This window comes from Suncus etruscus, chromosome 9 (genome assembly GCF_024139225.1).
Source record: "Suncus etruscus isolate mSunEtr1 chromosome 9, mSunEtr1.pri.cur, whole genome shotgun sequence".
NCBI lineage: Eukaryota > Metazoa > Chordata > Mammalia > Eulipotyphla > Soricidae > Suncus > Suncus etruscus.
The window spans coordinates 48,859,374-49,003,552 of NC_064856.1; the positions used below are offsets into that span (position 1 = coordinate 48,859,374).

At 44.5% G+C, this 144,179-nt stretch overlaps 2 protein-coding genes, 1 long non-coding RNA gene, 1 other non-coding gene and 1 pseudogene across 4 annotated transcripts; 1 reads left to right on the top strand and 4 right to left on the bottom strand.

Moving 5' to 3' along the window:
- Nucleotides 1-2,081: 2,081 nt before the first annotated feature.
- Nucleotides 2,082-3,639, bottom strand: TPBGL (trophoblast glycoprotein like; the record flags this gene model as incomplete). The annotated part of the gene is made up of 1 exon (XM_049780563.1): nucleotides 2,082-3,639. A coding segment is annotated over one exon (1,173 nt), but the record flags the coding sequence as incomplete, so codon positions are not given.
- On the top strand, nucleotides 3,640-115,889 carry LOC126018357 (uncharacterized). Its single transcript, XR_007498915.1, has 3 exons — nucleotides 3,640-3,708; nucleotides 99,514-99,646; nucleotides 115,876-115,889. It is a non-coding gene; the product is annotated as an uncharacterized LOC126018357 (long non-coding RNA).
- Nucleotides 11,545-11,651, bottom strand: LOC126019781 (U6 spliceosomal RNA). The gene has a single exon (XR_007499404.1). It is a non-coding gene; the product is annotated as a U6 spliceosomal RNA (small nuclear RNA).
- On the bottom strand, nucleotides 38,701-85,701 carry SLCO2B1 (solute carrier organic anion transporter family member 2B1). The gene is made up of 14 exons (XM_049780275.1): nucleotides 85,457-85,701; nucleotides 72,294-72,424; nucleotides 70,847-70,984; nucleotides 69,141-69,303; nucleotides 64,521-64,760; nucleotides 64,257-64,355; nucleotides 61,625-61,815; nucleotides 51,487-51,589; nucleotides 47,370-47,727; nucleotides 43,747-43,909; nucleotides 41,906-42,069; nucleotides 40,580-40,644; nucleotides 40,218-40,338; nucleotides 38,701-39,153 (listed from the first exon to the last, which is right to left on the bottom strand). Exons 1-14 carry the CDS (start codon nucleotides 85,470-85,472, stop codon nucleotides 38,985-38,987), a joined length of 2,121 nt encoding a protein of 706 aa, XP_049636232.1. The 5' UTR covers nucleotides 85,473-85,701; the 3' UTR covers nucleotides 38,701-38,984.
- On the bottom strand, nucleotides 109,234-109,372 carry LOC126019408 (uncharacterized; annotated as a pseudogene).
- Nucleotides 115,890-144,179: the final 28,290 nt, after the last annotated feature.

Consider the following 144,179-nt stretch of genomic DNA (forward strand, 5'->3'; position numbering starts at 1 on the left):
AATGCCAGAGAGTGAACCCAGGTCTACTGCATGCAAGGTAAATACCCTACCTGCTGTGCTATCACTCTGGCCCATAATTAGTTCATTTTTGACAGCTAGTAATTTGATGCTTACCTCAGTAGAAGCTCTCCTTAAAAAAAATAAAACAAAAACTGAAAGAAAAAAAATCCAACCCCCCTCAAAGATTTTTCTGACAATGAACCTACCGTAAATAGTATGGTTTATTTGCCAGGACTCCATCCAGTCTTGGACTTGATTACCTTAGGGCACATTTTTGTGATTGGCGAAGGTATGTCGGAGACACAATTCTCTGACTTTCATATTGTCACTGACAGTCCTGAAGGACTACAGTGTCCTTGAAGGGGCAATGACAGGAAAGCTTCCCCTATCTCCCAAAGAATAGTTGGGACAGAGGTGTTGGAAGGAAACTGAAATCACATGAAACTGTCCTGGGTGAGCAGGCTCAGTAAGACAAAGGGGGACATCAGGGGGTTTCCTTCCTGGCAATAAAAGGGGTTGCTCTCAGAGCAGGGGTAGTTTCTCAAGCAGAACCACTCCTCATTTGGACGGCAGAGCATGCTGCTCACTATTTCTGTCCATTGTGTGCACAGACACCATCTAGATTCAATGGCTTGAATGCTGGTCTGCCAGCCTTTCCAGAGCTCTATGATCCGGAATGCAAATAATCCAACTTCAGGACCCCCAGAAACCTCTTACTACTGACTCAGAAACCACCATCCTCCTTGCTCCACATCTGCAGGGATCACTTCCCAACCCTAGCACTTGTTCTCTCAGACTTTTACATCCCTGCAGAGCAGTTTTGCTCCTATAGCCAGGAGATGGGGCAACATCAGATGTCTGGGAGCATCCAAGGTGATGGTCCCTCCACTTCCCTTCCTGTGTGAATTAACTGCTTCAATCTCTGAAATTGGATTTCTGCCCATGCTCAATCCAACTGCCTGCATATTCCCGATGAAGCACAGAAAGGGAAGGAGATGCAGGGGGTGTTCTGAAGAGGCTGTGGGAAGGGGAATGAGCTCCCTGGTTGGGAGAGCAGTGCCAACTGGTGTCATTCCCTCCATGGGAATGGGAGAAGACAAGACACCAGTGATCACTGCCCTGTTCAGGAAAGTCCATCCTATCCACCCACCCCCTTCACTGCCCCAGGGCCGCAGGAATAAAGGGCACCGCTTACATGAGCAGAAGCTCTGAGATTATTGCAGACTTTATAGAAAAACGCCCAAAGGGAGATTCAGAATTTGGGGGTGGTGAGAAGGCTAACCTCAAGCCTGGAGAGTGAAGCAGAAACTTCCTGGGCACAGAGCGCACCATGGCCCCAGGCTTGCCATTCTGCCCGACCAAGAGGTGGGACTCAGGGAGGGCAGCTCCCTCCCTTGTCCTCACTTGTGCTTTGGGATCATGCAGAAAGCTGGGGCCTGCCCTAAAGGGCTTGTGCCTGAGACTGAGGGAGAACTCTCCCTATTCCAGAAGGACTGCAGGGTGTGGGGTGAATCCAGACCATGGAAGAATCTCAAGGCTGGGTCGGAGTCAGGGAATAACCCTGAGGCTTCCCACCCCTCCTACTTCCCACCTACTTGACCCCAGGCTGTTTCCCTTCGGTGGGAATCTGCCAGTCTGGGTCAGGTATGGGAACTCTGGAACTTTAACTGAGGTGGAGAACCTAAGTTTGGGACATGGGGAGGAGACTCAGAGTGGGAGCAGGTCAGCAGCAGAGTGGGCATAGATAAGCACTGAGTATTGAAGATAGCGGGTCCAGGAGACAAGACGAGGGCTGAACCCCTATGGGCTGGGGTCAGAAGGCAGCTGGGCCCCAAGCCTGAGTCTGTCAGAGCTGGGTGGTGGGCGGTATGAAGCATTCTCTGACACGGGGGAGGCCTCCCCTCTGCACCCCAGGATGAAAGCCTCCACACAGGTCTGATGGAAGAGTTTATGATCCAGACCAAAGGCGCTGAGTCCATAATTATCTTCTGGTGGGTGCTCTCTGCTTCTGAACCAGAGTGGTGGCCAAGGGCTCCTGGTTGTAGGGAGTGAAGGAGTCCATGTAGTCTAGTGTGGGGCGTCTGATATTTCAAGGACTGGTGAGGGTGGTCCTAGGGCTTTTGCCTTCAAAGACGAGGTCTCCAGGAGGGGGTGTGTCCTTGGTTGGTTCAGGAGGGTGAGTCAGACAAGAGAAGGAGGAGCGTTTTCTGGGATCAGAGATGGGAGGGTCTCTGGTCTTTGAAGGCGAGATCTCTTCGAGGCTGGGGACCAGAGGCTCCAGCTTGGGGCATCGAGGCTGGGGCGGGCGTGGAAGAAATGCCGTCATCCGAAGACCTCAAAGCCACTAGTCCAGGAGTAACTTTACACCCACAGTTTCAGGCCCAGCAGAGGGGGCCCCCCGAGGGGACCGACCATCCGCTAGCCAGGGCTGCCTGCAACACGCCGGCGGCGGGCGGCGGCAAATGCTCAGAGTCCCGAACCGGGCGAAGTGGCGCGGGAGCCGTTGGGGGCGGCCGGGGCGGGCGCGCGGCGAGGGTCGGCGTCCTGCTCGTAGCGGTAGTGGTAGCCCTCCATCTGGTCCCTGCAGGCCTCGCGCAAGTTGCGCAGCCAGCGCTGGATGCCGCGGCGGTTCAGGTAGAGCACCATGAGGAAGATGAGGCCGATGAGCGCCAGCACCAGCCCGAAGAAGACGTAGGAGGCCTCGAGCTCGGGGACGGGCTCCCCTTCCTCCGCCCCGCAGCTCAGCTGCTTCTCGTCCAGCTGCTCGAACGGCCGGTCCAGCTGCGCCCGGGGCGCGGCGCAGCGCAGGCGGCGCCAGTCGGGGAGGCGCTCGGTGGCGTTGAGCAGCCAGGCTCGCAGGGGGCGCGCGGAGCAGTCGCAGCGCAGGGGGTTGCCGGCCAGCAGCAGGCGTGGGCCGGGGAGATCGCCCTCGCGCTCCAGCGCCCGCAGCTCGTCGGGGCCCAGGCCGGGCAGCGCGTTCCGGCGCGCGTCCAGCTGTTCCAGATGCGGCCGGCTGAGCGCGGCGGGCGGCAGGCGGCTGAGCGCGTTGTCCGCCAGGCCCAGCAGGCGCAGCTCGTCCAGCGGGGCCAGCGCGGCGTCCAGCGCGGCCAGCAGCGCGGGGCCGCCCCGCAGCAGCGCCCGGTTGAGCTGCAGCGAGCGCAGCGCGGGCAGCCCGCGGAAGGCGCCGCCGCCCAGGGCCCGCAGCGGGTTGTGGCTCAGGTCGAGCGCCGCCAGGCTGGGCAGCCCGTCGAACGCGCCGTCCTCCACCACCTCGATGTTGTTGTGCGTCAGGCGCAGCGCGGTGAGCAGCGGCAGGCGCACCCCGGACCCCGAAGCCGCCTCCGCCGCCGCCGCCTCGTCCCTGGCCCCGTCCTGGTCCCCGGGGTCCCCGTCCCCGCCGGCGAAGGCGGCCGCGCGCAGCACGGTGAGGTTGGCGCCCACGATGGTGAGGTTGCGCGCGTCGGGGGGCACGTCCCGCGGCGGCTGCCGGAGCTCGGCGCCCGACGCGCAGCGCAAGAGCAGCCGCGGGCTGCCGAAGCAGTAGCACTGGAACGGGCAGGGCGCGGCGGGCCGGCTCAGCGCCGCCGCCACGAGCAGCAGCCCCGCCAGGAGCCGCGGCTGTCCCGCGCGCGGGGCCCTCGCCCTCGCCCTCGCCCTCGCCATCGCGGCGGCCCCCGCATCCAGCGCCCCGGAACGCCGCGCTCACCCGTGAGTTCGGTGCGCCGCGAGGGGGCACGGGGGGCACGGGTGGCGCAGGTCCCGGATCGGTCCAGTCGCGCTCGGTCCGTCCCAGGTGGCCCGCGAAGTCCCAGGCGCCTTCAACTTTGCGTCTCCGGGCGAACGGGGGTCCGAGCTCTCGACCCACCCCCCTCCGGTGCCCTCCGCGCCCGGCGCAACCGGCTTCCCACTGGAGCTGCCGATCCGGGCTCGGAGCCCAGTGGGCAGGGTTTGCCTCCCCGCCTCTTCCGCGCCCTCCTCGGCGGGAGGCGGGGTGGGAGGCACCGGCCACGATGGGCTGTTGCGCTCTGCCAGGCTCGCGCGCACTCCCGGGCTGCCCCAAAGTTCGACTCTGCTCTTCCCATCCTCCCCCAACTCCCCGGCTGCCTCCTCCCTCCCCTCCCTGGCACTTGCCAGGCGGGGCCTGGTGAGCTTTGATGGGGAGGACTCCGAGTTCCCCCGACGGGACTAGCAGGAGCAGAAGTGGCCCACTCCCTTATTTCTTTTTGCACACTGGGAGGGCTCTGCTCCCCCGGAGCTGGAGAATCCCCAGCCTCACGGGTCACCTCGCTGTCACCATCTCCGGTTTATTTAAGCTTGGCGGTGGTTGGCACTCCGCTTAGCTCCAGCCGGTCCCGAGTTTTCCTAAGCTGGACCTCACAAGTCTGTGATGAGTCCCTTCCAGGCGCCCACCATGCTGCTCGCCTCCTCAAGTACTGATCTTGGGGGAGTTCTTTCTGGTTTCTTCCTCCGGGCAGGTGGCCTTCCACCTTAGTGCAGGAATAGTGATTTAGCCCCTTGTCCACCTCCTCTCTCTTGCTGTAGGTCTTCAGGCACCCATGTTCTAGGGGTGTCTAGGACTCTAGGCTCTGGATCTCATCCCCTCCCCCTCTTCCCTTCCAGGCCCCTACTGTCAGTCTAGGAAGGGTTTGGACCTCCAGTGGGGGAAAGAACAGATTTTGCCCTAGCGGGGTCTCAGTGGGTTCTTGGGCTAAGGTGGGTTCTTCTATTTTTATAGGTTTGTTTTGTTCCCTCTCCTCTTCCTCTTCCTCTACCCTACCCCCAGGCCTAGAAGAAAACCCTGAGCTGCTCCAGGCATGATTTAAAGAGGCAGGCTCCTGAGATGGGCGTGCTCCCTTCCTTGACATGAATTATTCAGGCTGGAGATGCAGACACTTGATCTCCGGGCCATTCTGATGTCAGCAGAGCTGGTTGGGCTGGAGGTTTCCTTCCCCTCCACCCCACAGAAATTAGTCAATCTCTCCTGAATTAGGAACTTGGGTTGACTCCTTCTCCTGGGGTTATATTTAAACCAACAAATCGATAACACTTTAGGAGGAGAGGCAGACCCTGCCATGACTTGAACCTTGAGCTGGGATCAGTGTGAGGACCAAGGACTGTTTGGAGGTTTATACACAACCTTGACTCTCTCTTCTCTCTCCTTCCCCTGCTCCCTTTCAGCCCTATCTTCCAGCCCTGTGCACATAGTGGTATAGGGATGCATGAGGTGATATCGGGGCTTGTGTCTAAATACACCTGGGCGATCCACATGAATGCACACAAGCTCATGCTCACTGGGTATACCTGCAGCCGAGGAAGGCGTATCCAAGCTTCTGCCTGGTTCCAGGAAGGCTCAGATAAGCTTCCTGTAAGTTCATGCAGCCTTGTTCAACCATGAGCTCTTAGGAGCTGAGTCCTAAGTGCATCCTGGTGTCTGTCTGCAGATTCACAAGCATGTTCATGTTTGCATGTGCCTGCTTCTGCTTCTGCAGATCCCTAGCTGTGTCCCCAAAAGGGTCAGCTCACAGGCCTGTTCAGAGAGCATGTGCTTCCGGAGTTGGGCTGAACTCACTTCTGCTCTTGCCTCACTCGTACTGTGGACTGTCCAGGCAGTGGCATCCTTTCTTTATGGACACAAGTGCTTTGGGGGCCAGGCCTGCAGTTCTTAAACTGCACATCAGTACAGGCCCACATCAATTTCCCCCATATGTTCTGATATCCTCCATATGGAAGGTCCTGGGTCTTCCATTCTATATTTTCAGACAGAAGGGCACTGTAAGTGTAGAGGAATGAGCTAACCAGCAGGAGGTCTTTGCTTTTCCAGTTTTCCTTGACAACAGGTGCAGCCTCCACTGTCTTAGAAACCATGGACCACCCACCATGTCACAGCCCCTTTCCTAGGCCCTGATGGTTTTGGTTTCTGCTGATGCCCCTGGAAAGAGCTGGAGGAGCATAGGCAGCATCATTTGGAGTGATGTGAGATGGGTCGACTGGAGAGAACTTAGGATCATCAGGTAATCACAGAACAGGCTGTGATTGTGTTTGGTAAGTGCGAAACAGGCCAGAGGCCTGAGATGTGCTCTGAAGCTTAAGATGATCCAGAGCTTTAACCAGAGCATTAGTTTAGATAGAGGGTCCAGCCCCAAAGGGAATCCTCATTCCAACCCAGGAAGCAGAGACCCAGAACTCATTCCAGAGGGTGTGGTAACCTTGGAACTCTCTGCATCTGGACCATCAGCTCCCACTTCTGCAAAGTTAATGGGCTTCTGAATTGCTGCCTCCTGTTCCTCTCTGAGCTGGAACATAATTTGGAATATGAAAAGTCATTCCTGCTGGGAGCTGGGGGCCTTGAGCCTGCCCATTCTGCTGCAGTCTCGCCACGGAGTCTGCCTGCACAGTGCGGGGCTCTTTCCTGGACACCATAGCTCTTCTGCGCTTTTGTTGCCTTGTTCTCCTGTGCCTAGCACAATGTCATTTAAGGGTGGTAAGTCTGGCTCTACCATGTCTTTGCTTGTGGCTGCATCTTCTCTGTGAAGACGCTACCCTTTTCTGTACAGACTCCCTGGAAAGAAACACCCCCTTTTCCTCTTGAGGTTGTTGGTATTTGATATGTAGTAGGTGCACAGTAAATGCACATTCAGTGCATCTGAGGCTGTGTTTATTTTTCTGCAGCATTTTGTCTTTCCTCTGACTCTCTGTCCTATATGGAGCTCTTCCCCTTTAACTATTATCCTTCAGGAATTACTGGGCTTAATTTTTTTGTTTGTTTTGTTTTTGGGCCATTCCTGGCTCTCCACTCAGAAATGACTCTTGGCAGGCTATCATCTCTAGGAAGCCCTTATGGCTGCCTTTTCTGAATTGGTTGTTGTTGACGTTGCTAGTTGTCACAGAAGGGTGGAGCTACTTAGAAGTTCTGAGCAACAACTCAGTTGTGTTCAGTGACCAGGACCATACCTGACAGTGCTCTGGGGTCACTGGTCTTGACCTAGGCTGGTGCCTGGGGACCATGCGATGCCAGGGATCAAATGCAGAACTTCAACAATCAAGACCTGTACACATTAAGCCAACTCCCAGACCCTCTGTCTTTTGGTTTGTTGTGTCCTCTGATAGTCAGCTATGGGAGTTCAGAGTTCGTCTGATTTTTCTGTGTGGGCACCACTCAGCTACAAGCTTGCACATAGAAAGCACACAGGAGGGTTTATTGAATGAAGACACGAGAGGCCCCTGGCTCTGTCTTGCCATCCTTGTGAGGCTGCATTAGGAGACAGGGGTCTGGAGAAGGTTAAATGCCAATGTGGAACCTGAGCCAACTGCAGCTCTCCTGGCCTCAGATCCCTCTGTGAGGAGTGTGACTGGGTCAGATGTTCTGGGAGCTGGTGGGCCAAGTACTCTCAGGGCTTCCTTAGGGCTCAGAACAAGACTGGCTCTCCAGTCTGCCTGGTGCTGAGTTGAGAATCCCTCATGTCTGCCTTTTGGGGCTTCAGGTCATCACTTTTTCCTCCCACTAGGCCTTGTAGCCCTTCTCTGAGCCTATTATGCACTGTTACCTCCCCTGAATCCCACCTCTTATCTTCTCCCCACTGAGATTTCAGAGCCTAGGCAAGCAGCCTGTAGAAGTGGGTACCTTCTCCAGCTCCCCCAGCTGCCACCTAGGGGCTCTGTGTTGTTAACATTCTAGACTGTGCTACCTTTCTGCTCTCATCTCTCCTGTCCCCAGACTGACTGTGGGTAGGCATGGTCCTGGAGGGCTTATGAGGTCCCCTGCTTTCTTGAGGGTGAGGGGTGTAGGTAGGAAGGTCCTACTTCCTTTCCGCCTTACTCATTATGACCTTGTCAGTGCCTCCCTCCCCAGCTGCCTCCAGTTGTCTGGAGGGAGGGTGTCCCAGCCCTTATATTGAATCTGCTCTCCTTTCTCTGAGGCTCGAGGAGGAGCAGCTGAAAGACCCCAAAGGATAAAGCTCAGATCGGGGAGCAATGGGGAAGGTCCCAGGTTCTTTTCTGAGTTGGCTGGGAACTGCAGGCCTCACTGCTCACTGTTTGAATTTTTCTCACTGCCCCTGGCACAGGGAAAATCCATAGGCCCCAGATTCATTTCCTCTGAGTCAGCTGAGGCCGTGCTGGCTCCTGAGGGGCTGCTGCGGCTCTTCAATAACTCTGCCATTCAATACACTCCTCCTCCCCCTGATGCAGGGCTCTAGGGAGACAGACGCTGCAATCAATGAGCTAGAGGAGTCCTTTAAAGTTCTAGGTATTTCTGCCCACGCCTCTACCCTCCTTCCCCTCCCAGACTCCTCCTTAATGTGTGAGGGAACCCCGATTCTTCACTTCCTTTACCAGGCTCTGCAGTTTCCAAGTGTTTCCAAGTTTCCCTTGCTGTCCTTGTTTAGACAAAGAAACTGAAGTTTGGAAAGGGAAGGGTCTGCCTGTGTTCAGCCAGAAATCTTGGACTGCTGTACAGGCACTGGCTGGGCCACTATGGCAGGTGCCTGGTCCTGATCTGGCTTCTAGTTCTCTGCCTGTGCTTTTAGGTACTTGGTCAGGTGGGTTGTGCCAGTGCCCCAAGCTGTGGGATATCCAGAGAGCAGCTGTCCGAGGTAAAGTCTCCTCTCATGGAGAGTCCTGTTCAGGCTCTTTTTCTGGGGACAGAACAGACTGAGGGCCAAACCAAGCCCCCACTCACATCCAATCCAAGTGTAAGCTCCATGGAGTAGGGCAGATTCAGGAGGTGAAAAGAGGGGTCCCTACCCTCTCCTCTCACTCTTCCTCTCCCCTCTTCTCCCTTCCTTTCCCCTACCCTTGCTTTACTTTTTCTCTCTTCTCTTCCCTTTCTTTCCTGTCTCCCACTTTCTTTCCCTTTTCCTTCTTTTCACTCCTCCCTTTTCTTCTTCATCCCTCTTCCTTTTTCTCTTCTCTGTTCTCTCTTTTATCTCTACCCTTCCCTTTTCATCTCTTCCTCTAACCTCTTAGCCCATCCTTTTTATTTCCTTCCTTTTTCAGGTAAAGATTAGAACAGGCCATGGGAAAAAAGAAACTACTTAAATCAATATCTACTGGGCTGGAATAATAGCACAACAGTAGGACGTTTGCTTTGCATGCTGCCGACCCAGTATGGACCCAGGTTTAATCTCTGGCATACCATATGGTATCCCCCGAGCCTGCCAGGAGTGATATATGAGTGCAGAGTGAGGACTAATGTGTAAGTGCTGACAAGTGTGGCCCAAAAACTGGAAAAAATCTAAATGTACTTAAAACTCAAGACTTTGACGATTGTAGATGCAATTGGACAAGGCAGATGCATACTTAGGGCCCAGATACCTGGTAATGGACATTCTGGAACTATTCTTCAGTGTTGTTTAGAAGACTAGGATGGACATTTCTGTAGATTATATAGGATTACTGAAGGGTTAAATGATGTGATTGAGAGCTCTCCAGAATTATGAAGAAACAGGTCCCATAATTGAGACTTTTTTATTTGTTCTCTTCTTGTATTCACCACACTGTCAGGCAGGATGTTGTGGGCTGAGGGATGTTGGGAGAGGCAGGTGAGTTCCTACATGGATCTGAGAGTAACCTTTTTGTTTGAGTTCCTCAGTGTGCTCTTGGCTTTTGAAGATCCTGCTTGGTCTTCAACTTGAAAATCACATAATCTTGGCATTAAGATACTGAATTCTAAAACCATAGGTTCAGAGAACCATACAAGTGGGGTTTGTTTGAATCAGATCATATACTGTTGTTGGAAATATGAATAGTGATAGAAGACTTAGAGATGATTATATTAATGGCTCAGTGAATTCTGCATATTTGTAACAACACTATTGCCCCACTTCTTCCCTCACCGACTTTGGTCATATGGATTCCTTTGATCCATGAGATAGCAATAGACATGACACAGAAGATTTAAAAAGTGCTGTGCGTGTGGGCTCTCTCTCATTCCCCTGAGATCTCTTGGTGGGGAAATCTAAGCAAGCCTCTTAGAAGAAGAGGTGAGAAACAAGCTTCTAGATGTGCACATTTTAAATTTTTCCACTCATGACCCCTTTTCACCTGAGAGAATTGCAACATGTGTAGATGCTGCTAGAATCACGTCAGTTTTATAACTGGGTTGCTTTTGAATTAATTTTTTGGTGGTTACATGTTAGACACCTTTTAGAAGACAATTTTTAGTGACTCTCCATCTTTAGTTATAGATCTCATTTGGGCTTTTGACCCACAGTTTAAGCAGCAGGTTCTAGACTAGCCACCTCTCAGATGATTTTCTAGCTGCCTTCAACTGCTGGAGCAATTCTGTGGCATAAGAGTACAGAATTGCCTGACTGTCCTAACTCCAAATTGATAAGCCAATGAATTGTGAATAAAAATTGCAGTTATTCTTAGCCAGTCAGTTGTGAGGGTGGTTTGTTATACAGCAGTATATGACCAATCAAAAAACTTAGAATTAGAATTGTATACTAATAAACTCCTGGTTATGGAATCTACAACCACTACAGTCAGAACATTATAGATTCTTTGGATTAGAAATGAAAATCTTAGTGGAATATGAGGTGTAGAAAGGGTGGAGTGACAGTAAAGAGGGTAAGATGCTTGTTTTTCATATGGTTAACCTGGGGAAGACACCCAGAATCTCATATGACCTCCTGAGCACCACCAGAAATAATTCCTGAGTACAGAGTCAAGAGTAGCCCCAAAGCATCACAGAGTGTAACCACCCAACAGAATAAAACAAAAACAAGCACCCACTCAATGCTGGTATCTCCTTTAATTCACAGACTAGCTAATTTGTTCACCTTACCCCAAACCACAGGGTCTCCTTCTTTTCTCTATTTGTGCCAGTTTTGCTCCACCCTTCACCTGTCTTCTCCATCCATCCTTTCCAAATCAGGAAGAGTTTCCATGTTGATTTGTTTGCATGAATCTCAGAGATAATGTGGATGGGATAGAAATTTGGCTTGGCATTTCTCTCATGGTGCTTAGAACAGTCGCTGGCATGGAATAAAGGTCCATGAACTAATCTGGATGAAAAACACCACCACCACCAAATCTTCCTTTCCTGGCCCCTGTAGCCAAGGGCTGTGATCTGTCCACGGTGCTGAATGTCTTGATCCTTTTCGCCTCTATGTATCAGAATGTCTATCTTGCATAGGGAGGAATCCTTCCCATGTCTTAAAGTTCAATCCAGCCCCCACCCCCCCCCTCCGCACACCTCTCCTTTTCTCTTCTTCCTCAACACCACACTTCCTATAAAAATCATTGACCTGGTGGAGCCAGAGCAATAGTACATCAGGCAGGATACTTGTCTTGCATGCAACTGAACTGGGTGCAATCCCTGTCATCCCATATGGTCCCCTGAGACCACCGGGAATTACTCAGTAGTAATTCCTGAGTGCAGATCCAGTAGTATCCTCTGAGCACTGCTGGGTGCAGCCCAACAAAAAAAAATCATTGGCCTGTTATACTTAATGCAAACAATACATGGTGATACTCATTTGGATTGGGTCTGGTGTTGATATATCGAAGGGAATTAGTCAATGTATATATATATATATTTTTTTTAATATGGAATGCTTCATGAATTTGTGTGTCATCCTTGCACAGGGGCCATGCTAATCTTCTCTGTATCATTCCAGTTTTAGTATATGTGCTGCCGAAGCGAGCACAGTCAATGTACTTTTAAGGGGTGATGAAATCCTCCTGTAATGGCAGTTGGACTGAGACATGCCCCTCCTACAACTTCCTCTGAAGTATTAAAAGGAGAGCCTGGCAGTTATGGGGGGGCAGGGAAAAGACCAGAGCAGACCCTGATTGCTTTTGGGGGACCTGAGATAAAGCATCAGCAAGATGCTGCTTACTCCCTTTCAATTGCTTTCTCTTTCTATCTCTCTCCCCTGCCCTGGTAAATACCTATCTCTCTCAGAACATCTCCCCAACAGCAGACTTCAGACTGGAAATAAAAGGATATATTAGTCAGGGGTTGCTACAGTTTCTATATAAGTATCTGTAGAAATACGTATTAAAAAAGAAAAAAAAGAAATACATATTAATCATAGAATCCTGGATGGTTGTGGATGATGATGGGACAGTGGGTGGATGGATGGTGAGGCTTTACTCTGTTGGCCCAGGCCACATGCCTGCATCCCTTCCAGCCGGCAGGTCTGAAGGTATAAGGATAGGGGCGAGGAAATAATCCTCAGCAGTCAGGTTTCAGGAGACATGAAGCTTTATTATTAATACACCTTAGCCACCTGGGCTAACCTTTTAAGCATCCTCTCTCCAGCCACCCTGCATCTCAAACCTTTTTCTATCATCTCCTCATCCTGCCGAAGCTCTTCCTGAATCTATCCCTGAATCTTTCTCTCAATCTCCCTCCACCTCTCAGGCAACCCCTTTATTTAGCAGCCACAGACCCCTCCCAGTTATGGAGGATCTCCCTCTCCAGGTGATATAGGAGGAAGTTGGGGGAAGGGGTTACAAGCATCCTCTACCCAATTTCTTAAATTATTTAGAAATATAAGTTAATTATTTTTTCTCCTCAATTTATGCTAAGTTCCTCCCCACTTGGGGAGTTCTTTCTTCATTCTCCTCTATTTTCCATGAAACTTTCTACCTTCTAAAAAAAGTTGATTTTCTTCTATTATAAGAGAAAATTCAAATGTACCAATCCAGAGTTCAGAGTCTCTCAGCCATCATAAGAAAAATATACTCTTCATCCTTCTACTCTACCTACTCTTCTTGTAGTACAAAACTGTTTCTAGGATGCCAGCCATTGTATCAGTTAGCAGATGAGGGAAAGGCATGATGGGGTGCCTTTTATAAGCATTTTCATAATTTTATTTAACACTGTCCCTTACATGTTCATATCGAGCTAGCTCCAAAGGGTCTGAAAATATATAGTCTTTGAACTGAGAGGCCATACATAGGTAAAAATCAATGCAATCTATATTACTGTGGAAGGAGAATTAGTTTTTGGAAAGTAATTCGAATTACTTTGCATTAGCCATGGAGCAGCGGGGCTTTGTTGTTAGAGGGATGATAGTAGTAGTGGCACTGAGGCTGGTAGTGAAGGTGAGGAAGGAGACAGTGTGAGGATGGGGTGACAAGCTATGTCCTGGGCTCCAGGTTCACACAGAAGCTTGGACTTCATGACCCCAAGGTATCTGGAGCTTTTGGGTGTGCTCCAAGCCCCAGGGGAGCAACTTCTGTCTTTTGCCATTACTCTGCAGCTCAGTAACCTCCTGCCTTCTTGAGTCTCAGTTCCCTCAGCAGAGCATGGATCAAATTCCTCTTGTCTGACTGGAAATCATTCTGGAACAAACACTAGAAGAGGCTTTGGAGGGGGGAGTAGTGAGCAGATAGGGAAGCTTCAGACCTTCCGGTTATGAGACAATGGACACTGGAAGTCCTGGGGAGGGTTCAGAAAAGCCATGACAGTTGACTTGGAAACTGAGACAGTGACAAGATCCACAGGCCAAGGGAGTTATAAGGGCATGCACAAAAACAGACCCATGACCTGTCCCAGGGAGGCAGAGAGATGAGGCACATCCAACCACCTTCTTCTTAGCAGCACTTCACCTTCTGGGCTCCGTCACTGACCAGTAGAACTGGAAGTGACAGGGCTGAGGGGTTCAGAGATGAAGAGGCCATCAGGCAGACGGTGCCCTCCCCATGTCCCACCCCAATACAGGGAGAGGATGCATTCATCCAATTCCCCACCCTGGGCTTTGTGGCTGAAGGTGACCATGGGGGCAGGGCTTGGGTAGGAGGGGGTGTCCTCAAAGATGTTTCCCCCAGGGGCCCAAGGACACATCTGGAAGCCATTATCACAGGAACTGCCAGGCAGCAGGCTCAGCTCCAGGAGGGAAGGTGTGATGGGACATGTGGCAGCATCCTGCCTGCTGGAGCGGGAGCCTGGAGGACACCTTGGCCCACAGCATCCCGCCCATCCACACCTGGACCACACACATGGTCTTGGCACAGGTCTGAGGAATCCAACCTCAGTTCTCTCAAACCTGCACTCTGGACCCTTGGAGTGACCCCCTTTTCTGAGAAGCCCTCTCATGCTTCTACCCACCCTTGCTTCCCGTTTCTGTCAGCTGCTTAGAGCTTCTGAGTGAGGGGACCCTGGGCAGCCCCCTCCCTCCATTCCACTGTGCTTCCTGATAAGTGGCAGCCACACCTGGCTTCAGCTCCTACAGCCTTTCTTCCACTTCGAGCAGATTTAGTTCACTGCAGTTTCTGTTTGGAGACCACACCTAGCAGTACTCAGGACTTATTCCTGGCTCTGTGGTCAGGGATCACTCAATGTGATGTCAGGGATTGAATTGGTGTAAGCTGCTGCAAAGTGTGTACCCCCACTCCCCATACACACTATATCTCTGGTCAATGCAGTTTCTGTTGATTTTTTTCATGATCAAAGTTTTTTGGCCCCATTTTGGATCTCAGCTTCCATTGCTACTGTGCTGCACCTTGTCTGGGATTCAATACTTGGTCCTTGCCAGCTGTGGGAGCAGCTCTGGGGTCTTGCCAGGCGCCTGTTCTTTACACACAGATGGCCTCTGATAGCGTCTCTGCTGGGGAGCTGCAGGCTCCCTGTCTTCTGGAGCTGCCTTCCTTCCAGCCTCCTGAAGACCATTGGCCAGGGAGGTTGATGCTGCCTCTCCCTAGGAGGCTTGCTCCTGGGGTCTGGATTGTCCCAATCTTTTTTTTTTTTTTTTTTTTTGGTTTTTGGGTCACACCCGGCGGTGCTCAGGGGTTACTCCTGGCTGTGTGCTCAGAAATAGCTCCTGGCAGGCATGGGGTACTGGGATTCGAACCAACCACCTTTGGTCCTGGATCGGCTGTTTGCAAGACAAACACCACTGTGCTATCTCTCCGGGCCCAGCCCCAATCTTGTACCCAGATCAGAGAGAAATAAATCCTCGCTGCTTCACTAACAGTGAAGTGAGGTTGCTTCACTGACGGATTTCCATTAAGTGCCAAACCTGGAGACCTCCTTGTGCACCCCCTGAGCAAGGCTATGTGTGATGTGTGGAGAACCAGACTCCAAATGGGTGCAGACTATTGACTGTTCACCACCCCCATCTTTCTAGACTTAGAATGGAGACCTTGGGTCATATGGAAGGTCTTCCCCACGGCGACAAATTCATGCCTCAGCGACCCCAGGCACACTTTGATCATGAACTCATCCCACTTCTGACTGCAGGGCACCATGGATGTGGAGTTGGTAGGATGCCCTGCCAGCATCTCCTAGCCCTTCCCTGGGAAGGAGAAAGGAAGTCAATTGGAAGTTCAGAAAAGGAAAGGCTGAAAAGGAGCCACAATGGGCTTTAATTAGCACAGGGACAGAAAGGAGGTCAGAGGCTGCATCTCTTGTGGAAAGAAAGCACCTGGCAGGTGGCAGGCACATCTGACCTAGGACCGACCCCCTCACTGCCCTCCACTGCACAGGGCTCCACAAACCCTGTGACCGCTCCCCTCTGGCCATCACTGCTGGCAGGTGGGGAGGAAAGGCAGGAGACGACCAAAGCACTGAGCCCTGACCTGCGTCTACAGGGCGCTGAGCCCAGTGCACTCCTCGCGACACTGCCTGTAATTCTCACAGTGGCTCTGCAATGCAGGTACTTCAGCCTTGATTTCAAGATAAGAAATGGATACTCAGGTTAAGTAGCTGACCCAAGGTCACATCGCTTAAAAGGGACTGAGCTGAGAGTCCAGCTGGGGCCGTGCTGGGTAGCTGTGCTTTCCGGGCTGTAAATTGAGTGCCTGTGGGGCAAGGCCTGGGCCTTCTCTGTTGCCCATGCTGGGCAAGTGGCTGTTGCTGAGAAGAGCCATTGACGTCATGGATAGGACAGGCTAAGCCTAAGAAGGACATGGGATGGGTGGGGATGGGGATGGGTGTCCAATGGTGGGTTGGTTGAATGCCACTCTAATCCAGACACGGGTCATGGGACCCCTGTGGGGAACTTGTCTAGGGTTGAGGACCAGGCAGGACTGAGCACAGTCTGGACCCTGTTGAGGGGGTAGCACAGGTATGGAGCCACCCCTTTGCCCCCATGTCCACCTGTCCTGATGTTTAGCTGAAACAGAAACAAAATGAAGCACTTGGAGTCCAACCCCCCCACCCCATTGAGCCCAGGAAGGCCATTTAGGCCTGACCATAGTGGAGGGGCAACCTGGATGGGGTAAGCAGGGCTGAGTATTCCTAGCAAGGGTCAAAGGTAGCAGAATGGGTGGTAGATAGGGGTTCCCCTACATCCCACCTCCAAGCACTCCTGTAGCAGTAGGAGAGACTCATGTGGGGCCAGGTTCTCTATAGCTGCCAATTCAGGTCTCCCAGCCATGTCCCAGTGAGGAACCATCTCAGACTTGCTCTGAAGGAGGAGAAAGTGGGCCCAGTGGGGCCCAGAGAGGGGAGCCACTGGCTCAAGGTCATGGAGGAGGAGGAAGAGGCAGAGGGCTGGGACTGTACCCGGCTGTTTGGCTGCAGGCCTGCTCTTAATCATTGTGATCTCCTGAGAGGAACAGTAAGACGTTTGCCTGTCTGCACCCACCAGTAATTAGAGGCCCCGGCATGGTGAGAAACATCAGTGGAGTGTGTCTGATTAGGCTCATCAGGGCCCAGCGTGTGACACATGTGCTTTTAAGATGGATCACCATTATCCTTGGCTGGAGAGTTGTGTGGGGTTTTCTAATTACAAATTAGTCCTGCTGGATTTCATTATGCTCCCTCTTGTCCTGGCCTTGTGTGTTCTCAATAAGCTTACAGAACTTAGAAACTCGGTGTCAGCCGAGCTGGGCTTCTAGATCTTAAAATACACAGTTAAGCTTTTCAGGAGCACCAATGTTGGTATATTTTTAACAAACAAAGGTCCAAGTCAGTATCTCCAGAGAATGACTGTTTTAAATTTTACCATGTTACATGTATAAGGAGGCAGAGGAGCAAGATGGAAATTGGCAGGCCACAGAAGTCCTGCATTTGTTTAGAGAGAAAATTGCCACTGAGGGTTTCAGCCAACACCCAGCCATTCAGGCCAGTGGCCTGTGTGAGTTGTTTCCTTATATGTGCAATTTGTCCCTTATTTAATAACACTAAAAATAAGAGTAAAACAAATAATTCTGATGGCCAAGGAGATAAGCTCAGCAATCAGGGGCATGTGCCTGGCTTGCACCAGGATTCAAATTGGAATCTTGTTACTACATGGTCCCCCCCTCAAGGCATTCTTAGGTTTGGACCTGGAGGTCCCCAAGTGCCCTTAGGCCCACATTGTTGAGATTAAATTATCTGGCCTGATTGGTGGGGGAACATCAAGAGTAGGCCCTGAGCCCCTGAGCTTGGAAGCATACCACAGGATCAAAAAGGGAAGAAAATGGAATAGTTACCAGAACGTACAAGTTTATTTTGAGGGAGACAGGCTTATCTCTCTCCTCTCCTTTGGGAGATCCTGAGTGACAGATCAGGGATCTGTTAGCCTCCCAGGAATCTTGACTTCACAAGGGCATTTGAAATGTCTCCCATCTTGCAGGAATGATGCTTCCAAAAGGCCAGCCTGTTGCCACCTCTCCTTAAAAGCAAGAGAGGTGCTTAGAGGCCAGAGCTTGAACTGGGGGTGGGTGGGTTTGTGGAGGAGGAGACACATCATGTGTCCATCACAGGTGACTGACAAGGTGAGGTATTGAGGTGTCTAGCCTGCTGGATGATGGGCCCTTTCATTGAAAGAAGGCGACCTGTTGTGGCTTGAGAAGAGGCCACACTTTGGTTGATATAGATGAGTCAGAGATATAAGAGCCACAGCAGAAGCATCGGGCAGTGGGGAATTAAGTTAGGGATCTAGGGGGCCAGTCAGAGTTGGAGATGTCAGGCTAGGAGTTGAGGAGGTCTGGGCATTCTCCAGCCTCCCCAGTGCAGCATAACTCCTGAGCAGCATCTGCTCCACCTTAGGCTGAGATCCTAGTGGCTGTGGGTAGAAGAGGTGTTGGCAGCAGCTCCTGAGATGCAGCATTAGCCAGAAGGAACAGCACAGGGACTTGCAGCCTTGGGGTGTAGAGGTGAGTCCAGCAACCAGCAGGCACATCTGGGGGCCCTCTCAGCCCTGGTCTGACTCTCTAGATCCTGTGTCACTGGCCCAGGGAAAAGTGAATGTCACTTCCTTATGTATCTCTGAGCAGAGGTTCCGGCCCCAGCTCCAGTCTCTGGGGCCTCGCCTTCCCTTGGAGGAGGTTTCTGGGAATGATGCTGACCTCAGCAGATGCAGCCTCCCCCCTGGGGCTTTTGCTCCACCGTTGCCTCCTAAACACGGATGCCTTCTTTGCTAGAGTTTCGCAGAAGCTGCTGAGGTAGCTTTGGCCTGGGCTGTGAGGGTTTGGCCACCTGCCCTGCCCACCTCCGTGAGTGACCTGGGCCCCGGCCTCCACCCGCCCCTGTCGCAGCCTTGCTCCCCCAGCTGACTGCAGCAGCTCCCAGCTTGGCCATCTCTAGAGCCAAAGAAAGCCCTGCAGAGTGGAGTCTGAGGAACTGGAAGGAAGGAGGAAAGCAGCAAACTGGTGGAGATGCTGGGGTGGAAGTGGGAAGGGAGAGATCTGAAAGGGACCAGAGGCCCCCAGGATGAGTCTAAAAGGGTGGAGTAACCTCAAGGGCATCTATCAGACTCCCTGGATTTACCAGGAGGGAACTGAGAAGTAGAAAGGATGCATAGGCCCAAGAAACCCCATTGCTTTGGTAGGTCAGGGAGACCATGACAAAGATGGGGTAGAAGGTTCAGGAGTCCATGTTGGCTGAATCTGGTTTCTTTCCTAGGAAACTGAGAGGCCCCACCCATCTCCTGCCTTCCTCCCCATCTTTGGTAACTTCTGGACAGTGGAGACTGCCTCCTCCTTCGAATCGGCACATTTTCTAGGGACAGGAAAGACTGGAGTCTCCCAGAGCCTGCAACACTGGCAAGGCAGCACCAATGGACTCTCCAGCCTGTGTCTAGCCACAGATCTGAGTGTTAGGGCAGTGCATGGAGAGAGGCACTGGAGATACAGTGGATACCTCAGGATCCCTTATTTATGGGACTGGCTAGCCCTACCCCTTCCCCAGTGCCTAGAGTTGTGTGATTAGAGAGGAGGATCTCAGTGTCAGATGCCCTGGCCATGCACATTATAGCAGGGGTGGTCGTGAAACTACTCTTACTGGCTCTGCATTCAGCTTGAGATAAGTAGTGGCTGACACAGGGCAGATCTACCAGCAGACTGCAGGGAAGGCCAGGCTGCCCCTAAAATACCCCATCTACCTTTGTTTCCAAGCCAGTTGGGACACTGTTTTACCAGGCATTATTAGTCTCATCTTTATTCTTGTGCATATTTTTTATTTTCCATTTTTGGGCTGCATTCTCCTACGCTCAAGGTTCACTCCTGGTAGTTCTTGGAGGACCTATGCAGTGCTGAGGATGGAACCAGAATCAGCTGTGTGCAAGGCAAATGCTTTAATCTCTGTACTATCTCTCCTGCCCCTTTTCTGGTTTTAATGATTTATTTTGGGGGAATCATGCTTGGATATGCTCAGGGCTTATTTATGGCTCTTCTCAGGGATCATTCCTGGCAGTCTCAGGGGAACCATGTGGGCTGCTGGCAATCGAATCCAGGTAGGCTGTGTGCAAGGCAAGTTACCATAACAGCTGTGAGATTTTTCCGCTCACCCTCTCATGGCTGGTTTTGAAAGGAAACTTTTTATGACTGAAACCCAAATACAATCATGTATGTAATCATGGTGCTTAAATAAAGAAAAAAATAACTTAAAAAATTAAAAGGGAGCTTCGACTCTTTTCCAGTCAGTGTTTCACTATAGAATAATTGAAAAATAGGGCCAGAGAGAAACCTCAACGGGCTGAGTGCAGGAGCTGCATGTCAGCAGAGGCCTAGGTTCTGTTCCTGGCACCGCCTGGACTCCTAAGCACAGCTGGGAAGAATCCCTGAATGCAGAACTCAGAGTAACCCCCAAACACTGCCAGATATTTGGCACGTCCTCTCACTTCCCACAAAAGGTAAGAAAATGTGAAAAGTCTAAGTTGAAAGAAAAACTTTTCCACAAAATCATTGTCCAGGAATCAACAAATTTCCTTCCAGTCTTTTGTCTAGGCATGTTTCCTCCAAGACTATGATAATAATTGGGCTAATCTTTTAAATGGGTGCATTTATGTTTTCTGATGATTATTAAGGTAATGCATGCTCTTTGTTTAAAAAAAAAGGAAAGTACAATGAAATGTAGAAAAGCAAAAAAAAAAAAAAAAACAGGCACTATTTAAAGTCATTCCATTAACAGTTCACTGAAAATATTCACATATTTGCTTCTTGCCATTTTTTTTTTTGAACTTCACTCTTTTTGGTCCCTATATGCCAGCGTTTTGTCTACATGTGTAATCCGGGACACAAAATTATGTGCTTTTAGCAATCAGATCCTACCCATGTTCCTTCTGGCTCTATCAAAGACTAACTTGATGGCTTGATGGCTTTGAAATTGTGACTTCCCCTCCAAAACCTGTTTCTTTTCAAACCTTAATGGACCTACCACTTAGTAGCCATAAGTTTTTTTGCAGATGCTAATCCCAACACTTTGAGTTCACTGAAGCTAGTGGGATGCTCACTCTTTTCTATGGCTACTCCTAGATGTCCATTGCTTTGTATTTGGTACCCCAAATACACTCTTTCTCTTGGTCCTTATAGACATGAGGACACCACTTTCACCTTAAAGTCAACAGAAGTTAGGTTGGCCACCTGGCCAGCAGCCAGCTGCTACAGGACAGATTTGACAATAAGTGTAACTGAGAGGCAGATTCCTCAGCCATCTCCTGTGCTTGTCTTATGGAACTAGGTCCTGTTTGGGTGACACACTGAAACAGTGAAGGGGGGATATTAAAAATCTGTATTGCCAAGGTTCTAGGACCAGCTGTCCCTGGTATTTCACTTTCTTTGAAAATCTAGCTGGCATCTCTATTTTTATCATTCATTTGGAGCTACCCATTGGAACAGCCTATCTATTGGTTGCTCAGTCTGTCCATCCATCCATCCATCCATCCATCCATCCATCCATCCATCCATCCACCTGCCCACCTTCTCACCCACCCACCCATCCATACACCCACCCACTCATACACACACACACACACACACACACACACACACTTTTTTTTGTTTGTTTTTGGGCCACACTCAGTGATGCTCAGGGATTACTCCTGGCTATGGTCAGAAATTTCTTCTGGCTTGAGGACCATATGGGATGCTGGGGGATCTAACTATGGTCCATCCTAGGCTAGCATGGGCAAGGTAGATGCCTTAACGCTTGCACCACCACTACAGCCCCACACATTTTTATTTTATATTTGGCTTATTCTGAGTTCATTTCTGTTGCTTACATCCACAGGGTTAGTTCCTAAATCTCTCTAATGATAAAATACATTCAAACATGTGCTTCAGTTCCTGACCAACATTTTCATACAGGCAAGTCTGGGATATTTGTATTTGTGCTGGCTTTTGGACTCAAAACAGGGCACCTCTAGATCTATGTCTTGTGCTTAGTTCCAACCTGCCTGGAGAAAGAGGGGGCATTCAGAGGAAGTTGCAGAGGGAAGTAAATGGTGGAAAAGAAGATGGCTGCAAAATTCTATAGTTCCCCTGGGCTTTGGTCCTAAGAAGTCACATTGGGTAATGATGACAGTCGCAGCACATCTTATTTACATTCTGATTTGGAACTTACAACCTTTTGTGTTTTCATAGAGTAGCATGACCCAAAATATAAAGCTCTGGTTGAGGGGCTGGAGAGATAGCATGGAGGTAAGGCGTTTGCCTTTCCTACAGTAGGACGATAGTTCGAATCCCAGCATCCCATATGCTCCCCCATGCCTGCCAGGGGCGATTTCTGAGTGTAGAGCCAGGAGAAACCCCTGAGAGCTGCCGGGTGTGACCCAAAAAACAAAAAACAAACAAACAAACAAAAAGCTCTGGTTGAAAATCAAGATCCATTTGGCTTTCCTGAAAACTTCTTGGTCTGTTCTCTGCTCCTAATCTCAAATGCCAGCTCAGCTGGTCATGCTCATCTTTCTGAGTTTGCTTATGGGCCTTTGCTGCTGGACTGGTCCTCATAAAGCTAATTTGGTGGTAGAAGGAGGCTCCTAAGGTCAGCTTACCTTTGTCCACCAGAAAGCTTTCCTGGATATCTCAGATTTTAGAAGCAAAACTCCAGAGAGTCTCAGCAATCTCTCTCTCTGTGTCCCCCTCTCTCTTTCTCTCTCTTCTCTTCTCCATGTCTTTTTCACAGTACATGTGCAACTGTGATTCTGGATCTCCTGGGTAGCAGAGCCTGGTGCTTGCCTCTTCCATTTCTCACCTGCTCAGCTTCCAGTACAGGTTGTGTCCTGCTTAGGAATCAGGAACATGGATTGATCAGTGCCTCTGGGATCATTGTCTCAGGCCTTTCTTGGCATCTCCTCAAAAGCAAGACCTGAACCTGGCTTTCTTTCCTGCCTTATCTTCCCTATTTCACCTTCTCACATTGGATTACTACTAGCTAGTTCCCTGAGTGTGTGCCATGCGACCACGTTGGCACTCTTTGTATGAACTGTCTCCCCTCTGAAGGCCCTCCTCCAAGCCAGGCAGCCAATGCCACTCATCAATCTATCCTTCCTTTAAGGAAGGATGTATTGGACTCAACAGAAATGAACTCAGGGGGCCGGAGAGATAGCGCAGTGGTGTTTGCCTTGCAAGCAGCCGACCCAGGACCTAAGGTGGTTGGTTCGAATCCTGACGTCCCATATGGTCCCCCATGCCTTCCAGGAGCTATTTCTGAGCAGATAGCCAGGCGTAACCCCTGAGCACTGCCGGGTGTGCCCCCCCCCCCAAAAAAAAAAAGAAATGAACTCAAACTAATGATGGCTAGTTCTGCCTTCCCCAACCTCCATGGAACTGGACCCAGGAGCCTCTCTCTGTCCGTTGCAGGCCTCTGTGTTACCTGGCACAGGGTGATAGTCGCATGTGCCCTCTCCCCAGGTAGCCCTTCTTTTTTGTGCCTTCTATATTTGGTCAGCACCTGTCTCAAAGGGACAACTAGAACCTGTTTGTTTTCTCTGCTCTACCTCGCCCATCAGGCTGAGAGCTTGCAGGCTTGCAGGACTTCTAGCCAGACCAACAGAGAAACTTGCCATTTTTCACTGCTGAAAAAATCCTGCTATCTAGGAACACTCTCAATTTGGGAAAAGAAGAATGACCCCCACCCCACCCACACACACACACATTGGCCCTTTTCCAGCTCAGAGAACAGGGATTTTATTCTCATCAGTAAGGTGGGAGTTAGACCCTTGGACCTAGATCTTTCTTTTCCTTCCCCTATTGTGTTCTCCCCAAAGGCCTGGATCTGGGATCCTTCCCTTTTTCAGGGCCAAATCTAAACCTTAATCCCTTGTTATGTAAGTGAATTATCTACTGTTCCCAACCAGCAGCCAGGTCCCCCCCTCCTACTCCCTCCTCTTTCTCCTCCTCCTAATTGATTTAATCTTCTCATACCAGAGAGGTGGGTGGGGTTGGCAAATGGCGTGGATCAGAAGCCAACACATCAGTGACGTAGGCTCATTAATTCCAGGAAATCTAGGTCACTGATTGGCTCTGAGTTGTCCTCCATGTCTCCAGCCATTTAGGCTCGTGAAAGCTCATTTTCAGCTTCTTTTTAATTCCTCAAGCTCCCATCCCTTGTAGAGAGTCGAAGGTCCTTCCAGACCCATCAGTCTCTCATTCCTCCCCAGCTCCTTAGCTCTGAATTAGCTCTCAAAAATTCCTTATATACCGTCTGAGCTAGAGCACAGAGAAAGCTAGTCTGTTGAAAAATAGAGGGATGTGGAGAGATCCTAGAGTTCCTTTTACATACTCTCCACACTAATCAAGTCTCTGGTTTGCAGCTTCTGTGATAGAGGATGATGTCCACGTCCTACTTGTGTTCTTCCCATCCCCAGGTGAGGTGCTCTGGAAGGACTCTATGATAGTCCTTCTCTTGTGTGACAGTTTTCTATTGACTTGAGACATCGGCCTTGTGACTTCCTCTGGGACCCAGCTTGGCCTCCAGAGATTTAGAATGAACTCAGCCAGATTCTGGGACAAGATCATTGTCACCCCAAACTTGGTTCTTCCCCAGGCTAAAACCCCTTGTTCTCTCACCAGCTCCTCAAAGTTAGAAATTCTTCCTCACTGGATTGTCTCTGTGATAACCACTGATTTCCTCTTTCCACCAGAGGCACAGAGTAGGACACATAGTCCAGGGCAATATGAATACACAGATGAGGCCAAAGCTATCTCCTTTCAGAAAAAAAATCAAGGGACCAGAACAATGGTACAGTGAGTAGGATGTTTGCCTTCTATGTGATCAACCCAGATTCAATTTCTGGTATATGGTCTCCTAAGTCCACCAGAAGTGATCCTTAAATGCATAGCTCAGAGTAAGCTCATAATACTGCTGGGTGTGGCCCAAAGACCAATAAAAAGAGATCTTGATATCAGATTTTAATTGTACAACTTGCAATTCTAAGACCTTCTGGGACCTTTCACATTCTTTGACTCAGCTTAAGCAGCATTAGCTCACCCACCCCCACAGTCATTTCTCTGACATTAGCAATGGAAAGCCTCCGTGAAAATTAGCTTTGTGATATTAGAACATCTCCAATTTTTTGCCTATAATTCTTCTGACATTAATCTTTTCATAAAATCATGCAATTATCCATCTGTTCACCCACACAACTATCTAACTATATCTTAACCCATCTATTCACCAACACTATTGTCCACCTACATATTCTTCTGAAAGACAATGTAGTCACTCATGGTCTCATTCAACTGACCATCCTCCTAACTACCTACCAATCCATTTATCCATTTCATCTTACTTGATTATATGTCCACTTAATCATTTAACTATCATCCACTCACATATCTACTTAGCCATTCACATAGTCATACCTTCGTACATTTCCTTTCCCAGTTAACCATGCATGTGAATCATCCATCCATCCATCAATCCATCTATCCACCATCCATATGTTCACAACTTATTGAGATTTTACATTAAACGATTGTGTTGAGTATTTTCTTCCTTTTTTTTGGCCATATCCAGTGATGCTCAGGGGTCACTCCTGGCTATGCGCTCAGAAATTGCTCCTGGCTTGGGGAATCATATGGGATGCTGGGGGATCGAACTGTGGTCCATCCTAGGCTAGCGCACATAAGGCAGATGCCTTACCATTTGTGCTACTGCTCTGCCCTCTCTCCTCTTCCTTTTTAAGAAGGAAATGTTTTATGTTATGTTATGTTATGTTATGTTATGTTATGTTATGCTATGCTATGTTATGTTATGTTTGTTATGTTATGTTATGTTACATTGAGTACCATAAAAAGAAAACACCTTGAAGATTCAGAAGAAGGAGGCAAATGGGGGCTTTGGACTTTTGGTGTGAGCTTTGATTGAAGAGTAGTATTTGGACTATGCACAGATGCATTGAAAGTAATTTCATGGAGAGATAGCAGTACACTAAAAGAAGAAAACACAACATCTAAAAGCATGTCCCTGTATTAGAGCCAAGTAGAGAGAGTGGAAGCGCTTTAGAATCCTACTGTATACTCACAGCTTGATAATTTTTCTTCTTTTTTGTGACAGGAGAAACTCTCATCCTTGATCATGATAAGAATTCACTTATTTTGGATTAGTCCTATGCTGTTTCTACACAGAGTTCCATTTCCCTCTATATTTCAGTAAATTTTTCTACCTTCTTAAAAATTAACTTTTCATCTTAAAAGAGATTCTATAATTGTCTTGCTGTATGATTGAGGGCAAATCACAAAACTTCTGAGCTTCTCTGAGTTTGCCAATGAATTTCTTTTTCTACCAGACCACCCTTTCCCCTGAGTTTTACTCTGCCCTCTACAAAGAAGTTAGCATGCCCTCATGTTTATTAATTTTTATTTTGTTTTGTATCATTAATGATCTCAATACCACTTGTCTTTAGTTTCCTCAGCCTCGTCATCAGGCAAGGGATTTTGTGATGAGTAAGTTCAGCAAGAGGCATAGCACTGAAACTAGGGGCCATGGATTCAAACCCAGTTCTGTATTATTTTGTTACAAGATCTCAGGCAAGTTGCAGTCCCTTTCTATTTTAGAGACCCCACACTATTAGAATGCTAGCACTGAAAATGACATTTGAGATAATCTAGTACAAGGTCCTACACTCTTTAGGGAAAACAGACTCTTGAAGGGCATGCAACCTGCTCTAAGGACAGAGCCAGAACTAAACTTCAAACATTTGGGGTTTTCCTTATTCTCCCGGCACATTTTCACTTATTTTCATAGTCTCTATATAAATCAGGGAGAGCTTTCTTTCCTAATTTCATTCCTCAGGAAGAAATGTGTGCATCTCCCTAATGTTTTGTGTTAACAATTCTTGCTTGGGTGGGGGCTGGGTGATTATTTAAGAGCAAGTATTCCCAGCCTGACGGAGTTAATTATGTTCATCAGGAAGAGAGGAGAGAAAGGAACAAGGCGCTCTGGCTATCTACTGGGCTTTAATCAAATTGAAAAACGAGGAAATCCATCACCCAGAGGCTAAGGGAGTTTGAGAGCTTGGCTTCCACGGGCGCAGGCCTGTAATGGGCTGGGAGCTGTCCAAGGTGCTGACATCTTCACTTACTGTTCCTTATTTTGGCGAGGAAGGAGAAAAGCTGCTTCAGGCAATTTTTAGGATAGGGTAAAACAAGAAAGGGTCTTTGGACCACCAGGAGTGATCTCTAAACATAGAGCCAGGAGTAAGCCTTGAACACTTTTAGGTGTGTCCCCAAAACAAAAACCACTCAAAACAAATAAAAAACACACAAGAAAGGGTCTTGGGACACATTGGTGAAAGCTTGAACTGATCTGACTCCTGAATCTTCCATTTTTCATTTATCTACCTACTTCAGAAAATGTATTATTTCTTAAGTCTAGAGTTATGGGTTGGTATTAAAGAATAGAAAGAGGGAAGGACACTAGACCTTTTGCTGTCAGGAAGATTATCTCTCACTGCAAAATTGGAAGCACAGTTACTGGCCTTAGGGGAAGATCTGGTTTCTGATTTTAAAAAAGACTTGAAATTTATTAAACAAGTTATAAATTGGGTGTTGTCCTGTCAAGAAAAGAGAGAGGTACTACTACTATTTTTTGCTTTTAATTCTAATTAAGAGTAATTCAGAAGCAAATATGGTTTTGGAGTATGGCCTATGTCTATATGGAACCCCCACTTTGATGGGGAAAATTGTTCTTCTGGAAAGCACTCATTCTGGTTCAACTGGGGCAAAAACTTCACCTATAGTCAAGACCAGGATGTATATATGTTCTCAGTAACCAACCAAAGGACTTATTTCTTTTAGTTTACTGGTGCTAGACATTTAGTATCAATCAAGGAAATCTTTCTAGTAGGAGAAATTTGTGTTAAGCTTAAGGAAATGGAACAATCATTACCAAAAGTTTCTAGATCTTAGGTCACAGCCATACTTTCTCATTTTCTTATATTCATTTTGAAATAATACAGTTATGGGCACAGGAAAAGCTTTTGTTTGAGGAACAGGCTCAGGTAGAAAGAGAGTGGATGGATGACCACAGAGTGAGGATGGCGTAAGGATTAGATAGTGGTTTTGGAATGGGAGTCCTTAGTCAGGGTTGAAGGAGATGGCAATGGGATGATAAACTGGGCAGAGGGAAACTTCTAATGAATGCTCAGGTCACTGAAGCCCAGTGTTCAGTTCAAGTTCCTTGAGTTTCTTTCTTTCTTTTTTTTGGGGGGGGGAGTCACACCCAGCCATGTTCAGGGGTTACTCCTGGCTCTATGCTCAGAAATAGCTCCTGGCTGGCTCAGGGGGCCATATGGGATGCCGGGATTCAAAATATTGTCCTTCTAAATCCAAGGCAAATGCCTTATCTCTGTGCTATCTCTCCAGCCCAAGTTCATTGAGTTTCTGGAGCTGGTTAGAGACACTTTATTGAATCTTGGATAGTTCAAGCAAGAGACTATCAAATTACAAAATCATGGACTGTTCAGCTTCTATATTCACATAATCATAGAAGGATTAGAATATTAAAATCATATCATTGAGAAGAGCAGAACCACTGTGTGTTGAAATGACTTAGTTAAAAAAAGATTATATTTCCTTTAATTCCTTATCCAAAAGTACATATTCAAGAGTCTGAAAAGCCAAGCATATCAGCATCAAAATGGGAAAGAAACAACACTTTATCAACCTCCTATTATATGCCAGTACATACTGTTTGTACAGTGCTGGAAGTATTCTTATATAATCCATTTAATTCCTACCACAAGTTTTAAGCTATTTCTTTTCAGGTATACTCAATGCAGCACAAAGGTTAAGCAAACATGTGCTTGCCTAAACTTTATGACAGGAGAGATCCTACCTCCATTCATCTTCCTTAGCCAGCTATTTGGCAGCTACAACATTCTCCTTTATGTAACTACGTTCTTTCTCCCTGAGCGTCCCCACTCTAGTTCACATCCTCTGAGCTACACCGAGTTAGTCGAGTTAGTCTAATCTCACACTAACATGACAGCTTTTCTGATGGCTAAATACAGTCCTTCCTTCTCTTGGAAAAATTGGTTTGTTCATCATGTAGCTAAAAGTGTGGCAACAAATCCAAGACTATGAGCTGGGAAGACTCATAGAGGTAATCTGTTCAGGTAACCTTTTCCCTACCAGTCAGTAGTGCATATGGCCAGGACCCTGAGATTTAGGAGAGATAAGCCTGTTCAGAATTTGAGACCCAACAGTCACTGGCTGTATAATTCTGGGAAATTAGCCACTGCTTCTGGCTCTACTGTCTGCATCCATAACATAAAGAGAATGATATTGTCATAGCAGAGCTGACGTGATGATTGAAAGAGATAATAAAAGAGAATTCCTTAGCAGAGTGCTTGGCACACAATAAGCAGTCGATAAATATTAGCTATAATTATTGGAGGCCCATAAGTGCAAGACTTGCTCAAGATCACAGAGTCACTCAGAGACAGCAGAGGTTAGACCAAGGACTTCCTTCTTCCCTCTAGCCTGGGGCCCTTTCCATTCCACATATTCCTTCTTGGGAAACAGAATGACCCACGATGAAACTAGATCACTTTGCTAATGGAATCAGTTACAATGCAAATTAAGAGCAGGAGAAACCTGCCATGTAGTGGCTTAAATCTCTTGTTTTCTTAATAAGAAGGTCTAAACAAAGTGGTGATTATTACTGGTATCTTATATTCTCTTTAATTACAACTTTTCCCATTCTGAATATTTTTTGCCACACTGTCAGTGCTCAGGTTTTACTCCGGGTTCTGTACCCAGGGGTAACTCTTGGTAGGGCCCAGAAGACCAATATGGATGCCAGGGATTGAACTGGGGTTGGTAACATGTAAGGCAAGCACTCTACCAACAGCCATTTTGAGTTTGTAAAGAAATTCTTGTGCTCAGGAATGTCATCTCCAGTACCAGCTCCCCGCCCCAAACAAGGAGCTAAGGAGCCAAATACACCTTGTCCTTTTATGTATCTAAAATGGGAGAGGATATTTTCCAAACAAACCAAGCCCGTATTTCTTTTGAATAGTGAGAAACCGCCTCCTCACTCACTCTGGCAAGAGGAAAGTCCTTTATGAGTAACTCAGATTCATGAGTAACTTTGATTATCCCTGGACATCTATTGTCAGGATGAGAATGCGAGATTGGGGATTGGCTCTGAAAAGGGGATGAACTCTCCCACTCTCAACACACTTCACATCTTCCTTGTAGCATAGACACCTCTCTGTCACATGATTGGGCACAACCCAATTCTAGTCACAGTTGACTTTGCTATCCTTTCTTGTTGGACTGCAGGCATTGGGAGAATAATAATGACTTAATGCAAAAGCACCTATGGTGGATCAGCATCAGCCTGGTCTACTTGTCATAGCCAACTTCCACCTGACTTTCAATAATCTATACCTACTGGTTCCACCTTGTTGTATGCCTCTTAATGTTGTATAAATGTGATTGTATGTCCCTTCCAGATTAGATTATAAACAACACTGTTTGCTTCCATTTTGGTAGCATATATGTGGTCATGTCTCTTGAACCATTCATTCTAGGGGGAGAGAAACCATGTTGGATATTCTGCTATGGACAGGCTAATGCCAAGAAAATCTAAAACTATCTGCAAACTACCATCAAAGGCTAGAGTTCTGATAACAACTGTAAGTGAGCTTGGAAGTGGAGCCTCCAGCCCTACTTGAGCCAGCTGATGAGTGCAGCCCTGGCTGGCACTTAACATAAACCTCATGAAATGTTCTAGGCCAAAACCTCTCAGTTACTAATTCGTGTGTCCTGATTATCAGAGAGAATGCATGATAAAGACAATAATTGTCTTAGCTGCTCAGGTTTGGGGAAGTTCTTTACTAAGCAATAAAGAGTCATCGCACGATCTCATTAAATCCTCACCACAACCTTGAAGGAAGGAGCTTGTTTCTCTGATTTCCAGCAAGAAGACCAAGGCTGAGATGAGAGCAGTCACTTTCCACATCTAGAAAGTGGTAGAGCTGGAATTAGCCTTCATCTGTTAGAGTCTGAAGTACAGTGAGCATCACTGTCTCCCCTCATCTGGAATGTTCTGTTTTCAGCTCTGTAGAAAGAGTGGCGTTATTGGGGCCAGTGGAGCTGTTGTCTCTCTTTGATGTGTTGTCTCCTTACATTTTTTTTAATGAGTAGGGTGTTTGTCTTGCATATGGCCTGAGTTTGGTCCCTAAGACCCAGTAGGGTCCTCTAAGCCCTGCCAGGAGTAATTTCTGAGTGAAGAGCCAGGAATAACCCCTGAGCATCATAGGGTTTCCTTTTTTTTTTTTTTTTAATTCTAACCACAGGGGCCAGAGTGATAGCACAGTGGTAGGGCATTTGCCTTGCAACTTGCAGCATGAGGCTGACCCAGACAGATCTGGGTTCGATCCTTGATGTCTCATATGGTCCCCCAAGCCAGGAGTGATTTCTGAGCACATAGCCAGGAGTAACCCCGGAGCATCACCGAGTGTGGCCCCCAAAAAACAAAAAAATTCCAACTATATTAGTATCTACTACTTAAAAAAAAAGTTTTTGGATGATGCCTGATGATACTCCTGGCTCTCCACTCAGGAACTACTACTGCTGACTGTACTTAAGGGCCATATGGGATGCTGGGAATTGAACCTAAGTCAAACACTTGCAAGGCAAACACCTTTCATGCTGTGTTTTCTCTCCAGCTCCTTTTTTCTACTTTACTACTTTTTTCTTCATTCTTAGTGCTGGAGATACAACCTAGGGCCTCACACATACAAGATACAAATCAAGTTCTTTATCACTGAGTTATATCCTAATTTTTGTGTGTGTTTGTGGGTAGACCCTATTTTGTTCTGCATATGTGAATCAGGGAAAAGTAAGTTTATTTAAAAATGCTTTGGAGATTTTAAGAGGAGGAAACCTGCCTCTTGAGTGACCCTGGACAGGTTTTCATCTCTTTCATAGGCATCAATTTTTTTCTCCACTCTGGGGATAATACAGGCCCCTGAACTCCTTAACTGGAAACAAGGAAGAGTTGTGAAGGGACTTTATTAAAGGCACAGGTCTGGGCCAGAGGTGATTCCTGAGTTCAGAGCCAAGAGTAATTCCTGAGCATCACTGGATGTGGCCCCAACACTAAATAGAGGCAGAAGTCTATGATTGTGTATGGTTTGTTTGGAAGAAGGCATGCCCCTGACCTGGGGTTCACACAGTTACCTCTTTCGAAGTGCTCCCTGACTTCCTCGTGAGGGAAATTTGGGAGATAGAAGTGAGAGAAACGGAAGCCCTAGCCCACTTCTCCAGCCTCATCTTGCCCTGTGGTGCTGAGGCCATCCAATGGTCCTGCTAAACTAGTGGAAATTTCCTAAGCCTGCCAGGAGCATTGTCAGCATAAGACTGAACCTTATCTGTGTGGTTTCTTCCCCTCGGACACTATTCCTATTCTCCAACTAGTGTATTCCTCCTCATCTTTCAGGACTCAGCTTAGATGTCCCCATTTCTAGGGTGGCTCTGCTGACCTGGTTCCAGGCCTCCCCGAAGCTCATGGCCCCCAGCTGCCCTTCTTTGCTCAGAGCCACTGTGGTGGAGCTAGCAGCTTTCCGAAAACCCAAACCATGTCATATTGTGTCCTGCTCAGAAATAATCAGTCAATGGAATCATCCATCAATCAAGGGCTCCTCTTTGTCCTCCATAAGATGTCTGAAGTCTTCAGATGTATCTTGAAGCTTGTTCCCTGCCATTGCCTATAGCTGTAGCTCTCTTTCTCTCCTGAACCCCTGCACCCAGAGTGTATCCCAGTTAGGGGTTCTTGGCTCTCATTTCACACACACACCTCCTTTCCCATCTGTCCTCTCCTTTCTCATATCCCTTTCCACCTCTACCTGGGGATTGCTGCTATACCTTTTGGCTCTGTTCTGCCTTCCCCATCTGGGCTGTCTTTCCCAGTGCCCTTGGGAAGATCCCTGGATTCCTCTTTCCTCTGCCACTGCTCCTGCTTGTATTGCTGATCACCAGTTCGCCTGCTCTCACTGGGGATTTCCTATGCCTCAGACTTGCCAGCACAGAAGCATGGAGCACCCACGTAGCATCAGTTGGCTGGGTGGGTGGTAGAGGAATGAATGAGTGAATGAATGAATGGCAAATGAATCTACTCCTGAATCATCATTTCTGGGCCAGACCCAGAAGTTCTGCTTCCTGGGGTAATTCCATTTCGTAGCAAAAGGGGAAGCCAAAGGAAGGGACTGCTCAGAGAGAGAAAGAAAAATCAATAAAAATGTAAATCTGGTTGAGTAAAGCTGTCCCACGCTGGCTGTGGGGAGAGATAAGACGGGGCTGACTGAGCCGAGCTGACAGTGGAAGAGAGATTAGGGGACAAGCAGAGCTGCAGGCAGGGCAGGGCAGAGAAAGTCTGTCCCATTGCACGCTGCCTCCACCCTGTCCTCTCCCGACCCTGTCCCACCCTGAGCTACCTGCTCATTTAGTTCTTCCAGGACAGGTACAGGAGAGAAAACCTACTAATGTGGCTGGTGAGGGGCACTGAAAGGGGGGGGGGTATACTGCCTTTATTTGGTCCTCACAACTTTAGGGAGATAAGAAATGTTTCTTCTCTTTACAGGTGAAGAAACTAGATGCTGAGGTATGAAATTCTTTTACCAAGTCATACCAGAAGTGGCAGATTCAAGATTTGAACACAGATCTGACCGATTTTCAAACTCTGCCTTGAAGGTAGGCAGCCTATCTGTGGGGACCTCCAACTTCTGTTTGTTTTTGGGTCACACCCAGCAGCACTCAGGGGTTACTCCAGGCTCTACACTCAGAAATTGCTCCTGGCAGGCTCTGGGGACCATATGAGACGCCAAAATTCGAACCACCATCCTTCTGTGTATAAGGCAAATGCCCTGCCACTGGGTCTTCCAACTTCTGAACTCACATGGTCTGTTATGCATATGTCTGTGTGCATTTCCCCGGGGTTGGGAGGGTGCTTTCAGGGACTCATACTGAGCTTCAGACAAGCAAAGCATCTGCTAAGTCACACCTAGGTGTGTGTGTGTGTGTGTGTGTGTGTGTGTGTGTGTGTGTGTGTGTGTGATGTGTTGTATGTGTGTATAGTGCTAGGAATCTCAGGCCTCACACATGTCACTAAGGTACATTTTATCTTCTGTCTGTATTGATTGATTTGGTTTAGTCTTTAAGCCACACCTGGTGGTGCTAAGAGGTTACTCCTGGCACTGCACTCAGGAATTATTCCTGGCAAGATCAGAGGACCATGTAGGGTGCCAGGTATTGAGCCCAGGTCAGTCATATGCAGGGCAAATACCTTACCATTGTCATATCTCTCTGACCCCTGTATTGATGGCTCAGACTCAGGGCCTTACACCTGCAAGGCAAGTAAGTACTCTTCTATTGAGCCACATTTCCAGGCCTTCTTGTATTTATTTATTAATTAATTATTATTATTATTATTTGGTTTTTGGGCCACACCTGGCGGTGCTCAGGGGTTACTCCTGGCTGTCTGCTCAGAAATAGCTCCTGGCAGGCAGGGGGGACCATATGGGACACCGGGATTCGAACCAACCACCTTTGGTCCTGGATCTGCTGCTTGCAAGGCAAATGCCGCTGTGCTATCTCTCCGGGCCCTTGTATTTATTTATTTATTTATTTTTTTTTTTTTTGGTTTTTGGGCCACACTCGTTTGACGCTCAGGGGTTACTCCTGGCTATGTGCTCAGAAATCGCCCCTGGCTTGGGGGGACCATATGGGACGCCGGGGGATCGAACCGCGGTCCTTCCTTGGCTAGCGCTTGCAAGGCAGACACCTTACCTCCAGCGCCACCTACCCGGCCCCATGTATTTATTTTTTAATGAAGGGTCATCATCAGAAGTTTTAGCTGATTCCCATCTTGTTCTTTTGGCCACACCCAGCAGTGTTCAGGAATCGCTCTTGGCTCTGAACTCAGGAATCACTCCTGGCAGACTCAGGGAACCATATGGGATGCTGGGTATCAAACCCTGGTTACCACATGTAAAGCTAGTGCCCTGTTTGCTGTCTCTTTCAGATTCCCATTTTTTCTGTACCACATTAGCTTCTTGGATGCAATACCCTTTGAGATAGGCCTAGAGATTATGGTTAGGTAAACAGGGTCCCAGAAGGGTGAGTTAGAGAGGAAGAATCACCCCAAAGCATGGCAAGGCTGACAGGGGTCCTCACTGCTCGTTTCTTTTTATTATTTTGTTTTATTTTTTGGGGCCCACACCCGGTGACACTCAGGGGTTACTCCTGGCTATGCACTCAGAAATTGCTCCTGGCTTGGGGGACCTATGGGACTCTGGGGGATTGAACCGCGACCCGTCCTAGGTTAGTGCATGCAAGGCAAATGCCCTACTGCTTACGCCACCACTCTGGCCCCTCACTGCTCATTTCTTAATGCTTTTATTACAGCTCTTGGCTTTTAGCTCCTCCAAGGCTGAATTCTCTGGAACTTTCAGCCTAGACTGACAGGACATGGAGCAGTAGGCCAGGTATTGAAACTTCTCTGCTGCTGCTGCTGGACTTAGCCACCCAGGACTGAATCTAATAGAGACTTAAAACATCCTCACAAGATCAGGGCTGTAGAGCAGATGGTAGAGGCCTTCGCCTGGCCCTGTGTTACCAGCACTGACTCCTGCCTTCTTGCTTGGACTAATGCAGGAGGTTTTAAGCATTGTGTGGGGCGTGGAGAATTGGACAGGTCTTTATCTTCTGCAGATCTCTCCATTATAGGCAGACCCACAGGGAGTAAGAGGTCCTTGAGCAGCAAACTCACTTCCACAGCCTAGGAAGAACATTTTTGTATTTTTATGTAATCAGCGAAGAGAAAATACTTGAACCATAATCAGGGGAGATGGTTAAGACTGTTACTTCTCTCTATTCCAGCTTCCCCTGGGTCCTGATTTCCCATATGTGGCTGGATTGAACCTGGGCATTTCTGAGATCTGTCTAAAGAGAAAGTCTCTCTCTCTTTCTCTCTCTCTCTCTCTCTCTCTCTCTCTCTCTCTCTCTCTCTCTCTCTCTCTCTGTATGTGTGTGTAGATAGATTTGATTTGGGTTATTTTGATATTCTGTAGTTCTCAATTTCTTCCTAGTTAGATAAGTCATGGTGAGCCACTCTGCAGAGAGACCCTGTTCTCATGCACTGTCCCCCTCATTAGGCCTGCACACTGACAAACTTCTCATGTGAAGGTGTCAGATCCAGAGTTCATCTCAGGAAATGTATGTTCTCCCCCTTCCCTGGCATCCTGTTGTGATGTTGCTTGGATGTTGCCTATGCTTGATCCTGAGGCTCACCACGGGTTCCTCACTCTGGCTGCTGTGCTTGCGCAGCACTTCCTGGGGGCTAATTCTTACCTTGTGAAGCTCAGGCCCATCCTGGCTGGAGAGATCGCTTGGGTTAGCACTCTTGGCCATGATACTCATGTGTCTTCCACTTCAGTGCCTGCATATACCTGGCAGTATGCTGGAGATGGATCCTCCGTGAGGTGCTGGGACAGAGCTATCAGAACCATGGAGATTCCGAGGCCAGCAGCAGAGACCACGCTCACAGCCACATGCACATGGCATGCATCCTGCCATGAAGCTATTCCCAAGGCCCTAGGAATATACTTTATGCCATCTACACTAGAGTGCATGTGTAGTTGGAGAGAAAAGGGCCTAAAAATGTACAGAACCAATATGAAGATTTCTAGTCATCAGGGAGAACACATTTTGAAAGAAAGCAAAGAGCTTTGTGGGTCTTATGCTCCTATGATGCAGTTCTTGGGGTCATTTAGGCTATTTCTGCTAATTCTTGAGTGTGTATATAGGGCAGGGGGGGTTCCACCTCATTAAAGGAATTGAACTTGGGGTCTAGTGTCTGCCAGACATGGGCTTCAACCCTCTGAGTTAACTTCCAGCCTTGTGTTCTTTGAGGACCCTGCAAAGTGCATAAACTTCATTTCTCACAAAACTGGACCTCATCCAGGATCTACTATTGATTTTCACTATGCTCTGGGCAAGTCAATTTTAAAACTATTTCCTTGCCTGTAAAATGAGAATGACAATTTGGACAGGTGAGGATTTAGTAAACTTGTGACTTTGTGTCATCCTTCAAGCCGAACAGGTGAGGGGTTAGTAAACCTGTGACTTTATACCATCCCCCAAGCCATTACTAAGAGGAAGTGACCCAGCCAAATAAAAATTTGACCAGAATATAGAGACAGGGCAAGATGTCATTCCCAGGAAAAAATGGCGAGCAATGAATTTAGTAAAACTTGAATCTAAATAGCTGGAAATAATGTGCTTGTTACAAGTCCTAATGTAGTTTATAAGAAAGGATTTTTCCAATTGAAGAAACATCATTGCAAGAATAAATTTAATAATAAGCTGTATTTATAACTGCAGAGTATTTCTGTAAAATCCAGAAGGGAGAATTATAAGCATATGAATATCCTCATCTTGTTGGAGGAGACTTTGAAATTCTTGTCATTGATAAATATGGGCTCAAATATTTGTTATACATTATTGAACATTTAAACCAACCAGGAGAATAAAAACAGAATGACAACTTCTGGACTTCCCTCATCTTTCTTGTAAGAGAGCATCAAAGCCTGAAAACTTCTTTAAACCCAAGAATTATATGGGCCCCATGCATGCCCCAATCTCACAGCTTCTCTTCTGGTGCCCAACTTAGGCTTCTGTCCCTCTGCATCACGGCTGGTTAATCCTAGCCAGGTGGAATATGTGGGAGCCACAGAATAAGTCTTGGGCCACACCAGCTAAAACTGTCCACAAGACAAGGCAAGGTTTGATGCAGAAAATGATCCAATGGCTCAAAACTTCTGCCTATCCACTCAGTACACAGAGCCAGTGCTACTGCCCCAGTCTGTCAGGATAGCCACATGGAATCCCTCAAACGAGTTTTTTCCAGCCCCAAACACAGAATCATGCTTCTTGAGGACACAGTCTCAAATCTTTGGGAGGAGAAAATAGTGAAATTGGGGTTTGAGGCACAGATGTCACTGTGATATGAGTTGGCCCCATCACACATGAGATCTTTCAATTTTGTTTGAGTTTTAGGTCATGCCTGGTAGTGCTCAGGGCTTTCTCCTGGCTCTGCTCAGGGACCAACCACTCCTGGCAGGCCTTAGGGACCCTTTGTAGTGCCATGAATCAAACCCAGTTTTGTAGGCAAGCACCATGCTTGTTGCACTATCTCTCTATCCTCGCATGTGAGAACTCAATAATTCATTAGACCAGCCAGTGTACATTGTTGGTAGAGACCTTTGTATTGGTACTCATATTGCCTTCTGTTTAGATGTCTCTCAATTAGTTCCTTTGGTTTACATGTTAAAAAGATGTTTCCCCATTGCCTCCCCATCTGGCTTTTCCCTCTCCCCTTGGGGTTGGGCTTTATTTTTTCCCAAACAAAGGCTGCTTTGGAGGCCTGGAGGAGAAGCTGCCATCTTGGTTTATGGTTCCACATGGTGGAGCGACTGGCTTGTGGGTGAACAGCTTGTGGTGTGAGTTTCTGGCCTGCTATTCCTTCCCAACTGTGTGTGGATTATTTCCTGTGACAGAATTGCTGCTGGACTGGTGTCTCTTGTCCTACCCAGACTTGGAGCGTGGGGATCCCTCTTCTTCTCTGGGGATTGTGGAAAACACAATCCACCCCCAAGGAGAGGGGACTTGGTCTTTAACACCAGAAAAAGCCCCTGCAATGGCCTCATGTTCCCTCCTCACTAAAGCCCCCCCAGTTGGAGACTAGGCTTTTCCTTCATGTGGATATAGATGGCTGGACTTCATGAGTTGAAGGAGTAAGCTTGTCCCCTAACTTAAGGGGACTCCATGTCTCCTGAAGTAGTGGCTAGTTCCTTGCTCCCCTCCTGCCACCTCTCAGAACTGCTCAGGCCTTGACCTCCAGGGGGCGCCAAATGGTCACTTCTGAGCTAAGGTCACTGTGGCCCCATCTCCATGCAATGTGGCAGGGGAGGAGACCTAAAGCCTCTCTGTTGCCCAGATCTCACAACTGAAGATAGGCTGAACCCAGCAAGTCCATTTCCTCCAGACAGAGAAGGTGGCTGAAGCTCAGAGAGGGTCAGAGTGGCCTGGTTCTTTTGTCCTTGTATATGTAGATCTTCAACACAGGAAAATCTGATTTTGAGCAGCCTGTCTGGCTGGGGAAAAAATAAAAACTCTTGCTTTAGAAGTAGCTGCCATGGCAATTTGTTTTGACTTTCCTAGGTTCAGACAAGCAAAGTTTCGGAGAGGGTCAGTGACTTGTCCAAAGTCACACAGCAAGTTAGTGGAGGAGTCAGAACTGGTGGCTCCTGTGTCAATATGGAATGTTCTGTATGTGGCTGCTGTTGTTGGCAGTATGGGGCCCCTGAGCTCACTCACATGCGGGAATCTTCCGTCTTCTCCTGTGCTGACTCCTGCGGTAGCAGGTCTGAGCTAAGGGTCGCCATGGACCCCTTGTCCTTACCCTGCTTCCTGAGGATAGCCCAAATCAGGATGAAGCAGATCAGGCAGCCTGTCTTGAAGAAGAACTGAAGGCCAATGAACCTGGGAGAGGGAAAGGGATGTTTAAAGTGAGGTCTGCTACCCCTGTCTGTGCTGGGTGCTTGAGCAGCACCCAGTGACCATCAGAGGCACAATAGGACAGTGGACTAACAGGTGACCACCTGGTGATCACTATAGCCATATTTAGGGTTTCAGGGGGAGCCTCGTGATCACTGCCCTGGAAGACCAAGAAAGTGCCTACACAGCAGTAGGGCCCAGGCTAGAAGCAAACTTTGGTATCTTCCTTCCCTGAGAATCAGCCCCGACTCTCATTTTCATGGCCCAGTACACACAAAGGGGCTTCTTTCTCCCCTGGCTCTGGTTTGATTTTCTCCCCCTGGGAAGTCCCTCAGAAACCTCACAGGAAGATACTCTTTTTTTTTTTTTTTGGTTTTTGGGCCACACCCGGCAGTGCTCAGGGGTTACTCCTGACTGTCTGCTCAGAAATAGCTCCTGGCAGGCACGGGGGACCATATGGGACACCGGGATTCGAACCAACCACCTTTGGTCCTGGATCGGCTGCTTGCAAGGCAAATGCCGCTTTGCTATCTCTCCGGGCCCAGGAAGATACTCTTAAAGTGATAGTGTCCACTGCCACTCTGGCCTGGCTAACCAGCCCCTGCACCCAGGCCCTGTCCCAGGCACCATCATGGGTGTGGGACTCTGCATTAACGTCTTCACAGTCCTTTGAGCTCCTGCTAATCAGACAGGGAGACCGAATTTCAAGAGAGGTATTCACATTATGCAGAGCTGGGAGCTTTCTCGCCACTACACCCAATTTCTCTCTTTCTGAGAGTTCGGCTGATCCTCAATCTTTCCAGGCTTAGTGGTGTGGACATGTATGCCTGTACAGATGGTGGTCAGAGGTTGAGATTCAAGGCCCAATATGGCCAGCTCTTTCTCTGACCCTCACTTGCCTCCTCTGTTAGAAGAGGCAACCATGTCCTGCAGTTCCGGAGAGCTCAGCACTGTGAGGTGGATGGAGCCCTGCAGGCTGCTCTCTCTGATGCCCCCTGAGAGTGCACAACACCTTCCTCAAGCCCCTGCAGCTTTCCCTCACCCCTCACCTGTTTCGAAGCAAGTCGAGGTCATAGTAGCGGCAGACAGCGCGGCGGCCACAGTTCTGGGCCCAGTGCACACAGGTGGTGTCAATGACGCTGCCGTGGATCACGGGACTCGGCATCCAGGCTGAAGGAGGAGGTGCTGAAACCTAGGCCTGGGTTCATTCACCCCCTTTGTCCTGACACATCACCCCCAGGGGCTTTGAGCCAGCATTTCTGCCCACCTCCAAGATGCCCAGGATGGTCTATTGTCCTCTGGGCATGGGAACTATAACTGGTTCTGGTACTGGATCCTGCCTGCTCTTCCCTGTGCCCCCCAGAACGAGAACATCCCAAAACCAGGCCAGTGGGTTCAGCAGGTCCTTTACCCAGAATTCTCAGGAGCATGAACTGGATCCCCACAGCCAGAGTCTTGTCTTCCTTCTTCACGCCCCTAACAAGCAGGAAACGGATCACATGAGAATAGGAGTATCAGTCTTCAGGGTTCCAGACCCATTTTCTCCCACTGCCCAGTTCCTTTCTCAGTCTGAAGGTTGAGGGGGTAGGCCCCAAACTCACTTCCTTCAACCCCTGCAGCCTGGTCTCCATGTCCCAGCTCGCCACTGATCATCGGACCCTGTGCTCAGCCCCAGGAAGGTGTTAGCTAGCTCCTCCTTTCTCCTTTCTACACCCCTGGTTCCTCTTCTAGACCTGCCCTCTAGGCCCACCACACAGTACTGTGGTTGAGCAAGGGGCTTGAACCCCGGCCACTGCCTCTTCTTCAGTAGCAGCAGTGGTGGATGTTTCTGGGTCACCCATGGTCCAGTCCTACCTCCTATCCTAGTCCACCCACTTCACAGAGGGAGACTAGCACCAGGAGGGCAGGGGACTTGGCTAAGCTGTCATGGCTGCAGGATGTCCCAGCCCAGACCAGGCACATCCCATATCCATTCTCCCCTAACTCTGTTGTCTGTTTGCCAAGTATACCCCCTGCCCATGCTTCCTATAGCTGGGCTCTGGGATGCAGCTATGTTTCTTTAGACATTTATGAGGGTCTTCACTGCCCTGCACAGTGAAGGGGGCATATAGAAAGATACGGGATAATCACAGTGTAATGAGATATGTAAGTAGACAAACTATCAATAGAAAAGTGGACGGAAATAATTCCAGCACAAAGAAAGCTTGGAATTATCCTGCTCTGGTTTCCTGTATCCTCCCTATCCCACTCTACTGAGACCCAGATGCTGACTTAAGCCTCAGGGGACCTGGGGACTATGGCCAGAACCTCTTGGACTAGGGGCCAGCACTCAGCTTGGACTGAATTAAGTGCTTGTGCCAAAGGACATTCAAAATCATGCACCACGTGCCCACCCCTAGATGAAGTTTGGTTTGTGGATACATTTCCTGGGCCTCTGCTTGCTCCCCTAACTGAGGCAGGATGAGAAGAGATTGATTCTCACCATCTCAATAGGGCGGCTGGCCAGTGCTCCTGCACCCACCATAGCCCAGTTCCTGGGCTGCTCTAGACCTGATGGTTAATCTGACATAGGAAAAGCTTCCTGCCAGGAGGTCACCACACCACAGAGACCTGGCCAGATGGACCTGTGGGGTGCCCAGGAGACCAAGGATACCCTTTCTCTGGCTTCTCCCTCGGGGGATCCTTGATGTTCGAGGAGAAGGACCTTTGGGACGCACTAGCTAGCTCCGGCATTCACCTTAAAATGAGTATGAAGGACGGGGTGTGAGTGAGACTGGCCAGTGCTGCCCCCACACTGGCCAGGAGCATGTAGGGCAGCACCAGGTGACTGCAGGCAGATTCGCAGGAGCCCGCCAGCACACGGCCGCCCCCCGCCACGCAGCTGCAGTTGGTGTAGAAAATCTAGGGTGCAGAAAGGGGAGAAACACTTTTAGCTACTGAGGGCCCAGAGGCCTGTGGGAAGGTGCAAAGCAGCAGGTCCTGGCTGGGGCAGCCTGTGCTTCTGGCGCTCGGATGTGAAGGAAGTGAAGGAAAAGAGGCTCTGAAAGTACCAGTTCTCCATAAACATTCACATATACGTATACCAGTCACAATAAACTCACACGCAGTCTTATGCATCCACAAGTCACATGCACTCACATATATTTAAACAAATATACACATATATGATCACAGTCATAGTCACACATTCATATAGTCACACATCACACTCACACAATGGCATGCACACATAATCACATACATTCACATGTACACATGTATATATATCACATACACTCACATAACCACACACAATAAATATATATACATAGGCACTCAGACACACTATCACACATACTCTAATACATGCATAAACTCACACATACATATGTTACATATGCATATATACATATTACCCAAACACACACCTACATACACATTCTTTTGCCTTTTCAAACTCCTGATCATCTTTTTTTTTTTTTTATTTTTTTGGTTATTTGGGCCACACTCGTTTGATGCTCAGGGGTTTCTCCTGGCTAAGCACTCAGAAATTGCCCCTGGCTTGGGGGGACCATATGGTCCACTGGGAGATCAAACCGTGGTCCTTCCTTGGCTAGCACTTGCAAGGCAGACACCTTACCTCTAGCGCCACCTCTCTGACCCTGACTCCTGATCATCTTTGCTAAGAATCAAAACAGCAAAGAATGCTTTAGGGAAGAAATTCATATTTTCCAACTGTTCATTCCATTTTACTACTGTCTTTGGGGTATTAAGCTCTCAAGGGAAAACACACACTCTCTCTTTTTTTCTCTCTCTTTGCCAGAAGTTTAACTCAGTGTTTTACACATACAAGACAGGTTCCCTCAGTCTCTAGAGAGGATGTTGCGGAGAGATATGGTACAGGAGACTGAGCAGACAGCACTGTGGGAGCCCTGTGACACAGAGATGAAATGCCACCAAAGAGAGTTAGTGGGTCTGGATCTGGAGACTGAATAGGTGGTTGCCAAGAGAAATGAGAATATATGGAGGAAGCATCAAGTGTAAAATCTCTGTGGCACCCAAGATTCTATCAAACCTTTACTTCTTCTGCCTCGGTCAGAGAGCATAGTGGGGGGGTATGTTCTAAGAGGGGGTGCTGGTGGTACTGAAGAGCTTGGGACATAAAATAAGAACATACTATTCCCAGAAAAACATAGGCCACATGCCTGCCACCCCCCTAACTAAATGTGGAAAAGGTATTGAAAGCATCCATGGGCTGGCAGAGAGCAAACTGTTATTCAGTCCTTGGTGGGGTGGGAACCAGAAGGCGAGCAGAGTCCAGAAGCAAGCTCTGGTCTGATGTATAGACTCTGCAAGTGCATAGTGGGACAGCTGCCCCAGCTCAGGTTCCCTTGAGGCTCTCTGGCATGAGGCTGAGTCCAGGCCAGAGAAAAAGGCTTAATGAGAGAATTATTCTCTATTATATAGAACAGTGCTTTATAATGCTCTCTTGACAGGAGAGACAGAGATAGATAGACAGAGACAGAGAAAACCCAGAGTGAGAGGATTCAGATACAGAGATGGGAGAGGAAAGGCCTAGCCCACTAACCACAAACCCACCTGGTCCTTGCTGGGGCTGTCCAGGCCCTTTTCAGCCACCTGCCCCTTGCAGCCCGCCTGGCAGGGTGTGAGGTACTCTACACGAGTGCTGGTATCACAGATGGGGTTAAAGTCTCCAGAGGGGCAGGCACAAGCCTCGTTGCAGCTCATCCCAGGCTGCGCTCTGAGGTGAGAAAGACTTGTTAGGACATTCTGGTTCTGTGACCTCAGACCCCAAGCTTCCCTGTCTGGCACACTCCACTCCTACCCCATAGCAGATGTCAGAGTTCTCTGCTCCCCATAGAGTACTCATTACTCAGAAGAGTGTACAGGAGACAGGCTGACTGGGAGCCATAGGAATTGCCCCACTCGCAGTGGTCCTCAAACTATGGCCCTCGGGCCACATATTGTATTTGTGTCTGTTTTGTTTCTTCATTGCAAAATAAAATATATGCAGTGTGCATAAGAATTCGTTCATAAGTTTTTTTTTTTTTTTTTACTATAGTCAGACCCTCCAATGATCTGAGGGACAGTGAACTGGCCCCCTGTTTAAAAAGTTTGAGGACCCCTGGTAGGGGCTTGAGCTAGTGCTTGTGTGGGCCCCTCTACTCCTTTGGCCCTTTTCCTCAGGGAGCAGTTTTAGAAGAATTAAATTGTTCTCTATTTCTGGGTGAACCAAATTGCATCCTTGTTTGTTTGTTCATTTGGGATCACACCCAGCAGTGCTCAGGGATCAGTTCTAGGGGTACTCTAGAAGTGCTGGGGATTGGATCTGGGGCAACTGCATTTTAGGCAAGCACTTACCCACTGAACTATCTCACCAATTCCTACATTGCTTCCTTTTCTCAGAAAATTTGGTTCTAAGTGTGGTCAGGGTACCAACTAGCTGTGGAGTTCTCCCACCTCTTCCTTCTCAACCTGGGCCTCAGTTTCTCTGTTTGTCATTGCTGTCTGGGACTCTCATGATCTTCTGACTCTCACTCTGGCCCACTGATTCCAGGTTATGTGGTCACTGCCCTATGGTTTTATGCTCAGAGAACCCCAGTCTCATAAACCAGAGCAAGAGGGGAAGAGGCCAAGTCAGGAGTTGAGGTGTAGGTCAGCCCAGAGAAGAATAGAGGTGGCCCCTGGGACAAGTATGAACTGGCTTAAGTTGGGATCAGAAGGGAGCCTCTCTTCCTTCCTCAGGTGGAAGAAGGTTTTGGGGCAGATGTGTCTGTTTGTATGTGTGTGTTTGTGTTTGTGCGTGTTTATTCATTTGACACTTCTGAAGGAGGGACTGATCTGAATTGAGCCTAGCAGGTCACTGTCCTCCCAACACTTGACCTGGGAGATTGCATTTCTCAGAGTGCCCCCTGCTGGAAGCTGGCTGGATAAACAGGAGAGGGGCTCACCCTCGGCTCCTTGTCCCCATAACTCTCGATTCTGCCCTGTTCTGACTGTGCTCTGTTGGTCCCAAAAGGCTGCTTTAAAGACTATTAGGACTCAGAGCTCAGCGGGTACATTGCAACACGATCAATAAGCTTTCTGATGACCTAAGATGTCAAAGTCAAGGTGAGAGGGAGAAGAAAAAAGAAATTGGACGTGCAGGGTAGACCAATATATATTTTTTTCCATTTGCTTTTAATTATTTTTATTTTTTATAATAATGAAAGAGGAAGCATCTCTTTTTCATAACTAGTTGCCAAGAGTGGCTCTATTTTGGCTGTCTTCATCCATCATTTTAAATAGTCTTGCAAATTCCTGAGCTCTCTATAAAACTGAGAAAGTTTAGATACCCCAGGCCTTAGGCCATAGAGACTAAGAGATAATAGGCAATATTATAGATGGTCAAATATACACATAGTCCCTAACAGCCTGAGTGGAAATGCAGTATGTTTATCTTAGCCATAAGACCTCCCTGGAAGCAAATGAGAATCATCTGATATATTGATAAGAACACAGGGCTAGCAAGATAGTATAGGAGGCAGGGCTCTTCCCTTGCATAAAGTGAACTTAAATTTGAACCCTGGTATCCCATATAGTTCCCTGAGACCTGCCAGCAATGATCTCTGAACACAGAGTCAGGGATCTGGAGCCTTGACAAATTGGAACCCTGGAGCATTGTCAGACTTAGCCCCCAAATCAAAAATCGAACAAAAAGTAAAGAAAGTTTTCCTGTAACACTCACAAAAATGGCCATTCTTAACCCAGTCCCAATTGGGAAGTCTCGCTTCTACTTTTCAATAAACATTTCTCTTTCTGTTTCTGAGTTTGAACATCTTTATGACTCAACGTGTTCACTCTTGAAACTATTGAACTGGGAACTGTGGACCAAAACAGAAACCTGTTGCTCCTGACTCAACATTAGGATCAAACCCAGTTAATCACACTCACAAGGAATTTGATCTACCATACCACTGAGCCATATCTGTGGATCTCTGGTCCCATTTGCTTTTTATTCTTTAACCTAGAAATCATTTCAAGGGTCTGAATCCTTCCTTGAATGAACATTTAAGGGGTTGTGTTTTCCTCCAACCTTTACTGTCTTGGTTGTGTCTGTGATGGGGTTTGTGGTACAAGGTACTACAGTACCTTGAGGGTAGAGCTGCCTCCATATGAGAAAAGGATAAGGGAGGAGGAGGGAAGAGGGCAGTGACCAGAGTATTTTTGGGCGGTGAGCTGAGGGCTTCTCCTCACGAGTAGTCACTCAGAAGAAGTGCCTGACATAGGGATGAGATGCCTGGGGATGGTGGGAAGAAAGTTAGGGAATTTTGTTGGTGTATTTGGGACAATCCAAGCCTGAAGTAGTTTCTAGAAAAATGAAATAATTCTGGAGAAGAATCCAAAATGTACTTTCCTAACATCCTCTCTAGGACAAGGGCCAGACTTGATCCCTATAAGGGAAGATGGTGCGTATGTGGGAAGATGTGCTGTGTGTATGTATGTATTTGGGTGTGCATGTGTGTATAGCTGTACATATATGAAAACATGTGTATGCATGCATGTGGGTGTGGATGTATAAGCACATGTATATGAACTGTGAGAAGATGCATGCAGATGTTCATGTGGGCATGCAGGTATGTATGCATGCAATGGGGGGGGGGGCAGAGCCATGAAGGAGAATGGACCTCTGAGGTTTTTTCCTCCTGGATAGTGGAGGTAAGTATGACTTCACAAAAGTCGAAAAGGAAAATAAAGTTAGGGTTACATAATAACAGAATTTTAGTTCTTGGTTCTACAATGAAAGAATCTTTTAGCCTCCAAATCAAGCAGTCCCAGGGCACAGACCCCCCTTAGCAGTCTTCCTGGCAAAAGCCTTCCAGCCTCAAACTCCTTTCCTGCCAGCTCCCAGGGCTACAGAGCTGTTTCCTCCAGGGCAGGCCTTTCCTGCGCTAGGGAGCAAATTTCCTTCTCATTGGGTTCTTCTGGGCCCCAGGTCCACAGGAGAGGTGCCCACCCTGCTCCTGCTGAAAGCTCTTCTTGCTCAGTAGTGCCTGACCATGCTTTCCTGGAGTATGTAAGAGAATTAATTCTCAGGGCTCATACCCCTGCCAAGTCGGGAGTGAGGGGATGGGGCTCAGGGGCTATCAGAGGCCTTTGACCCCTACCCCCACCCTACCCTCTTGTTTGCTCACTCGGCACTCACTCTCGCACACACTTACCCAAGCTGGTCAGTGACTCCTGCAATCCGGTGGGTGGAACAGCCCATGAAGAAGAGGGGCAGGCTGAAAATCAGGCAGAACATCGCCCCCAGCACGCAAAGCAGGGTGCTGTGCCTGGGTCCCAGGTGGAGGCGCTTGACCAGTACGCCGCCTACCACCACACCCAAGATGCCTGAGGGGATGGTGAGGCAGCCAATGAGCATGTTGGCGTAGGATGCTGTGACGGAAAACTGGCGCTCCAGGAACTTGGGCAGAAAGGTGGCCAAGCCCGCCACCGTGGAGGACAGGCACACCTGAGACAGGACCACCAGCAGGAAGATGGGGTGGCGCAGGGTACGAAGCAGCACCCTCGGGAATACTGTTGGGATAAATGGGAGGTCAGGATGGAAAGCCAGCTACCTCATCCATTTCTGACCCATTCTACCCTATTCCCTTAACTTCTGGAGTCTATCCCAATATGAGACAGCATTCCTGACACTGACCTCCCTAACTCTGATATATGTTTTGCCATTGTTCTTTACCCTAAAGACTACATGTTAGATTTTTCATTTGTTTGTTTGTTTTAGCCATTCCACCAGAGAGTAAAACTCCTTCACAGCAGGAAATTTTGTTTGTTGTGTTAATTGCTGAATCTCCAGAGCCTGGGGCATAGTAGATAGAAAATCAATATGGAATGGAATGAATAAAGGAATGAATGAATGAACATACCAACTAAAATTTAGTTACTAAATGGATAAAAGATGAAACTATTGGGGCCAATTCTATGACTTTCAGAGAATACCTGACAGATGGCTTACTTGGATAGAACATGTGCCTCACCTGTATGAGGCCTTGAGTTTGTTTTGGGGCCATACATGGTAATGCTCAGGGGTTACTCCTGGCTATACACTCAGAAGTCGCTCCAACTTGGGGGACCATATGGGACGCCAGGGGATCGAACCGTGGTCCGTCCTAGGCTAGCCCTGGCAATGCAGACACCTTCCCTCTAGCGCCACCGCACCGGCCCCAGAGGCCTTGAGTTTGATCCTAGGTACCTCACACACTCTGCTTCCCCCAGTACTCCAATTAAGAAAAACACACATAAAACCTTCTTCAGAGTAGATAAAGCCTGAGCAGGCTGGGTCCTGGGATGTCTTGGAGGACTTTCTGGGGACAGGGCCAAAGAATGGAAGGGTCTAGAGAGGTGGAGTATAGAGAGAGACAGAGCTCCTGGCAGGATCAAATGCATGGAGACAAGGAGAGAAGTAACTGTTTTAGGGTTAAGGATTCCCCCCTCCTTCCACCCAATCTTGCTAACTCCTAAAATGATGCCTTGTTTATAAGTTTCTCATCAGGCTCAACTCCTATGAAGGGCATCCACAGAGAGCAAGTGTTAGCTTGTTGTTCAGGGCCTTCAGCTCCAGGATTGATGCGAGACATCCTAGATGTGTGTACTATGATGTGTGCAACCCCCCCCCTCCGCATTAATAAGGGGGTTCATCCAGCAGGAGCTGAAATTAAACCTGGAAAGACTGAAGTTACTACACCCAGGCAAGGCTCAAGACATTCTGAAGCAGAGACACTGAAGTTTGAGATGTGGTGGGGTGTGTGTGGACTAGTTAAAGGCATCCTCTGGGCCCAGTGGAGATTTCTGTGTTACCGATGCAGTGGGTTCAATTGCTGCCAGGAGGGAGATTCTAGCTGTTCTAAGAGTTTTCCTAAAGCAAAAGGACTTCCTACCATGGAGTTATTTCCGTGGGAGCCAGAAGATAGAAAGAAACATTGCAGGCCAGCCCCCTGTGGAATTCCCTCCTGTGAGTCCAGGTGGACCTTCTAGCCCTGATTTGTCCAAAGTGGAGGCTTCAGTCAGTGTTGAGTAGGGACACATGTTCCTGAGTTCTGTGAACCCCAGGGAGCTGCACCAGTCTCCCTCCTGCTCTTAGGACCCTGGTCAGAAAGGGCCTGAACTCTGCGGGGCTGCACAGTTGCCTCACTACCTACCAGAGTCCCAGGCAGAGACAGGATGCACCCAAGTTCATGTGGATAGGGTAGTGCTGAGAATTGCTGGAATTTCCTGACTCCCCTGATCAGGATGTCTCCCTTACTTTCCTCTCCCACATTCCTGAACCCAACTCCAGAAAGGTCTCTTCATTTTGCCTTCCATCCTCTCTTTTGTGCTCATCTCTGCAGTGCCCTGTCTTCATCAGGGTAATTTTTCTCTGGACCAAATGCAGAATTCCCATAGCCAGGTCATGCCAGGGTCCCTGAATGGAGGTCAGGGGTATATCCAGAGGGAGGCAAGCCTGCCCTTAGCTGAACACAATCTCCTCTCAATCCCCACTCAAGCTGTCTCTCTCCTCTGAAGAAGACCCTACAGAATATAGGTAAGATTACTCTATTCAGGGGCTGTCTTCCCCATCAGGCCTTCTTCAGTTCTAGAGCTGTGTCTCCACCATCAGCCAGAGACTTTCTTCAACTCAGAGACTGTATTTCCCCCATCAGATAGGGATCTTATTCCTCAGTTCAGGTAATTGTGCCTCTCTCATCAGATAGGAGTTTCTCCAGTTCAGAGGTGAAGTCTCCATCATCAGACTGGAACCTTCCCCAGCTCAAGGGCTGTCTGTGTCTTCCCCATCAAACTGGCTTCTCCCATGATAGCAGGACTCCTTATCTATAACCATAGCTTCTCCTCCCTCTGCCTTCTCCCCACAATACCAGGAAGATCAAGGTCAGTTGGCCCCTCTAGAACTGTATAGGCAGCTCAGAGGGTCTGTATCCAGCCTTGCCTCTGTCTACTCTAGACTCAGGTAGAAGCTGAAATCATGGAGACAATCTGGCCCAGGATCCAATTTCTGCAGTTCACCCTAGGTTTCCTCTGGGCAGGAGCCCAAACAGTGATTAATAAACTCTTCCCTGGAGCAGCATGCAGGGGGGTTCTAGAAACTGGGGTGACCTGAGGTTAGAGAGCCCAAAGTCCTGCCTCTAACCTAGGGCCCTGAAGTCCAGAATGTATGTCATGGCATCCATCCACACTGCCCCCCCCCCCCACGTCCCTGAGGATCCTGGAGAACAGGGGAATGAAATTACTGGCCTCTCAACATCATCTTTCCCCCAGTGAACTCCCACGCTGGAGTCCTCAGAAGTTGTGAGGAAGGAGGTAGGAGTGGGGGGAGTCAAGCAACTCTTTCAATTCATTGGGCCTCCAGAATAACAGTGGTGCAGAGGTGACCATTGACATAATAATTGGACTTTATAGAAGTATATATATTTTATAGTCTGCAAAGGGCTTTTCGTCATTATCTGCTTGGATTCCCTGAACTGACCTGGAGAGAGGCAAGGCCAGGATTAATTATTGGCCCTGTCCCTAACCTGATGTGGGCTGGGGAAGGACAGTGACTTCTACTGACTGTGGTTGAGTGACCTGGGAAAACAGGGAGCTCTGTTCCAGTTTCTACTAGGACAGCACTGAGGTTGGACTCCCTTTCACTAACAGAATCTTTGCAAAGAACATGTGGTCATGACAGGGTTTGCAGACAGAGTTAACAAGTCTTAGGATGAAAGAAATATGGATCTTAGACCCTTGAACCCAGCCCTCACTGTACAAAGGGAAAATGGAGGCCCAGAGAGGAGCTAAACAGAGGACATTGGGTTTGGGTTCAAAGATACTTTTGCCTAGGACACAGCCTGAGAATGGAGTAAATATTTACTCCAAGTCTCTGGTTTGAGGGCTCAGTGGGGGCTGGGGAAAAAACAAAAAAGGGCTTAGAAGAGACAGCATAGGCCCTGACCTTTAAGAATCCACTGCACGGGAAGGGCTGGACAAATGCTTGGCAATCTAAGTGTTGGGGTAGGGGAGAAGCAGAGGAGAGGAGAGGAGGTGCAGCAGAGCCAGGCCTGCAGGAGGAAGGAGAGAAGAGGCCCTAGGCTTGGCCTACAAAGCTGAGGAAGATTTTGATCAATCGCAATAAAAAATGATGTGCCAGACATAGGGCATCGCGGGAGCAAAGATTGCTGGGGCATGTATGAAGAGGTCTGTCAGTGTGGAAGATGAATGGGGAAGGCAAGAAGGCCTGGGGCTGGCTTGGCTTCATGTATCCTTCTAGTCTGCCTCTCTTCATAGCCTACTGCGCTCACTGACCTTTGATGAACTGGATCACGGTCAGGTCTGGTGCCATCTGGGCTAAGCCCTCTTGCTTCTCTGGGGTCTCTCCAGAGGTGTTTTCATGGACGCATTTCTCATCCTGGGAAACACACAACCACAACCACACAACACACAATCAGCTGGATTCCAGGCACATTGTGGAGTTGATTGTGGGCTGGGGCCAAAAGTGCAGGTGAGAGAGAAGCCATGTGCCCCTGCTGCATACTTTCTGCCATTTCCTTGGTGTTCTGTTTGTTCTGATATGTAGCCAGTGATTTTAAAAGAGTGGATAAAATTTCTGTGGTTCAACTTTAGTCATCACCATCATTGACATTCTAATAATCACCCCAGTATCTTGAAAATGAACCCTATAATCACCATCATCATTATTTCTCTTGAGATCACAATCCTTCACCTTAATGTAGTTATGAATAAACAGCTGATATTGTCCTTCCTTTTTTTGTTATGTTTTATTTTTGCTTTATGTTTTGAAGATACAGTACGTCGTGCTCTGGACTGACTCCTAACAGGATTGGGTGCTGGGGATTGAATATTGGGTGCTGGAGGTTGAATCTTGGTTGACTGTATGCAAGGCATACCTTACCCACTGCACTGTCTCTTTAATTCTGATATTGTCCTTCTTATTAACATAGTTTGTCATGTTTCCATTACCAATGCAATCCTGTCATCCCACCTTCCAATCACCAGCCCCTCATGATGCTCAGAGTCACAATGGCCATCATCACGGCCCCTTAACTTGATCACTCTCCCTCCCACGTCTTCACCATCATCTGCATTACAATCTCAGTCCAAGGTGGTCACTGCAGTGAAGTCATTGCTTAGCTACCATTGCCAGGATGAACATTAGGCTCAGAATGGATGTGCCAGTAGATATTACCTTGATTTCTTGAGAGAGTAAACTCTCCTGATCTTACACAACAAGCTTTTCTGTGCTCTCCCAGATTAGTCTTGGCTCTGCAAGAGCAGATAATTATATTCTCTGTCGAAACTCTAGTACCTAGCACAGGCCCTGCAGTGATACAGTTGCTGTCTGATAAATCTCAATAAACATCAAAGAAAAGAAAATGCAGAAGAGATGGTTCCCAATGACTGACTGCATCCAGGGCAGACTCTTGGGAGAAAAGTGAGGACATCACGAGGAGAAGCTATTGTGTGGCAGACGTGCTCTTAGATTGCTGCTGGCCCAGAGCAGGCTGGGATTTGCATGGATTCCCTGGATGAATGGGCAGGGAGCAGAGTCTGAGCATGCCCAGCCTTTTGAATCTGTCTGTAGGAACCTCCTCATCCTTGCTGACCCTTATATGGGAGTCAGAAAGGTCAGAAGTTGGTATCTGGCTAATCAGAACTCAGATAGGATCTTAAACTCTGATGAGGAGGAAACTCTTGTTTTTACCACTAAACCCTGCAAGTTAAAGGGTTGGCAGAACGAGGCAGAAGAGTACAGCATGAAAGTGTCTTCCATCTGCTCTGGAAATTTCAGTTGTTTGTGAGAGGCAGGGGATCTACTGTGCATTCATGCCTGTGATTTGCACTAGCTAGGACAGAAGCCACTGGCCCCGCGTGGACATGGAGCACGGGAACACATATGGCATTTCCAAGAGTTAACAAAATGAATTGGAAAACATCTCATTATTTATATTGTGATATGTTAAAATGAGAATATCTTTGATCAGGTAGCTTAAGTAAATATATTACCTATTATTATATATAAATATAGCATATATATAATATAGCATATATATTTATATATATACTATATATAATATATATATATACCATATTTTCCGGCATATAAGACTTTTGAAACAAAAAAAAGTCAACCGAAAATCGGGGGTCGTCTTATACGCCGAGTATATCCCAAAAAATGTTTCAATACGCCGCTAAGTGAAAATTGTCTGAATATTGCCACAAAACGAATTTTCCAACTGGATCCTGCACCAATCACTGTAAGGCTGCTCGGATGCCTCTCTAACTCAGCCAATCCAAGCAAGCTTTTTATGCATGCAAATTAGACAATGTTCTGGACCCGAATCTACACTGTAGAAAGCCTGCTCAGATTGGCCAGAGTCAGAGAGGAAGTCTATGACAGTATAACCTTTGAACCTTTTCTTGTTGTGATCGGCTCACTGTGGTACATGAGCACAGGAACACATGCAGCACATGCAGCACAGGAACGTTCTGTCTGATACAGTGAATATAGGCCTAAACCTATGTTTTAACTGCAAAATTAGGGGGTCGTCTTATACGCCGGAAAACAGTATATATTAAGTAAATATAATTACCATGTATATTATTCTAAATGTTCTAGGAACCATGTTCAAAGTAAATAGAATTAATTTACACATGGCCCCTGTGATTCTTTGGCATGGCCCTTGTGCTTCTTTGGCATGTACTGCCTTAAAGAGAATCAGAGCCTCTTGTTGCTCCTTTCACAGAGCATGTGGGTGGCAGGAAGACCCCAGATGCTCAAGGCATGGGCCATCTGCAATGGGGCTGCCCACCTCAGAGAGTAGTAATACCCCCTCTATCCCATGGCTAACTCCAGTATTTATCTCAGGGAGAGTCAAGCTCTCCCACAAGACATATATGTGGGTTTCGACAGAGAGCAAGTAATAGAGATCCCAGTTCTTGGAGAAGTAGAGATACTAAACAGGGTTTGATTCAATTCTAAGTCTCTGTAAGATAGACAGAGACAGAGCTTTTTATTTCATGAGTTCTGCATCTGCCCAAAGTTCCTTCAGCTCATGTAAACAGGAAAATAAGCATGGTCATCTGTTTCCATCTTTACCAGCCTGGTCAGTCATGAGGCACTTTTCACGCCCATGCCCTGTGTTCCTACTACTTGCCCATACCACTCAGATAGAAGCATAGAGAACAAGGGTATCCCCAATATTTGAATCTATTTGAAAATAGATTGCTTGATTTTCTAAGGTTTGGTAAGTATATATATATATTTTTTTTTTCTTTTCTTTTCTTTTTTTTGAGGAGGATGTCATGACTAAAAACCCTATTACTATTTATATTGCAAAACTTTTGAGCATTCTCAGACTCTCCCCCATAACCTCCCAACCACACCAAATAGTTGCTGTCAATTTCTATATTGGGGGTTAGCTGCCATCTTGCATCTTTTAAACCTAAGGGGAAACTGGGGCCCTAAGAGGGAAAAAGTCACCTGTGAAGACATTAGTAGAGCAGGCCCAGGAACTCATGTCCTCTAGCAGGCCTATTGCATGCCCTAAAACACAGGATAGGGTGTGTAGAAGGTAGCAGAAACAGACTTTCAGAAACCAGAGGTTCAGGGAAGACTTCAGGGAGTTGAAGTTGGGATTAGAATAGGCAGAAAAGGAGGAGGTAATTTTTAGCAGTGTGTTATCCATTGGTGCTAGGGAGATGATATTCCTGCTTCAGTGCTTGAGCTTGCTCTGAAGCAAATTCAGGGATCAAGCCTTCATGCAAAGCATTTGCTCACCCCTTTGCACTGTTTCCCTATTCCCAGAGAGAGGTTCTCTGGAACAGAAACATAGAAGAGTGAACTAGGGGTATTGGGGGCTGCTTACTGTGACTGGGAGAGAGCTCCAGCAGGGCTGGAGCAAAGCCTGGGGCTTGGTATTTGAGGGCCAGGCTATGGGGGCCTGGCTCTGTCTTGTGGACTTAGAATTTCAACCATGCTCTGTTCTCCGCACTGTTAGCAGGTTTCTGTCTGCTGCCCTGATCTGTGGTGATGTTCTGACTAAGAATGGGCTTAGGAAGAGGAAGCGGTGGCCTGGGATCTGAGGTCTCTGTGGTGACCCATCTGGCTGAATCAGCAGCCCAGCCAGAAAACAGGGACAACTTCCCCTCCTGCATGATGCTGACTGAGCAAGCCCACAAGCATTGTAGGCTTGGGGCTCTGGACCTGGGCATGGGCATGATGCCCCACTGTCCTGGGCAGCAGCACCCAGGAGCAGTTGTCCATCAAGGCTCTGTCCTGGAGCTATGTCCCTACCAGTGGTCAGCAACCTGTGGCTCGCGAGCCACATGTGGCTCTTTACACTTTTAATTTGGCTCTTCTGTGTGCCGGGCAGCTGCTCCAGGAGTCAGGACTCTGCTCCTAGCCTTTGTCAGTGCGTGCCCTGTGTGGCTCTCAAAATAAATTTCAATCGTGGTTTTGGTGAGATTTGGCTTAGTTGGAAAAAAAAGGTTGCCGACCACTGCCCTAGACCTACAATTGTGGGTCCTCTTCAACCATCAGTTCTTGTCACTCAGACTCAGAACAAGGGAAGTAGCCAAGGGTGTGAAGCTGTTTTCTAATCAAGTGCAAATAACCAAGAGTGCTGAGCATCTGTGAGAAAAGGGACCCACTTCCTTATATAAGCTCCTGTTTACAGAGGACTACAGGCCCCACCTTGGTTCTCTTGGGCTTCCAGAGAGTTCAGAAACACCAGCTGTTCAGTTATCTATACAGAACCCTATACCAGGGGTATCAAACTCGCGGCCCACGGGCCGTTTGCGGCCCTCTGTACAACATTTTGTGGCTCTGCCCTAGAGAAATGTTTTTTTGTTTGTTTTGTTTTAGTTGTTTGGGTCACACCCCCCAATGTTCAAGGCTTACTACTGACTTTGCACTCAAGGATAACCCCGACTTTGCCTCCTGCGGCCCCCAGGTAAATTGAGTTTGAGACCCCTGCACTGTGCTCTCTTCCTGACAGCATTTGCTTTCCTTTCTCTACTCCAATTATATTAGATTCTACCCTATTTTTGTTTGTTTGTTTGTTTGTTTGTTTGTTTTTGGGCTATTCTTGCCAGTGCTCAGGGCTGACTTCTAGCTCTGTCCTCAGATAAGGTTCAGGGGACCCTATAGTGTACTTGGGATGGCCTTGTACATTGACTGACACAGCACTGTCCTACAGTGGCTCTTACTGAGTAAGGTATCAGTTCTGTCACAAAATCAGGGTATTTGATCTCCAGACTACAACCAACTGTGAACCCCTAATTCCCAGGGATTTATGAGGATTAAATGAGATTGTGCATACAAAAGATTTAGAGTAGCCTCTGATGCTAAAAAAAAAAAATTAAAAAAAAAAGAATAAAAAAAAAATAAATGGAGCTTCCTTTGCTGCTCTTGCTTCTAGAAATAAGTCTTTAGTGAAATATGCTGAAGTAGGGTAGAGTAGGTAAAGCTATCAGGCGATGGACCATTTTCTACCCATTCTACAGACAGGGAGATTTGAGGCTAGAGACTGCTGAGTCATACATCCTGTTTTAACATGCCAACATTACAAGAGTCAGAAAGATAGTAGTGTGTAAGGTGCTTACCTTGAATACAGCTGACCCAAAACAAAACAAACCAATCAAAACATCCCAATGTCTTCTGGCTACTATAAAAAATGGCTTCTACTTTGCCTGTGGCTACTACAAGTGAAAACTAGGGCCTCATAAAGGTGAAGTATATGCTCTCCCACTGAACTAGAATCCCTGCTTCCAAAACTGCATTTACTTTTAGCAGGTCCTTTTGGAAAACCCCGCTGCCTAAAGAAATTTCCTTATAACTTTGTCTTTTACCTTTTCTGTCTATATGCAGAAGATAGAAACATCACTCTTGTCTGGGGCCCCAAAGACCCCAGCACCTGGGGGAATCTGATTCTACCTCCCTGGGCCTTTCTTCTAGGTGCTCACACCCTCTTATCAGTGGTCTGGGTAGGCAAGGCAAGCCAACGACCTCAACAGCCTTGGGTGGAACAATGCCTCCCCCACATCAATATTTACTGCCTCAAAGCTGCTGCAAGCAGAGCATTGTGTTCTCAGTCCTTGGTTCCTTTTTAAGCACCTCTCAGCCCTTCCCTCCACACTCCCATCTCCAGTGTACTAACACGATGAATCCAGACAGCCAGACAGGTTCACAGTCAGGAGCCAGGGTACCAAGCCATCACGGCATGGAAATCTCTGCCAGGGTGGCTCAGGGATGATGCATTCTCAGAGTCCACAGGCACAGATGCATCCCCAGGAATCCAAGCTTCATGCTTCCCAGGTCAGACAGAAGGAGTAAATGATTTGTTCAGGCTCACTAAACTAACCTGTGACCAAGCCATGCAGAGACAAATAATGTCTGGCTCCACCAATTTAATCCAGGGCCTAAGGGCTGCCCTTTCTTCATTCAGACTTTGGTTTTTGTTGTTGTTGTTTTGGGGCTGCATTCGGGGGTACTCAGGTTACTCCTAACTTTGAATTCAGGAATTACTCCTGATGGTGCTCAAAGGAATGCTGGGTTGAATCCAGTTTGGCTTTGTGCAAGGCAAGTGCCCTACCTGCTGTATGATCTCTCTGGCACTGTGTTGTTCAAATTTTGGACTGAATATTCAAGTTTTGGAGACGATCCATGACCATCTGATCCAGACTCTCTTCTTCCTATGTGACCATTCCCATTTAGTGAGCTCTTCCTCAATTTCTGAAGTTCTCTCTCCTTTAGATGCTGGCCTGAACTAGGAAAAGCCAGGAAAGGCCATCTGTGCTTCTCAGCTGTCTTCTTTCCTCAAATTTGTTCCTCTCCAGGCCTATCTCGTACTGGCCCTTCATCATCTCTGGGAAGTTCCATAGAAGGGACTTTATATTCCAACAGTCTCTCTCCTGATGGATTCATTCATCCCCCTTGTCACCCACTGAAGCTCTCCTCCTATACCTCCTTATCCCTGGCTAGCTTTTCTCTTCCTGTACCAGAACGACAGCCCTGAACTTCTTGTTCATCTCTCCTCCTGGCTGCTAAGTGACTGTCAGACCTTGCAAGTCCTAATTCTTACTGACAGCTTGAACATCTTCTTTTTTTGTTTTGTTCTCTGTTTTTTGATCCTCCCAGCTATGGGTCCTCTGCTTCTGCAAGGAGAGATTTATAGGGCAGCCTTGTCTAGAGTCAGGAGAGGTGGGCCCCAAATGCCAGCTTTTCTAGGCAGAGCTATTTTCAGCCCTTTCTCTGAGGCCCCAAATTCTTAAGTTCACATTCCAGCAAAACTACTTAAATGGACTAGCCTGCCACCATAAATAGAGTTAATTTTTGCCACAAAATATTGGACAAGAATTTTTATAAACTGCACTTTTAAAATTATAATTACTGAAAAAAAGACAAGAAAATTAGAATTACTTAGCATTAAGAGGTGATGGAGATTTTTCACCAATCAATTCCTTAAGAAATAATAAGAAATATATACGGGGCCGGAGAGATAGCAGGGAGGTAAGGCATTTGCCTTTCATGCAGAGAGTCAGTGGTTCGAATCCCGGCATCTCATATGGTCCCCTGAGCCTGCCAGGGGCAATATCTGAGTGTAGAGCCAGGAGGAACCCCTGAGTGCTGCCGGGTGTGACCCAAAAACCAAAAAAGAAAGATAAACTAATTATAGCCAGAATACAATTTAATGGGGCCGGGCGGTGGCGCTGGAGGTAAGGTGCCTGCCTTGCCTGTGCTAGCCTAGGACGGACCTCAGTTCGATCCCCCGGCGTCCCATATGGTCCCCCAAGAAGCCAGGAGCAACTTCTGAGCGCATAGCCAGGAGTAACCCCTGAGCGTCACAGGGTGTGGCCCAAAAACCAAAAAAAAAAAAAAAAAAAAAAGAAATATATACGTTTTTATACTGAATTATAAAATTATATATTATAAATATATAAATATATGTATTATACTGAGATGTATACCAATTTCTGCCACAATTCTCTAAAAAAATATCCTCCCCAAAAATCGTATAATTAGAAGTGCTGTGAGGACTTTCATTCTAATATTTAGTCTTTGACCCCAGATCCTAGCAGAAAGCACTTTAGCCCTTTGCAATTTCGTAAACTCCCAACATCTGACACTAAGCTCCTAGATCTAAATCCCTGGTATTTCCTGGGTGATTGGAGATAACAGCTTGCTAGTCTTTCTGTTAATGGTACTGGAGGGGTGCCTAGGGGCCACCTCAATTGAGTCTTGTCTGGCCAGGCCAGATGGCTTAGTGCTTAGTCCTGAGGATATGATGCTGCTCAGAGTCTGTAGTGCTGGGGGTCCCCAGTTTACCCTGATAGGGCTTTGGAGACTATGTGGTATTGGGTGTATTAAACCTGGGTCAAGAATATACATATGCCCTAACTCCTGTAATATCTCCAATATGTAGAGGAATATCTTTCATTGAATGAAGTGGCTTGAGCATCTGGCTAGGAGGGTCACCAGAAAGATTTATCACTATAAGAAGCTGTCACTTTCACCCCACTCCTATTCTCCAGAGAGGGAAGAGGGAAGTCTAGGAGTGGAGATAGTAATCAGTGATTGAAAAGTTTTATGTGAGGACCCAGCCCCACAGTCCACAGTTTTAGAAGGTTCCAAGTTATTAAATGCTTCATTTATAAGGGGTAGAGATGGGAGAGACCTGTTTCCTGGGTCAGATGTTTCTGTGTTTGGAAATACATGGGACTCTGTGTGTATGTATCCATATGTTAGTCTGTGTGTGTGAATGGATGAATCAGTGTGAGTATGCCCCCAGCATCTGTGAGCTGTTCTCACAGGTGACCAAATGTAAGGAAGAATCAATCATACATGGTCACTTCTGATCTGTGTTCCATTTAGAAATTGTGGGTAGTGGCTGGAATGGTAGTATAGTGTTTAGGGCACTTGCCTTGCATGCAGTCAAGTTCTATTTCTGGCACTCCATCGGCCCCTCAATCCCCCTAGAAGTGATTCCTGAGCATAGATCCAAGAGTAAATCCTAAGTACAGTTGGGTATGGTCCAAAAACAAACAAAAATGTGGGTAACTTCAGGATTGGTGTCTCAAGTTGGGGGATAGGGTTGTTTTATAGGACTGAGGCTTCTGGGGTCTGATACTGTGTCTAGGTTTTTTTTTTTTTTTTTACCTGAGTTGAGCTGAATCCTACAAGACCAGTTTGGTATGGGGTTCATCCCACACACACATCTGCTTACTCACAGAAGAAACAAGGTAAAGAAAAGGGAACTTTCCAATCTTACACCTAGGAAAAAGGAAGCCCAAAGCACACACTTGCAGACTGTGATGGATGTATATGAGCTGTAAAGGACAACTAATGAAATTGACATTCAGTACAAAATATTGAGCTTTTATAGAACATTTATACTTTATCATTTTTCTTCATATTTGGGAGCAAATACTTGTATGCTTCTCAGGTCCTGAGTTTGTGGCTTCCTGAGAAACTTGGAGAGCCCTGCCTAGAACAATCTCTCCTGCCCAGTGATCCTGGCCTGTCTTAGCAGCTGTGATCTTACACCAAATAATAGCCTAACATGGACAGGCTTCAATTCTTTCTTGAGGAGACCTGTTGCCCCACGAGTGTGTGTGTGTGTGTGTGTGTGTGTAAGTGGTAGCTCAATGGGCAGAGCACATGTTGTACATATGGGAGGTTTGGGTTTGATCCCTCACACTATATTGTCCCCTGAGTACCACTGGAATAATTCTTAGGCACAGCCAGGTATGGTCCCAACCAGCACTACAAATCTAAGAAAAGAAATCTCCAAGCACCTGGACCACTGTCAATTACCAGTCAGTCTTTATGCCTACCTATGTCTGTTGTAAGCTCAAAGCATCAGTTCCTGGTGTGTTGTCTGCCACACAGGACACTCTATACTCATATCATTTGTCCCCTTATGGTCTCTGAGAAAGTCATGTTCATTTTTTTGTTTTTTGTTTTGGCCCGTGGTTCTAAGATCCTATTTATCGTTACAAACTCATAGAACACTCCTAGTAGGGATCAGAGGACCACATAAGATGCTAGGCATTGAACCCTGGTCAACACATACAAGGCAAGCACCCTACCAGCTGTACTATAGCTCCACCCCCAGGCCACATTCATTTCTATAGCTTATTGCTTTGCCTAGGCTGTTCCATACTTGAAATGTTCCTCTCCCTCCTGTGCATGCTTTCACACACGTTAAAGTTCAGCTCGTATCAAAGCCATCAGCCCCTCCCACCCATTCCCCTAGTGCACCTGTGGCTACAGACACAGCCTCCAGTGAAGCCTTTTTCCTGGAAGCCTTGCTACACAACTACTAGGGCCATGGGCTTCAATAGACTTGGGTCTCCATCTCTGCACTGTCGTGGCTGTATGGGGGCCTGGAGCCTGGAACAGGACAGGGCCCAGGGAACTTACATTGTTGATAGATGAGGAAGCTGTTGCCAAGACCCGTCTCCGGAAGCGGAGCTCATGCTTCTCCTTGGGCATCTCCCTGGGGAAGAAGAAGTAGGGGATGGCAGCCAGGGCCACCGCACTGGCAGCGATGAGGAAGCCCAGCCACCAGGCACCCACCCATCGAGGGTCCTTCGAGGTCAGGCTGATACCACCTGGAAGAGAAGACCAGGGCACATGAGGGGCAGGAGGGGTCATCTCTCCTCAGCCACCCTCTGGGATAGGTTCTGAGATGGAAGATGTTCTGGGCCAGATCTTAAGACACCTGGGTTCTTTGTGACCTTGCAACTTACAGCCTGTATGACCTTGAGCAAAGTCAAGCCCTTTCCTTTCTCTCTTTTCTCCTTTCTTCTCTCTCCTCTTTCTACCTCCTCTCTTTCCTCTTTCTACTTCTTTTCTCTCCTCTTCTATCTCTCTTCTACTTCTCTTTTCTCTCTCTCTGTCTCCCTTTCTCATGTCTTGTCACACCTGTAATGCTCAGGGATTACTCCTGGTTCGGTGCTTAGGGGTCAATCCTGTCAGTACTTAGAGAATCATATATGGTGCTGGGTATTTAACTGGGGTTAGTGTAAGTGAGGCAAGTGCCCTTGTTTTGTGTGTGTGTGTGTGTGTGTGTGTCTGTGTGTGTCTGTGTCTGTGTCTTTGTGTCTGTGTTTCAGCTACTAAAGGCAATGTTTGTAGTGGTAAAAGTCATGGACTTTGGCAAGGTCTTAATTTTATTCCTAGCAGGACCTTGGATAAGTCACTTTATCTCTATCCCTCAGCTTTGTTCTCTCTGAAATGCAGAAATACTTAATCCATAGGGTCATGGTGAACATTCTAGAAGTGAACCTATGCAAAACACCCCCACTCACTGTGTGATAATCTGGCATCTGCCTCTTTCCCTTCATTGTGATTGTTGTGTTTGATATCAGATTGTTTTTGTTAGGTGCATATTACTATGAGCGTGATGATGATTATTGCGTGCACATCCAAAACTAGCCTGACAGTTCTCAGGCTGACGATTCAAATAACCAAGGGAGGCTTAGCCAAAACATCTGGTCTCTCCCAAGATGAACTTAGTGCCCTGTAGTTCTTTGAGGGAAGGAGACCAGGTGATCTGTGCCTTCATAGAGTTCCTAGAGAATGATCAGGACTGGTCCATGCTAGAGGTCCCTCCGGGTTGGCATGCAGGACTTTTCCATCAAATCTGTTTCCCTTGGCTGAGTCTTGCCTTCGGGGATCACAGCACTCACAAACGCTTGATAAAATAGAAGTGTATAATGTCACCAAACCCTGAGTGGGGCTGGTTTCCAGGAGCTTGAGCCTGAGCACCCTTTTTCTGGGCAGGGGCCAAAGGAAAAATTAGCTCCCTTAAAGGGTATCCCCACTCCTGAAGAACTGCCTTTCTCTTTCTTTCTGGGCCACACCCAGCAGTGCTCAGAGTTTACTCCTGGCTCTGCACTCAGGGTTATTTCTTGAGTGTTCAGGGGAACACATGGGATGCTGAGGATCAAACCCAAGTCAGCTGCATACAAAGCAAGTACCCTTATCGCTCTGGCCCCTCAGCTGCCTTTCTTACCTGACACCTGTCCTGGGTCAGATTGGCAGCTCTGAGAAAGTGTGTCTCCCAATGCCTCTTCGCCTATTCTGGTCTATGCCTGCAGCCTCTTACCCACCTTCTTACCCACTTACCACTTACTTCTTACCACTTCTTACCCACTCTCTGACATCCCTGCAGAGCAGGGAAGATTCATAGTCTCCCTCAACGCCCAGGTGCACTCATGCACCAAGATGATGCCAGCAGAGCCAAGATATACCTTTTCCCAAGCTCCCAGCTTGCAGGCTCTTTTCCCTTAGCACAGGGGAGTTGCTCTCTGAATCCTACTCAGCTTCCAGTAGCTTTCTAGAAGGAAGGGAGGTGGGCATAATGGTGCACACGCAGATGAGAAGTGGAATGGTGTATGACTCTCCATCCCCACATGTGTCCCCTGAGGCCCCTAGGGCTTTGCAGGACACCAGTAAGTGAGGTAGGGCTTCTGTGTGAAAGGAACCAGAGGCATAGTTGTGGCTTCAGAGCTGCCTGGTATAACAGTATGTGGTTGGGACCACACAGTGATCTGTTTTAAAGGGATCTCTTGATCCCAAGGATGAAAATGCAGTAGGACCCCAGAATCCCTAACCCTCTTCCTGCATGCCTTCAGACCAAGCTTCATTTCATACTGGCCACTACTATCTTCTGCATGGTATCCTTGGCACTGACCCCAGGTGCTAAACAAGCCAAAAAAAAATGTCCCCCATTTCAGCTGAGACTCTTTCTAGAGATAGATAGGAATTGAGTACAACTTGAGCAGGGTTGATATGGGGTGGGGAAGCCAGGAACAGAGTAAGATGAAGACCAGAGAGAAGAGTGGGCCACAGTCATGCTACCTCGTCAAATGGCACACATAGGTCACTTCACTGACACTGAGTACAAATTTAAGAGGCCGGCGGGACCAAGAAGGGCTGAGGCCCAGAGAGACTAAAGAAACCTGTTCATGGTCTGTGGTACTGTTGATACCTGGCTCAGGGTCCCCTATGAGGGTCAGAGGGTCACAGGCACAGCTGTGTGGCTCACCTGGTGGCATACGGTCAATATCCACATATAGACGCAGCATGATGCCACCCAGCCCATAGGCCAGGCCTGGCCCCATCATGGTTATGGCAAACAGTATCCCTGCAACAGAAGCTTCGGTCACATCTCTGCACCGTTTCTCTCCACGAGTCAGTGTCCCCAGCCTCTCCCAGTCCCAGCCACCAGCCTCCCAGCCTGGGTCCACAGGATGTTCCTGCTGCTCCCACTGGCCTTCCACCCAGCTGCTCGAGAGTGGCCCATTCTTACCCAGATAGAGGGGCGAGTTGCTGTGGTGGGCAAAGTCATCGATATAAGAGATGCCGAAGGGCTGAATGGGCACCCCGCCCACGCCCAGCAGTGTCTGCGCTGCAAACATAATGGCCACAACTGTCAGGTGCTGCGTCCCAGCGCTGCTTGTGCAGCTGTTGTTGGAGTGGGCAGGTTCTGAAGCAGGGGCCGAGGTGGTGGGCAGGCACAGGGTGGCCTCGGAGTTCACTGAGGTGTTCTCTGAGAAGAAAAAAAAAAACAAAAACATGACTCTCACTGTCTACAAGGCTGAAGGGTACTTCTGCATGTTTGCATTTCTGTTGATGTTGCTTTTTTGAAGGGGGTTGTTTTGGGGCCACACTTGACAGTGCTCAGGGGTTACCTGGCTCTTCACTCAGGAATCACTCCTGGCAGTGCTCAGGGCACCATAAAAGATGCCAGGGATTGAAAAAGCCCTCAATTTTTATTTAAGGATTCACATTTAGGGGCCGGAGAGATAGCATGGAGGTAAAGTGTTTGCCTTGCATGCAGAAGGTTGGTGGTTCGAATCCCGGCATCCCATATGGTCCCCTGAGCCTGCCAGGAGTGATTTCTGAGCATAGAGCCAGGAGTAACCTCTGAGCACTGCCTAGTGTGATTCCCTCCCCCCACCAAAAAAATCACCAAAAAAATTCACATTTAGATGTGAAGTCTACTCCCATTTCTGTCTGGGGGGACCATGCGGTGCTGGAGATTAAAGCAGGATCCCCACATGTAGTCCCCTCCTCATACCATGTAATACACTCCCCAGTTCTTGGTTACAGATGCTTTTCCAAGGTCTGTGTAAGTAAATTCTCTGATGCCTCTTTCCATACCTCCCCCACAAATGCAGGGCCTGGTTCTCTCAGGTTCCTGTTTCTCAGACCCCTGAAGGGGTAGATCAAAATAAAATTCAAGCATGCTGGTTTCAAATTCACGCTTTGAAAGTCCCCAAGTTTCCCCACCAAGTAGATATATGGGGAAGAGCTAAGGGCTAGTAGGGGGTCGAGGAATCATAGGTAGTAGAGTCTGTACTCAGCCAAGAAGAAGTAACATGATTTCAAAGGGGGAGAGCAGGGAGGCAGTTCCACGGAGAGGCACTGCCTGTGCAAAACCGAGATGTAGGGAACTCAGCTCACAGTGGTGGTGGTGGTGGGGCAGGCCAGGGTAGAAAGGGCAGTGCGGGAGCAGTTGATTCTTATTTCTGGGCTGTTCAGTGTCAGTTCAAAGCACAAAGGCAGAGTGTAGAAAAGGGAGGTGAGGTAGTGTGTGTGGGAAGAGTCAGGCCACGGGTGTTTCTACTTTAGTTCCAGATATTTATTTGCTAAAGTCATCAATGTTTGGTGAGCAAACTCCAGGAACTCCTAGTTCTATTATTATCCTAAATGGGGGTGTGGAAATATCTGGTCCCAGAGCCTCTGCTCTATTTTTGACTTTCTGAGGCAGATGGCACCTCCTCAGGCCTGAAAAAAGTCATGGGACCCAGGTCAAGGTCCAGACCTTCCATTCACACTGCCTGGACTGACTTCAGTGAGAATGACAGACCACAGCCTCTGTGTTTGCTGCCCCTCCTCTCAGTCAAACCAAATGACTCACTGGGTTGTGCTAAGGTCCTGAGTGTGACATGGCCCCAGACCCTGAGTGGGGGCTTCTCTTTAGTTTCTCCGCTTCTCTCAGCGAATAATGATGCATCAGCCTTGTTAGTTGGTCAACATGAGAATGTGAAAAGTGTTTCGCAGTGTATCTGCTAGTCTTGAAGTTACCATTACCAGACCTGATTCTACCTCTGTGGTACCAGGGCCTACATCAGTGCAAATGGAAGACAAATGTTGGATGAGAAAAGGAAGCATGAAGAACCAGGTATACCAGCAGTTTATTTGTGGAGAGTACAGTCCCCAGTTCCCTCAATGAACAGACATCTGGACAATGGCTCAGACAGGAGCAGGCTCTGCTTAGCCCTCCCTGCGTGCTGTGTGGCAGTGGGGTGAAGTGTGCATAAGTCATTGCTCACGATGAGCTCTGTCATAAATGAGCAAAGAAACCACTAAACAGCAACAAAGCTGGCACTGAGAGAGGAAAGGGGGGAGGCAGGAAGAGGGCTTTATGATGATAGGATGGTGATGGTACTTCATTCAGATGTACTGTGAAATCTGCATACACAGGGGCACCTGAAGCTGTACCCTAAACTTCTATTATGTGACTCTAAACTTATTCAAAATATAAAAAGTAACTTTCAAAAGTAAAAGTTAAACTTGATTTCTTAAGGTACCAGGGGTCCTAGAGTGATAGTATAGCAGATAAAGTGCTTGCCTCGCTTTGCATGTGCCCAAATTAGGTTAAAGCCCTGGCATCCCATATAGTTCCCTGAGTCTACCAGGAGTTATTTCTGCATGCAGAGCCAAGATTAAGCTCTGAGCATATCTGGGTATACCCCAAAATCAATAATAATAATAATAGTTATTATTATTGTTAGATGAGGGACCAGGGATGTAGTTCTGCAGTAGAATACACAGCTTTAAATCTTTTTGTTCTGTTTTATTTTTTCAGCCATTCCTAGGCTCTATGCTTAGGTATCACTCCTAGTGGGGCTCGGAGACCATATGGTGTATCAGAAATTTAATATAGCATCATGCAAGACAAATACCCTGACCACTGTACTATCTTTCTGGTCCTTACGTGTAAGACTACAGGTTATCCCTAGAACATACTGAAAAGAAAGTTAAAAAAGAAAAAAGGTCAAGACTCAGAAGTGGCCATTTTTCAACTGTGCAGCTTTCCATTCAAACCTCCTCATCTGTTGCTCTCACTTATTCTGTGCTCATACCCACTGTCCACCATTGCCCCTGCAGTTTCTTCCCTCCCAGATATCTACCTGCTCCCTACCCACAGCTATGTTGTCATCTTCTCCAGCTTCCTTAAACTTCCGTTTTCAGGGCTCTTCCAGCTCTCTCCTACCACAAACCAAGGACCTAAACTCTACCTGGGCAGAGTTACCCATATTCTCTTAACTTGTGCTTCCTGAGAGCTTCATGGGACTTATCATTTCTACTCTGTCTTTTTATTCCTGGTTCTGGCATGAATGGATTGTTCCAGGGTGAAAGCTGATGGGGGATGGTGGAGGAGGAGAAAAGAGGTTCCATGAGAGCTTTCTTTCCCCCAAGAAAATGTTCATGATGGGCCATGAGCTCTTTCCCAGGACTCCTTCAACCCCTGTCCACTCTCAAATGAAATGACATTCTCTTTTTGTCTTTTTTTCCCATTCCTAGACTGAAGCTGCTTGGAGACAAAGTCTGAATCCCTTGAGTGGCACAAAGTAGCAGCACTAAAGATTTTTTGGTATACTATAGGAATGGAAAGATGGATGAATGGATGGATGAATGATGGGTGAATGGGTGAGTGGATGGATATTGGATGGGTGGGCAGATAGATGAATGAGTGGATAGATGTATGGGTGGATGGATGGTTGAATGGGTAGATGGATGAATAATGATTTGTGAGTAGATAGGTAAATAGGTGGGTATATTGGTGAATTATAGGTGAATGATGGGTGGAAATGGATGATGGGTAGATGAGTTGGTAGAAAATAGGCAAGTGGGTAGGTGAGTGGAAAGGCAAATGGGTGGTTGAAAGAGGGAAGGAATAAAGTGAATATTCAGACTAGGGTGTAAACAAAATTCCACTGGGAAAAAGGTCTTCACTATTCTTTGATTTTTTGTTTTGTTTTATTTTTGGTCCACACCGGTTGACACTCAGGGGTTACTCCTGGCTAAGTGCTCAGACATCATTCCCGGCTTGGGGGGACCATATGAGATGCTGGGGGATCGAACCGCAGTCCTTCCTAGGCTAGCACTTGCAAAGCAAACACCTTACCTCTAGTGCCACTGCTCCAGTCCCTATTCTTTGATTTTTAATTCATTCACATAGTCATTGTTTCTTTCAACAGTATCTTGTATTAACAGCATAGTAGACACAAAGTGCTTAGAAAAGGTTTTGGCACATGGAAAGTCACATATGACCTTCTTACTAGAACTCCATAAACATTTCCTGAAGACTTAGTAGGTTTAAATCCCATATCACTCAAAAACCAGTGACAGGTGCCAGAGTGAAAGTATAGTGGGTAGGATGCTTGCTTTGCCTGTGGCTGTCCCTGGTTCAATCTCTGGCACTCTATATGGCCCCCAAACCCACCAGTAGTTATCCCTGAGTGCAGAGCCAGGAATAACTCCTGAGCACTGCCAGGTGTGACCCCAAAACAAACGAGCAGAAACAAAAATACCCAAACCAAATAAACAAAACAAACAGCCAAAAAAAAAACAAAAACAAAAACAAATGTCATACAAGCAGGACCTTAACTAGTGAGACCAGAGCTATTTTGTGTTCCTCCCAAACTGTCCTGTGCCCTACTCTCCAGGACCACTAGGACTAGAGGGGTGCAGTGGGAAGGGGAAGAAGAGCAGGTGATCTGAGAAGCTTGTCCCATCTTGGCCAACAAAGCTTGAGGCTGTTCCTTCCAACACACACACACACACACACACACACACACACACACACACACACACACACACACACACATTGTCTCCCTTGTGCCTCTCTTGTGCTTACCAGGGCTGGAGTGCTCATAGCGGTAGGGCTCTGAGATGAAATGGGGGAGGCTCATGAGTAGCCCTGCCAGGGCCACAAGGATAGCCCCACAGCCGATGAATCGGGGTCGATGCACCCGGCTGCCAAAATAGCTCACAAAGACGATCAGGGTTGTATTTCCCACCTGCAAAAAAGCCATGGGAACCTATTAAAGGGCAGTCAAGCTCGAGTCACTCCAGTCTTCTCTGTCTCCAACCTTGGTGTTCCCACCTGCAGACAAGCCAGTCATCTGCAGAAGACTCATCTGGGTCCCTCTTTTAAATACAGACCTGGGTTAATTGAAAGGGTACCCTCTACCCTAGCAGGGAAGAAAAGAGAAAGTAGTGGACAACACTGAACATTCATTTGGATTTGGTTGGGTTGGACCTCATCTTAGAATACTCAGAGGAAGTTTGTAACTTCAGAGACACCCCCAAGTAAATGAAACTAAGTCTAAAGTCAAGAGGACCATGGCTTAAAATTTAACTACTATTTTGTATGTTTTGAGGACAAGCTTGTTGATGCTTGGGGGTGACTCCTGGCTTGGTTGCTCCTAGTGTTGTTCAGGGGATCATGTGATATAGTGCTGGGGTTGGAAAACTTCACCCTACAAAGCACATGCTCAATGTTTGAGTCCCAAAGCTTGGAATTTTGAGCCTTAGAATAAAAGAGCCCTGAAGGGGTTGGAGAGATAGTACAGCACTTGCCCTGTATGCAGCTAAGTTGGGTTTGATTCTCAGCACCCCAGATGGTAGTTGAACCCTGTCAAGATTGACCCCTAAATATAGAGCTAGCAGTAAACCTTAAGAAATTCTAGGTGTGGGGCCGGAGAGATAGCATGGAGGTAAGGCATTTGCCTTGCAGTGATTTCTGAGTGTAGAGCCAGGATTAATCCCTGAGCACTGCTGGGTGTGACCCAAAAACAAAACAAAACAAAAACAAAAAAGAAATTCTAGGTGTGGCCACAAAACCAAATAAAAAAGTGGGTGTTGGGTGATGATTTTTGAGCTTGCAGGCAGGGCAAGGAACCTGGAACAGAAGCTTTCTCAATTGCTAGGGTATGCAACCACACCCTGCTAGCTTGGTGGGGCCATACTTTGCAGCCCTTGGGTTCCCAGTGGCAGAAATGTGTGAGGGGTGAGGTGGGGTGGGAACTGATTTGGGGAAGGACAGTCACTGCCTCTTATTGCTGGGACATAGATCCCAATAGCAAAGGCATAGATTTCTGGGGTGGACACTCGTGGGGAGGGGCACAGATGGGCTTACAATCATCCAAAGTTTTTGCCCACCCCTGTTGCTTGGCTGGCAGCCCCCAAGCAGAGGACTGTTGGTCCTGGGCAGTTCTGAGCATGACTGTGCCATGGTGCTAGAAAGTTCTACCTTTGATCTAATTTGAGCATCTCACTATTATTAAAATGATTTCCTCCTATTATGTTTTGGAACAGGTGCCTGATGATGGCAAAGGACCCAAAGGCGAGGAACAATCACTGAGGGCAGTGGCAAGCTCTGAAATGTCCTAGAATCCCACAAGCTTTCCATAGTATAACACATCCAGTGCTCTAAATGTGGCAAGGTGGGATGTTTTTTTTGTGAAGCCTTGTCCCAACATCTGGCCAGTATGTTTCAGGACCAGGACATTCTTGAAGGGATTGTTCCAGAGGAAGCAGCTGGAATGGGGTCACCTGTACCTCATTGAAGGCAGCCAGCAGCCCTGAGGTCTGGCTGGAGAGGCCAAAGCGCTTCTCCACAGTAGAGATGGAGCTCTTGAGGTAGCCTGAGATCATGAGTTGGGCCAGCTGCAGCAGGCTGTGACACAGGAGGAAGAACTGCAGGAGCCCCGTAATGGCAGAGCGAGAAGGAAGAGGCAGCCAGAGTCAGGTGATGAGAGACAAAGAAATGGAGTTGGAGTGAAGAATGGGGAACAGTCAAAAGAGACAGTAGGGAGAGGCCAGAGAAGAGACAGGGGCAGCAGTGAGGGAGTGGAGAGGTGAGAGGGAGAGATAGAAGTAGTGAGAGAGGGAGAAATAGAGACAGGAAGAGGAGGGGGAGAGGGAGGGAGAGGGAGAGGAAGGAGGAAAGGGAGAGAGAAGGAGGGAAAGAGAAAGAGAGGGAGTGAGAAATGAAGATAGAGGGAGAGAGAATAAGACAAGAGGGTGAGAGTAAGAGAGAAAAAGAGAGAAAGGTGAGAGAAGAGAGAGGGAGGGAGGGAGAGAGAAGAGTTGGAAAGAGTTAGTTTTAGACCACAACTTTCCACACAATTTAAGATCAGCAAAGCTGCCTTGGGCAACCGTGGGGGAGCCCCTGAGACCTGCCTGATTTTGAGGAGAGTATTCTCAGGTATGAACAGTAGAATCTACTCTGGTCTCTGAGCTAGCACCCTGGGCTGGGCTCCACTTCCTCCCCTTCCAATACCTGGGCCCGTCCTCCCTCAAGCAATTCTAGATCTCCTTCACTTCATCCAGCCCTACCCTGCTCCCCTCAAGAGCTGGCAAAATGATTCAGAGAAAAATCATTTGGATCCAACCATTGAAAATAGAGATCTGGGGCCAGAGTAATAGTACAATAGGTAGGACATTTGTTCTGCATATGACTAATCTGGGTTTAATTTCTGGGATTCTATATGGTCCCTAGAGCCCACCATAAATAAGTCCTGAATGCAGAGCCAGGAGTAAACTTTAAGTACCAGGTATGGCCCAAAGACAAAAATATAACAGTAAAAGAAGGAGGAGGCATGTGTGCCAGACCGGAACAATTTTTCTGAGTTCAGGTTAGGACAATGGCTCTAATTCCAGGGGTTCCTGTGAGAACTAGGTAAGAGTATGCAACAATAACTATAGGGTGCCTGGGAGAGTAGAGGATTGGGGGGGGGGGGGGCGCAGAGCCAGAGCATCCTGATACCCATAGGTCAAGATTCATAGGCCAGTGGGGAGTAAGGAGACATCCCCATGGCCCTGAGCAGTCTTTCTTCCTCGTGAAAGGAGAACATGCCCTCAGAACATTGGATTCTTGCCTCCTGCTCACGGGCACCCTTTCTTCACAGGACTCACTCTTTTCATAGTACTCAGCTCTGAGAAAGGCCAGAGTCCTGGGCCCACCCTTCTGCACAGCCCTGCCTGTGCCCAACCTCAGTGGTACCTTGATGTTGTGGAAAAGGCTCAACCGTGAATCCTGAGGGTCAGGGCTGGCCCTGCATCCAAGTGTGTCTCCTGCCCCCAGCACAGCCTTGGTATTCTGGTCTGACATCTGAGGCTCCTCGCCGACTGGCCCTGCAGGGTGGACAGTAGAGATAAGAGAAGAGGAAGCTCAGAGAAACACCCTCTTAGGTAACTCAAGGCATTTCAGGAAAGGGCCTGGTTGGAGGCTGAGCATCTGGGGGTTGAGTACCAGCATCCTGTAAGATGCCAGGGCACTGAGGAAGGGTCCCTGTTAACCTGCCTGTTTCACCTAGTCATTCTGTGACAGCATGCACTATGGAAGCTGTTGCCCCACACCAACAACTGCCAACTTGGAGTAGCAGTTCTCTAAGAGAGACAGATGGCCTGAGCCCCCCCCCCCCCAGGACCTTTAGTTGTGGCATAAAGGGGCTCCTGAAGGCTGTCTAATTAGTCAATGGTCCATAGTCATCCACAAGGACTTCACTGCTTGTCATCCTTGAGATAACCAATCTAATCCCCAGAACATACCAAACCAGGATGCCAGTGGGTGCAAAAACGGCCAGCAGAGGTTATTTATTCCATGTTAATGCCACCTCTTCAACAGTCTGAGACACCCCCCCCCCTTCAGAGCCTCTTTAGAGAGGTTGTTGCAAGTCTATCCTGATGTTTAATCTCAGTGGGAAGTCTGGAAGTTTAGCTCTGGAGGACAAAGTACCTCCACTTGAGATGGAAACCACCTGCAGTGTCCCAGCAGTCCAACTCCTTGACCTTCCTGCCCTCCTGGAGTCCCAGTTCCTGGGGAAGTCTCCCCCATTGTTTAGTGAATCTCTTAAGTCTGCCCTGGAGTTTCCCCCCATTCAAAAAGCTCCCTCTGGAGCCTGAAAACTGACTTAATGACTCCCTTGACCCCAAAGGACTCCAACTCTATCTCTAGATTGAAAAGCAGTTGAAGAATTGGTGCCGAACAAGAGAAAGGTTGATGCTTCTTGCATGAGGAATCTGGGAGTCTAGGGACTTTTTAAAAATCTAGACACTCATGGCATAAAATTCATCCTATTGATGCCAGGGGCAATTTCTGAGCATAGAGCCAGGAGTAACCCCTGAGTACTGCCGGTGTGACCCAAAAACCAAAAAAAAAAAATATTTAAGAGGCCAGAGAGATAGCCTGGAGGTAAGGTGTTTGCCTTGCATGCAGAAGGATGGTGTTTTGAATCCCAGCATCCCATATGGTCCCCTGTGCCTGCCAGGGGCGATTTCTGAGCATATAGCCAGGAGTAACCCCTGAATACTGCCGGGTGTGATTCAAAAACCAAAAAAAAATTTTTTTTAATTCATCCTTTTGAAAATTACAGTTCAGTGTGTGTGTGTGTGTGTGTGTGTGTGTGTGTGTGTGTGTGTGTGTGTGTGTGTGTGTGTGTGGTCAAAGGTTGTACCCTATCACCATGATTTAATAGGTAATTTTCTTTGGGGATGGTGTTGGGCCACACCTGGCATCGCTCAGGGGTTACTCCTAGCTCTGTGCTCAGAAATCACTTCTCACTCAGGGAACCATATGGAATGCTGGGGATCAAACCTGCATCTGTCCTGGGTCAGCTCTGTGCAAGGCAAATGCCCTACCACTGTGCTACCACTCTGCCCCCAATCCTAGGTAATTTTTTTTACCCTCAGGAGAAACCCCATGCACATTAGCAGTCCCTTCCCTACTACCCCTCCCCAAGATCCTGGCACCTACTCATCAACTTTTGGGCTCTCTGGTTCTGCTTTTGCTGGATGAAGGAGATGGTCAGAGGGGCCTTTGGCAGCACATTTCACGAAGTCATTAACACCAATAAATGTTTGGAGAGACAAGATCTATTCTGAAAAGAGCCAGCCTGCTGCCAGCTGGGAATGAAACTCTATTCTGCCTGGAATTGGGCAACCACGATGCCTTGATAAGGCTGATCGAGTGAAGAAATCTCTAGTACTAACAGTCCTGTCACAGGCAACAATCCTTACTTAGTCCAAATGGAGGCAGCCTGAGAAGCCCTGTATAATCAGTTTCCTAAAGCAGTTTGCAGATCTCTTGAAGGATGTAAAATTTCTTTTGTTTTCAGGGCTTGCTCTTCTCTCTTAAGAAGTCCACACTCTACTTGGAATTGGTAAATAAAATACCTTCTCTTTATAAACCCATGTTGCTTCCCTCTCTGTCTTCTCCTAAATTCATTTCTGTAATAAAGGACAAGAACATAGATGGGGGCAAGGACTGACATTTCCCTTCCCTGTGAAGAACATAAGTTTGCCTCAGTCTAAAAACTTTTGCTCCCTAAATCTAGACAATAGGGACCAGGCACCATGCTGTGTAGCCCAAGTGGGTCTCAGGTGCAACTTGATAGCTGCCTTAGCAAGCCTGCCAGGATGTGAGTGCCCATACTGTGCATGAGATCTTACAGACTGCAGCAGTCTGACCTCTCTGGACACACACCACAGGGAAAGCATCTATATTTCCATATAAATTCTTAAAAGAGGAATTCTATAAAATGTGGACTTTTGCATCTGACTTCTTTCAATAGGCATAATGGTAGTTTGTATATTTGTTCTGGATGTTGAACATGCAAGGAGAGTGCTTTAATGTGGAGCTACGTCCCTGGTCTCTTAGAACCCTTAAAATGATGTTAGTAAATTCATACACATGGTATCAGGTAATAGAAAATTAGAAGTTAATTTATTTTTATGGATAAATAATACCCTATAAATGTATAGATTCATTGCATTGTGTTTGTTGACAGGCATTTGAGTTGTTCATGGCAATATGAACATTCATTCATGTATTCTGTGTCCTCCATTCTAGGCTCTCTATTTGCAACTTTTTTGAGGAGCTGCAAAACTGTTTTCAGAGGTTACTAACTATACCAATTGGGGACAAAGGGGGTCAGTCTCCCAAGTTGTGTACTATTACACACCTGTCAGTAATATTGCAGTTTCCCAAATTTTGGCTAACACTAGTTTTTGATTATAGTCATCCTGGAGAATGCCAAGTTAGATTTTCATGTGGTTTTGATTTGCATTTCCCCAATGACCAATGATGTTGAGCATGTTTATATGTGCTTATTGGGCATTTGTATATCTTATTTGGAAAAAAAAATACCCAACCTGTTCAAATAACCAAGGTAGTTGAGGAAATGGAAATGCGTATAACTAGGGAGGAGTCCCTTTTGGGGGCATAAACACTCAGAGGAAATTAAGAGATTTTTAAACAAAAGTGACACCTGGTAGGGAGAGATAAGGGGTTGGCTGAGTAAAGTCAAGTTGGGGTGGGTGTATGACTCTGTGGAGACCACTTTGAAGAAGAGGAAGTGAAAGGTTCAAAGCAACTTGCCTATAGGAGACTGTGGGCTATTACTGAGCCCTGGTCTCACTCACAGCTGAGATTAGTCATGTGATTTTCATCTTCACATAAACACATTTGCATGTGAACCCTGTCCAGAACTCTATGCCTGGGGCCACTCTTTGTTTCTACTCCTGACCAGGATAGCTAGGCCAGAGAACAGAACTGGATTTACTGGCTAACATTTTATTGGCTAACATTGGATTAGAGCCCAGGTATCAATCTTCACTTGACTCCATGTTCCCACAGCTCTGACAGAGGGAAGAACAGCTTTCTGTTTCAGCCCCACAGAACCCTGCCATGCCACTTGGAAGCAGCAGAGTTTGTGTAGCAGGGGGCTGACCTGCCAGATGAAGGGGCAGGGTCTTTGGCTGGGGAGGCAGAAAACAGCTTTGAGAGAAACTCAGGGATGGGTGAGGAAGAGTGGCAGAAGATTAGTGAACCCTCTCAGAAGCTCCTGCCTGCTAAGTCAGACTATGCTCAAAAGTATATCCAACTTGAGCCCCTAGGCCTGATCCTGTGCATACTTCAAGCTCTACCTGCCCCAAGAATGGTTTCCCTGCTCTCTCTTCTCTCCTGACTCAGAGTGGCACCTGCAGCCTTTCTGGTAGTCTAATATTCCTTTGAGGGGCACTGAAAATATTCAGACTAGTAGCCTCAGGTGCCACTAGGAGAACTTGGGAACTTCAAGTCTTCCTGAAGTCTTTTCCACCTTGTCTCTCAAGACTTAGATCTTACTTAGATTTTTTGACTAATTTATATGCTAATTAATTTTTTGTTTAATTTTGGTTTCTGGACCACATCCAGCAATGCTCAGGGGTTACTTTTGGCTCTGGGCTCAGGAGATCCTATGGGATGGGTCTCACAGAAGTACAGCTTGCCTTTGCACCACACCTTACCTCCAGATCCTTACCTCTCAAGATACAACTGATCTAAGCTTCTGGGAGAGAGAAAGCCCATTGAAAGGCTCTGGGTAAGAGAGGAAAACAGTGGGTCAGCATGTGTATTGGCCTATATCCCCACCCCACACCATCCACCCTGAGCTCTTCCAGTGGCTGTGGATGCTACTAAAGGCCTGGCAGCAAACAGTGTTGTGAGGCAGAAAACTTTGGGGCTCCAACTCCTTCACAGATGTGCAACTTAGACCTGATCCCTCATCCTCTGTTCCCTCACCTTTGGTCTTTGGAAAGGTCTCTGACATCACATGTTTGATGCTAAGCCAGGTCCAGTAGGGGATGAAGGGAAAGAAAAACTTCTAGGCCTTTGGAAGATTCCCAAAGGCTGCGCTGTAGCCCAGAAAAGGTTGCTATTGATTGTGTGTCTCAGAACTTTGCAAGGAGCAGATGCATGCCCCAAGGATTTGTTAGAGCATTGATGCCAGGATGACTAGAGACAGGATTCCCTCTCCCCTTCATCTAGTTAACAGTTTTTATTATCACTTCTGTAATCTTCAATTCTGGTCTGGGAGTACAATGGTTTGGGGGAGACAAAATTTCACATCTTCTCAGTTATGAATAAACCTGGTCTTCACACTGATCCGTGCCTCCTTAGTGACAGTACTGACCCCCTGAGGACACAACTCCCTCACAAGGCAGCTCCTGAGGCCTTCTTGTCCTTTCCTGGATAGACACAGAGGCCTTTCTCCTTTCCTTATGAGTCAACCAGCTGGGAGATAGCTAGAGGACCCACTGGACCAGGCCAGAGGGTCTGTGAGAATGAGGGGCAAATCTCAGGTAACAATCCCAGACCCTTTCTTTCTTAGGTGGGCAGCCATGTTGGGAAGCCATGTTGAGGGTCAAATTCTCAGTCCAGAGATAGTAGACCAGGCTGTGTGTCTGCCTTTCATTTACATGTGGGCTATGCATACATGAATACCCATATCCTCCTGACCAAGTGGCTGGTTCCTCTGACTTTCAGGAAAGTTCTCAATTGCTAGGTCAGTCTTCAGAGGGAAGAGTTTGAGGGTCTATTCCTCACTGCAGCTGAAACGAACTGTGGTGGGGTAGGGTTTCAGGCACATCCTTTCTCCTTTTCTTCTCCTTTTTTTTTTTTTTTTTGTTACTTATGGTACTATGTCAAGCAGTGCTTGGGGGCTAGCAGAGCAATAGCCATCAGTGCTCAGGGACCACGAGTGCAGAGATCAAACTAAGGGCTTCACACATACAAGCAATGTGCTCAACTATTTGAAACCCTGATTGACCTCTTCTGATAATCTTTGAGTATCTCTGAGGTCACCAAAACCCATTTCCTTCCTTCAGAACCCATACCTGACTCCCCTAGATAAATATCATGGCTTTGTGCTCTCTCTCTCTTTCTCTCTCTCTCTCTGTATCTTTCCAATTGCCCTGTTCTGAATCCCATCTGCTGTCATAATCACACTGATAATGTCTCTTTTCCCTCATCCACAAAGCATGGGTAAAAATGCCCAACTTCCCAGTAGAGAAAGTATAGAGAGCCATATCCCTTCTCTTGCCTGACCCTCACCCCACCCTACCACACATAGTTAGTCTCTTTTTTGGGAGGAGGGGGATGTTGGACTACATCTGGCAGTATTCAGAAAATACTCTGGGTTCTGCACTCAGATATCACTCCTGGTGGTCTCAGGGACCATATGAGATGTTGGGGATCAAACCCAGTTTGGAGTTTGGCTGCTTGCAAGACAAGCACCCTACCCATTGTACCGCTGCTCTGGCACCAACACATTCAGTCTTGACACTCAGAGCTTAAGATCATGCCTTACAATCTGTGTTAACTTGAATTTACTATTCTGTGCTTTCACTAGACATTTCCTTCTGAATTATCTCAGAAGAACCAGCCTAAGCGAATGACCTGAGTGTTCACTGTAGAACTGCCTGAAGTGATGGATACTTCCAGAAAGATCGTCAGCAGAACATGTACCCTCAGATTCTCTGCTTCTCTACCCACAAATCCTTACCTTCCTGTTTTCACCAACAAACCCTGGACTGTGGCCTGTCTTGAGTCTTACCCAATCCTAGCCAGACTCCCTCCCCTGTTGCCTTTGTTGAACTGAAAGACTGGCCCTCAGATAAACAAATTCTCAATAAATATTGACTTTTCCTCTTTCTTACTTTGAGACCTTGCCAAAACTTGAGATAACAGGCGCAACAAGACCAAAAATAAACTTTGTTTTGTTAGTAGGTTTGTCAATAACTTGGAAGAAGCTGCCACCAATCCTGTCAGCCTTCTTTTTTTTTTTTTTAATCAGCTCTTTGTCCTGTCATCTGCCTTCATGCTAGTTTTGCTTCTTGGAGAACCTGAGAATTTAGGGCAAGTTCAACAAGCAAGCTGGGGAAAAGGGATGCTGGGGGCGATGCTCTTTACATTGGCTGTCTTAGGCTTTTGTGAGAGCAATCTCCCCCAGCATCAGACAGACCTTGGCCAAAAAGTGTTGCCTTGATGTGAGGAACCAAGGACAATAGTAGCATGTGATGTGGGAAATCTAGGCCTTTGAGCTCTGGAAGACCCTAGTAGTTGAGGAGACTCTGCTCTTCTCAGTCCTTTGCCCCTATTTTCTATCCAGAGGAGTGGTCTTTCCTCTACTAGTTCGTGTCCTTTCCTCTAAGGGGAGAGACCATTATGCCGCCAGTTTATTTTTATGACTTAGAAGAATGTCATTAGGAATATCATCCAGGTGTGGGTTTCTCAATAAGACTTTCTAAGAAACCCATCTTTCTCCTCCCTATTGGGTGAAAATTTCCCCTTTCTTTCCTCTGTCTCCCAACCCTTCATACAAAGTAGAAACCCTGGTTTTTTTCTATTTTATTTCAGAATTTATAGTCATGTTCTACATTCTGCATATAAATGGCATTACATTTTAGCTTTTTTCCTATGACTGAATCTGCAGCTAATTGGATCATTTGCCCAGCCTCAGTGGAATCCAAATGGGGTGTGGAGGTCTTTCCATGTTTCTCACATCTATTGACACAGTGAGTTCCCTGAGCATACCCACCCATTCTCAAAGCACCCCCGTATAGCTAGCTGCAGAGAGGTCCTGATGCCGGTGAGAAAACAAGGGAATGGAGAAGGAAAGGTTCCTAAAGACAGATAATTAATCAGTTAATCCAGACTTGTCTGATCCTGAATTGACAGGCACTAAAAGTTAGCACCTGCAATGATGGTCTTAGAACAAATGCAAAAACAATGTCCTTATTCTGGCAGACTCAAAGATGTGAGTCTATGAGGACATAGACATTCTGCTAATCTCATTGATTTTGGAAGGCCATGCCTGAAGTACTCAGGGCTTACCCCTAGCTCTGTGCTTGGAATCACTTCTGGCAGGGCTGGAGAACCATATGTGGTGTTGTGGATCAAACCCGTCAGATGTGAGTAAAACAAGTGCCCTACACAAGACAAATACCCTATACTATCTCTACTCCTCTCCCTAGTGTTTCTTCAGCAGATCATTAACACCTTTCTACAGGCCTAAAGGACACTCCTGGAGCCTGGCCGGAAAGGCAGAAAAAGTGAGAGGGACACATGGCTCCTTGGCCAGGGTATTTGACCCTGGCAGAGACCAGGAATCATAACCAAGTCCCAGAATTTGTCTTCAGAAGAGATAGGCTGAGAAAATTTCAGGCGTAATTCATCTCCTCAGGAGGAATGAGGATGCCTGGGGGCAGCCATATCTCTCTATGTATCTCTCATGTACAGTCTCTCACACGAAGAGCAGAGCTAGGCTCACCCCAGCTACTGGGCTGTAGGTAGCAGGAACCATCCAAGGCTACTGTAGATGGAACACATGCCTCTCTAGCTTCATGAGGGCCCATAGCTTCTTGGCCTTTCTCAATACTGTAATGTCTCACAGGGTCACACTGGTGACTCGTCCCCACAGTCTCCAGGGAGTTTCCTTTAGACTTGCTGACCAGGCTCAACGACAAGCTCTGCTCCATGTATGGGAGACTTATCCCACAATTCTAGACACCATATTTTGGGTCCCTCTCCAACTCCTCTGTTCACCACTCTTAGCTGTCTGTTGTCCTCTCTTTCTGTTCTGTCTCCAACAGTCTGTATTTTAGGGTCTTATTCTTTCTGAAGAATTTGTCTAAGCCAGAGGACAGTGCTTTGGCCCAGCCATCACAGAGTCTTAGCCAAGGCCCATTGAAGAAGCAAGGAGAGAAGGGAAGGCAGAAGACCTTCGCACCCCACACCCACAGCTTGAGCAATGTGAGGTGAGGGATGCCTCCTAAAGGTGTTCACTCCACTAAGGAAATTTCAGATTAAAAAAAAGCAAAAAACTCAAGATCATTGTTGGTTTGTCAAAAGATTAGCTTATGTGGCAATAGTGGGTCCACATTCCTGAGCAGTAACACTCAGCTGACTCACAAACTGACCTGCCTGAGGCAATCTTCCCTCCTATAGGCCTTTGTCACTGACCCATGTCACCTGGTCATGGGAAGGATCTGAGGCTGGGCTACTTGAAGGTGAGGGAACAGGACTATACCTGACCATGTCTTGTCTGTGCTCAAACAGCAGGTGGCCAGAGCTAGTATCCACTGACTTTGGAATAAGAATGAAGATGTGTCCCCACTCCTATTAATAATGTCCCAAATCTAGCTGCTGGGGACCCCAGGGGAAATGGCCAAGTAGTCCCCACCTGTGTGTGTGTGTGTGTGTGTGTGTGTGTGTGTGTGTGTGCATGCACATTCACTAAACTCTTAGTACAAGCTCACAAGGACATGTACTTTGTGCTGACTGATATGATAGGAACATCCGACTAAAAATAGCAGACAGGTTCTCATCTGGGTGGGCAGGTTCTAGAAGGCTTCTTGGAGGAAGGAACACCAGGTAGAGGAATAGAATATGCAGTTTTATTCAGAAACAATTTTCCTGGCCAGACAGAGGAGCTGGACTACAGGTGGTAGTTTGAGGCACGAGGCACCAGGGTGAGGGTTGATGTGGCCTCCTCTAAACTGTAGGGGAGGGAGAGAGAGAAAGTCAGGCTGCTTCTGAGCACAGGGAGATAACAAGAGAGTGGGAGCAGAGTAATGAGGTGAATGCTAAGGAGGACCCAGGGACATCAGAATGGGGGCAGGAAGGCACAGTCCCTCCCACACACACCATGTTCTGCCATTAAGGTAAGGGTGAGGTCAGCCTTGGGTATGGTAAGTTTCTAATGTCAGGGTTACTGATAGATGCCAGAAAGGCTCACGGACTGGAGCCAGAAATGAAGAAATCTAGGCTGTTCACATGTGGGAAGGAACCAGATGCCACAGCAGGCAAAGGAGCCCAGCATAAGTGAGGTGCCCCACCTGTCTTCTTAGCTAAGGACCCGAGTACTCTAGAACTTCGTAAGATGCCAAGGGGGGTGGGGGAGTTGTGTTATAAAGGGTGATAAGAAGTTTCTGGAAACTCCCCAGCCTCTAGCATTCACAAGTGCCAGAAACAGAGCTGGGGTGTAGGAATCAAGCAGAAAAAACATCAGGCCAGGAAAGCTAGAGCTAGGCAAGGGAGATGAAGGTGGGAGGCACCAGACTGGACCCCAACACTGTCTCATGAATGAAACCCCACCATGCGTTTGCTTGCTTCTCCTCTGTATCACAGCAGAGGGGTCAGGTTGTGATGAGCAATGAACAGCCCGTTCTCTGCCTGACGGTCTCATCCTGATGGTTAGGCGACCCTGACCCATTGAATTTGTCCGCAGTGGACTCTGAATTCGACTGTTTGTTTTGCTGCTTATAGCATTGTAACCCAAAGTGTCTTATTTTTGTTGTTGATTTTGTTTTTTGAAATTTTTTGGTTTGGGGGCCACACCCAGCGGCACTCAGGGGTTACTCCTGGATCTGCACTCAGAAATCGCTCATGGCAGGTTTGGGGGACCATATGGTATTCAGGGATCCAACCCAGGTCCATCTCAGGTTGGCCGTGTGTAAGGCAAATGCCCTACTGCTGTGCTATCTCTCCAGCTCCTACACCAAGGTATCTGATTCAACCTGTTTTCCTTTAGTGGGAGGGAGAGAGGCTTGGGGTGGTGCAAGTGAGGAAATGTCAGCTCCAAGAGTCTGGAAGGGAGTAATCTTCCTCCACAGTGCTGGGGTCCTTCACTCCCACCCCACTGCAGCAGTGAGGTTCTCCCTCAGTGATCAAGGCAAGGAGAACCCCCTCCTCCCAATCCCAGGTTCTATACGTCCTCTGTCCTGTACATATTATTTTCAGTGGTGCAGCTCTTTCTTCCCAACAATTTGTTTCATATCTATGAAGCCTGATCCAGCTTGCAAGCATGCTGGTAATTGATCAGAGAACTAGTCAGAAGCTGAAGCCAGTGCTTGGGGAAGAGTCTGAGGTGGGAGGCTCTAAGATGAGCCCTTTGGTACTGCTGTTCCCAGTTCAACCTGACCAGGCACTTCAAGAGGAGTCAAAGATCAAAGGAAGAGAGGGGGTGCATGGGGAGTTTTGGTATTGGCTGTCCTTTGGTGGAAATTCCTTTCCCAGGACCCTTGAGGGGGTTACGGAAGGACAGTCACCTATTTAAATTCCAGCTGTTATGGGTCTCCCAGATCTTGCTTCTGGAAAGAGATACATTAGGGCGAAGCAAGGACCCAGCACTTTCTGGTGGTTTCCAAACAGAGTCAGAGACCCCAAGTTCGGACTTTCTGTTCCTACTTCTAGCTATGGTTAATCCATCTAGGCTCAGGATCTCCCTGAAAATAACATTAGGTCTCTAGTCAGTCTTCTGAGGCCCAACATGGAGCCCTAGGCCTGCAGAGAGGGGAACATGGGCTAAGGCAGCTACCAACTGTAACCCAAGTTCTAATTCATCTTTCTCTGTGCTGACACTTATTCCCAAGGGCTCTGGTGCACCCCATGCCATCTTTACCAGAAGAGCATTCTTGAAGAGAAACAAACTTTTAAAACAGGAAAGGAAGGAAAGGAATGTGAGGGTGTGTGGAGACAGGTAGGGAAGGGAAGAGTGAAACTGCAGATGCTTTCACAGCATGTCACCTCTGCCACTCTATACTAGGATCTGGGCCTTCAGGAATAGATCCAATAAGTCCTCCCCCAGGGCACCCTACCTGGGAAAGGGCCTCCTTTGCCACTGGTTCTAACCCTGGGCTCTGGGCTAAAGCCTGTAAACAGCACCAAGCACCACACTTATTTGTCTATTGGAGGGTTTTACTGAAACAGGCTACAGCTCTACAGACAGCCAAACCCAGGTCACATGGATGGAGATGACAGACCCTGGGCCTACCCAGAGGTCTCTTCTCATCTGCCCCCTCCCAAGACTAACAATAAATAGCTTCTGTCAGCATAGAAAGTCACCCATGACTATCTTAGTTATTGCCTGCACATTGATAGAACAGAACCAGCACCTGTTAATGGGATCTAGGCAAGTTACCATCTGTTGCACCAATCCTGAGATCTGATGAAACAGGCAAGGCTGAGTCTGGAGAAAAGACTGTGCCCCACCTTGCCTTTCTCATTAGCCTCTGTATAGGAGATGGGGTTTATGGGAGGGCAGATAAAGTCATGAGGGTGAGGGCAAGCAGAGTGAGGTGAGAAGGAACAGGATGAGTGGTGTTGAACTATGTTGTCAGGCTCTGGGTTCCTCTCTGTAAAACTTGATCACTGACCAGGTGATCTTGGCCAATATCTTGCCCTTTCTGAATCTGGTTCCCCACTGGAAAATGAGAGCAAGTTTCTGTATCCTCCAGCAGCCTGTGACTAGACTTAGAAATAGGAACCTTGGGCTGCTATTTCTTACTCTGGGACCCAGCCTGACTGCCAGGTATTTGTTCTCAGCTGAACCCAGGGGCTGAGAGAGCCACAGACATCACCCAGCCTCTAGTCTAGGTCCTCCCTATGTGGGTCAATCCACTCCCTCCCTCACCTGGAATTTGACCAGGACCATGGGGAATTTGGGTTGTCAATGGCTGGTCTCCAGATGATCTCACCCCAAATTTGACCTCACTGTCATCTCTCCTGTGAGGGCCCCAGAGGAAGCTTCCACCCCCACCCTCCTTCCTGATGCTGCCCTGAGCAAGTTGAACTTGGCTGTGTGGGGGTGGCCTTTTACCCCGAGGTGAGAGTCAGCTGAGAGGGAGGCAGAGTTGTTTAGGACCTTGGTTGCTTTCTTTGCTTCTTTGCCCAATAAATGCTGGGTGCGGAATAAGACAATGCGACCCAGAACAAGCACTTCTGCTCCTTCCCCCACATGGTGCCCCTGCCAAACCAGGCTTAGCTTCTAAAGGGCAGTTCCCTTCATCTTGCTCCCCACCCCACAATGTAGACTCTGCATTGGTTTCTCTTTCGTGTCATCTGTGTGTGATATCTCTGCCTCTGTCTCTGAATCTATCTCTGTCTGTCTTTCTATCTGTGTGTGTGTGTGTGTGTGTGTGTGTGTGTGTGTGTGTCTTCATCTATGCAGCTTTCTCCCCATATGTCTGTGTTCTTTAAGCCTTTGCACAGCTCTGTTGATCTCCGGACTTACTCTGGCCCCAGTTTATATCTCTTTCTCTGCTTTTTCAGAGAGGAAGAATTGGGCTTAGTGGGGTACAGGTCTGCCTTCCAACTATCCTCTTGCTCTCTGACTCATCAGCGAGGTCGTCTGGACACTCACTTCAGCTGAGTAAACAGGATCCCTCCCTTTCCCTCAGTCACTCTCCCTTCTCTCTGCATGTCCTCGCTGGTTGCAACCACATACCTGGCTGTGGAGGATCCTAGAGCGCTCACTCTCCCAGCACACCCATTTTCACTCTACACCTTTGCCCTGGAATGCAACCCCCATACTCCCTCCCGGTGCCCCTGCCTTTGTCTGTACTTACCTATCCTGGGCCCCATGGTTTCTGAGGTGCAGTGTGTTGTAGCCCTGATTTCAGGATCTGGGATCGGCCAGGGAGAAGGGATGAGTCCTCACCAGAGATTGCAGGGTTAGAGTCCTGGCAGGATGTGCCAATAGTGGGGCCTCTGGTTCTGGGCAGCAGATTTCTGGCCCACAGCCACCACTTCCAGGTCTGGGTCTAGAAATTCTGTTATACTTGACCGTGCTCCACAAGTGCCTTGCCTAGCCTGTTCCTTCTCCAAATTCCTCTGATATTAGCCTGGGCGTCCTTGGCCTAAGAGGGAGGCTGGGTCTATTTAGATCCAGCCCTTGTGTGGGAGGTGACCACAGGCAGACCTCCCCCAAGTTGCTGGTCTGGGCCTGTTACCAGCATTGCTTTGGACACTTTATTCTACTCTTTTGCCATGGAGGAAACAGATGGCAGAAGACATAGACATGTTCCCCAAGCCCCAGGATCAATCAATCTGACCCCCCTACTGTCTTCTCTGAGATTTATCAGAGCCCTCTCACCACCAAGCTCTAATTCCTATCATAGAATATTGTTACTCCACTGTCTTCATCCACTGAACCCTCTTCTTAATCTCTCACCTCCTTTTTCTCAATTCCATTTCTGTGCTGAGCTCCAGGACCCAAGGAGAGGAGACTATCCTCCTGTGAGCTTCGGTGTCCAGCCTGCTTGGGAGTGTAGCTCATAGTAGTAGCCCCATGAAAGGCAGCCAACTCAGAGGCGGTGCTAGCAAAGTGGGATGCAGAGGGTAGATAAAAAGTTTCCAGAGTTTTCCAGAATGAAGATTGAGATCCACACAGAGCAAGGTCCTCTTTCAGGCTTGCCCTTTGCCTGTTGGGTGACTTTAGGCAAGTTCCTGTACGTGAGTTTACTCATCTATTGAGAAGAGACAGGATTCCACAATGTTGGCTGGCAGGCAGTGAAACTCAGTGATAGGGAAAAAAGCCAGATTCAACAGTTGCAAATAGAAAAACAAAGCTGGAGACCTGGTTTCTTTAAAAAATTATTTATCATTATTTATTTATTATTTTATTTATTTATTATTAGTTACCATGAATTACAGTTATTTCTGATTGGGTTTTAGGCCTTTTTTGTTCATTTATTTGTTTGGATTTGGGCCATACCCACTAGTGCTCAGGGTTTACTTCTAGACCTGAGCTAAGGAATTATTCCTGGAGGACTTGGGGACCATATGTGATGCTGGGGATCAAACCTGGGTCAGCTACAAGGATGGCATCTCCAGCCCCAAATGACAGGTACTTTTAATATAAATGTTGGGCACTGTGAGGTATATATAGTACTGTGATTGAGGAGGTTTCATGCAGAAATTTTCACCAACTTTCACACACACACCTTCACCATTGTTGTTGTTGTTGTTGTGGTGGTGGTGGTGGTGGTGGTGGTTGTTCATCATCATCATCATCTTCTTCTTCTTCTTCTTCTTCTTCTTCTTCTTCTTCTTCTTCTTCTTCTTCTTCCCCCCTTTTCCCATTTTAGACATTATGGTTGCAATACTGTTATTGAAGGGGGTATCATGCATTTCACTTTATTTCCTTTAAATTTCTAGTTCTTGTCCAGAGTGATCATTTCCATTACTGTCATAGTTGTTCCTTCTCTGACACTTGATCTCTCTTACTTGTGTGATTAGTAAGAGGACACCCTCTATCCCAACCTTGTAGGCCAGGTACTAATTCATTTTACAGATGAGGCAAGCATCTCAACTACACACAGTACAGAAGTTTTCCAGGCTATAGGTGGAGGAGCCATATCTTGAATCTCTGATGCTAGAACCAGACTTTCCCCTCTTCTCTTTTACTCCTTCTGAAGAAAACTTCCAGGTTTCCCCAAATTCAGCCTATTGAAATTCACTGATATAGTTTAGGAATAGGGTCTTTTTACAGGCTGGAGCTAGGGGGCTGGATTCTTTCTTTTCTTCTTTTCCTCACTCAATGAGGAACTTATGCACCTGTCATTGAGCACTTAGTAGCTGTATAAAGGCTCTATTAGGATGTGGAAAGTTTTTGCAATAATCACAGATACTCTGGCACATCATTGGCTTTGAATATAGACATACTATAGAATTAATGAATCGGAGAAAGAAGAAATAAATGGCAGAGCACAAACTAGGAAAGATCATAGTTATATTGGATTGACAAAAGATCCTGCTTGGAAAAAAAATAAGTTGGGTTTATGTCTCTAAACATTTATGTACATATGGATAGATGCATAGTCTTTCTATTTGTTTATTGGGACCTCCTAAATAGTGTTTAGGAGGGTCAGCAGTATAATGAGATCTGCTTATGCCCTCTGGAATACCAGCAATGCTCCAGGAACTATGCGGAATCTAGGATTGAACAAACTGGGACTGGTAGTATGCAAGGCATGTACCTTAAACCCTCTCCAGCCCTCTTTACTGCATGATAAAATTGGTGTTGATTAAACTAAATATGAAACACCAGTGATACATGCCGATATCAATGTGTTAACCAAAGTGAACTTGCAAGTCACAAAGATTGTGAGGGTATATGTTGAGAAAGAAAGTCAACTTTAAGACTTTCTCAAAGCTCAGTTGCCTTATCTAGGCTCCGAACACTAAAAAAATTTTATACACAGATGGGCCTGGGCCAGAACCAGGACAGTTTCCCAATTCATTTCATCAAACATGGAAACAATTGTGTACACAGTATGGAACATATAGTGACCTAAGGCATGAACGTTATTTATCACTTTAGTTCATCTAGAGTTTGGGAACAGGAGCAAATGTCAGTTAACTGGGAGTTCTAGGGCCTAGTGAACAAGCACCTGAGCTAATTCTGCAAAGAGGTTCCCTTGGCAGTGGCCAGAGGTTGGAGTTTCACCTAGCCTGGCTTGTACTCAGGCCTTACCACTTATCAGCCTAGTGCCATATGACTAAGTCTTGTGCATTTCACAGATTCACACAATATGTGCAGATCTTAGAACCATCTGCGAAGCCCTACAGTTGGCAAACTTGATCCCTTTTACAGAGCCTTGTGCAGTTGGCAAAACCTGGCATAATTTTTAGAACTCTGCAGTCTTTGTAGTCCCTGATGACCAGTGCTGTATAACTAGTGCTGCTTCAGGGGCCAAATTGGATCTTGCTTCTATGTTCCTGGACTGTTTGCATAACCCAAGTTTCTTCTTCTCTTGAACTCAGTCCATGTAGAAAACACGTCTTTTTGAAAACCAGGAATCTTATAGATTTTTAATAGACATTTTTATTAAAGATTTATATATATGCCAAGGGAGTGAATTGCTATCCGTCCTAGGTCAGCTGCTTGCAAGGCAAACGCCCTACTGCTGCTGCACCACCACTCTGGCCCCTAGATTTATATATTTTTATAGAATATTTGAGGTTTAAACCCAAGATTCTGGGTTGCAAGCTAGAGACTTTTTTTCTGAGCCCAGCCCTAGAACTACTTGTGGTAGTAGTAAAGAGGACTATATCCTCTTTGAGTCTCAGTGTTTTCATCTATTAAATGGGATTGTGAGGGCCACCAACTTTTGTGAGGATGCCAGAAGATGAGGGTGGGAGCCATGTGAGAAGGGGAAGAGTGGCCAGAAACTCCTTCCTTAAAAAATCCTCCAAACTGTGCCTCAGCACTGTGCTGGCACTTCCTTTCTGGCTCCACAACCAGGAAGGGATGTCTATAAACAACACTAAATGCTCCTATAAATAAGTGCTTCAACCTGAAGTCTGGGACTTCTCTTCACCCAAGATACCTTTTGTGCTTCTACCCCAAGTTGTGCAGACAGCAACAGACATGCACCGCTCATGTTGTTGGCCCAGATACAGGACAGTCAGGTTGTTCTGATTTAAATCCTGAGCACCCAGGGTCTTAGACAAGTCTTTTCCTGGACACCTGGGTACCAGAGGGGGCTACAGTGAGAGTCCAGGAGAGCAGGGCTAACACATGGGATTCAGAAGGCAGAGAATGAACACACTGAGGGCTGTTCAGTACAACCTTCCTGATAAGAACAGGAAGCTGAGGGTAGCTCATCCCAATAGGGATGTTTTCCTCACGACATCTCTGACCCTCCTGAGCATCAGTTTCCCTAAGTAGCCTAGGATGGAGAGATCCATCCTGCTGAAATATCATACCTCTTTGTTGGTGTGTCTCCTGGGTCAAACAAGAAAAGTGCAGCTCTGCAAGCAGGTGGGATTCAGCCCTGACCATACTCATCATCCATCAGCCTCATATGACCTCAGCCTCCTCTAGTGAGCCCAGCCTGGTATAGCCATGTTACACTTTGGGCTTGAACTCCACCTGGATATTCCTCCTGAGCCCATCACCTCTTCCAGGATGCCTGTTTCCCCATCAGTAACCTTCCTCTGCCTCCTTGCTACTGCCTCCCTCTAGGCTGAAGGCAATAAAATTCTGAGTCCCAAAAAGAGCAGGAGTCTTGAGTGTCATTCAGTCCTAACCCATGAGGAAGATCACTGAGTCCTGGTTTCCTCTCTCTAGTGGAGATAATGGGGTACTATCCCAGTAGGCTGCATATTAAATCCGTGTTGTTGCTGTTGTTGTTGTTGTTGTTTTTTGGAGGGTCACACCCGGCAATGCTCAGTGATTACTCCTGGCTCTATGTTCAGAAATCGCTCCTGGCAGGCTCAGAGAACCATATGGGATGCCGAGATTTGAACCACCAATCTGCATGCAAGGCAAACAATGCCTTACCTTCATGCTATCTCTCCGGCCCCTGTTGTTGTTGTTGTTTTTAATAAATTTTGTAATAGAACCATCATGAGATACAAAGTTATTCATGATTGAGTTTCAGGTCATTCAATGTCCACCACTAATCCCTTTACTAGTGCATATTTCCCGCCACCAATGTCCCCAGTTTTCCCTCCCGCCTGCCTGTGCTTTTCTCTCTTTTGCACAACTCTGTCTATGCCAGCTTCTTTGTCCCAGGGCCCTGTTGGCTGCTTCAGGTCTAGCTGTGAGTTCACATGTCCTCTGATCCTCAGTGTCCTTGTTTGGAAATACCTTCTGGGGCTGCCTGGAGGCTCAGAAGGTATGATAGATGGAGAGCACTGACAGAGTTCAGGGCAGGGAACAGCTGCAAGTCATGATTAATCAGGTGGAGATGGCAATGGTGAGGAATCTTGTTATGGAATCAGAAGATGAGGAGGAAGTAAATCATGAGCCAGATACATGTCAGGCCATGGGCTGAGACACCAAGGAGCCTCCTGAGGTGAGAGGGAGCTCAAGAGAGAAACTGGGGTTCAGCAGGAGGTGAGCAGCCATTCTTGTTAGTAGCTTTGATTTTGTGGATGCCACTGGCTGGGCATGGGCTGGCCAGGGGACTCTTGCCCTGCCCTGCACCAACAGACAAACATCAACCATCCTCTGTTTTCTTACCATACAATCCTGCTGAGGCACACAGTCTCAGGTAGCTCTGCTCCATAGGTCAGACATACCATTTACTTTGTAAAGTGTCAGAAGAAGGACAGGAAAGTAGGCCTATGAATAATTTGGTTCTGGGAGAGAGTATAGGGGGATGGGTGCAGCAGAGGAATAAGCATCTCTCTACCTCTTGCTCTGGGAGAGGGAGCCACATCCTAAGTCACCCCATCCTCAAAACTTTGCAACGCTGATTCTAGTAAGGTCCCTACTGTAACTCCACCCTGGATTTAGGTGTACCTATCTGAGACCTGCCCATTTCTGGGAGGGGTCTTGGGAACTGAATATTAGGTGTGACCTTACCTGCAAGACCCCACCCATTCCTGGGAGGGGTCTTGGAATAGGGAGATAAGCCTTGGAGCCAGGGGATTAGGCGGCTGCCCTGCTGAGCTCTCTGGCTTTTGGCTGGCTCTCTGCGTTCTGGTCTTTGACCAGCATGGAGCCCAAAGGGAAGATGGCTGAAAGGAGTTAAGAAGCAGGGCTAAGAATAACTAGTGCTTGAAAGGTTATGAGTAGGCCACAAACATGTGGTGAATAGGGTATGAATAAAGCTGATGCTTCCTGATGCCTGCCTGTGAATGGGTTCAATACCCGTCGCTTTCCTGAACCCCAGACCCACCGGTTCATGGGGGTTGCGGAGCCACGTGGCCTGGGATGGCAGAGAGAAATCCATCCTTCACCATCCAGCTCCATCATTAATTATTTGATTCTACACCCTACTACCACCTTTGTAGGTCAGGCTCCCGTGGGGAATGTAGGTAGGCCTGGTAGCACAGGTGTTGACTGAGTGGGCCAAGGGAATGGCAGGGCACTCACTGCTTGTGCTCCCTCTGCACTCCTGTGTACACCCTCTCAATATTCTCTCAACCTGGTCCCCTCAAGCTGCATTTTTCCCCCTAGGTGTTAAGCCGCTAGTAGCTCAGGCCTTTTGCCATCAGAATAAACCCCTAGTTCTCAGCCCTGTCTGCTCCTTTCCTCAACTTGCCAGTGAGAGTGATACTGTGAGTGATCAGAAAGTGGGGGAGCTGGAAGACAGCTCAGAAGACCCGATGGAAACACATTCTTTGTATGTTGGAGACTCTTGATGTGATCCTGGGCACCATATGGTCTCCTGAGCACCACTGGAATGAACTCTGGGTTCAGAGCCAGGAGTAGTCACCAAACACTCCACAGTGTGACCCTCAAATCGCTGTTCCACTCTACCCATGAAAAGATTTTTGCTTAGAGAATTGGCCTGCTAGGGCCTAACTACAGACTTCTCTTGGTTACTGTGTACTTCACTTTATGTAGTTATGTGTCCCCAAATATCTACAAGATGACACTCTCTACTCGGCACATTTGTCAGCACATGTGACATTAGCTTGGGCCGCTGGAGTGTAACTATCACTGCCTTTTAGCTCCAAAATGTTCCCATATGCTCAAACGGCTACTTCATGCCAGTGTGTGATTTCAACCTAACTTGTCTTGTCACCTCCTGGGCAGAAAGGGGTGCATTTCCTTGAGAAAGTGCAGTTACTCAGGCACAGATTTGTTTCTTCTGTAGACTTTGAGTCTATGATTGGGGCCAGGAGTTGACTAAGGGACCAGAGTCACCCTCTCCACTCTACAAGGAGACTGGAATTGAGGAAAGCAAGGAGCAGAGGTTGTGGCTACTGATGAACCCCAAAGCTAAACAAGCAAGAAGAGGCATTCTGGCATCTGGGGATGCTCTTGGCGGGTCCTGGAGAAGGCTCAATGTTTTCTGTTCTTGCTGTTTACTCGGAGTATCATTTGCTGCTTGTATCTGACTCTATCAATATCTTTCTTTCTTTCTTTCTTTCTTTCTTTCTTTCTTTCTTTCTTTCTTTCTTTCTTTCTTTCTTTCTTTCTTTCTTTCTTTCTTTCTTTCTTTCTTTCTTTCTTTCTTTCTTTCTTTCTTTCTTTCTTTCTTTCTTTCTTTCTTTCTTTCTTTTCTTTCTTTCTTTCTTTCTTTCTTTCTTTCTTTCTTTCTTTCTTTCTTTCTTTCTTTCTTTCTTTCTTTCTTTCTTTCTTTCTTTCTTTCTTTCTTTCTTTCTTTCTTTCTTTCTTTCTTTCTTTCTTTCTTTCTTTCTTTCTTTCTTTCTTTCTTTCTTTCTTTCTTTCTTTCTTTCTTTCTTTCTTTCTTTCTTTCTTTCTTTCTTTCTTTCTTTCTTTCTTTCTTTCTTTCTTTCTTTCTTTCTTTCTTTCTTTCTTCTTTTTTTTTTGGCCACATCCGGTAATGCTCAGGGGTTACTCCTTGGCTATATGCTCAGAAATCACCGCTGGCTTGAGGGACCATATGGGACGCTGGTGGATCAAACCGTGATCTGTCCTAGGTCAGCCGCGTGCAAGACAAACGCCCTACTGCCTATCAATATCTTTCTGGCCCCTCACCCTTTTTACCTTCTCTGTTCTCCCTGTCCCCCAATCCCTACAAACACACTTTTCTTCAATTTACTTTATCCTTCTGTTCCTAGCACTCAGGTTTTAAATAGTCTCACCCTTAAAGTAACATTGCCCTTATTTCAGCGACTTCACCATTACACACCATTATTACACATTAAAACCTAGCTGTGGGGCCGGAGATATAGCATAGCGGTAAGGCGTTTGCCTTAGACACAGAAGGACAGTGGTTTGAATCCCGGCATCCCATACGGTCCCCCGAGCCTGCCAGGAGCTATTTCTGAGCATAGAGCCAGGAGTAACACCTGAGTGCTACCGGGTGTGACCCCAAAACAAAACAAAACAAACAAACAAAAAAAACATCTGTATCTTCTTAAAAGTAGATAGAGGCCAGAGCTAAGGGAGACAATAGAGCAGATTTGGTTTCCAGCAGTTTCAGGGAGGTCTGACATGGCAGTAAATCTGCTCAGGTCACAAGGTCTGCTCCTAGGGGTCTAGAGGATGGGACTCCTATCCCCTGAGTTAAACACTCATTTCCCAGAAATAACCAACAAAGGAAGCTTGTTTGACAAGAAGCAAAACAAGCCAATCTTTATCTTTGTTTTTAGGCCACAGCAGGCGGGGCTAAGACACTATTCCTGGCTCAGTGCTCATGCTTGAGGGAACTTGCGGTTACTGGGATTGAATCCTACATGCAAAGCCTGCACTTAGTCTGCTGAGCTGTCACCTGGATGCCCCCATCCTATCTTCAGTGCTGTCTGAGGCAGTATCTAAACAGGTGACATTAGGCCATGGCTCATTATTCTAAATCTTGGTTTTCTCAACTTTACAATGACTGCTGTAATGATGCTGGCATTTGCTATTGTACGTCCTTTACTTTGATGAGCTCCAAGTTTCAACAACACACTCTAATCCCACACTCAGAAATGAGGAAGCTGAGGCTGACACTGGTTATGCAGCTGGGAAGAGACAGACCAAGACAACATAGAGTCTGGTCCCTGAGCTCTTGCCAAGAAACATGACACTGAACTGTCTCCAATGGCTGATCTGATGCTGTCTCTGATGCCCAGTTCCATGAACAGAACCTTGAACTGGGCACTGGAACTAGGTTCCAGCCCCCTGTACTGATGGCTGCCCAGTTACCTGAGCTGTACCACTATTGCTACAAATGTCCATCCCACAGCAGGAAGCACTTGAACCCCATTTGATGATTCCTAGATTCTACACCTACCCAGACTTTGTCCTGAGTTCACCTGTTCTTGGGATCCCCTGTGGGGACTTTGGGCTCAGCAAATTCTCTTTGGCCTGCCCTCCCAGCTGACTCCTCCTCTCCCCATAGGGTACCCTCCTTCACAGGTTACATTTCTATCATTTCATCCCCCTCCAGTTTTTCTCCAGTCTCCTTACTACTTTGCAACCCAGCTCTGCCCACCATATTCAGCCAGAGCCATCTATCCAGTGCTCATTTCTAACACTAATACCCTTGCCTCCGAGCACAGTTGGGTTCTAGCCTGCCATGAAGTGCTCACCCACATCTCTGGGGACTCTGCCTTGTTCCCACCCCTCCCCAGCATTTGTGCGCATGAATCTTGGTGCCTGTTCGTATGCAGTGCTCCCTGACCAAAGTGCCTCTTCTCTTTGAGACAGAATCAGCACCTTTCCCTTCAAGGAGCACTACCCTGCCTGATCCCCCAAGCACCCAGTCTTTTAGATAGGGAGTGAATGTGGATAGGATCTCATCTTAGTCTCTATCTGATCTTGCCTCACTGGTAGAAACCTCAGCAGAGGAGGAATGTTTCAGAGACAGCTGCTCTGTGCACCATTGGTGTGCAAACTAGTACTTAAAAAAACTATGGGGCCGGTGAGGTGGTGCTAGAGGTAAGGTGTCTGCCTTGCAAGCACTAGCCAAGAAAAAATTGTGACCACGGTTCGATCCCCCGGCGTCCCATATGGTCCCCCCCAAGCCAGGGGCAATTTCTGAGCGTTTAGCCAGGAGTAACCCCTGAGCAGCAAACCGGTGTGGCCCATATATATATATGATATAAAAAAACTAATCAAGCAAACACATGTTGTTGGCCAGTTACCCCCCAACTCACAAAGGGGAGACAGAAGCAGAGAGAAATGAAGACACTTGAAGAGAAAGGGTTTTCAGGGAGTCCCTCGGATTCCCACCCATGTCTATGGCCCCAGAGCTGGGGCCACACTGCCTCCTGGTGGTGGGATGGATGGAATCTGGTCTCTTCCCCATGTCTCCTACCCTGCTCTCCCTGCACTTATTTCTATCTCCGCTTTCCTCCTTGGCACTTTCCTTTTCTAGCCACTTGTCTGTCAGAGCTGGAGCGGGTGAGACGAGGAGCAGGAGGGTGAGACAGAGAGAGACAGTGTCACTTCATCTTGTCAGGAGGGCAGAGTGGCACTAGGACAGGCAAGGGCAGGGCCTGCTTTGTGGGTGCTTTGACTTTCTGCACTGAATGAACCCCAGCATGCTGCTTCTGGGATCTGAGAGACCTCCAGGAGCATCTTCTTGAGGGAATAAGATCTGGGGGTCCTTTCCACCCCAGAGAGGTGGTCAGGGCTGTGTCATCTGGGAAAATACTCAGGACACCAACTCCTGTCGGTCCACTCTTCCTAGGCTGCACCTATGCAGTCCTGGAGAGATGCAATGATTACTCAGACCCCCATTAAACAGAAGGAGGGAGTGCCAGAGATCCATGCCCTGCCTGAATAAAAATCTGTGGACAATGTCCCTGCTACCCTTGTCACCTTCCCCTCCCCTAATTCTCCCCTCACTTTTGCACTAAGCATCACTCACACTTACCAGCATTGTTCAATCAGTAGTCCTACCATTTTTGTCATTTTCCTTGGAGTTATTTGGTGGCATCTAGAGATTATGCCTGGTTATATGCTCAGGGATACCTGGTGAAGCTCAGGGAACCAGGCATGATGCCAGGACTGGGCTGGGTCAGTGCTCTGCCCATTGTACCATTGCTCTGCCCCCGTGCCACTTTTCTTTACGCCTCCTCTCCCGTGAGTCAGCAGGAATCATTCTCTGGGACTCTCTGTTGTGATGTCCCGTTCTTGCTCCTCACCTTCTATTGGTGAAACTCCCACAAAGGAAGGAAGCAGTTGAACTCAGGTAGCCAGCCTCTGAAGGCAAGGACAATTGAACCCTGCCTGCCTCCTCACCACCCTCCAGTCAAGCATCTTGACACTGTCTTTAAAGCCGAATATCTTGAAAGCCTTGTCTGCTCTCAACACATTCAACCCCTCTCAGCTGGCTTCTCCGTGCATGTTTCCCTGGGGAATCTGTAGACACTCCTCCCTTTGCTTTCTTTGTCTGATACTCCTCAGTGTTCTATGAAGCTCTGACATTGCTCTGCCCTGGCTTTGCTTCCACCCACCTGGGACACTTTGCTCATTCACTTGGCAGATGCTTCCATCACAGGTCCCCTCAAGGTTCATTCTTCTCAGTCTCCCCAACCTGAAAGCGTAGACTTCTTCTTTTTTTTTTTTTTTTTTTTTTTTTTGGTTTTTGGGCCACACCCGGCGTTGCTCAGGGGTTACTCCTGGCTGTCTGCTCAGAAATAGCTCCTGGCAGGCACAGGGGACCATATGGGACACCGGGATTCGAATCAACCACCTTTGGTCCTGGATAGGCTGCTTGCAAGGCAAACGCCGCTGTGCTATCTCTCCAGGCCCCGCATGGACTTCTTTTTATGGGGGGAGACACACTTGGTGACATTCAGGGGTTGCTCAGGGGTTACTCCTTGCTACGTGCTCAGAAATTGCTCCTGGCTTAGGGGACCATTCGGAATGCTGGGGCATCAAACCGCAGTCTGTCCTAGGTTAGTGCGTGCAAGACAAACACCCTACCACTTGCGCCACCTCTCTGATTCCAAGTGTAGACTTCTTAAGAATTTGTCCCCACTCAGTTCCTCCTGCTGTGCATCATCTCTCTGTCAACATTTCTGCCATCTGCCTGGTCACCCAGCTGGTCTTCACTCATGCTCTTTGACATACAGATCCTGATTACTCCCTCTCCTCAGATGTCTCCATCCTGGAGAATTGAGACAGGTCCCAGAGGTGGGTTGGATCCAAGTTTTAGTTCTATAACCTCTCCTCAATTTTCTGGAAGACAATCAGACTAGAAATGACTCAGTACTTGACCTCCAGAGCACAGCCCTAAGAGTTGGCTAAGAAGGGACAGTTATTTGTGTTTTCATTTACTGCTTTACTTCTGCTTCAATCTCAGCTCTACAGACAGTAGGTGATGGCTCTGATACTTTTTTTTTTGTTTTTGGACCACACCCTGCAGTGCTCAGGGGGTTACTCCTGGCTTTCTGCTCAGAAATAGCTCCTGGCAGGCCCAGGGGACCACATGGGTCTCCAGGATTTGTAGGTCCTGGGTCGGCTGCTTGCAAGGCAAACACCGCTGTGCTATCTCTCCTGCCCTGGCTCTGATTCTTTTAATCCCTACCTCAAGGCTGGTGCTGACTGCCCAGTATCTACCTGCTAAGTTTTTCATCTTGGCCTAGAAATACAAGGAACCATAAATTGTCCCTGCCAACATCCCTAGCCTCACTCTCTGTGACTCCCCATCTCCACCTCTTCACTGCATTATACATACATCTATGTTTATCTGGCCACACCTCCTGGTTCTTTTGTCCTTTCTGAATGGCCCCCAATACACTGAACATGTGCTCTTTTATCCTCTGGCTAACAGATGTTGAAAGCCCCTTTGTTCCCTCCTGAATCCTGCGGCGCTAATAGAACTGAGGGTGACCAGTGGTCTGAATTTTCTCTGCCTCCGTACACAGCCAACTTTCTGCATGGTGGGATGCATACTCTGCCTCAGTGAAGATGATTTGGAAAGAGCCAGCCACAAAAAGCCAGGCTCAGAGCAAAAACCTCCTGGGGACTTGCAAAAGAGGTATTCCCCAACTTGATGTTTCCCATTTGAGGTAGCACTGATTTGGGAAGAGAAGGGAGAAGTTGTTAGTGTTCTGGTCACACCCACACTTATGAGGCTGCAAAAGAAGTGCCCAGAACTGATCATAATTCATGTAGGGGCAGAGCAGGACCCTAATCCCAGTTAGAGGAGCTCTGGGGGTCAGAAGATGGACTAAAATCCTTCTGCGCTACTTTATATCATCCTGCTTGACTGGATATGCTGCTCTTTTGCTATATAACTTTGCACAGTTGAAAGCCCCCTCTGGGACTCTCCCACCCCATCAACAGCAAGAAGGGAGAATGGCCAGAAGCTCTCTCTGGAATTGAAAATTGTCTGACTCTGGAGGAAGGCCAGAGAGAAAGTTCTGAAGTGCTCAGAACAACCAAACTTCAATTTTTGCCTGCCCGTACCCCAAGAAGCTGACCTATGAAGACTCTGGCTTCATAGAAAAGTAGTAGTCAGAAACCTGCTCCAAGGAACTCCCAGCTGGGCAAGGGAGACCTGGAAGGCAATATCCAGAGTCAAGTGGGCTAGGCTGGAGCAGCCTTTTGTGTCCCATGCTGTAGTGTTAAGGAGTCTAGGTAGAGGACAGGAGTCTGGCTTTGTCCCAACTCCAGTGATACCTTGATGCAGCCATTCCCTTCTCTGAGCTTAAAGAATTAGCCTTAGTCTTAGTGCTAACACTGTTATTTGGGAAGTAAAGGGAAATGGGAGTTGGGCCTCAATGCTAATTTTTCAGGACGGTCTGTGATTACCTGGCAAACCCCACATCTAACTTTCATGCAAAAGGTCTACTGCTCAATCCACAGAGACTTATAAGGAAAGAAGTTTGTATTTCTTTGGGTACTAGAAGAGAAACAGCTATGCTTAGTCTACTTGAGTTTATTTTGTATCTTAAAATTATTTTGAAATGAAGCAAGATTTTTTTGTTTTGTTTTGTTTTGTTTTGAAGTCATACCCAGAAGTACTCAGGAGTTAGTTCTAGTTCTAGCCCCAAGGATCACTCCTAGCAGGCCTCGGGGGGTCAACAGGAGAATACTAGAATCAAATCAGGTCAACCGTGTGCAAGGTAAGTGCCCTACTTACTGTACTATCTCTCTGGCCTTGTGAAGCAAGATAGCTTTTACTGGAATCAATTTACTTAAATGTGAGAGGAAAGAAAGCAAGCAATACATATTCTAGAGGACCTGGGTTTGAGAGAGCAAGCTAATTTTTGTTTAAAGGTCGTTGATGTTTCCTTCATCTGTGTGTTTGTTCAGAAACAGCTGCTGAGGATTGAGGGCTTATCAGGAGCTAGTTCACCAGGCCCAGGTATATGATGCTTCAGCTCTGGACAGGCCTCAGGATGCCACAACTTGCAAGCAAATAAGCCCACTCCACTGCTTCTGTAATGTAAGTTCCTTACTGAAAAGAGCAATTTCCTAGCTCTGTAGTGCCTCTATTTAAGTGACTCATCCATCTGAAACTGTTTGAAAATGCCCTCGGAACAAAACAGAAATTTATAGTTGTCTCTGACATCAGCCTGAGAAACAGAAAGGAAAATAAGATTTTTTTTTAAATCTCAAATATGCAGTGCTGGAGGTACAGCAAGTAGAGCATTTGCCTTATATGCAGCCTACCAGAGTTTGATTCCTGGCATCCCATATGGTTCCTTGGGCCTGCCAGTAGCAATTTCTGAGTGCAGAGCCAAGAGTAACCCCTGCTGTGAGGTGTGGCTCAAAAACTGAAAATAAACACAACCCTCTAATGGGGAGGGGGAGCTGGAGTAATAATTCACAGGTAGGGCACTTGCTTTGCATGTGGCTGACCAAGGTTTGATCCCCAGCATCTTATATATTACTCTGAACATCACCAGAAATGATCCTAGAGTGCAGAGCCAGTAGTAATGCCTGAGCATTACCTGGTGTGATCCACTTCCCAAAATATAAAAAACCTCAAATGTAATTTTATTTATTTATTATTTGTTTAGGGCCATACCCAACGATGCTGGGAAGTCTACAAGAGGCTCTGTGCTCAATGATGCTCTTCATGGTGCTCAGGAACTCATGTGATTCCTGGGATGTAATTCAATCCTTTTGCATTAGCATTCAGTCTGTGCTCAGCCCAGGAATTCTCTCTCTAACCCTAATTAATGTTCCTTCAGGTGGAAACCACATATTCTGAATTCCCCATGTGGCCTGACTAAGAGGATAGAGTCAAAAGCCAGGGTCAGGAGACTTCGTTTCCAAGACTGAAAATGTTCTGATATCAAACTTCTGTTGACTAGTGGACACTTTCCAGCCCATCCCAGCCTGGCCTTCCATCTGTGAGGAAAGGATCAAGTCACCTGCAGTGCCTGTCTTCTCTTACATCTTTGTGTGCACGAGAAGGTTTTACTAGAAGGAAAGGTGATTTTTGAAAAAGGTGAGAAGACTGCACTGGTGAAGGGTGTGGTGTGTGTGTGTGTGTGTGTGTGTGTGTGTGTGTGTGTGTGCTTTTTATGACTGAAACCCAACTACAAACACGTTTGTAACCATGGTGCTTAAATAAAGATATTATTTTTAAAAAGAAAGGTGATTTTCGAAAATCCAGTAAAATAGTTCTTGGGTCACTGGTGGGAGAGAAGTGGTAATGTGAATGCTCATGTAGCTACCTCATTTCACTTAGTCAAGTAAAGGGTGAATCAATGTTGTCCCTCAGCTCAGTTCTATGAGTTAAAAAATTTCAGTTGGGAAACGTTGACTATTGACTATTGACTTAATCCTCAACAACATTGAAGGAGTCAGGTGACTCTGCAAATCCCATGGTCTTCTCTCAGGATCTTGCTTTTGTAGTCTGTTCTCTATGATAACCTCCATGCTGGACCCAAGACTAGAAGACTTCAGGGCAGAGGGAAGAAATGATGGAACAGTTACACAAGTAGAGTAGCAGCAACTAGGAGGAGGAAGATATATGATGTGATCCAGGAAGTACCGTGGAGTCTGTTTTCTCCAGTTTGAGGAGAATCCAACTTCAACTTGATTCCATTTAGGCTTCAATTTTTTAAAAACACAAGGCCTCTAATCTTGTGAGTTTGTAGGGATAGAAAGTTCCCAAGGATCTGAACCTTTCAATACTCAAGCCAGATAAGAATGGACAAATTAGGATGAATGGTCTTTGAATGATGAGACAAGGAGAATGAATACAATGACAGGTCTTGGGGCAGCTGGTTAGATGGGACCCAGAGTCCCAGCAGCAGAAACACAGGAAAGAAAACAATTCTTGGGGTAAGTTGACAAAATTCTGTAGATCTCCTTGGGAGAAGCAGTTCCTTGAGTCATGACCCCTTAGGATGTCCAAGAAAGGAGATTTAGCTGATAGAAATAGAGATAGAGAACACCGATTCAGAGACATGAGGCCCTAGCCTGGAGAGAGAGGTGAGAAGGACTGAGCACAAAAAAAAGGAACTGTGTCCAGAGGACCACAGACAATCCTCTAGGTTCAAAGGTTCATAAGTCACGTCAAGGAGACGTATACCATGTGTAGACCTTTCTTTCCAAGCTTTAGTTTCCTTGCTCTCACCTAGGGACCTTCTTTCCTCAGGGCCTCTAGGTAAAGAACTCCACAATGGGAATGCATGGCCTTGTGCCAAATGCTTGGTATCAACATTCTAAGGCTGATAGTAGGCAAAATCTGTTAAGTGGCTCACCACTTACCACCCCCAGAATGTTCTGATATATATGTTAGTAGGAACTAGTCAACCATCTCATATAGCCTTAAAGAAACTACTTGAACAAGGGGTCATGATTTTCTAAAATTAGCATTTGAGGAGCACACACAGTTGCGTTTCAAGACTATTTTTTTCTCAAATGGAATGAAATTTCCTTTTATAATTTCACAATCTTATTGAAAGCATTTATATTGCCTTTGTATTTTTTCTTTATTTTTTAAAAGAATTTATAGATCTCCTGCCATCCCCAGAATTAACTTGGGTTAGAAGGTTACATAATGGATTCAATCAAGTTTCTTTTCAAATATAAAATCAATCTATGTACCATTTCAGCAAAAATGCCACCAACCTTACCTCCTTCAGATTATGTGGTACTTAACTAATTTCAAGTGATTTGTGGGATAGCTGTGAGAAACTTAGTCTGTGTATGGTTGAACACAGGACTCTGAAACTGCTGTCATGGTGCCAGATAATTGTGAGCTTTGTTCTTTCCAGTGCTTGTGCTCATCTCTCCTCTCTACCAGAGAGTATCTTCCCTTTTGTTCATGGTTTATTAGGCACTTCCCCATATTGGGCATTGTGCGAAGAAATTCCTGGTACATAGAAACTGAGAATCAGAAAATCATAGTCGAAAAGAAAACTGTGAGTGTTCTAGTTAGCTTTTGGATTGTGGTGGCTTTTAGTCATGTTCTGATGCTTCTAGGAGTAGTCTGTAGCCAGCCAGCTGTGATTCACACTGGGGCCACCACTTGTAAAGGAACTGAAGACTCTTTATATACCTTCTACTTGATTGATCTTCTTCTCAACTTGCACCCCTCTTCTTCCCCATGTTCCCCATTTTCCTCTTTCTCTACCTGCTCATTGATGGTAAATATCATCACCCTGGCATGATGGTGGTGATGGAGCCCATTTTCCATAAACCTACTTAACTCGTTTATTCAATCTCTGTGCCCTGGCTATCTTCTCTACTACCACCATTGCCACCATTGCCACCATTACACTGTTTGACTATTCTTGCTTGAGGAACACTTCCTCAGCTTCCCCCTCCTGCTTCCTGCAGATGTACCTCTTCCAGAGCTTCTCCTGCTTTGAAATCTTCATCCTGTTGGTCATGTCCTATGTCTGCTATGTTAATATCTGCCATCCACTGTCCCACCACTACCCTGTCCCACAAGAACAACACTGTATTTTGGTCAGTGCTTGGCTCACATTCATCCTCCTGAATATTTCTGAGGTAGTGCAAACTTTATTCATGATTTTTGACAATATCACCTATATCTGCCACCATTTTTGGCTGTGGTCCAGGCCTCCTACTCAGACATCACTCCATAGACCTTCATAGACTTTTTTTTTGTTGGGGGAGAGTTTGGAGGGACACACCCGGCAGTGCTCAGGGGTTACTCCTGGCTCTATGCTCAGAAATAGCGCCTGACAGGCACAGGGGACCATATGGAATGCTGGGATTTGAACCGCTGTTCCTTCTGCATGAAAGGCAAATGCCTTACCTCCATGCTATCTCTCCAGCCCCTTCATGGACTTTCTTATCACCATGCTGGTATCCTTCCTTCTCTTTCTCCTGGTACCACTCTCTTCCACATTCTGGCCTCCATGCCTTGAATCCTCTCCCAAACATGACATTCTTAAGCCTTCTCCATCTGCAGCTCTCATCTTCTGGTGGTTGGCACCTACTATCTACAGTCATTCATCACAATTGATTACGTAGCCACAGGACTGACCTGCTGCACGACATCCACATGATGGGCAATGTGGTATACACTATTCTCACACCTGTTTCAACTACCTTATCAATACCTTGAGAAACAAGGGTGTTAAAGCAGTCATAATCAAAATGGCATGTTCCTGAGACCCAGGGAATTATGGTGGCTTTTAATCCTCAGATATAGTTCTGTGCCTAGGATTAGTGTATCAGGACAAAGATCATCATCAAAAGGTTTTTGGAAGGAAAGAATGACTTATAGAAGGGCCAAAAATACACCATTGGTTCTTCCAATTCCATTAGTGATAGGTTAAATTCTAGAATCAGCTCTTCTGTGGAGAGATATAAAAATGCCAGCTAAAAATAAAAAAGTATCTTCTTAATAGTAGCATAGATTTTTCTGTATGTTAAAGCTAAAATGGCAATAAAGATGAGAACAGAAAAGTGAGTTATTAATACATAGGTAGACATATAGATCAATGAAACAAAATGGAGAGCCCTAAAGCAACCCTTAAATGTATGGACAATTGATATATGAAGGAGACACCCTGCTAATCAGTAAGGAGGAGGAATATGTAATAAATGGTTTTAGAACACTCAGGTATCCTATGTCAAAAATATAATTGTCCCTTATCTCAAGCTGACACAAAACTATAGGAGACTATAGCCTTATTTTGGCATGGGAAAGTATTTCTTAAATAAGGTTTAAAAATGACTCTAGGCATGAAAAAATGGAAATTGGCTTTAAAAAGTAGAACTCCTGTTTTTCTTACATCCCAAAATAGTAGAAAGTCAAGCTACAGAACAAAAGAAGCATTATTTTCAATGCATAGAAAAGATACAGCATTCATAACCAAAATTTACAGAGAATGGCTTCACATCAATACCAGAAAGGTAGCAAAGTCATTAGGAAAATAAAGGAGTAAAAAAGTCCAATCAATATAAGAAAATGTGTTCATAAAATGTGAGTTCAAATAGCAATAATGAGTAGATCTTGCTAAAAAACCATTCAGACAGACAAAAATATGTGTCTGGTGCTATTCTGAATGGTGAGGATATAGATCAATGGTGCACACATATACTGATTGTGGGACCATTCATTGCACTGGAAAAGCATTTTAATAAATACCATTATACCATCACTTTTTTAACATGTGAAATATTCATATGCTCCACGGTCTAGCATTGCAATATTTTTCTAATTAGTAAAAATTATTAATAAATAAAAACTATTAATAAATAAATACTAGGAGGCCAGAATACTAGTGCAGAGGGTAGGGCATTTGCACACAGCTGATGACACAGGTTCAATCATTGGCATCCATATGGTCTCCTGAGCACCATCAAGAATCATTCCTGGGCCCGGAGAGATAGCACAGCGGCATTTGCCTCGCAAGCAGCCGATCCAGGACCAAAGGTGGTTGGTTCGAAACCCGGTGTCCCATATGGTCCCCCGTGCCTACCAGGAGCTACTTCTGAGCAGACAGCCAGGAGTAACCCCTGAGCACCGCTGGGTGTGGCCCCCCCCAAAAATAGAATAATTCCTGAGTGCAGAGTCAGGTATAACCACAGGTGGAGCCCAAATCCTCCCCAAAATACTAGGATAATAAACCAGGAAAGATCTTCACATAGTTCTAAGCAAAAGAATGGATTCAAACAAGTTATACAGTCTATATAATTCCAAGTTATATAGATTTTAGATAAAGCTGCACTATTTTTATTAAAGATATCAGACATGCTGTTTATTACAAAAATTCAGCATCATGATTAGTTCTGTAGAGGAGGGCTATAATCAGACTTATCCAGAGGCTTACTATTTGATGTCAATATTATAACCACCCAGCTGATGAAGACATAGGTGATTGTTTATAATTACCGCAAACAGTTTATTTGTGATCTAGACTTTTCTGTACCATAGGACTATTATATTTTCAGCAAATTCCTACAAGGTATCCATCTATTTGGGTGGGGACTACCATGGTCCAAATCTTTATTCGTTTCAAATCTTTCACTTTCTTTTGGGCAGGAACCATCATGGCCCAAATCTTCATTTGGTTCAAATCTTGCAGTCATAATGAATGATAATGCTGTTTTTCATGTTCACAGCAGGCATCAAACACCCGGATACAATTTTTTGATTGGATGCATTCATGTCAGAAGCCCTACTGAGCACTTGAGAGGTGCTAGACCATGCAATAAAAACTAGAGACTCAAAGATAAATCAGGGCAGTCACTGCCCTCAATTTGCTCACACTCTAGAGAGGGAGACAGACATGACCAGAAATAGTGCAGTGTGGTTAGTGCTGCCTTAGAGGGAAATATGGGAGATGGTGGGAACACGGAAGATGAGATTTAATTCAAGGTAAAAATGCCGTGTAGGGGCTCATGTACAGTGGATAAGACTTTTGTCTGGCACATAGCTTTTGTGGATTTGATCAACTGCACCCCATATGGTCTCCTGAGCCCACAAGAAATCTCTGAGCTGACAGCCCTGAGATTAGCTGGATGTGGCCTTCCATAAGCAGGTTTCTCCTATGGTACCTACTTACTGTAGAGCCTTGCTAATTCTTCAGTTCAAGTAGGAGATTGAATAGAAGTTCTGAGCTATTCATCAGTCTTTGTTCCAGAACTGTACAGGATATGGTGGTATCTGATTCTGTCCACTAGGAGGGACTGGCTATTAGCATGGACACTCTTTCTAGATCTCCCCACCTTCACCACGTTTGGGCTGGAGAGATGGCTCAAAAGGCTGGAACACGTGCTTTGCATGCAGGAAGGTCAGGCTCAATCCTGGAGCTGTGATGAATCCTCCGAAACACCACCAAGAATGACTCCTAATCTCTAGCTTCAAAACAACCTCCCCCCAAAAAATGAAATGAAGTTAAACCAAAAAGGATTCAAACTCAGTTCCCTTCAGGAGTCACATAATGCCCTTCAAACATTGCAGAAAAGAGAAAAAATTCTCAGAGAAGTAAACAGAGAAGCAGTGGCATTATTGTGGCATATGTGAAAGAGAAGATCCTTCTTAGCAAAATTGGATGAAAGGGTCTGCAAATAGTCATGAGCATCCTCATTTACTGTTTTATTGGGAGGAAGTTCTTTGTTTATGGGTCACATTTAGCTATTCTCAGGCCTTTTCCTGGCTCTGTGCTCAGAGATCACTCATATACAACTTTTAAAGTCACCAAAATAACAACTTTAAGTCAAAATAATGAAATAAGTCATATTTTGTAAATTCTAATCTTAATTCCTTCTCCTTTTAAATAAATACCCCTTTTAAATAACAAGCCACTTTTATATTTTTCCATTTCACTACCAATGGATGCGTATATTTACATATATTTGTATATCATACATATATGACACATTTTATATTTATGTATCATATAGAAGCACGAATATTGTGTACAAAAACATTTCACCATAGCCATATTTCCTTTCACATTTCATGTGAGAAACAGTAGCATATTGGAGTCCGTTCTGCACCTTAATTTTCAAATCTAAGTAGAAGCTCACAGAGCTAGTTTTCTTTATGATGAAAACAAAAGTAACTAATATCTATGTGTGCACTGGTAAAAAGAGTCCTATTGGTTAAGGGGTCTATGGTTGGATGATGGGCTTTAGGTGTTTACTAGGGGGAATAGGTGAGAACATGGAGTAGGAGGCCCAATAGTGGGTGTGGGAGATAGGCCTTGGGATTTCTCTTCTTATTGATAAGTGGGACAATTGAAGATAGGTGAAAAGGTGTGAAAGTTACATGCAGGAGAGAAGGGAACCAAACAAGGACTTACAGGATGGCTCCAGTCAGCATTAAGGTGCAGTTATTGCCTGCAGAACCCCCATATTGAACTCAGATAAACACAAATCTGCAAAATACCTCATTAAAATTGATCTCACTCTCACCTAAGAGAACAGAGCTCACCTCTAGTCATAGTATGTATGATGAATGACTCTATGGTCCAATTTCTATTGATTCTCCTTAACAGGGAGTTTTGTTTTTAAAATCAAATGTGGGATGGTGGCCAAAACCCAGTTGGTTTATAGACAGTTAAAACCTAACGATTTTACTTAATCATTTATTTATCCTCAGAAATAGCTGCTTAAACTTCTTGTCAAAAAGTAAAAGTTGCTCACAAAATAACTCTAAGTTTTATTCATCTGTAGAGGACAGATATTATGAACCTACTAAACACCATAGTTTATAGCTCGATGTTACTGGGAAGGACTGGAGAGAAAATACAGTGGGTTGGGCACATGTCTTGCAGGTGGCAGACCCACATTTGATTACGGGCATCTCAAATGTTCCTCTGAGCATCACCAAAAGTATTTTTGACTATAGAGCCAGGAATAAACCTTGAGCACCACCAAGTGTGAGCCAAAAACAAACAAAAAATCAATATTAATGGGAAGAAGGGAAGAAGAAAAATTAAGCAACAAAGCTCAAGATTTCAAAAACTAGCTTAGAACAGATCTAAAGCCAATTAAATTATAGGACTCTGAGCAAAACGTCTATCAGCACACACTATGAACATACTCGGTAGGGTCAGAGGAAGCGTGCAGAAGTTAGAGCATCTTCCTTAAGAGCATGTAGTCATGGGTCCAAACTCTTGGTGCCCCACATGTAAGCATGATGCTTGCAACTCTGTGAATCCTGAAGCACAAAGCAATTTACAATTGTACCACAATCAGGTGTAGATAAACAATATAAGAAGGGGTGGGGCACTCGGATGATTGTACAAGTAGCACAAACTGATATGACACCCTAAGCAAGCACCCCAGCTACAAAAATGTGGGAACACCATAGCCAGGCATGTATGCGACCCACAGACATCTCAACAACAGCTACTGAAATAATAACAACATAAAGGAAAAGGGGAGGTGGGGAGAGAATAAAAACAAATATATATAATATATATGAACATATTTTGGGCCACACCCAGTGATACTCAGGAATTACTACTGGTTCTGCACACAGGGATCACTCCTTGCAGTACTCAGGGATATGGGATGCTGGGAATTAAAATCAGGTTGGTTGTGTAAGGCAATACACACAAGGGCTCTAACTCAAAGAATTTGTTTTTGTTTTTTTGTTTTGTTTGGGGAGGCATTACACCCCGTGGTGCTCAGCAGTTACTCCTGCCTACGCGCTCAGAAATCCACCTGGCAGGCATGGGGTATAATATGGAATGCCAGGATTTGAACCACTGAACGTCCTGGATCAGCTGTCTCTGTGGCCCCAAAAGAATTATTTTTTTAAAGAAAATACTGGTATAGTCATGAGATTATGGTTACATTACCAAAAATGTTATTGATGATTTCCTCTGTTAATTAATGTATTCTTGATTATATATGAACAACATAAACTAAAATTTTATCTTGAGCTATTTATTTATTTTTCAAGTATTTCTCTTTCTTTCTCAATAGTTTTGGAATATTTTTTGTTCTCCCCTACATTATCTCCAAATATATTCCCAGAATTATCTACATAACTGTAACTATTTTCACACTCAAATATTCCAAGATAACTAATCTATTTTCACTCTCAAATATTCCAGGCTTTCTTTTTTTTTTTGCCCACCCCCATTCACAATACAGACCAGGCAAAGGGCCTAGTTTGAGGTGTATATGGGGAGCATTTACTGTACCTACCCCTACCTCCTCTTTCTATACAGTCAGTGTAAAGAACACAGCCTGTGGTAAGCATTGGGAGGCCTGAAAAAAAAAATTCACCAGTGTAACATTCCCATCACCAATATCCCAAGTGTCCCTTCCTCTCCACCAGGCTTTCTAAAGAAGCTCTTTTTATTGTTTCTAAATGAATTTCTAAACTAGCCCCTTTTATATTGTTTTCTTTTAAATAACCAGCCCAATTTTTAATAAATCATCCAGTAGTAGAATCAAAGTTTGACTACTGAACACTATTTCTATAAACATATGGATATTAAATAACACACCCTCAAACTTCCACTCAAAAATTACAAAAGAAATCAGAAAATGTATTGAGATAACTGAAATATAAACAGCATACAGGACTTTTGGAATAGGGTAATACTGTACTTAAAGAGAAACTGATAGGTGTAAATGTCTGATCGAAAAGAAAACATCTAATCAAAAATATCATTTGAACGTGAAGAAACTAGAAGAAGTAAATACAAAGGAATCAGTAAACACAATAACAAAAAAGATTAGAATGAAAACAAGTGAAAAGATTTTAGAAGAAAATCTATAAAACCAACATTTTAGAAGTCAAGGATTTTAGAAGTCAAGGCCAAGCCTTTCAGTTGACTGATCAAGATCAAAAGAAAGAAGATTCCACTTAACTGAAATAGACAATGAACACAAGGGCATAACTACTAGCTATAGGAAAATAAATAAGAAATAGCAAAGGACAAGAGTATCAGAAACAAGATCACTAGTTCCATTATGTTGCCAATGAATATAAGAAGCCATCTTTCTTTTTTTTTTTCTTTTTTTTTCTTTTATTTAAACACCTTGATTACATACATGATTGTGTTTGGGTTTCAGTCATGTAAAGAACACCACCCATCACCAGTGCAACATTCCCATCACCAATGTAAGAAACCATCTTTCAAGGAGTTGGGGGTAAATATGAAAATGAAAGGTTGAACTTTCAGGGTGGGAGTAGGTAGGGATTGACTAGCTCATCTGGGTGAGCAACTATGGCTCAGGGAAAGAAGCTATTGCTGGTTGCCTTTCACCCAAGCCAGCTTTCAGGAATATATATGTGTACGTGTGTGCACGTATGCATGTGTGTGTTCACACACAGCCCTTTCAGGAAGCCATCAAAGTGTGTGTGAAACCAGTTCTGCTGATTATTTGTTACAGTGGACATAGACCAACCCGTTATTTCTTAGAAGCATGAGAACATTTTTATTCTTAGAGGTAATAAAATAAATTTTATTTCCTCCCATAATGCTGTCATTATAAGTCTTAGAATGTTGGCTTTCTCCGCAGAAATCGCAGCCAACAGTTTAGCTCTCCTATTTAGGTTCATTTCCCTTAGCAAAACAGAATAAAATTAGAAATGCAAAAGGCACCAGAAGTCTGGGGTTTTGTTTGTTTTCTCCTACTTACTGCAATTCTACCAACTGTTGCTCTCCATCTGGGCTCTTTTGGCCCAGCTACCCAAGTCTCTTAATTAGCCCCATTCATAACAGCCCTGAAAGCTGTTAGCCATTTTCAGGCTGCCAAAATCTGGTTCTGAATGTTTATTAAGGAGCAATGGCTGAGAAACCGGAAATGGAAAAAAATGCACCAAAAACCCTGGTGATTCAGCAGGATTCTTTAAGATTTGCTTTAGCCTTAAGTATCTTTAGCTCATCTTTCCCAGAAATGGCTTCTGCATTTACCTAGATGACACTAAAGCAAAGATCAAATAGACACATTTAACCAAGAGAAATTTTTTTCTCTTCCATGGGAGGAGTATATCAGGAGAAAAGACAAGGTGTTCTTGTTTGCTATTCAGAGAAGTTTCCCAAACCATTTTTGTTTTCCTTGGGAAACTCATGAGTTTAGATGGAGCTACAGCCTCTGCTATACCTTCTCGGGTTTTTTTGTTTGTTTGTTTGTTTTCATTTGCTTCTCAAAGTTTGGTTCTCAGCTGCCCAGGATTTCTTCTTCCTTCCTCCTGCAATGTGACTTTAATTAACAGAAATCTATTCTAAGTTTCTCTGTGAGCAAAAATGAAAGGCTCATGGTCTACCTTACCCTAGGTCAGGGCAGCATCATTGGTGCTGGTGTAACTGGGATGAGTCATTTCTTTGACTCAGGAGCTCACATCCTATCCCCGTCAACTACTACATCTGGTTCCTGCCTGTGGTGTGTGATCCTATTCTATTTTATTTATTTTAAAGTTTTTTTTTTTTTTTTGGTTTTTGGGCCACACCCGGCAGTGCTCAGGGGTTACTCCTGGCTGTCTGCTCAGAAATAGCTCCTGGCAGGCACAGGGGACCATATGGGACACCGGGATTCGAACCAACCACCTTTGGTCCTGGATCGGCTGCTTGCAAGGCAAACGCCGCTGTGCTATCTCTCCGGGCCCCTATTTTAAAGTTTTATTGTAGTTAGGTAACATGGCTCCAAAGTTTTCATATTTATGGTTTTGTTGTACAAAGTTCTGAACCAACAATGTGTCTAAGACCCTCTACCAAAGGGTCTTATCACTCATAGCCAAAGGAGGTGTGAATATGTGATCACTGGACACATGTGTCAGTGCTGTACAGATATGTGTTGCCATTATACACAGTGCCTAAGTACATGTCACCCACATCTTCCACTCTTGAAATGTGTACTTTTCTACTTTCACTCTGGGATGTGTACAGGGGGCCTCTCCACTGCTGGTGAAGGCTGCCAGAACACCTGTGTGTTGCCAGCCCATTCACTTGGTATCTGCACACACAAGTCACGTTGTGCATCACCCCTCCTGAGATGTGGACTTTCCTACTTTAATACTGGGATGTACACTGATGCTCTTGGCTGGCTTTGGAGCCTTCATTCTCACTTGAGAGCATTTACTCTTTCCCTTTCCCGTTCTCGCCCTCCCCTTCTGCAGTACTTCCAAATAAAACCTGTTTTTACTTCACTGCCTTCTCCTGAAATTCTTTTCTGTGAGACAAGGCAATGAACCTGAAAGGCTTGGGTAAGGTCTGGGACTGACTTTGCTTTTGATGCCAGTTGGGGGGGGTGTCCTCGGGTGACTCATGTGAAGTGGGAAGGAGAGAGACAGGAGCTGCAGAAGCCCCAGAAGGAACTCTGTTTCTTTCTCTCTACCCACCTCTACCATCCAGGAAAGTGGTTAGGGAGATCTAGGATTGATAAGCTCTCTAGTGAGCCACTGCAAGACATGGACACCAAGTCCGGCCAGTCACCTGTTCTGCTGAGCACACACATGCCTTTGCTTTCACACACACATACACACACACACACACACACACACACACACAAACCATCACACACCATCAAACACATACAAATGCTCAAAAGGCATGCAAGGCACATAGAAAATCTGGGAAAGGAGAGACATTACTCTACAAGGTGCTGGTTTGATGAAAAAATTTACAAAGAGGGTGAAAGACTTAATCCCTACCACCTGGACTCAGGCTGGAGCAAGGAATTGCCCTTTGTAGGAAAAGGAAAAGATGTACTGAGGAAGGGGAGAGAGAGGATACGAAAGGGATAATGAGATGTTTGAACTGGGACAGTTCCATAGACTCACTCTTTTCTTCAACAAAATGTAAACAGAGCCTTAAAAGATTGTGGGTACACTGCTTCTCATAGCATAAAACTGGCCATCTCGGGAGGAGAGGATGGGTCAACCCCTTGCCACACTGAAGACGTTCTTGCTGCCTCCATTATTTAGAATCATTGATGGCCCTGTCTCATCACTGACTTTCTACAATTCCCTTTGGGACACCAATCTGACCACACTTCAGGTTTTTTGAGCTGATATCACCACAGCTTTTGAGTGCAGGCACTTCTCTTCATTCTTCCAGGATGCCTAACAACTATAACTACTCCCACAAACAGTCACCATGTATAAAATGGGCCTGCTCCATAGTCTCTGTTTTCCTGAACAAGATGTAAACTGAGTCTTGAAAGATTATGGGTTTACTGACCCATACACCAGAGCCTGCAAACTGAGTACATGGCACATGCCTCTAAAAATCATAGTATTTATTAATAGTGCTTTGTATTTGTATATACTTGTATAGTATTATTAATAGTGTTTTGGATTTCTGGACAACCTCATTTGTTTGATGCTATCATCCCTAAAGGAACACCTCAATTTAACAGGATGCATAGCTAACAAGAGCTTACTAAACCTTCTGCCATTGTATTCATGTCTTTATTGGAGGTACAACAATTTTCACAAATGTGCTTGTTACTGTATTTTTCCTTTTTCTATTGCTTTTTCTTCTCTTCCATTTTAATTTTTTCTTTTCATTTTTTAATAACCTTGTTTTCATTAATCTGGAAACAAATGTATTGTAATCAACTATGTCAAGTATGTAATGTGTTTTCTTTAAATAAACTTAAAAAAGAAAGTAACACATTCCAGGGAGAGTACAGGCTTCTCCAAAGGTGGAGATAGCCCCAGTAACTCATCCCAGAGTGAAAGTGTGAAAGTCCAGATCTCAGGAGGGAAGTTACAAAGAATATGTGCTCAGGCACCAAATAGTCAAGCAACAGATGTGCACAGCTCTCATTTGTTCCAAGTTAACTTTTATAGAATTTCTCCCAACCTGCTTCACATAGGGGTTTCTATCTAGGTATGTGTCCTGTTGCTAGGGTGGTTGTCAGGAGTAAAGTTGGGAGTAGTTGATGGTCTTCTTCGATAATTATTTCCTGCTTTTTGTTCCTAGAGGAACTTCTCTGGGGGTGAAGGGTGGGAGATGCTTCTCTGAGTCTGCAAGCACCAGTTAAAGGTCTTATTAGGCAGTAATGATTGGAGTAGCGTAAGGTCAGTGACAAAGAAACTCCTTCCTATCCTATCTCTTGGTTTTATTGCATGCCAAGCAATTTTATCATGTTCCAAGAATTCATTGGCAAGAGCAGGGGGGGGGGGAGGGAAGGAAAGGGCTTGCCTTCCCTACCTGCCTGCTCACTTCAAACCCACAAGGTCAGGAATAAATCCACTTTTGCATGAACAATTAATAATGTTTTTAATAGCAAAACTTAAACATAACTGAAATTATGAACAGGGATATTGCTAGAATTATGTGAAATTATAGCACTTGTCCTACCCATGACATGAATATTAAGTATTAGATAAAAAGAATGAAGTACAAAATGATTCATTTTGTTAAAAGAGAAACAAAGCCACACACATAAATCCTTGTCAGTGTACATACCCTGCTTTCACACACTGTTTCCTCCGGACTCTATATCCAACCCCCAATGACCACAAGGAGATGTTCAGTAATGCAAAAGCAAAGGAATTTATTCCAGCATGCTGGGGCTGCACCTCACACAAGGTGGAACCCAGGAGTGAGCTTGCAGGCTCACTCACTTTTTTTGTTTTGTTTTGTTTTGTTTTGTTTTGGGGAGGGGCCCACACCCGGCTGTGCTCAGGGGTTACTTCTGGCTGTCTGCTCAGAAATAGCTCCTGGCAGGCACGGAGGACCATATGGGACACCGGGATTCGAACCAACCTCCTTTGGTCCTGGATCAGCTGCTTGCAAGGCAAACGCTGCTGAGGCTCACTCACTTTTATAGGGAGATACAGGGGATTAAAAATTGGTTTACTAGAGAAGCAGAAAAGTTAAGCTGGCATCTTCAGGCCCCTGGATGTGTTTAGGTAAATTTATCAGTTCCTGTATTCTTGGTTATCTTTGATTTGCTCATCTGACCATTGCAGTATTTCCTGGAATGTACCCAAAAAGTACCAGGAACTAGCAGTTTTCCTGGTACCTAGTCACCTTTGATCAGGCTGACCTGTCATGGGAAAAAAAATCTGTTTTTATAGCCAAGTTCTTATAGCAGAGCAGGGTTACAGAAGTGAAACAGCAATGAGCAATAAGCACTACCCCATGTAAATCCTGTTCGCACAGGTCCTCACTCACAATCTAACAACACTCCCCCCCCAATACACACATACAAATGCTCAAAAGGCACATAAGAAACACAGCAAACCTGGTAAAAAAGAGACATTACTCTATAAAGTGGTAGTTTGATTAAAACTTTTTTAATGAAGATCAATTTATTTCTTGTGAAACTTACAGTATTATTCTGCAGATAGTTCACATGTTAGAAGTATGAATCATATATATATATATATATATATATATATATATATATATATATATATAGAGAGAGAGAGAGAGAGAGAGAGAGAGAGAGAGATTTGAAGCCTAAGGAGAGACTCAGACACACCCTGCCATGGCTACATTACCCTCTTTCCAATAAAGTTTTGTTAATTCTAAAAGCAGAGCTAATCACAGGTCAAAGTGCTGCTATTTTTATTTATTAAAATGCTAATTCTTACTTCTTTATATTTACTTTGTGGTAGCACTGGGCTACACAACTAAACCTTTCCTAAAACCTGTGCTGTAGGGGAGTATCTTTTATGCAGAAAGGAAATGAAGACTCACTGGGTAAAAAGGATTGATCCAACGTGGTCATAATGCAAAAAAGATAAAGTACTCCTAAACCATTTAGTCTATATTGTTTTTGTTGTTGTTGTTGTTGCTTTTTTAGGGGGCATGTTGGGCCACACCCACAATACTCAGGGCTTATTCCTGGCTCTGGACTCAGAGAACCCTTCTTGCAGGGATCACGGGACAGTTTCTTGCAAGGTGAGCACCCTGAAAACCATAGTCTAATAAGGTAGCAACTGTACAAAACGACTAAAATAGATTTTAGAATTACACAGTGTATATTTTGATTTATTTTCAAAATTAGACTGATCTTTAAACTAATGGTTTTTAATCAAAGCTGCCTTTATAAGAAGCATATAATGAATGCACTATTGTTTTAAGGCAATTAAGGTAAATGTGTGCCTGTGTGTTTTTGTATGATTGAACTCATTCATCATAACTCTAAACTAGTTAGAAATAATGCACATAACAAAATAGTATGGGGCTGGAGTGGTGGCACCGAGCAGTAAGGCATCTGCCTTGCTGGAGCTAGCCTAGGACGAACCACAGTTCGATTTCCTGGCCAGGAACGATTTCTGAGCACATAGCCAGGAGTAACCCCTGAGCATCACCGGGTTTGGCCCCAAAACAAACAAAAAAAACCCCAACAAAATAGTATGTAGGTATATCAGTTGTAAACAGAAACATTTAATTCAATAATCTGAATCAACCCCCTCAAACAATAACTAAAATAAATCACTTTGAATTGAAACCTTGGCTCTAGGACAAGCCCCCCAAGAGTCCTTTCTGGGTTTTAGGGAAAGTTCCTTCCTCCCCTAAATTCTGGTTTCCTCTCACATCAAAGAGCAGAAACAATGGATTTCTGCTACTCTCCCCCAAAGTTTTGAAGTAGAGGGAAAACAGGAATACAACTGTTCCATTTTAAGCAAGTTCTGAGACCCAGGAGGGTTTTCATTAGCAGCATACCCTAGGAAATCGTTCCCAGAGGTGGGTGTGGTGCTCCCAGAGGCCTTCATCTTGAAAGAGAGGCCCCAGTAGGTCCTGGCTCTGGGACATAAGGAGGCTGGTGCTCAGACTTTACATGGCCCTTTTCCAAGAGTGCTTCAATGCAGATCCTTCAACAAGAAGTGGACCAACTGGGCAGGTGAGCTTGCCTGAGAGTGGAGAACCAGAACTTGGCAAAGGCTGGGTTGAGCAGTTGAGCAGAAAGATTCAGGAAAGTCAGAATAAATGGAGCGGTGTGTGTGTGTGTGTGTGTGTGTGTGTGTGTGTGTGTGTGATTCAGGAAAGTCAGAATAAATGGAGCAGTGTGTGTGTGTGTGTGTGTGTGTGGAGGTTTAATTGGGTAACCAGGTATATACACCTGGTGTGTGAGTTGGGGATCCCGGAAGTGCACAAGGTCTGTGAGACCTTGGACCAGGCCCCCTGGAAAGCCAGGCAATGGCATATGGTGACAAGAGAGAGGTTGGATAATATTGTCAGAGATACTCACAGGCGGGCAAGGCTCACAGGAGCAAAGGAAATGTGAATATTTAACACAGCATCTGTCAAAATTGTAAAGTGGCAGAGCTAGAACGGAGACACAGCTGGTGAACCTCAACTTGACAATTCCCACAGATCCTGCTCGTTTTCTAATGATGAGGGAAATAGACCTCTGCCCGCATTTCAAACAGGCTAACACCAGAGAGCAGGAGCTACCAGGGGGCAGCTGAATCTGAGTGGTATGACATAACCATGGAATGCATTTGAGATGTCCTTGAGAGGGTCAGTCTCACTTTGTAACTGTGAAATGTACTTCCAATGTACTCATGCCCTTGAGCTAGTCTTTGCTATGCAAACAACATGCCTGAGAATTTCTGCCTTTGTACTCCTCCTGGAACCTGGTGCCTGCAAATGATCCATTCTCCATCAGATATTCTATAAAATGGAACTCAAGCTTTTTGGGAGATCCAGTCTTTGGAGCATAAGCTCAGCTGGGTCCACCAACATAATAAACCCGAGTTCTACAAATCACTCCAGAGTGGAGTGATTCAGGCTCACAGTGGGCTCCTTTTGAGAGTCCAGTTTCACTCTGTATTCCTGCTAAATATGAGGCCTTTGATCAACCACAGCTTTTTCTGATGCTCCGCCCCCTAAATGTCCCATCTGTATAATAAATGAATTAAACTAAGATGATTTAATCATTAATGGCTCCTCCAGTCAAGTTTTATGATTCTGCAGCAAAACAAGGCCAGCTGGGAAAGCCGGTTTTGGCTTCCATCTGGAGCATGGAGCTCCTGCAGAGGGTGGTGGCACATCATTAAGTAGAAGCAATCAGGCCGTCACAGCCCTGCAAAGTGCCACTGGTCTGGGGAAGCCATAGGATATAAATAGCCCAGAACAGTCCAGTGCAATCTTCACAATGACTAAGTAAAGCAAAGGAGCTGTCGAAACCCAGAAAAGAGGACTTTGAGTTAGTAAAGACCAGGCAAGGACTCTTGGAAGAGGGTATGCCGGAGCAAGATGCCCAGCTAAGCTTGTCATTTAACTAGAGTTGGAAGAAAAAAATGCTGAAAAAATAATGGCTTTGGATGCCAATGGGAATGTCATCTTCTCTTCTAAGAAATCCTATGACAGCTGGGTCCACTCCAGGATACCATATTGCATTTAATTATCATGTCTATAGTTGTCCAAGTTTCTTGTTTTTTCCTTAATTTTTGTGGTGGTGGTAGTGATGGTGGTGCTTAGATGTACTTACAGGTTATTTTTGGCTCTGCACCCAGGGATTACACCTGGCAGTGCATGAGGGACAGTGCCAGGGTGCCAGAGGAGAACTTAGGTTGACTATATGCAAGGCAAATACAACCTTACCAGCTGTACTATCGTTTCAGCTCTATCTTTCCTTATTTTTCTTTACCTTGACACTTTCGATGAACAATAGTAAACTCAATGCGCATACTAAATAAAAGAAACCAGTCTGAAAAAGCCTCCTATTTTAGAGTCTGAAATACTCAATTAATTGGAATATTTTTTATATTTTTGAACCTACAATGATATATTATTATTATGAAATTCTGGAAAATGCAAAAAAAATAAGAAAACATAAAGTGTATCAATACTTACCAGGGGAGCAATGACTAGGTGGCTCAAAGAATTTTTAGGGCCATGAAAATACACTGTTATAATATAATGGTGGATACATGAGCACTACACATTTGTTTAAAGTTAAACTTTAAACCCACAATTTAAAAAAGAGTGAATGCTAATATAAACTATGTTCTTTAATAATAATATATCATTGTAGGTTCAAAAATATAAAAAATATTCCAGTTAATTTGAAAAGTTATGTGCATATTTATGTCCATCTCAGAGCTGTTTATAATAGAAAGGATCTAGTACAGCAGGTAAGAAACTTGCCTTGCATGTGGCTGGCCTAGGTTTGATCCCTGGCATCCCTCTGGTCTCATGATCACTGCCAGGAGTGATCCCCAAGTGCAAAGCCAAGGGTTAACATTGAATACACTGGGCATGGCTCAAAAGCTACACACACACAAATACACAGACATGTGCACACACAAAAATAAAAAAGAAATTTATATGCCAACAATAGATGGATAGAGAAATTGTGGTATATATACACATAAGAAAAAAATAAAATCTTGCCTTTGCTACAACATGAAAGAGGTTAGGAAATGCCATGTTAAGTGAAATAAGTCAAAGGGAAACAACATATACTGTATGATTTCACTCATTTGTAATATAAAAAGAAGTAAAACAAAAGAATATGTGACATCTGATGGCAATAATCTCTTAGTCTTTAACTGATGGTATAGTTATAGAGGTTATAGTTATAAAACTGAGGTTATAAAGTGGGTATTCTGAGAAATATGGGACAAAGGGGAAGAGGTAGACTAGAAGTGACCTCAGTCTGGCACTCTGGTAGTGGTAGAACGGCAGTAATTTTTTTTTTTTTTGGTGGTTTTTGGGCCACACCCAGCAGTGCTCAGGGGTTACTCCTGGCTGTCTGCTCAGAAATCGCTCCTGGCAGGCATGGGGGACCATATGGGACACCGGGATTCGAACCAACCACCTTAGGTCCTGGATCGGCTGCTTGCAAGGCAAACACCGCTGTGCTATCTCTCCGGGCCCGAAGGGCAGTAATTTTGTGGAGCAAAATATATGAATGAAAATACTATTGTAACCGTGTTACTTCAACTACTAGTTTTCTTTGTACAGCTCCTTTACCTCTTTAGTTAAGTTGACTCCAAGATATTTGAGTTTGTGTAGCACTAATTTGAATGGGATTGTTTTTTTTAATGTCCATTTCTTTATCATTATTAATGTATAATAAGGCCATTGACTTTTATGTGTTAATTTTATAACCTGCCACTTTACTTATATGAATCTATTGTTTCTAGAAGCTTTTTGGTAGAGTCTTTAGGGTTTTATAAATATAGTATGTCATCTGCAAAGAGTGAGAGCTTGACTTCTTCCTTTCCTATCTGGATTCCCTTGATATATTTTTCTTACCTAATCGCTAGGGCAAGAACTTCCAGCACTATGTTGCATAGGAGTGGTGAGAAAAGGCAGTCTTGTATTGTATCATATTTTAGAGGAAAGGCTTTTAGTTTTTCTCCAGTGAGGATAAATCGTATTTGCCATTGGTTTGTGGTAGATGGCCTTGACTATATTGACAAAAGTTATTTTCATTCCCATCTTGATGAGAGTTTTTTGTTTTTTGTTTGTTTGTTTTGAGTCACACTCAGCAGCACTCAGGGGTTACTCCTGGCTCTACACTCAGAAATCACTCCTGGCAGGCTCGAGGGACCATATGGGATGCCGGGATTCAAACTACTGCCCTTCTGCATGTAAGGCAAATGCCCTACCTCCATGCTATCTCTTGATATCTCTTGATGGGTGTTGGACCTTATGAAATGCTTTCTCTGAATCTATTGATGTGATTTTTATTTTTTCTTGTTGTTGATATTGTGTATTATGTTGATTGCTTTACAGATGTTAAACTATCCTTGAATTCCTGAGATGAAACCTACTTGATCATGGTGAATGACCTTCTTGATGAGGCATTGGATCCTATTTGCCAGAATTTTGTTGAGGATCTTCGCATATGTGCTCCTCAGGGATATTTGGTCTGTATTTTTTTTTTTTTTGCAGCATCTCTGTCTGGTTTTGGTATCAAGGTAATATTAGCTTCATAAAAACTATTGGCGTGTGTTCCTGATTCTTCGATTTCATGAAAGAGCTTAAAATGATTGGTAGTAGTTCTTTTTAAAAGGTATAAAAGAATTCATTATTGAATTAATCTGGGCCTAAGCTTTTGTTTTGGGGAATACTTTTGATACTATTTTAATTTCCTCAGTAGTGATGGGTCTGTTTAGATATGCTAGATCATTCTTGTTTAACCATCGAAGATTATAAGAGTCCAAGAATTTATCTATTTCTTCCAGGTTCTTATATTTTGTGGTATGGATTTTCTCAAAGTTTCTTTGGATCTCTGCAGTATCTGTAGTGATATCCCTCTTTTCATTTCTAATCCAGTTTATTAAGTTTCTCTCTCTCTCCATTTCTTTGTGAGTTTTGTTAGTGGTTTATCAATCTTGTTATTTTTTTCAAAGAACCAACTTCTTCTTTCATTAATATTTCAGATTGTTTTTTGGATTTCCATTTTATTTCTGATCTAAGCTTTGTTAGTTCCTTCTGCCTACCTATTTTTGATTCCATTTGTTGATCATTTTCTTTTAGTTTGTTTGGTTTTGTTTTTGGGTCACATTCGGCAGCATTCAGGGGTTACTCCTGGCTCTGTGCTAAGAAATCGCCCCTGGCAGGCACAGGGGACCAAATGGGATGCCGGGATTCGAACCACTGTCCTTTTGCATGCAAGGCAAACATCCTACCTCCATGCTATTTCTCTGGTCCTGTTGATCATTTTCTAATTTTATAAGCTGTGTAAGTTTTTTATATAGGCCCCTTCTTTCTTTTTGATGTGTGCTTGCAAAGCAATAAATTTTCCTCTCAGTACTCTTTTTCTGTACCTCAAATATTTTGGCAATTCGTGTCTTTATTGTAATTTGTTTCCAGGAATGTTTTTTTATCTTTGATTTCATCTCTGATTCACTGGTTGTTCAATAGAGAGCTGTTTAATTACCAAGTGTTAAAATTCTTCTGTGTCTCTTTGTAGTTCATTTCTAATTTCAGTGCCTTGTGATCTGAGAAGGTAGTCTGTAAAATTTCTATCCTCTTGACTTTATGGAGATTTGTTTTATGGTCCATCATGTGGTCTATCATGGAGAATGATCCATATGCATTAGAGAATAATATGTATCCATTTTTCTGGGTATGGAGTACCATATATTATATATATATATATATACATATATATGTCCAATTTCTTCCATTTCTCTTTCCAGAACTAATATATTCTTGTTGGGTTTTAGCCTGGTTGACCTATCAACTGACAGGGCAGTGTTAAGGTCTCCCACTATTATTGTGTTGCTATTAATATTTTCTTTCAGATTTGTCAACAATTGTATGAAATATTTTGCTAGTCCTTCATTGGGTGCATATATGTTTAGGAGTGTGATTTCTTCCTGTTGTACATATCCTTTGATTAGAACAAAATGTACATTTTTGTCACTTATAACTTTTTTGAGTCTAAAGTTTGTATTATCTGATATTAATATGGACAATCAGCTTTTTTACGTGAGTTGTTTTCTTGGATGATTTTCCTCCAGCCTTTGACTTTGAGTCTATGTTTGTTCTGACTATTCAGATGTGTTTCTTGTAAGCAGCAAAATGTTGGCTTCAACTTTTTGATTCATTTTGCCATTTTGTGTCTCTTAACAGGTGTATTAAGTCCATTGGGGTTGAGAGAGATAAATGTCATGGTATATAGTTCCATCTTTGTGTAGAAGTTTGGTGTGTCTGTTGCTCAGTCTTGTTTTAAAATAGACCTTTCAGTTTTTCTTTTAGGCTGGTTTTGAATCTGTAAAGTTTCTGAGCTGTTTTTCATATGTGAAGCTATATATACTTCCTTCAAACCTGAAAGTGAGTCTGCTGGGTGCAATATTCTAGGCGAAGTGTTCATTTCATTGAGTTTTGTCACTATATCCCACCACTGTTTTTAATTGTGGAGATAGTGACATATAGATATATGAATAATCTCCTGAAATTGAAAAATATTATAAATCAATGGTAGTTCATGAAATAATTTTCAAAGATTTCTTGTTTCTTTATTTTAATTTATAATTATTGATAATTTCATGATAATCTATTAAATTTACATAAAATGGATAAATTCTACAAATATTCCATTTAGTAAGAGAAGAAGAATTTTAAAAAATTTAAGGGGGCCGGGCGGTGGCGCTGGAGGTAAGGTGCCTGCCTTACCTGCGCTAGCCTAGGAGACGGACCGCTGTTCGATCCCCCGGCGTCCCATATGGTCCCCCAAGCCAGGAGCGACTTCTGAGCGCATAGCCAGGAGTAACCCCTGAGCGTTACCGGGTGTGGCCCAAAAACCAAAAAAAAAAAAAATTGTGAGGTGAAAGGAGAGGATGCTCCACGTCCTGACTTCAATGTAAGATATGCAGATTCCAGGATCTTTAATACAGAAACATGATACCAACAACAGAGACTGTGTGAAAAATAAAAGTGTGTTGGCACTACAGACAATGTATTGGATTGGACGATCTAGCTTGCTTGGAGCCTAGACTTGGTCTTGTGCCAGGAAACTTCAGGGGTCTGGTCTCTTTGTACTTAGGCCAAGGTTATTTCTTTCCATGTTCCTCATATTTTGGTGGGCCTATGCAAACAACAATTGCCACTCTAACACCATTCTTACTGTGCTCCTTTGACTCTAATCCTTAAAAAGAACTCACTTAAAATTTGAGGTTAACTTAAGCTAATATGCATGTATATGGAAATGTAAGAAAATACTATGCCTGTAATGTTTAAGGAGTTACGTAAGTTTTATGGCTTTAGATTGCCTTGTGTACTGTTAAGAAATATTATAATGTGTTACAATCTGGGGACTTGAGGGACAAAGTAATTGTACATGGATTCTGTCTTATTTATCTTAATGTTCTTTGGCTGAAATTTCAAAGTTAATATATCAGCAAGGGGACTTCTGAGAATTATGTTTTGAGTGATTGTCCTTCCACTGTAACTTTACCTTGTCCTCTTACTTTGCACCCTTGTTCTCATAATTAAAAATAAAAATTTAAAAAAAAATTTAAGAAAAATCTAAATAGATCTATGAAAGTATTTTTAAAACGTATTTGTTTGTTTGTTTGGGGCCACATGCAGTGGCACTCAAGATTACTCCTGACTCGAACTCAGAAATCACTCCTGGCAGACTTGGGAGACCATATGGGATGCTGGGGATCAAACCCAGGTCCGTCCTGGGTCTGCCGTGTACAAGGCAAATGCTTTATTGCTGTGCTATCACTCCTGCTCCATAGTCTATGGAAGTATTAAAGTGCTTTAATTAAAAAAAGGTAATTTTGGTTTTATGTTAGAAACTATTATAGCATAGATAATATTTAAATATATGCATAATAAATAAAATATTATAATAAAATCTTTGGCTGTAAAAAAAATCACCTGAATAGTACCAGAATATTTAATATAAATGAAATGTTAATTCATTATTGAAAATGTGTTAAAAACTCTTAGCAAGCTAGGAATAGGTAGTTCTTTCTTAATGTAGTAGAGGGAAACTATAAGCACCAGGAGTAAGTATCATACTCAATGGGAAAGTGCTGAATGTCTTGTCTTTTAAAGAAGCTCCTTTATATGGAATAAACATAGGTATCCAACCACAGATGAATGTATTATGAAGATGTAGTATATATACTCAATGGAATACTACTACGTAGCTGAAAAAAATAAAATAAAATCATGCAATTTGCTGCATGATTGGAACCTGGTTGGAACTGCAAGATATGATGTTGAGTGAAATAAGCCAGAGGAAGAAAGACAAACACAAGGACGATAAAATAACTGGATGAAGACATGTAATGTAGTAAAGACGGAGACTTAGACCACCCTGGATCCCAGAGCTTATGGAGGAGAAAGACAGAGAAGGAAAGAAACCAAGGCAGGAAGAAAGATGAGAGAGAGAAGTAATGGGGGGACAGAGATCAGGAATTCAGTTATATTGATGATGTGGAAGAGTGATATAGCTACAAATCTAAAGCAGACTCAACAATACTGATTACATACAATATAAGCTGCAACCAGAAAACTTTGTAATGTGTCTCTCAAGGTGGCAGGCAGGGGATGGAGATTGGGGGATGATGGAGTATGGGAACATACTTAGCTTAGATAAACTACAGGCTACATATATGTCCATGTGACAGCTCTAAGTTTTTTCAATACTGTTATCCAAGTAGGAACACACCAATATAGACATCAATATGTATTCAAAGTCACCTAATGCTCACAAGCAAAATAATAGAAAACCAACTAGTAACACATTGACAATGACATAATGACCTCATTGTGAGATACATTAATTTTCACAAATTTTCTTATTGCTCTACTTAAAAAAATTAGTGACCACTTACCTGTAAAAACACTATAAAATATATTATTTCATAAAAATAGAAGTAATTTCTTTCACAATTTTTGCAAAACTGGCTTTAAGGCCATAAATTCCCTAAGCTTTTGCCTTTCTGTCAGGTCTTATAATCTTCCTTCAATTTTGAATGATTTTCTACTGAATAAGGTGTTCATTTAATGTAGTATTTTAAAAACTATATATATTCTAGCTTCTTCTAGCTTGTAAAGCTTCATTTGATAGATCTGCTGTGAATCTTCTGTGCTTTCCTTTACATTCTCATTTCTTTTTTTGAATTTTTTTCTCACTCCAATATTCTCCTAATGTCAATAAATGTCTTTGGCATTTGTCACTCTAATCTGTCTTGAATTTTTCCTATTTGGTTTTCATTTTGCTGGGGTCCTCTGGGTTTTGTGGATCTCAGTGCCTGCACTCCTTAACTTTGGGAAATTCTTATCTATGATTTCTTCAACTAGTGTGGTTCTTCATTGAATTTACCTTCTTTTTCTCCAGTGTTACTAAGGAATCTCATATTATACTTCATTTTTGGTGTGGTGTTTATTTCCTTTTAAGGCTTTTTTTCGTCTTCTGTTTTGTTTTAGAGGCCTCTTGCTTCTCATAGATTACTTATCCTTTCCTTAGCTGCTATTATATTGCCGTTTAGACCCTCTATTAAATTTTTATATCAACTAACTGATGTGGCTAGATTTGGTCTGGCTGCGTTAGAGAACTTTGTGCAGGGTCTGGAAAACCCGATTTCCAGCTGCCCGGCGCAGAGTAATGAAAAAGACTCAAGCCCAGCAATGATGCAAGCAAGTTCCGTATATTATCTGACCGGTCAGAGGTCCGAAACGTACTCGTGGTAGAGTAGAGGTTTACGGACCCCAAAACCTTAAGCCAGTCTCTTTTTATACAGAATTTAGACAGGTTGATTCATTCTTACTATCAAAGCACAATCTTAAAAGAAACAGGAATGAGCACTGACATAGGAGAGCTGCGCCCGGGGTTGTGAGATAAAGGTGATTTCAAATTTCAAGATTTTAGGGCGGGTGGGCAACACAGGAGCGGGAAGCAGGGAGGCCAGTGGGCAGGTTCTGAAAAGCAACTTATGGCTGGAGTTTAATAAATTCATATCATATTTTAAAGCTTTCATTAAAAGTATGTTTTTCACTTCTTTCATTTGAACCCTCTCTAGGGAAGTGGGAAACATAAACGGTGACAGAATATGAAGAAATGAGGGACCACACAAGGTTATGTGGGAGAACATTGTTCTAATTTTTAATGTGAAGAATCAGGGGTATATATGGGAAATTTTTCTAGTCAGTTTTTTCCTATGGTATAAAAAAGAATGCTCACATTTGTTTCTATGCAAAGTACAAATATTTTCTTGTTAACAGAAGCTTTATTAGTATACAATGTTTGATTTATAAAACAATTTACCTGGCTTTAGGTGGTACACAGACCTGATGAATAGATACATTTTAAGTAAGAGTCCAGAGTTAAAAAGAGAAGGTTAATTTTTTTTTTTTATTTTTGGGCCACACCCGGTGACCTGGTGATGCTCAGGGGTTATTCCTGGCTATGCACTGAGAAATCGCTCCTGGCTTGGGGGGATCATATGGGATGCTGGGGATTGAACCAAAATCCGTCCTGAATCAGCCACATTCAAGGCAAACGCCCTACCACTGTGCTGTTGTTCCGCCCCCCAGAGAAGGCTGATTTTAACATCTCAAAGCAGTTCCTTTCTGGCTAGTCTCTGATGTAAATTAGGGGATTTAGCAAGGAGCTGGATTTCCCTATCAAACTTTCTATTTCTGAGGGGCAGGGTTTTTGTATTAGGGACAAATAAAAGAGACAAACTATATCTAAAAGGGATGCATATCTATACCTGGTAAAAGTTCAACAGCCCAGTGATATGCCCTGGCCAAACCTTTTGTATGTAAATTTGAGGTAAAGACTAGTTAGCAAGTACTCAAAGTCTTTTAGAGATGTCCCAAAAGCATAACATTCCTTTCTGTTAAAAATTGCAAGGGCATTTTAAAGATAAAGAGGAATAGAAATTGTTTTTTAAAGTGTCTTTTGGTGCTGAGTTTTTCAGATAAAGAGAAATTTAATCAAGGCTATAGTTACCTATAAAAATCCTGTTAGGAAGTAAAAAGTTCAAATATATACACACTTAATACAGAAGAAGGGAGATTCATATTTAGGGTAATAAATATTTGTTACTAAGCATGAGAAATATCACCTTCACTATCAAAAATCTTGGTCGGCCATCAACCCTAAAGGAAGACTTCTCAGTGGGCCTTCTGATGAGATTCTGATTAGATAGTGGGAGGTGATAACTAACCACCTTCCTTCATTTCTATTACTTCTGATTATAGGTTTTCATTTCAGCTCTCACACTTTCTTGCACTTTACTAATTAACATCATCTCTTTGAGCTTCTGAAACATCCTCAACATGATGTCACTAAGGTAATTCTCTGTGAGTTTACAGAGGTATTTGGTACTGGTTATTATTTTCATAATAGTACAGTCTGAGGGTCTATATGGAAGTGTGCCTGCTGAGAACAGTCAAATACCTTTTAAAAATAATATAATCTAAAAGAAATAATTTTCATTTTCATTATTCCCTTTAAATTGTCTTAGACAACAACTACTACCAGTACTACCAGGTTCATCAAAGCTTTTCCTTTACTTAATAGAAATATAATCACAAAGACTATATAAAAGAGCCCATTAGAATCCCTCATTACTATGCATTATTTCTGGCTTCATTCATAGACACAAAACCACCAAATCTAAAAACACCTTAACTTCCTTGTTTTACCCCGTCTTTCCACAATGTAATTTTCAAAAATAAATGCCAGGGGACAGAAAGATAGTAAGAAACTTTCCTGTATGCAGCTGGACATAGCATATTGTCACCTGAGCACTGTCAAAAGTTCTTTGAGTGAAGAGCCAGGGGTGAACCCTGAGTAAAACCAGGTATAGCCCCCAAACAAATCTAATAATAAATAAGAATATAAATCATCAATATTCAAATAGTAAAATATATTTGTTTAAATGTATACATTTTTAACATATAAGTTGATGAGCTCTAATTATATACACCTAATTATAACCACAATCAAGAAATAGACAATGGTCATTAATATAGAAAGTCAATTATGTTCATTTCCCATCAGCCTCTCTTTCCAACTCTGGCTCCAGACAATTTGGATCTTATTCTTTTCTCTGCAGGTTAAATTTGTTGGTTTTAGAGTTTCATATAAGTTAAATAATATAGTAAATTACTTGTGAAATAACTGGGTCCTATGCAGGGATGAAACCCAGGTCAGCAACATGCAAAGCAAATGCCCTACCCACAGTACTATCACTCTAGCCCAATATTACTAGTAACCTAGAGCTTCACTTATTCATTTGCAGTTTTTCTGTATTTCCCAAATTCTAAATATTTTAATTTTTATACATCAAAATCAAGAGAGCAAAAAGTTCAAAGAAGGGAAAGAAAATATTTATAAAGCATATAACTGATAAGATTAATTCAGACTGTGTACAAAAGTTCTACAACTGAACAATAACCAAACAAGCAACCCAATTCAAAAAATGGGGGGAAAAAGTTAGAATAGATATTTTTCTTTTTTTTTAATCTTTATTTAAGCACCATGATTACAAGCATGTTTGTAGTTTCATTCATAAACAGAATGCCCCTCTTCACCAATGCAACATTCCTACAAACCCCCCTCATCCCCCACCCATGCCTGTATCTGTAACAGGCATTCTACTTCTTTCATTCTTTAATATTGTCGTGCTACTTGTTATTGTAGTTATTTCCCTAACAGCATTCACCATCCTTCCCAACCATTGTCTGGATTTGGGACAGGCATTCTATTTCTCTATTTCTATTGACTCATTAAGATTGTCATGATAGTTGTTAGTGTAGTTATTTCCCTAACTGTACCACTACTCTTTGTGGTGAGCTTCAGATTGTGAGCCGGTCTTCAGGCTCTATTGTCTCTGGGCATTATTACAATAATGTCCTTAATTTTTCTTAAAACCCATAGATAAGTGAGACTATTCTGTGTATATCTCTCTCCCTCTTACTTATTTCACTCAGCATAATAGATTCCATGTACATCCACGTATAGGCAAATTTTATGACTCCATCTCTCCTGACAGCTGCATAATATTTTATTATGTATATGTACCACAGTTTCTTTAGACATTCACCTGTTGAAGGGTATCTTGGTTGCTTCCAGAGTCTGGCTATTGTAAATATCTCTGCAATGAATATAGGTGTGAGGAAGGGATTTTTGTAATGTATTTTTGTGTTCCTAGGGTATATCGCTAGGAGTGATAAAACTGGATCAAATGGGAGCTCAATTTCCAGTTTATTTGTTTTTTTTTTTTTTTAGGAATCTCCATATTGTTTTCATAAAGGCTAGACTAGATGGCATTCCCAACAGAAGTGAATGAGAGTTCCTTTCTCTCCACATCCCCTCCAGCACTGATTGTTCTTGTTCTTTGTAATGTGTGCCAGTCTCTGTGGTGTGAGATGGTATTTAATTGTAGTTTTGATTTGCATCTCTCTAACAATTAGTGATGTGGAGCATTTTATGATGTGTCTTTTGGCCATTTGTGTTTTTTAAGCAGTCTATTCATTTATTTTTTCCATTTTTTTGATGGGGTTATATGTGTTTTTTCTTGTTAAGTTCTATCAGTACCTTGTATATTTTAGATATTAACCCCTTGTCTTATGGGTATTGAGTGAATAGTTTCTCCCATTCTGTGCGTGGCTTTTGTATCCTAGGCACTATTTCCTTTGAGGTGCAGAAGCTTCTCAGCTTAATAGAGTCCCATTTATTTATCTCTGCTTCCACTTGTTTGGAGAGTGCTGTTTCCTCCATGAAGATGTCTTTAGTCTCAGTGTCATGGAGTGTTTTACCTATGTGTTACTATATATACCTTATTGTTTCGGGTCTAATATCAAGGTCTTTAATTCATTTGGATTTGACCTTTGTGCATGGTGTTAGGTGCTAGATGGGGCTCTCAGTTCGTTTTTTTGCAAGTGGCTAACCAGTTGTGCCAACACCACTTGTTAAAGAGGCTTTTCTTGCTCCATTTTTCATTTCTTGCCCCCTTTTCAAATATTAGTTGGTTGTATGTCTGGGGAACATTCTCTGAATACTCAAGTGTATTCCACTGATCTGAGGATCTGTCTTTATTCCAATACCATGCTGTTTTGATAACTATTGTTTTGTAATGCAGTTTAAAATTGGGGAAAGTAATGCCTCCCATATTCTTTTTTCCAAGGATTTCTTTAGCTATTTATGAGTGTTTATTGTTCCAAATGAATTTCAGCAGTATTTGATCCACTTCTTTGAACAATGCCATGGGTATCTTTAAAGAGATTGCACTAAATCTGTACAATACTTTGGGGAGTATTGCTATTTTAATGATATTAAAATCCTGCCAATCCATGAGCAGGGTATGTGTCTCCATTTCCCTGTGTCCTCTCTTATTTCTTGAAGCAGGCTTTTGTAGTTTTCTTTGAATAGCTCCTTTACCTCTTTAGTTAAGTTGACTCCAAGATATTTGAATTTGTGTAACACTAATGTGGTGGAATTTTTTAATGTTCATTTCTTCTCTATAATTATTAGTGTATAAGAAGGCCATTGACTTTTCTGTGTTAATTATGTAACCTGCCACTTTGATATATGAATCTATTGTTTCTAGAAGCTTTTTGGTAAAGTCTTTAGGGCTACTATGTATACTATAGTATTGACATACTATCATGTCATCTTCAAAGAGTGAATGCTTGACTTTTTCCTTTCCTATTTGAATGCCCTTGATATCTTTTTCTTGCCTATTCTTTAGGGCAAGTACTTCCAGTACTATGTTGAATAGGAGTGGTGAGAGAGGGCAGCCTTGTCTTGTACCAGATTTTAGAGAAAAGGCTTTTAGTTTTTCTCCATTGAGGATATTATTTGTCATTGGTTTGTGGTAGATGGCCTTGACTATATTGAGAAAAGTTCTATTCATTTCCATCTTAATGAGGGTTTTTATCAAGAATGGTTGTTGGACTTTATCAAATGCTTTCTCTATATCTACTGATATTATCATATGATTTTTATTTTTATTTTTGTTGATATGGTGTATTATGTTCATTGATTTATGGATGTTAAACAATCCTTGTATTTCTAGGATGAAACCTACTTGGTCGTGGTAAATGACCTTCTTGATGAGGCATTGGAACCTATTTGCCAGAATTTTGTTGAGGATCTTTGCATCTGTGTTCATCAGATATTGGTCAGTAAATTTTTTCTGGTAGCATCTCTGTCTGGTTTTGGTATGAGCGTGATGTTAGCTTCATAAAAACTATTTGGAAGTGTTCCTGTTCTTCAATTTTATGAAAGAGCCTGAAAAGGATGGTAGTAGTTCCTCTTGAAAGGTTTGAAAGAAATCATTGGTGTTTACATCTGGGCCTGGGCTTTTGTTTTCAGTTATCATTTTAATTTCCTCAATAGTGATAGGGAACTCTTAACTGGTCTTTTTAAGAACCTCCATGCCAGCTCTAATCTCCCAATACATCCCCATTTATGCTCCAACAAGATGAAAAAGTGATCAATAATGAACCAGGAACAAAAATTAGTGATAGCATAGTGGTAGAGCATTTGTCTTGCATGCAGCTGACCCCAGATGAACCCAGATTTGATCCCTGATATCTCACATGATCTCTCGAGCCTTCCAGGAGTGATTTCTGAGTGCAGAGCCAGGAATAACGACTGAGCACTGCTGAGTGTCACCCAAGAAACAAAACAAAACAAAACAAAACAAAAAAGCAATAAGAACAAGAAAGAATTAGTGGGACAAAAACTGCTTTTAGATTAAAGAAATAGTTTACAGCAATAATTAAAAATATAACTAATTTGTGGTATATAGAATAACAGAACAAACAGTTCAAGGTGTCAAAGGGGGGTATACCTAGATTATCCTGGTCCCTCAATTATAGAAATAAGGATAGAAAGAAAGGATACCAGGCAGTAGAGTAGGAAGAGGCAGGCGGGAAATAACAAGAGGCCTTGTACACATAGGCAGTATAGATGTGTGACATATCTACATATATGAATAATATAACCAACAATATTATAAGCATGAGACCCAAACTACTATAATAAAAATTTTAGATGTGTCTTTTAGGCTAGGGAGATAATACAGTGAGTAGGATGCTTGCTTTGCATAAGGTCAACCCAGATTCAATTTTGAATATCCCATTTGGTCCCTTGAGCACCACCAGGATTAAGTACAGAGCTAGCAGTAGGATCTGAGTATTACCAGGTGTTTCCCTGCACCAAAATTTGCCTGTCAAGGAGACAGTCTTGGGAGTAAGAGAGGAATGGGAGCATTGGTGAAGGGAAGTTGACACTGGTGGTGGGATTGATATGGTAAAATTGTATGCCTGAAACTCAACTGTGAATAACTTTGAAAGTCATGGTGCTTCAATAAAAAATTAATTTAAAGTTAAAAAAACAAGCTTCAGGGCAAACAATATCTCTGGTATTGAAGAGGATAATGTGTTTACAAACCAAGGAACAGTGTGCTCCACTTTTAACAATGCCTGCAGTCAGGCATTTCTATAGCAAACACTTTTACTATTATAGGCCCTGCTGAGACAAAGCTGCTGGCAAAAATGCTACCCAGCATTTTAAACCAGCATGGTGCAGACAGTCTGACTAGGTTAAGGGGACTTATTGAGGTTCTTTGCAATCTGTGGATGAAAAAGTCCCTTGCTACCAGAGAAAAGGATATAGGTCAACTTTCAGAGCTTGTGAACTTTGATAAAGTTTCCAAGAATGAAGTATACTCAATTGAATCAACTTCAGAATAAAAAACTTAAAGATTTATTGGGAACTACTCATAAATCTGATAAAATCTAGATGTCCAATTTCTTTCAGCTCAAGTGCCTTGAACAAGGCAATTCTGTTTTAGTTTTTGCTATGGACAATTCATTCTTCACGGTTAACTAGATTGAGGAAGCTTGGGGGAAAGTTGTAGCAAAAGTTATAAAGTTCCTTGCCTAGTTGTAACAAAAAACAATGAGATAGAGAGAGATAGTGAGAAATAGAGGGGAAGAGAGGGGGAGAGAGAGAACTCCTCTCCCAGATTTTTCCTCTGGAAGATTTATGGTATTAGTTGTTGTTTGCTATGTAAAATAGTTTTATTAGGACTTAGCATTTGTTTTCATCACCTATGTTGAGCAACAGAGTACTGCAGTTGGGTGAAAAAAAAAATAGAGCTTCTCTGATGCCAGGAGCTGGGCTGTCCTTCAGGCAACCTTGGTCAGATAACAAGTGGATGAAAACCCAGTCTTTGTCCTTGTGCTTAATAACAGACTTCTGGTTTTTAGTTTTCACAGAAGCTCATGAAGTTTGACCTTCATCCACACTTTCTCCTGGGCTGCTTAGAGTTGAAAACTCTTCACAGTCAATAGCTGCTTTCTGAATAGGATGGGGAATCAAATAAAAGCCCTCAACCTTTTAATTCACGAAGGGGGGCTAAGGAGGCAAAAACCAACCCCAAGGTCGGTGGTGATAATACAGCAGGTAAGACACTGGCTTTGCATGCAGCACAACAGACCCTGGTTCAGTTTCCCAGCCCTTATCCTCCCCAAGGAGTGATTCCTAAATGCAGAGCCAGGAGTAACCCTGGAGCATCACTAGATTTGAAGCAAAACAAACAAATAAAAAGGACTTTTCTTCAGACCAGGAAGATGTTTACAACAGAGGTGCTGAGTATACAGAGATTTCTGTCCCTTCTGAGAAAGACAAGTCACTGTGGACACAGCTGAAGCACTAGATGTCAGCATAATCAACAGAGACTGCAGGGGCTAAGATGGAGTGACCAGGAGTGGCAGCCCCTATAGAGCTCCTAGATAAGAAGATGCTGCTATGGCCCACCCACTAAGAACAGCCAGTGTGTTGCTATAGATCTCTCCAAGCACTACAAACACAAACACTACAGAAATTCCAGACCCTACTGTTTCAAGTATATGCACATCTCAGACACCAGAGCCATTAACCCTGGAGCTACCCTAAAGCTCTAGATCCTGGGTCCTTTGGTGCTCAGTGAGCACATGCTTCCCACATACTGCCACCAAGCATGTTCCTCTTGCAAGCTAGTGTCAGAGAGCAGAGAGCTGTTGCTACTGTTAGCTAGCCCCAGAACTCAGTTTCACTTCTACTCTATGAATGTTCATATCTGAATTCAGCCTCACAGCACTCCCAGGAACGTGTATATCAGAGGCTTTTGTTGCAAGGATCCTACAGTATAGATATAATGCCAAAAGGGATTCCCAGGCCCACAGCATCCACTACAGGAGAAAAAGACACGAAGAAAAGAGAAAATCTTGCAATTTGATGCTACATGGATGGATATGGAAAACATCATGCTTAGATGTTGTTAAAAGGAGACCCAGATACACCAGGATCTCTCTCATATGTGGGATATAAAAACTCATAGTAGGGAGAATAACAAAAGATGAAAGGGAACAGAAACAGAATTCGGTTTTAGTAGGAAGCTGGTAGAATAGGAAGGGAAGTGGTTACTTTACAGTAAGTAGTAGAGGGAAATGTACACTCTGGTGGAGGGTGTGGTGCTGGAATGTTTTATGCATGAAACCCTGCCATCAACAATATTGTGAATCATGACTGGGTGTGGTGAGAAAGCAAGAAAGAAAGAGAGAGTGTGTTTCCAGAAGCTTTTGCCACTAATGTGACATTTAAAGACTCTGGCAAGCTTCACTGGCCCTGAATTTATCTGAAAGAACTGTAAGGAAATCATGCCAAGGATCCTACCCAGGAGCTGGAATATCAAGAGTTCAAAGAAGGATGCCTCCTCACTGCCATATACTAGCCTGGAGAGTTAGTTCCTCACCAATACCTGCCCAAAGTGTTTAGAAAAAGGTAACTCTCTTCATACAGTTAGTACAAAACTACAGGGAAAATAAACAGGTCCAAGGAGATAGTTCAATAGACAAGAGGTCTGCAAGTACCAGGGATGATCCCTGAATACTATCTGATATGGCCCTCAAACATGAGCACTAGGTTTGGCTCCCTGAGTTTTGTTAGGATTCATTTCTAAGTACAAAAGCCCCAAATAATCCCTAATCACATCCTGTTGTGGCCCTCAAACCCTAAATAAAATAAGTTAAAGAAAGAAAAAGAGGGCCTAGGGAATTAGGAAAGTGAATAAGGCACTTGCCATGCATGTGCCCTACCTGGGTTCAATCCCCTGCACCCCAGAATGTCACCCAAGCTCCACCAGGAGTGATCCCTGATCACAGAGCAGGGAGTAAGTCCAAACTACCTCTTTTTTTTTTTTTTTTTTTTTTTTTTTGGTTTTTGGGCCACACCCGGTGACGCTCAAGGCTTACTCCTGGCTATGCGCTCAGAAGTCGCTCCTGGCTTGGGGGACCATATGGGAGGCCGGGGGATCGAACCGCGGTCCATCCAAGGCTAGTGCAGGCAAGGCAGGCACCTTAGCTCTAGCGCCACCGCCCAGCCCCCAAACTACCTCTTGTTTTGACCCAATACACTGGAAGTAAGGAAGGAAGGAAGGAAGGAAGGAAGGAAGGAAGGAAGGAAGGAAGGAAGGAAGGAAGGAAGGAAGGAAGGAAGGAAGGAAGGAAGGAAGGAAGGAAGGAGGAAGAAGGAAGGAGGAAGGAAGGAAGAAGGAAGGAAGGAGAAAAGAAAGAAAGAAAGAAAGAAAGAAAGAAAGAAAGAAAGAAAGAAAGAAAGAAAGAAAGAAAGAAAGAAAGAAGAAAGAAAGAAAGAAAGAAAGAAAGAAAGAAGAAAGAAAGAAAGAAAGAAAGAAGAAAGAAAGAAAGAAAGAAAGAAAGAAAGAAAGAAAGAAAGAAAGAAAGAAAGAAAGAAAGAAAGAAAGAAAGAAAGAAAGAAAGAAAGAAAAAAAGAAAGAAAGAAAGAAAGAAAGAAGAAAGAAAGAAAAGAAGAAAGGAAGAAGGAAAGAAAGAAGGAGAAGGAAGGAAGGAAGAAAGAAAGGAGGAAGGAGGAAGGAAGAAGAGAAGAAAGGAGGAAGGAAGGATGGAGGAAGGAAGAAAGAAAGGAAGGAAGGAAGGAAGGAAAGAAGGAAGAGAAAAGAAGAAAGAAAAGAAAGAAAGAAAGAAAGAAAGAAAGAAAGAAGAAAGAAAGAAAGAATGAAAGAAAGAAAGAAAGAAAGAAAGAAAGAAAGAAAGAAAGAAAGAAAGAAAGAAAGAAAGAAAGAAAGAAAGAAAGAAAGGAAGGAAGGAAGGATTTAAATGGTTTTTTAAAAAGGTTTTTTGTTTGTTTTGTCAACCTAGAATAGCTCAGAGGTTACTCCTGGTGGTGTTCAGTGGACTATATGGAATGTTGGGTATCGAACCCAGCTCAGCTGCATGCAAGACAATCATGCTAAGTACTGTCTTTATGGCCCTTAAAATTACTTTTTGTATCTGATGTGAGGTAAGGACCTAATTATTTTTCTAAAAGGATATATTAAATTCTAAATACACAGTACAACTGATTATCCTCTCAACTTCTTTTGTTTTTCAGATTGTTTATGCTCTTCCAGTTCCTCTGCATTTCCATATAAGTTTTGGATCAGCTAAATTACAATCAGTTCATAGTAATTTAATCACTTCACCACCAAATGGCCTATTTAATGGAGATTGAATTGGTTCTATAAGACAATCTGGATTTACTTGACATACATACAATAGTATATCTTCCAATCCACAACCATGATGTAGGTTCTATTTTAAAAAGAAATTATTTATTTTCTCTGTAAGATTTTAAAATGTTGAGCATTGGTCTTGCATTGTTAAAATTTATACCCAATTATTTTGTGATCTTGATATCATTATATGTATTTTAATTTTTAAATCTCTACTTATTTACCTATAGAAATAAAGTAAGTATTTTGTATAGAATCAAATCTATTACTATCTTACCAAACTCATTTATTAAGTCTGATATCTATTTCATATTCCTTAGGATTTCAAAATATGTGGTCACATTATTTATGAATCATGACCTGGCTGTATATGCCTTTTATTCCTATTTCTTGCCTTTTTGCACTGTCTGCACTCCAGCACAAATCTGAATAAAAGTGGTGAAGGAAGATAGGTCTGTAGAGTCCAGGTTTCAAGGTAAAAAGCATTTGCTTTTATACTATTAAATATGAAGTTAGCTGTGGATTTTTCAGAGATGTACTTTATCAGGTTAAAGATATTCTTTCATATCCTGCACTTTGCTAAGAGGATCATGAATCCTATTTTTATAGGATATTTCAGTGAATATAGAATTTGAGGTTAGGAGACTTTTACTTTTAGCACTGTAAATATGTCAGCCCAGAGTCTGTTGCCTCTGTGGTTCCTATTGAGTAGATAATCATCAGTTCTACTGCTACATTAAAAGAAAAGTCTCTTTCTTTGACTTCCTTTAAAGTCACTTAACTAGAAAGTCACTTGACTGATGTAGCATGGATCTTCTTTTTGCCTTTTTGGCCTGGGATTTGCTGAGCTTTATAAATCTGTGGATTGATTTTCACCCATTTTGGAAATTTCTCAGACATTATCTCTGTACAAATTGGTTCTGCATTATTCTTCCTCCAGCTTCTGGGCTTGAATTGCAAACATGCCAGATCTTTGGATCAAGTGCCACAATTTGTTATGTTCTTTAATTATTATTCATCTGTGGCTCATTGGAACATTTTCTATGGGTGTGTGTTCGAGTTTGTGCTTTCTGTCTTATAACCATTTTCAAAGTTCTTTGGGGGGAGTGGTGATAATGTGGATTTTAGTGGGTTGGAGACTACACCTGGCAATGCTCAGGGGCTATTCCAGGCTCTGTGCTTTGGGTCATTCCCAGCAGTGCTTAGTGGACCAGACAATGTCAGTGATAGAATTTAGGAATCCTGCATACAAAGCATGAGCTCACTTCTTTGAGATATCTCTTGGAATATATTTTTAATGTGGCTGGAAAGAAGTTCTCCATCTCTTATATTTTATTTACCTTTCCCCTCTATTTTTGAATATACTAATTATAGTTCATTTAAGGTCCCTCTTAGATAAGTAAAATATATCTCAGTCATCTGAGTCTCCATTTCTAATCCCTTTTTCACTCCCATTCATCGTTTTTTAACAACATTGCCTCATATTTTTATTTAGGTATTAAATATTAAGGATTAAATATTTGGAGGTCATAGAATTATCACACCAGGTAAAGCACTTGCTTTACATGTAGCAACTCAACGTTCTGTTCCCCCAATATACCACCTGGAGTGATCCCTGAACACAGATCCAAAAGTAAGCCTGAGCACAGTCAAATGTACCCCCTCAAAAAATAAAAAGATGAACAGAATTAAATGCCTGAATAATTTGTCTTCATTCCCAAAAATGTGGTATTCTTACAGTGGTTGACAACCTTTTTTTTCAACTGAGCCAAATCTCTCCAAAACCACGATTGAAATTTATTTTGAGAGCCACACAGGGCACACACTGACAGAGGCTAGGAGCAGAGTCCTGACTCCTGGAGCAGCCACCCGGCACACAGAAGAGCCAAATTAAAAGTGTAAAGAGCCGCATGTGGGTTGCAAGCCGCAGGTTGCTGACCACTGTAAATCTAGTATAATGCCAATGGATCATCCTTATCTTTTGATTACATGCTATGTAAGTCTCATTTAGTTCAATTGAACTGTTTTAGGTTTTAGTCCCTACTTATAAAACATGGTATTTCAAGGCCAAGTCTCAACCATTTAGATAGAACTTGAATTCCAATTCTGACTCTCCAATATTATAGTACTGCTAAAATCTAAAATCTTCCTGCAACTTTATAACCTTCGGGAACTTTATTCCTTGTAGTTCTTCAAATATATCTCTGGATAGACATACCTGTGGAGTAGGTCCTTTGTACTCAGATTGTGAAGTCCTTATCTAAATATTCTTCTCTTCAGAATTTATTTGTTCCTTAAATTCCAGTCTCTTTGCAACCCAAATAAATCCCTTCCAGTATCTCTTTAGCCTAGTAGGAGTTGTTTCCTAAATAGGTTTTATTTCCCCACCTTGCAAATGAAAATTTTATGTCCTCAGATATACATTTATACCCTCAGGTAAAAAGCTGGTACCTTGTAGAACTTACTTCTTGAATTTCCTTTTCTTAAAGATTGCAGTTCTTCATGGCTTTCCAATGTTTATTCTCTGAAATATTTGAATAATTATATTACATTTTTGTCCAGTTTTTAATCATTCTTTGGCATAAAAGTCCGAAATAAACTATCACTCATATCAAAACTTAGGTGTCAGTTTTGAATATTGTGGTAACATATACTATTGATGGGAAAACTAGAGTATAATTTGTGGGTTTTAGAGTAAATCTAGAAACCAAAAAAGAAAAAAAAAGGATTAGCATGTAGGGGCCAGAGAGATAGCATGGAGGTAAGGCATTTGCCTTGCATGCAGAAGGACGGTGGTTCCAATTCCAGCATCCCATATGGTTCCCCGAGCCTGCCAGGAGCGATTTCTGAGCATAGAGCCAGAAGTAACCCCTGAGCTCTGTTGGATGTGACCCAAAAAACAACAAAACAAAACAAAAAAGATTAGAGTAAATCTAGGCCTTTTTCTTTGGCTAACCATTGTCCTAGACCTTGAACAAACTGAATGATTGGCCAAAGGTTCCCTAAATGACTATTTCAGTCATCCTTTGGGTTTATATTATTTTCAACACATAGATTAGAAAATTAGATGTGTGCCAAAAATAATCCAGTATAACAATAAATGTTATATTCACCCAAGCAGATCTGAAGACACAGTTAGTTGCATGAGCAGGTGGTTCTGACACTCAAGACATAGTCTTGTCACATGCACCTTTCTGTCAACTCCCAAAGAGGCACATGAATTAGCCTATGATTAGCTCCATTAAAAAGAAAAATAATCAGGGCCAGAGAAATAGCATGGAGGTAAAGTGTTTGCCTTGCATGCTGAAGGATGGTGGTTAGAATCCCGGCATCCTATATGGTTCCCCAAGCCTACTAGGAGAGATTTCTGGGTGCCAGGAATAACCCCTGAGGAATGCCAGGTGTGACCCAAAACAAACAAACAAACAAACAAACAAAAAACAGGCAAAACAAAACAAAAAGGAAAATATGCAGATCTGGTTTACAAATCATTCTAAATATTCTGGGACTACCTAAAAGAGGACTTTGCAATATTACAATCCTACTCAAGAGGACCATGAAGAACATACAAAAGGTAAACCTGCCAATGGACAGAACCTTTGGCAATGAATCTGGTCTTTCATCTAGCATTTTTATCTCACCTAGAAGAGAAGATTTAAAAAGGCTTATACAAGTCTTTAAAATTTTTTACTTGTATAACATTTAAATTATATGTAACTCAATAGTCTGTTTTAAAATATGAGATGGAAAAGAACCCATTGGTGTAGGGTGTTGTGAATCTATACTCAAAATCTAATATTTATTCATCTGATGCTTTCTTTTTGATAAATTATGTCATTGAAAAAACATTCAGTGAGAAAAAACTCATAAAATTTCCACCAAGTAAATAACTATACATGGTGAAAAATGAATATATAATGATACTTTACTAACAATGTATTTTTTCATCATATTATTTTTCTCCTAAGAGAATACTCTCCTCTGATACTTTATATTCAATAGATTATTATTCTCAATATTTTAATCGGAGAGTTTTCTTTTTAAGGTATTCATATCCAGAATTTTTCTTTTCAGACATTTTTCAAGGAGGAAATTTCCCTTTTGGGTTCTTCACACCCAGTATATATTTCTCCTCATAATTTGTTCTTCAGAGTTTTCACCTCAGAGTATTTATATCCAGTATATTTCCGATGAGAATTCTCTCATGTGAGCTTTCTCTTCAGAATCTTTATAACAAAGGAATTTTCACCCAGAAATTATCTTCTCAGATATTCTCCTCAGTTCCTTTATACCTAGTAGACATTTTCTCTAACCTAGCTCTCAGAGGACTTTCTCTTCAGGTTCTCTACACACAAAATACATTTTACAGCAGCTTCTTCTCCTAGAAGGTTTTTTTTCCCCTCAGTATTTAGACTCAAAAGACATTTTCATGTAGATTTTGTGCCTCAGAGAGTTTTCTCTTCAGTTTCTTTACAACCAATAAATTTTTTTCTTAGAACCTGGCTCTCTGAGGTTTTTTTTTTTTTTTTTTTTTTTTTTTTTTTTGCCTCAGGTTTTAAATCCCTATAGATATTTTCCACAAAATTTACTTGAACTTTTTTTTCCCCTCACAATATTTACACACAACTGTCATTTTTTTCTCATATTTTGTTTCTCAGAGAATTTTCTCAAGTTTTTGTTGTCTTTGTTGTTTAGTTTTAAAATTAGCATTATAGTTTAGGTAACTTTGTTCTAAATTTGTTAACATCCATAGTTTTGATGTACAAAATTATTGGTCCTTTACCACCACTAAAGTGTCCAAGACCATCCACCATTATTTTTATGTCACTTCTAGTTTACCACTTCCTTCCCTTATCACCATTGCCTGAACTCGGTTCTGCAATCAAAAGCCAAGGATGTGTTATCATTTAGCAAATCTATTCCCTTGCTTTTTTTCTCTATGCTACAGCTGAGTATCATAGCGAAACCATCTAATATCATCCTTCTCTCTCTGATTTATTTTATTTTTATGATGTTTTCTTGTCCTATCTCAAAACATCGATGCAAATATTTCAAGAAAAACTTAATGAACAAAATATACCAATCATACAGGGACCAGAGCAATAGTAGAGCAGGTTGGGTGCTTGCTTTAGACACAGACGACCTGGATTTGATTCATCACATCCCATATGGTCCCACAAGCACCAACAGTAATAATTCCTGAGTGAAGAGTAACCACTGAGCTTCATAGGATATGACCTAAAAACAAAAACAAAAATCATATATAATAATCAAGTGGAATTTTTTTCAGGGATAAAATACACAAAAAGAATAAAGAAATAGGTTATATTAATGAAAGAAGGAAAAATAAATGCAGATAAAACCATTGGAAATTCAACATGAATAAGTAATTTGAAAACACAAACAAAATGTGAATAGAAGGAATTTACCTAAAGATAATAATGGCCATATCCTGAAAAATGGCCCAGCTCTTCTATTTAGCTCCAAAAGAAAATGATGGCTGCTAACTTCCCAGGTAGTCTGATCAGGGTCAAAAACTCTGGGACCCTCTCAGAATGGGTGAGGGCTGACTCCCCTTTCTCCTGAAGGCACAGAAGCCCACAGTCACACCAGATATCCTTTGTCACAAACAATTCAGCTCCAGAACTTAACTTTACCAAACTGCCAAGTCCCCAATTTCATTCCCGATCTCTAGAACTGGACCATGAAGGTGAAAGTGACCATTTAACACCTCAAAATTTTCCAGTAGTGTCAGGCTATGAAATCATTAAACAAAAATTTATCGTATTTCTATATGCAGACAACAAACTAGAAAAGAAGAATAAAAGACAACTCTACTTAAAATAGTGTTTAAAAATATCAAGTCCCTAGGAATAAACTTAAAAAAGAGCATAAATTATGATGCCTAAAATTAAAATGTTTTTTTCTTCAACCAAAAATAACAAAGGATACAAAAGACTTATACATTGAAAGCACAAAGACACTATTGAAAAAATAGAAGAGGACACCAGGAAGTGGGAAACCATTCTATGATCATAAAGGAAAGAATTAACATTGTCAAAATGACCATCCTACTAAAGCATTACACAGATTTAATGTAATATCCATCAAAATATTGATGACACTTTTTTTGATGACAGTCTTTAAGGACTTGGAACAAACACTATTAACATGCTATGTCTTTTATAGCACTGTTAACAATAGCCCAAATCTGAAAACAACCCAAGCATCCAAAAACAGATGACTGAATAAAGAAATTATGGTACATATATACAGTGGAATATTACTCAGCTATAAGAACAGAAGAAATTGTGCCACTGAAGGGGATGGAGGACACTGGGACATGGTAGAAAGAAACAAAATCCTCTGGAAGAAGAGAAAAGAAAGAATCCTCTGGTAGAGGATGTGGTATTGTAAATTTTGCATGAAACCCTTCCAATGTCAATATTGCCAATCATAGCTTCTAAAACCAAAAATTATATAACAATTAAAATAATTTTTTAAAAAGCATGATATTTGCTGTTATGTGAATGGACCTGGAGATTCCTTTGCAGAGACAAGTAAGTCAAAGAAGAAATTTTTATGTGTGAAATATAAAGAAATATAGTAAGAAAATAACAAATGATCCAAAGCAATAGAATCTGAGATTTGGTCTACAGAAATAAGTTCCATGGAAGTGGGATGGGCATGGGTGATTGGAATGAGGGACATTGAGACAATGAAGAAATGTAGTGGACACTCTACTGAAGGTTGCAGTGTTTGAACATCACATGCATGAAAACCTATTGTTAATAGTATCAATCATGGTGCCTAAAATTAAAAAAAAATCACCATTATACTGAATGGCAGAAAATATTTGAACAGAATATATTTGAATGTGAGAAATACCTGCACAGAATACATAAGACAAATTACCAATATCCAAGACATATAAAGCATATAACAAAATAATAACAAAATCTCAATAACAAAAATCAATAATTCCATCCAAAAATGGGAAGAGGAGATGAATAAACATGAGTGGTCAGTAAATATGTGAAAAGTATTTGCCATCATTTATTATTTAGAAAGTGCAAGTGGAAAGGGTACTGAGATATTATCTCACACGAGTGAGAATGTCACAGATCAGAAAAACTGGAAA

Coding starts and splice junctions, on each gene's coding strand:
- SLCO2B1 (XM_049780275.1), bottom strand. Junction 69,304..70,846: donor TGCTGGCTGCCTTCAATGAG/GTACAGGTGACC, acceptor GCTTTTTTGCAG/GTGGGAAATACAACCCTGAT. Junction 42,070..43,746: donor ACAGCCCCAGCAAGGACCAG/GTGGGTTTGTGG, acceptor TCTGCACCCTAG/ATTTTCTACACCAACTGCAG.